The following is a 144,179-nucleotide window of genomic DNA, read 5'->3' on the forward strand; positions in this document are numbered from 1 at the left end:
TGCATTGCGTTTCCAAGTGAACAAATAATAGTGTGTCCTTGGCAAATCACCAGAGTCGTATAAGTAGTTAGAAGTACAGATTCTATTTACTAAGTGATATAATTTAATTTGTAGGATGAATATTAGTTTGATATTGATAACCTCATTGGAAACTTAAGAATAATTGGAGTACAGACTGGATTTGACTATTGGACCTGTTTTGAGGTGAGGGTTATTTTATATTATGGACAGAAAGGCTGTAATATTGCTTATATACTGAAAGAGATGACTGAGGGATGCTGTTTGTCCCTTAGATTTGTATTTACTGGACTAGTGGAATACTGTGGACACCGATAGTGATGAGATATTGGTGAGTCCATTAATTTGCATGCGTTATATGACAGGTTTACAGGTAACCTTTTTAGATTAGGAATGCTGGGTAGAATGTTGTCACCCGAGAACCACAACCATCTATAAATACACTGTTTAGTAGAGTACTGGCTATATTTACGTGTACTCTTTTCTTTTTGTGGTGACTTGAGCACGTCTTTGGTGGAGCCTTTTTTTATTCTTTACTTTTTGAGACTTTAACATTTTCTTTTACGTGTGTTGGCTTGAGGGTGTATCCCCTTGAGGATCTCTCCTAGAAATATAACAGGAGTGTTAACATTTGGATAGTGTATATTGTATAACATGTCATTTACTTTATAATTTTGGGCTGCTGCACCTGAAGAAGTCATATGTCTATACTGACTTGACGAAACACGTGTTGGCTGCGTCTTATCATATGGTGGATTTTGGAATGAGTTACACTTCAATTGGATTGAGAGACAATTGAATTTGGACATTAAAATTGAACAGAAGTACTCTACAAAGACTGTGTTTTATCAAATTGAGTGCTCGGAAGACTATTATAGTCGTGATTAAACCACAACTGTGGTTTACTTCTGGGGTTGTGGTAAATGGCCCCGCTTCTTCCTGAGCACCTTTTTACGATTTGCTACGTTACATTACCTTGTATTTGCTGTGCACTCTTTCTAACTGTTACCAAGTGTTTTGTACATATAGAAACCTTTTCTAGAATTTAACTAACAGGTTTGAATCTTGGATTGCACATAACTGGATGGTAATGTGTCTTTGAGAGATATGGCCCTACAGTAAGTTTCATTGGAGTGAGCCTATACTTTGCGTAACATTATCAGATCTGCCTGAATCAAAATACCATGTTTTATTAAACTGTTGAATTCCTTGTTTGGCTTATTATATGTACAAGTGAAGAATGCAGTACCCATGTCAAGCTCCTTTTCTTTAGAAAACTGCCATTGCTCCCTGGATAACTTAGACAATTAATGTTCTGCTTCGTGTAACACTTTTGAAAATACCCTCTTTTTCTAAAACTATCTTTCCTTGTAATCAACTCCTTAGCAAAGCCTTCTCATGTCTTACGAATTTGCTGTGCCCTGAGAAACTCTCCGCAAGGGATGCTCTATTTGACATTCCTAGGATAATGACTGGTGCCATGGAGAATACTATTGCCTGCAGTGCTCTTGCAGAACAGATTGGTGACTATTTTTGCCTTCAGTGATGGTGAGCCTGATGTTCAAATATTCAAACTTCTGGACACTGATTTGTGAAGTGAAATACAGATATAAATTGTTGCTCTGTAACTCATTAATACCTTCCAAGAATTCTATCTCATTTCCATCTCACAGGACAAGACACCAACTCTTCCACGAGCCCTTAAAGATATTAGCATAGCTTGGGATGAAGCTGGTGCCAATAGGATTCCCAGATAGCTGTCTATATATTTGTTGTAGAGAACCAGCTTGCTTAGCAACATTTCTGTGTGATTTAAGTAATGCAGTGGTCATGTTTTTAAAAACGGTATATATGCTTTCAGCCATAACTCATGATCAATTCATATGTAAAGTGAAGTGATGTCTAAAGTGATCGCGATGTACATGATTTTAATATTGTGGATTTTCTGAAGCAAATCTGTGGTTTCCTTCTAGTAAAATAGTAAACTTTTCACTTTAGGGGATAATAAAACATCCAAATAAATAGCAGTATTATCTGGGAGATTTTGGTTTGAAGACACTATTGGGCAGCCTGGAGGGTTGATGGACATCCTATGGATTTTAGGTAATAGATACAAACATGGAACTAGTGGATCACTAAGTTTTAAAAGCAAGCATTCATTAAAGCTGAGTAACCCCAAATTTCTCAAATCACGTACCAGATCATGATGAATTATTTTGTGTCTCTGTACCTATTCATAGGGACCTGTTCATAAAAGTATGACAGTGTTAGTTGGTGAATGCCCTCTGCTTTATATTTCTTAATGTCTCATAATGCTGTATTGCCCCCTTTATTTAAGGACTTGATCACTATCGTGGGGTCATTCATTAAATATTGTAATGCCTGTCTCTGTGATTTGGTTACATTGTTCCATGCCATGGTTGGTACTTCAAACAAAGTTTCATGAGATCTTTAACTCCTTCGTTGCTAGGTCTCACCCCACTCAGGTTGAGCCTTTTTTGGCTATTTTGGGTAGTTTGCACTTAGGCCGCTATAACTATTTGTCCACATAAGGTATCCAACCAAATTACAGCAATTCTTTCTTTTTGCTTAAAAATGGGAAGAAAGTGCTGCAGAAGGATGCTTCCGTTTCGTTTTTTTCCTGCAAAACGTATCAACAAAGGGTTTATGGTGCTACAGTCACCATTTTCCCAGCTTTCAGGAACAGGAAAACTTTTCTCAGAAAAGCACAATTGTCTACACAGTTTTGGAATTTTACTGGGACATATCCTGTTTTTTCCTATTTTTTGTTCCTTCAACCTCCTTCTAGTTACTGGTAGGAATGGGTGTGAAAGCAATAATGGATTCCAGAAAACTATACATTTCTGAAAAGTAGACAGAAGTCCGAATTTCACAAGGGGTCATTTGTGTAGATCCTTCAAGGTTTTTCCATAGAAAATAACAATTGACATAAAAAATATTGAAATTGAGTTGAAAACACAGCCATGTGTGCCAATTTCACCTGTAACTGCTTCTAAGTATGGTATATTTTTTAAAGTAATATACCGTTACATCTGATGGATCCATCTGGTTGTGAGGATATATATGACTGGTAGGTTCACAAAGAACCAGGGGTACCCAGAGCCCATAAATGAGCTGCGTCTTGCAATGGTTTACGGGTATACAGAAATGCATTTGGTAAAATATAAAGAGTGAAAAATAGGTGCCAAGGACACCTTTAAATTTTTCAAAATGTGAACAAAATCTAAAAAATTTGAAGCAGTGGTTATTTGCACAGCTCCAAAATTGTGGGTACCCAGACAAGCATGTGAATATGAGGACATTTTTCAAAATTACGTATTTTTTACACATTGTCTTATATTTTGAAGGGAGAATGCAAAGAAAGACAATTGGTAATAACACTTGTTCTACCATTGTGTGTTTCCCTAAGGCTTCCCAAAAAAATGGTACCTCACTTGTGTGGGTAGTCCTAGTGCCTGTGACAGGAAATGGCACAACATGCAACGTGGACACATCACATTTTTCCAGTGAAAACTGCCTAGCAGTGGATTTTGACCCCTAGCTCAGCCAGCACCTAGGGAAACCTAGCAAACCTATACATTTTTAAAACTAGACACCCAGTGGAATCCAGGATGGGCTGACCTGTGTGGCTCACATTAGGTTCTGTTACGCAAAACCCCTTGCAAACCTCAAACTTTGTAAAAAAAACACATTTCCCTCACATTTCTGTGATGGAGTCCTGTGGGGGAGCCACAAAATTCCACCCAACCAGCATTTCCAAAAGTCTCCCGATAAAAATGGCACCTCACTTCTGTGGGTAGGCCTAGTACCTTGACAGGAAATTACCCAAAACACAATATGGACACAACACATTTTTCCAGTGAAAACAGGCCCTTCTTTCACAATGTCCCTAGCTATGGATTGTGGACCCTAGCTCTGCCAGCACCTAAGGAAACCTAGCAAACCTATGCAGTTTTGAAAACTAGGCATTCAGGGAAATTCAGGATGGGCTGACTTGTGTGGCTCTCACTAGGGGGCCGAATGCGATGGCGGAAGGACCGTTACCGCCAGCCGTGCGGTGACAGTCCTTCCTCCATCAGACCATGATTTTCCAACCGGCAGATTACGTTGGTGGTGGGATCCAGACTGCAACTGCGGCGTACACAGAGACGGTCCGCCACGGAACCAACACAGGCAATCATTCAGAGTGCCTGGCGGAGCAGTATGCAACCATTTTTATTGAGAGACATGGGGGAATGCTGTGTGGGTGGACGTTTGTCGGTCCCTGCAGATTCCAGAACTTTCCATCACAGAAATGTGAGTAAAATGTGATTGTCTTTACATAGTTTGAGGTTTGCAAGGGATTCTGGATAACAGAACCTGGTGAGAGTCACATGAGTCATCCAATCCTGGATTCCCCTGGGTGTCTAGTTTAAAAAAATGCACAGGTTTACCAGGTTTCCTTTGGTGCCGGCAGAGCTAGTGTCCAAAATCCACAGCTAGGCTCATTGTGAAAAAGGGTCAGTTTTCACTGGAAAAATGTGATATGCCCATGTTGCGTTTTGGGCCGTTTGCTGTCACAGGCACTAGGATTACCAACACAAGTGAGGCACAATTTTTATTGGGCGACTTGGGGGAATGCTAGGCAGGTCGGGGGTGGAAGTGTATGGGTCCACACAGATTCAGAACTTTCCTTCAGAGAAATGTGAGGATAATGTGTTTTGCTTTTACAAAGTTTGAGGTTTGAAAGGGATTATGGGTAACCTAACCTGGAGTGAGCCAACCAATTCACCCCATCCTGGATACCCCTGGATTTTTGGGTTTTCAAAAGAGTACAGGTTTGCTAGGTTTCCCTTGGTTCTGGCTGCTCTAGGGCCTAAAATCCACAGCTAGGTGCATTGAAAATAAAAGGTTAGTGCCTAGTGGGCTCTCTGCCGCCCTGGGGGGGAGCAGGTCAGGGATTGTTACCCCAATATGCCCCTAAGGGCGGACAGAAAGACTGTGGCAATTTGTTTGTGGGTGGGGTCATTGGCTTTCTCATTCTGGGCAGCCACCACCCCTACATATAAACAAACAACATAATTCCTGGTAGGGCTTTCTTCCCCCTGGAAGGGCAGATATGGGGCTATTGACCACATCTGCCTCCTGGGGGTGGGCAGATAGACTGTGGCATTTGTTTTGTGAGGGCAGGGCATTGGCATGTGTATGCTGGGCAGCCCCCACCACTGAACCTTGCAACAAATCCCTGGCTTAATAGTAAGCTTTCTGTCCCTTAGGGGGCAGATCAGGGGCTACAGCCCCTGTCTCCCCCCAGAGGGGGGACGAAAGACTGAATATGCTCATTTACAAATGGGGAAAGCAAAGGACTCTGTACAAGGGACCTCTCCCCTCTCACTGGTGCCTAGTGGGTGGATCTCTGCTCGGGGGTCTTCATGCTCGGGTGATCCACAAGTAGGGTTCCACAAAGGAGGGATATAATTGGAAAGGGGAGATTCTCTCCTTTCCAACAATACTTCTCCCATGTGTTTCGATGCTAGGGGGCTGAGATAGCCCCACACGCACTGAAGCACTGAAACTGAAAAGAGATGATCTGCTCATTTCAATTTTAGTTGGAAAGCAATGACGTCAGTGTGTCATGCGTGCGATCGTCATTACATTTAAATGAAAAAAATGCCTCTGGAGGTGGGGAAAGCTGTCCCCCACCTCCAGAGGCAAAAAAGGAAACCCCCCTGCTGTAAACAGCAGTGGGGTTTAGTGCATATGTGCTCATGACAGAACGGTTCCGTTATGAGCACATGAGCACTGGTGCTCATGATGGAACCATTCCATCATGTGTCCTATCTCATTTTATGATGAAAGGTAGATTTAGGCTTGAAACAACCCATGCCTGCTATGTCAGTGTGTAAACCCAGTTCCACCAATGTTCCCTTCTTATCATGTCCCTGTGAGATGCTACCCTCCATTTCAGTGTCAGATCCAGATTAATCACTGACATTTTCTTTGTAACGTTTTCATTTGAAACATTTTTGTAGCCTAAGTTTTCTGAGGAATTAAAAAAGATCTGTACGTGTATCACAATAATTATACTCAGTCGCTGGACAAAAATACAAACTCAATTCTAGCACATATTTCTCAATCAGAATCAGTTCATGACTGGATACATTTACAACAGTAAACATGATGTCTCACCGAAAATTTATTTTGGTGCTGCCTTGTATTCCTCCAGGAAAGCATTTTGTTGATTCTCTTTACTGCATCCTTCCCTTGGTTTTGTCCTCTTTTGGCACCTCTTTATCCTTTTGGGTGACCCCTCAATTTTGGGAATTTTACTTTGTTTTAATAGTTGATATTTATCTATAAAAAGTTGTTAGATATCCGGGGTGCTTGTCTAATAATGTTTGTCTAATAATGAAGCAGTTTCTTCTTAGACAGATGGTGCCTTGAAACTAGAGTCAGTTGTTAGTATCTCCTATTTTCTCTGTATCTGCTTTTTTTTTAATCATTCCTAATGTTATCACATTTTCTGACAAAAGTAAACAATGTCCCTCCCATGTAATAATTTGTATCTCTCAGGAATGTTCAGCATTTTTTTGTGGTATTTCTTCTGCCTATTTATCAAGTATTTTCTCCATTTCCCCTCAGAATCTGTTTATTGTTTCCTGATCCTTTTCATTTTTTAACTTGTCATTCATTTTTTAAATTTCCTCTGATATGCTGTCAAGTTCAATTTTAGGATTTTTTTACAAGTAACTCCATCATATGATTCGATGTAGTGCCCATGAGACTAGACCATTCCTCTAACAACTTGGGATTTGGTTTTTCATGGGTGAGGGTAATGACTATTCGAAGACATCTAGGCACATTACCAACTTCAATACATTTATCTATTAACGTAATAGCTTGAGTTTCAAATAGAAAGAAAGGGGTTTATTCAAATATTTCTCTAGTACGTTGCTTGCAAGGAGATTGGCCTATAATTCTCTGCAAGTAAGACACAGTGGGCTTTTTTTCAGTAATGGTTTTACGATAGCATGTTTCCATGCAGAGGAGATATTGACACTATTCAAGGAATGATTGAAAATGTCAGGTAACTCCAAAGCACTAGCTACCTCTCTGCTTCACTCTCACTTACTGATCCCTTTTTACGCACCCCAATTTGGTATCACAAATCCATCAAAATCAACAAACGCTCTTTATTTTGGAAAGAATGATTGACAAGGGTATTATTACACCTCAGCATCTAATGAAAGATTGACCTTTAATGGATTTCTCAGATCTCCAATCTTTCTACAATGTTTTCTCTACTCATGCCCTTCATTATCATCTACTCAAGGAATCTCTTATTCGCCTTTCTCTTCAGGACTCTCCCACGATCATTTCTGATCAAACCTTCCTTTCTCTCATCGATTTCTCCACTCAATAAAAAGCTTCTACCATATACAAAATATTAGCCCACTCTTCGAAAATTAGGACCAAGTCCAAGTTAGAGCTTTTATGGGAAAAAGGATCTAGCCCTACCAATCCCCTTATCCACATGGGATTCTCTTTGGAAAAAAATTCATACCTCCTCACATTCTGCTAGCACTACGCAGACCTTATTATTTCTACAATAGACTTTTCCTTACCCCCGGTGATATGTATACATTTAAGTTACTAGATTTCCCCAAGTGTTGGTACTGTCCTAACAATAACTGTGATTTCCTTCAAATGTTTTTCCTTTGCCCTCTTGTTAAAGCTTTTTGGTCCCAAGTTTGTCAAAATGTAATGATATTTTATCGACTAATGTTATTTTTTAAATTTCACATGTTTTTATGGGCACTTATTTTTAGCTATCACTCTTCAAATTATAACCACCAACTGGAAAGACACTTCAAAAATATCCTTCCAAGCCTGGTGGATTTTACTATGCCATCATCACAGACTTGACCATGCTTTCGCTAATTCTACTGCTTTGTTGATCAAAAAAGATTTATTATGGTTGCCTCCAACTTCTTTTCTTTCTAGGTCAAACAGTTAAGCTTGTGCATGCACTCTTTATTGTTTTTCATCTTTTTTTTATATCTATTCACTGTTACATATTTTGTTTTTCTTCTTTATTAGACCCTTTTTTCTTTTTTTTTCCTTTTCTTCTTTTCTTTTTTCCTCTTCTCTCTCTCTCTCCTCCCCTCTTTCTTCTCCTTCTTATGATCTAAAAAATGCATTTGACTTTGTATAGTTTTTGTTTCGACTGAGGTGTGATTCATTTTTTATCTCACTGTTAAAACTTACTCTAGTACTGTTAGCCCTCATCATACAATCTGTATTGATGTTTTACTATGTTTATTACTTCAATAAAGCTTTCTAAACTAAGAAAATGTCAGTTAAGATGGACATGAATTCATCACCCCCTTTTCTCAGAATGTCTGTGGGTGCACAATCAATTTGTGAGCCGGATTTTGTGGACTTCAGGGTTTCTTCAGTAACCTCTTTGCCTAAGGCAGGAAACTAGGTTAATTTAGCTAAGGTCAAAGAACCTGCGTGTGGGGTCGGAGTTTTTTGACAAGGAACTAGATATTACGAAAGCAGGTCATTTTGTTGTGCGCTCTTGTGATAGTTGTTAACATGAGTTAGAAGGAGGAACCCTGCAAAAACTTTATATGAGAACTCACTAACAATTCACATCCAACAAGTTGAACAACATCACAAACCCCACTGAAATGCTGACAACTGACCAGCATCTTAATTCAATGCTCAACTAAACCTTAATTTGCATAATTTTGCTCGCTGGATTTGTAAAGGACAAAACTACATGGGAAGATTATTTGTGTAAGTGTAGCAGTGGTTTCATATGTACATTGACTGGATAATTCAATATGTTTGGCACAATAAATGCTGTTACTCAACCTTATTTAGGACTCATCTTTGCTCAGTTGAAATAGAACAATCTAATCTGCACATGACATTTTCTGCCAATGCTGATTGATAGTCATTTTGTCTACTGCTGAGGAACAATTGAATGCTCTTGACTGAGTGCTTTAGTATTTTACTAAGCTGGGGCATCACTCAAGATACAGTCCCTTGGGTCATCACGAATAATGGCTAGATCTTTTCATTTTTATGGGATCTGTCTTATTGTAACAGTGAGTAGCTGAAAATTTCAGTATAACCCGACAGGGATGTCCCCTATCACCCCTTTTGTTTGCTTTATCAATGGAACCATTTCTTTATGCACTCCAGTTACAACCCGATATCACTCCTTTTAAATTTGGTCCCCATTCATTAAAAATTACAGCCTATGCTGATGATATCGCCATCTATTCTAGTGATATCCAAAAAGCGATGCAGGGCATTACTACTGAAGCTAACAGATTTGGTGGCGTGTCTGGATATAAATTAAATTTAAATAAAACCCAAATATTAGCTAATTATAATCCAGGGGGCACAGTCAATGGATTATGTCAAACGGCAACATATTTAGGGGTCAAGATATCTGCCGAAATTAAGGATATAATTAAAATAAATGATGATGGCTTAGTTAAAACCACTATAACTCTTTAAAAAAAATGGCACAAACTCCCTTTAAATATTATAGGTAGAATCAATTTGATTTGTATGATAATATTACCTAAATTTCTTTATTTGTTCCAAGCTATTCCTTTGGCATTGTGTAATTCTTTTTTTAGGAATCTGGACGGAATTTTTAGTAGCTTTATTTGGGGGTATCGCAAAGCCCGTTACTCTATGACTCTCCTTAAAGGGGCTTTAGACACAGGGGGGCTGAATTTCCCGGACTTAAAGTTATATTTTTGGGCAACATTTGTAGGACGTCTACGACATTTAATTAACTTGGATAGTGAAGACAACCGACCTTATTCTTTTACGTTTATGCTCAATTCTGATGCTAATTTGTTTCTGTGGAGGACCAATGACCCTAACTATTTTAAAAGGGTGAGATTTAAGACTGCTAGAGATTTGGTTAAAATCTGGCGCAATATACAGACCTTCTGTAAGGTGTCTTTCTTCCACCCTAAATTGATTTTGTGGGGAAACCCTGGATTACCGGAAATATTCAGAGACGGATCGACTAATACTTGGGTTATGCATGGAATAAAAACACTTGGGGATCTGTGTGGTGCACAAGGGTTTCTTAGCTTTGAAACCCTCAAAATACTTTATAATGTTTCAGATTCTATGAGGTTCAAGTATTTGCAAATGCATGATTTTTTGATTCGAAACATGAAACTTCAAATTATCTCGGATTCTAATATATTGGACAGTCTTTACTCATTAAAAAATAAATCATTAATTAGTTGCTGCTATAAATGTCTTAACACTTATAGAAATATTTATTGCAGCACATTAGCGGAGAAATGGAGTAGGAGGCTGGGTAGTAATATAACTCCAGCTGTGATTAACACATCTTTATGTAATATTAACAAAGCTGTTCTCTCATCAAGTCTAAGACTGCAACAATTTAAAACAACTTGTATGCTTTATCACACCCCAGAAAGAATATCTAAATGGGCTTCGAACAGTATATACAGCGATCGATCTAAATGCCCCAAGTGCGCGCTAGACGCAGCAGACTTGGTACACATGTTATATACTTGTCCTATGATACTAGAATTCTGGACATCTTTTGAGAGGATAATGAGATTGAAGATAAGGAGTACATTTTCCTTAACTCTAGCTCTAGTTTTACTTGACGTTAACGTTACTAATACTCCACAAAGTGTTTTAATTACTATTATGTTATCATGTGCTAAACTTATAATTGCCCGTGCCTGGATTTCTCCTAATCCTCCACATATTATGGAATGGTGGTCTTTGCTTAATGAAATTCACGGTATGGAACTTGCTTTGGCCAGGCTCAGGGGTACTAAATCCTTAGTTAAATTTGATAAGATTTGGGGGTCCTTCATTGGGTAAATGCTACTTACTTTTTGAAACTTATATTCACTTTGATTTATGTTATATGCCTGCCACGACGCTTGTTCGCTTTTTGCTCGAAGGAATTCAATTAGAATTCATTTTTGATGAAATGTCTATTCTGTGTATGTATTGGTTTCTGTATTACCTCTTTTTTATTTTTTTTATTGATCTGTTTGTTTTTGTCTATATTTTATCTGTGCTGCTAATAAAACATTTTTTTTAAAAAGGACTCATGTTTGCTCAGTTGAAATAGAACAATCTAATCTGCACACAACATTTTCTACCAGTGCTGATTGATAGTCATTTTGTCTACCGCTGAGGAACAATTGAATGCTCTTGACTGAGTGCTTTAGTATTTTACTAAGCTGGGGCATCACTCAAGATACAGTCCCTTGGGTCATCACGAATAATGGCTAGATCTTCTTCATTTTTATGGGGTCTGTCTTATTGTAACAGTGAGTAGCTGAAAATTTCAGTATATTGTGTTTTCTCCTGTTTAAAGGCCACCAGGATTTGCCTGGTGAAATGTTTGCTACAGGCAGTGCCAATTCTTCTAGCACTTTTCTCACAACTCCTAATTGCACTTCAGATGCAAGTACCTGCTTGCAATCCAAGTCATAACTGCACAGTCCATCTTAATGAGGACACTTAAATATACTAGTTGCAAGTTTATCAGAGAAATCAGCTAAACAGAGCGGGGTTAGATACCCTTTTAGCAGATAATTATCTTAGGGTGGTTTAATTTAATATTCTGTCATAAAGTATATTTTGAGATGGTTAGTCTAATTGCAGACAAAATTGTGTCTGTTTTCAATATGGTATCACTTTGTACGGATTATTTCCAAGAGAATGATCATTGTTTCTCCATCTTGTTTCTTAACTTGATTAAAAGTTATCAAGAAGCTCTTGAATTTGAATATATTCATATGTCTACAAGAATCAGCAGGAAAGATTGTAGTGATTATTCTAATATCTAGGTCAAACAGCATAAAAAGGATTAACCCCAGATGCATCAAAGTTATGTTTTGCGAGTCCTTAATAGCGAACTTTAAGGATTCGCTATTAAAGACTCGCAAAACGGGATGCATGTAGGAATCGCAATGTTATTTGCGATTCCTACTGATTCCTTATTTGCGATTCGCTAATTGCTCATCGCAAATAAGGAATGGCTTTCCCATTCATTCCTATGGGCCGGCCCATAGGAATGAATGGGGAGTCATTCCTTATTTGCGATTAGCAATTAGCGAATCGCAAATGTGCCGCAATTTCAAGGGTGCAAGGGTGTCTAAAGGACACCCTGTTGCACCCCTGAAATGGTAATGTTCACTGGTGTTGCGCACACACATGTCCCAAGGACATGTGTGTGTGTAATATACAACTTAGAAAAATGCACTAAAGTGCATATTTCTAAGTTTTTGCTATTTACCACGTAGTTTGAATTCACAGTAAATAGCGACCCCAGATTGCGAATTCGCAATCTTGGAATGGTTCTTGCATTGCATTTAAGGAAACGCAAATTGCGATTCCTTAAATGCAATCGCAACTTGAGAACTCTCAATTATTTGCGAATTCTTAAATTGCGAGTGCATAAACCCTTGATGCATCTCAAATGCCAGTTTTTGCGGGCGCAAACGGCCGAATTATGCGATTCACACCGTTTGCGCTCGCAAAAATGCTTGATGCATCTACCTGATAGTTAGTAAAACTTCTCCCATTTGCAGGTTTTGCTTAGATCGAGAGGAATCAAGAGTATGTAAACTTTAGCACAGCTTGCTGTAGCTGTGCCACCTATGTACTGTACACTAATCTATGTATTCTCCATAAGATTCGATTGGGCTGTGGAATTCATGGTCTCAATTCCATGACAATGCATATTTTTATTAACCACTGTTAGTCTTTCCAATAATCTTTCATTTAGCTAGCATGCGCATACCACCAAGCTCTTCCTAACTGAATAACGGCTTTCTATGCATTTTATTGTTATCTGTAGCAGTTTAGACCTTTTCGAAAAGTTAAAGAGCTGGAATGCCAGAGGTATGCACTGACGATATTTATGGGCACATGCATCAAGGGTTTTTGTATTCGCAAACGTTGCGAATCGCAAAAATCGGCCGTTTGCGAATGCAAATCCCTTTTTTGGGATGCATTAAGCTTTTTGCTTTTTTCGCAATTTAAGAAATCGGAATTTATTTGCGATTTCTTAAATTGCGATTGCATTTAAGAAATCGCAAGTTAACCTTCATGGTAATTTGTGAAAACTTTCAAAAATGCACAAAAGTGCATTTTTGAAAGTTTCATTTTACACACACACATGCCCTTGGGGCATGTGTGTGTGAAAAAAGTACTTAAAGGTACATTTCAGGGGTGCAGGGGGTGGTCCTTTGGACCCCCCCTGCACCCTTGAAATTGCATTCTCATTTTGCGATTCCTTAATTGCGAATCGCAAAATGAGAATGCCTTCACATTCATTCCTATGGGCCTCTAGGCCCATAGGAATCAATGGAAAGGGATTCCTTAATTGCGATTCGTAAATTGTGAATTGCAATTAAGGAAAATTAAGAAATCGCAAAAAAAATTGCGATTTCTTGATGCATAGCCATTTGCGAATTCTTAATTGCGATTCCTTAATTTTCACAATTAAGAATTCGCAAACGGGAACATTGATGCATGTGGCCGTTAGTTCATATTTCATCTAAATTGTGGGACGGCAGCATGTTGTCCCAATGGCTTTCCTTAATGCCCCCTTCACGTCCTTGTTTCTCAAACTATAAATAAGGGGATTAGTCATTGGAATCACTGTTGTGTAGAGCACTGCAATCACTCTATCCCTCTGTGAAGTATACCTGGAAATTGGCTGCATGTATGTGGACATAATAGTGGTATAAAATATGACAACCACAAGGAGGTGGGAAGAACAGGTAGAGAACACTTTAGACCTCGCTTTGGAGGACTGGATCTTCAGGATGGTAGAGATTATGTGAACGTAAGAGAATAGGGTCAGGAGAAAAGAGCAAAGAACAATTGTCGCAGTTGATGCAAATACCCACATTTCATGGATACGTGTGTCATCACAGGACAATCTCAGCAATGGTTGGATTTCACAGAAAAAATGTCTGATTTCCCTGGACTTGCAGAAGGGCCGTCGGAATGTAAACACTGTGTGGGCCAAGCAGTTCACAAGACTAGAGATCCAGCAGGTGGCAGCTAAAAAAACACAGACCCTTTTGCTCATCAGGACTTGGTACCGAAGCGGTTGGCAGATGGCTGTGTGGCGATCATAACTCATGGCAACAAGGATAAAGCACTCTGCTGACCCCAAGGTCACAGAGAAATACATCTGTAATGCACAGCCCAGGAAAGATATGGACTTGTCCTCTAACAGGAAAATGGCCAACAATTTTGGCACAATGGTTAGTGTGACGCTGATGTCGATAAAAGAGAGGTGACTTAGGAAGAAATACATTGGGGTATGAAGACGAGGGTCAATTCTTCGAAGTATGATCAGGAGAAGGTTCCCCATCACAGTCACTAAAGAGATGGCCAGGAATACTACAAAGAGCACAATTTGCAGCCAGAAGATTTCTGTCAAGCCCATCAGTAAGAAATCGGTCCCTAAGGTTACATTTTGATCTCCGTTCTTATCCATCTGTTTTATCTGTAGAGGAAATCAACAATTAATCATCTGTTGCATTATTCCTAAACCATAGCGTTTTCTCATGTTTTGTTTTATCAAAGTAAATGTTACATTCTCATTGTGATTACCTCGTCATTCTAACAAACTGCATATCGGCATATAATTTGTATTTAAATACACCACAATGGTACTCTTCTTACTATAACATGAAAGGCCAGTCATCACTGTATAGTTATTCTAACAAACTAAGAGTGATATGTGGGATGTTTTTATGAGGGTGTGAGAATAATACACCATACTGAAGGTTCACTCTTTTTAGGTCTCAGCTACAGACAACTTTCTCTGTCTGTTGCAGACCGATTATTTCCAGTATATTACATATACATTGAACTGCATTGGGTAAGCCCCTTGCTTATGATTGGATAGGTTTATTGTCTATATCATTTACCTACTCCTGATTTGATGGCTCCCCTCCCTTTTCTTGCCTTTCTTGCACCAAGACGTATTTAAAAACCCAGTATTTTGATTTGATGGTATTTTTTCCACTGAGGATGGCAGATCATCCATTGCAGTGCAAGCGAGGCACAACTTTGTCTCCATCTCCCTCCTTATACCACTTTTTGTTACCCTTCACCCAACCCCTCACCCAGAGCACACTTGGCATCCCAGTTCCCTGGCACTTTGTGCCTTCTTGCCATGATATCTGGAGGTTGCCATCTTAACATATTTTTAAACGGGGACATGGCCAAGATGGCACCCGAGTGGTTGTGTTTTCACAGAACTCTGCCATCTGAAACCAGGTGGGGCATTATTGGCAATCTCCAAGCAAACCAAATGAAGTATCCATGGGTCTAATAGGTCTTAGACAGACCATTCAATAGGCAAAGACCTAGTGCACTGTGTTCCTATTATCAGAGGACACTACCTTAAGAAAGGAAAATCCTTTAAAAAGTATGGATTCCCAATCTCCAAGCACCTATTCTATCCCTGTGTGATGGCAACCTGAGGGGAACACTGTGGAAAGTGGGGCAGCTGCTCTAAATTTGAGGAACTAGCAAATTGATTGCCAGCTGATTGAGGGCCTCTGAAGACCGCACTCTCAAAACGACAGATGGAGCAGACTGTGACTGCAGATACGGTGTAGCTGAGTATAGCTCTGGGCTGTAGCCCTTGCTGTCTACAATTGAGTGCTAGCCCAGTGATCGAGCCTGTGTGGAGAACTGAAATTGGCACTGTATGCCCTTAATGGGCTGCCCTGCTGCCTACTGGTGAGCTCCCTTGCACTGATGCTGTCCCGCCTCCCTGTGGCGTAGCTGCCATTGTCCATCCACACTGATCTTCTACCTTCCCACTCAGTTGTTGGAGTGAGGCAGTAGTGATGCAGCATAAATCCTACTCCTACCCACCCCATGTTATCACAGACCACTTGGCCCGATTGACTGCCTGGGGAATCCGGGCCTGGGTGGATTGTGTGGGGAGTGCATTGTGTTGTGCGGCATATATTCACCTGTTCCTTTACCAAAGAAATTATCTCGAGCTGTGAGAGTGCTCGATTTAATATCACAACGGGCCCCCATTTCTCCCTATCTGGCCTATACATCTACAGGCCTCCCGGTCCGGCTTCTAAATTTATTGAAGCTCTCCTTGAAGTAACAAGCTCCTTAGTTGTGAGCTCGGCCAACTTCACCATATTAGGAGACCTTAACCTCCACTTCGATCTAACTCAAGATCCCACTATTAAAAACCTCTTGGCGGACTTAGCAGCCCTACAACTCTACCCTTTGATCCAGGCCGCCACCCACTCAGCCGGGCATACTCTAGACCCCATCTTCACTAACATCCTGGAGACTACGACAGAAGCCCCCAAACCTATGGGATGGACAGACCACTACCTTATTAAATTCACCATACTGATCACAGAAACATTCAAGATAGCCGAACCCACTCGACACCTAAAAAGGCCATGGCACAAACTCTCCACCAGTGACCTACACTCCACTCTTGTAGAATTCCGGCTTAAGGCAGACATGGATATCAACACTAATGCTGCCTTCCATGATTGGATCACGAAAGGACTAGATGCCCTTATTCCTCTCAAATGGTCTAAGGGACGCCGTTCCCCTTCCAACCCATGGTATAACGACTCCTTAAAATCCATGCGGAAGGAATGCAAGAAAGCGGAAAGAGTCTGGAGAAGAGAATACAATGATAGGGATAAAACTGTCTACCTGTCTAAACAAAAAAACTACCACAAAGCTATCCGATCCGCACGTGCCACCTTCTACGCAGACGAAATTAACTCTAGCCCTAACCCCGCTAAAGTTGTTTTTAAACTATTGGAAGAACTGCAGAGCAGTAGATCTTCCTCCTCCAGCATCACCTCCGCTCAACATTGCGAAGACCTTGCTACGTTTTTTGTTGAGAAGGTGCAAAAAATCTACAAATCATTCCCACAGACCGCCTCTGTTCCACTCAACCCCCCTAACTCCATCAGCAATGGCACCATTTTGATGTCCATACCCGAAATCTCACAGGAGGATCTTGCGAAACTCTGTATGAAAGTCAAATCTGGTTCTCCTGCAGACCAGATGAGACCAGCCCAATTTATCAAATCCCTAGAATTCTTCCTGCCTTCCTTGACTTCCATACTAAATCTCTCCTTCTCCTCGGCCAATGTCCCAACCGCGTGGAAACAGGCTTGGGTCTCTCCCATCATCAAAAAGCCGACCCTGGACCCCTCCATGTTAGAGAACTTTAGACCGATCTCACTGCTCCCATGGACATCTAAACTTGCAGAGGCCCACGTTAACAACATTTTATCCCAGCACATGGATCATAATAACATCCTAGACCCATCCCAAAACGGATTCCGGCCGGGACATAGCACCGAGTCTGCCCTCTTGGCCACGTCGAAACATCTACGGACGATACTGGACGCCGGTCAAGGTGCTGCGCTGATTCTGTTAGACCTCAGCGCAGCCTTTGACACGGTCTCCCATAACATTCTTCTATATCGTCTGGCCAATGTAGGAATCTCAGGTCTTGCCCTGGAGTGGTTTCGCTCCTTCTTGAAAGACAGATCATTTAGGGTGTCTGCTCCCCCTTTTCTTTCCCAGCCCCACCCCATTGGACAGGGTGTCCCCCAGGGCTCTGCTCTTAGCCCATCTCTTTTTAACCTATATGTACAACCACTCACTGCAGTGGCTAAAGCATGGGATCTCTCCTTAGTGTCTTACGCAGATGACACGCAACTAGCCATCACTCTCACTGAAGGCCCTTCCACCACGGCCTCAAGATTTAAAGATGGTCTAGCTGCCATAGCCCAGTGGATGACGGACAACTGCCTGCAGCTTAACGCAGGAAAGACGGAGGTGCTGCTCCTCGGTAAGAACACCAACTACTGGAACGAGCACTGGTGGCCCTCGTCACTTGGCACTTTCCCACCTCCTAAATCCCTGGTCAAAAACCTTGGTGTCTGGATGGACGCCGCACTTAGCTTCCAGACCCACACAAAAAAAGTGGCAGCTACCTGTGTGGGCCTGCTAAGGAGCCTTAATCCTATACTTGGATTCTTCGACCCCAAGACTCACCAGCTGATTGTCCAAGTCCCGCTTGGACTACGCCAATGTACTGCTACTGGGCGCAAACAAAGCGGAAATCGCACGACTGCAACACGTGCAGAACACTGCGGCAAGAGCCTTAGTTGGTCTCCCCCGCAGATGCACAGCCAGAGCCACTATTCGAAAACTGCACTGGCTTCCCATCGAATCACGTATCCAGTTCAAAACACTCACTATGATTTTTAAGATACTTAAAACTGGACGGCCAGAACTACTTTGCCCACTTCTAACACCTTATGTGCCACAACGCAACCTTCGCTCGTTAGGTCAACACCTGCCCGTACTGGCAGACGCTCCTTTAAGGTGTTGGGAGCCAAACTCTGGAACACCCTTCCTCTGCACATCCGCTCTTTGGATAACTTGACCGCCTTCCGCAAAGCCGTCAAAACACATTTGTTCCCCTCTCCCTAGCCCCCCTGGCTTTCTCCCTCTCTCCCCCTCAGGTGCTGACACGGTCTTCTTAGCGCCGGGACGCCTCTTTGCTGGGGCAGCTGTCGCGCTTTACAAAAATGTTAACATAACATAACATAACATATACTCCAGCAGGGGGAGTCTGGTAGAGTCCTCTAAGATCCACTTGGCCTGATTGCTCACTCCAGATCCAGAGAGAGACTTGCCCTCGAGAGGACCCCTGGAATGTTGGTGCCAAATACTGTGAGGTTTACCTGGCGCTTGCTGCGCTACCTTGGGTTGCAACTGAGATTGTTGGTGCTGCAAGCTTTGGGTAAGTGCGTGCTGCTATATTTAGATAACTTTGTGCCTACATGTGTAGTGGCTTGTTTGGGTCAGTACTCACTGGAACCACTGCGCTTCGGGAAAGGCTCTTTTGGGCAGCAGACCAGTGCTTCAGGATTGGCTTTACCACACTCTGGACTGCGAAGGGTGATCTGGGGGTGGTGGTGGTCCTCTGCTTTATTAACACACAATTGTGTTACTATTAAAGAGACATTTGGAGTGATTGCCCTGCCCTTCCTGTAGGGGACATTTGGCTGCAAGCTTCTCACATATTAGTGACACCTGATCCCGGTGCTATCTAGGTGAGAGAATTCTGGTCCCTAGATCAATTTGACTTTGGATCCCAACTGCTTTGCAGTTCTCTCACTTCTCTCACTCATCCTGATGCCACGATAGAGTGCCAGGGTGTTCTTCATGACTACAGTTTCACTTAAGGTGAAACCATTTTGGCTACCAAACGCTCCAAGAAGGATACCACCTTAAAAGGATTGTTGTGCAAGACACTGGCAAAACATCGCCCACCTACTCGCTCTGGGACCTCCACACACTCTTCTACAGAGGACGCCAAAACGCCAATGGTTGAAGAACATGTCACTCGGCCATTCCTGGAGGTGATCTTTGGGGCCCTGAGGGATGATATAGCTGCTCTTAAGAAGAATATAGCGTCAGACATTAAAGGCATCAAGCACGACGTGGCTGAATTAGGACAATGAGTGGATACATTGGAGAGAACAAGTGATCAACAAGAAGATGAACTAAATATGCATTAACAGGAACTACAGGAATTGTGTGAGAAAAATGCTGAACTCTGTTTTCACCTGGAAGATTTGGAAAACAGGTCATGTCGCTCTAATGTATGTATTAAGGCGTCCTTATGCAGGCTGACTCTGGAAAGCCTGATGGTTATGTGATTTAGCTGTTTGCCTTGTGGCACCTGAACTGCTGGACAAAGAAATGTTTTAGACCACACAAATAAAGCTGGTGACCACACAAGTACTCCAGGCACCCCTCAAGACATACTTACCTGTCTCCACTCTTGTAAACAAAAATACATTGTCATGCAGCTGTACGAGACAAGACCACCACAACATTCTAAGGCACGAAAATGGGAATTCTTCAGAACTTTTCTGTCATTATTCTCCAAAGATGTTAGGGCCTTGAAACCAGCCATGTCCTTCCAACGGGAAAAGGGTGTGCACTACCATTGGGGGCACCCCTCTCAACATGTTTTTGTATGGAACAAGGAAACCCTGGAGGAGGCCCAATCGATTCTCGGCTTCCCAACCCTCTTGGAATAGAACACACAAAATACCATGACAAAGCCTCCTCTCCATCCATCTGTCCAAGTCACGTCATCGTCGGAGCTCAGGGACTAGATCTGCAACTAAACCTACAGAAGCTGAAAGAAATAGAGAATGAACAGCCCTCCTTAAACAACTCCTGCAAAACGGGAATAACTCTGAACCATAGACATACTGATTGCTGGTTCGACTGACCAATATTGGATCACATTCTTATGCTTTGAACTGCTTTCTCCAGTACAATGAACTTCCAGACTGCCATGCCACCATCTAAGAACTAATGTAGCATCACACGGCAGAGATCACCTTGTTTCCAGCATCTGACCACCAAGATGCTCCAATGCCATGAAAAAGGACCCCTACACCAATCCCCTCAGAGAATTGTCTCACAACAACAGATCCTTAAATAGATATAACCTCACAAATATCAACATAGAGCAGAATACCCTAACCCACTCTATTAACAAGATGAAGAGTAGGCTCATTAATTACAGATCTGCTAGCAAACATGCTCCTGACATATTCAACCTCATTCTAGAGAATGATTTAGACATTATTGTTCTCACCGAAACATGGCTAAATAGTTCCTCCTCTCCCATCCTTGACTTACTGGTTCCTCCTATTCACGACCTAATCCGCCTAGACAGAACCGGGAAACCCGGGGGAGGGGTATCCTGCATTTATTGTAACTCAATCTCAGTCAAGCAAGCAGACTCCATCGGACTATCCTCCTGCGATTACCTCTGTATTAATATCTCTGATGATAAGCGCATCGCCAGCAAGCTTCACATATTCTACCCCCCCGGGTGATAACTTGACTTTTATCGACAAGCTAATGGAAGTCATTGCATCCAACGTCAACTCACAACAAGTACCTTGAATTTTCTTGGGAGACTTTAATCTCCACTGCAACAACGCAAACGCTCATGGTGTAGGCTGTCTTGAAGAGTTTATGTCAGACCAGGAGCTATCTCAATTCTGTGACAGCCCAACTAACAACAAGGGAGAGACACTGGACCTCATCATAGCAAAAACAAACATCGTCTTACTAGAATCCATCACCCCATGCGACCGGACTGATCATCACTGCATCCTCTTCTCCATCATTATCGAAGTAACTCAAAAAAGGGGCAAACCCTCAAAAACAAGACAATGGAAAAGAAATATCAACCACATCACCTTGGTAATCCGATGCAACTCCGCCCTCACCCACATGATGGGCATGACTGATGTACACGACCTCACAACCTTCTACAAATCCACTTTGCTTGAAATCCTGGACTCTACAGCACCCCTCCAAGAAAAAAAAATCTCCTCCAAAATTTCCAAACCTTGGTTCAGTGAGACCCTGAACTCGGGGCGATGCAAGCTAAGAGTTGCGGAGCAATTATGGGAATCAGCGCCCACCACTGATAACCTTGATCACCTTAGAAGGTTAAGGAACTCATACAAAAGGAAGATTCTTAAGGCAAAGGCAGACTATTTCCGAACCCATCTGAACCAAGTAATTAAACGTCCAAAAAACTCTTTGAAATCGTCAAGCAACAAGCATGCAACACGATTAACTCTAGGGAACTAAATGACCTGACTACACCTACCTGCGATGTGCTTGCCAATTTCTTCCGCGAAAAGACTAAGGCCATCGAGCTCGACATCCAATCCAAGAAGGCTCTCCCACAATCTATGGCCCAAGATACTAAATGTGGCACACTACTCAAAGTCTACTTTAATACTCCAGGGGAAGTCACAAAAAACAATGCCTCATGGCCTACCTTCTCGTCAATCTCTCAATAAATAATCTAGAACACTCTTCAAGCAATCAACCCTTCCAATCACTTCTCTGACCCCCTGCCTCCTGCCCTATTCAAAATGTTAAAAACAACTATCCTACCTCTATAGGCAAAAATGTCTTAAAATACGGCAGGTCACACCTATACTAAAGAAAGCTGATGCCACCCCATCTGATCTCAACAACTACCACCATATATCCAACATCCCCACTTTGGCGAAACTGCTGGAGAAATGTGTACAAATTCAATTATGCAACCATATTGAGAATTACAACCTCGAGAGTCACCAATCTGGCTTCCGCCAAGGTCACAGTACAGAATCTGCACTCACACACATTATGGACGACATACTAAAATTGCTTGACCGCCGTCCTCCGAATCATGGACGGCGTTTTGTTTTAGAAGATCTTCGTTGGCGAGCACAGAGGGGGCGAGTATTGTTAGCACCGAGTGACCCACGAGGTCCACTGTGGAATGACGTCTGGCTACAGTTTGGAAATCCTTTTTGACAGCTTGCTGTGAATAGGGCAACAATCTCTTGAAAACACGGGACAGTTTCGTCTGGTCCTTGTTGGACTGTATGAGATTCGCAACCTGACTGACTCCGAAGACTTCGAATTGAATTAATATTAGGTTTCTTGGAATATGTATACACCTAATGAAGGGTTCAGATTGAACCCGAAATGCATTGGGTTGTTGATGAATGTTTTTTTGGGATGTTAATTCACAAAGAATATATACGTGTTTAACTCTCTTATACTGTGAAACTCATTAGATTAGTCTTCTGAAATTTATTTGAATTATTTGAATTATTCACTATATTTTGATTCTGGTGAAATTACTGAAGTAAAAAACTTTAGTTTACTATTTGTGAAAAGTTTGTTTATGTCATTTAGGCCTTAGTGCCATTAAGCTGTGCAAGGTTCAGTCCCGGGTTTCCCAGGACTCACATTTAAGTCATTAACAACCACCTCATGCTGAATACCAAAAAAACGGAATTCATTCTCACCTCTCCACCGAATCACACACCTAAGACAGACCTATGGTTAAAACACCTAACCTCCTTTGACTGTGCTCCCCTCATCATTGAATCAGCAAAATCCCTAGGAATCACCATAGACAAACACCTGAATATACAGACCCACACATCTACTGCCACCAAGGGAGCTAACCAGAAGTTGAGTATACTAAAGAAACTCAAACCCTTCCTCCCTCAGGCCGACCTAAAAATGGCAGTGCAAGCCCTAGTGCTATCAGAATTAGACTATGGAAGCACCACTCTTTGCAATCTCCCCAAATACAAGCTGGCTCCGCTGAGGGCATCAATTAATGCTGCAGCTAGACTGGTATAAGGATCTAAAAGAAACAGCCACATCTCTCCAACCCTGAAGGCCCTGAACTGGCTGCCTTACGAGGCAAGGATACACCTAAAGGTTGCCTGCATGACCCATAAAGCACTACATAACAATACACCCATTTACTTAGCTCTAAAGCTAGAAAGGTCAGGAAGTTGCAGACAACTTAGAAAGTGTGAGTACTTTACTTCTGAAACCACAATCCTTCTATAAGAAGAGAAATGGTTGCAGAGCTTTCTCAGGGATTGCACCAAAGATTTGGAACTCCATACCTCCAGTGGTGCTTGGAATCACTTCCTGTACCACATTAAAAAAAGAAGTACAAATACTACTAATGAACAAATTCACATCCTAAGTCTTATTTCTAGGCTGACACCGAGTCACCTATACGATCCGCATATCATTGCCAACCTCCGGTGGAATGAATGAGATTATTATATGTTTGTTTATTACCACAGCCACTTAATGCTCAATAACTGTATTTAGTGTAAAGCTCAGTTGGCCACGGGTCTACTATATTATTCATATACCTCATACCCATGGTGAATCGAAGGAGAATATTATATGTATGATTATTTGCACAACCACCTAATGCTCAATAACTGTATATTGTGCAATGTCCTGCTGATTATGGATCACCTATGTTTGTTATCCATATACTATATCTCTTTTGTACGTAATGACACATTTCAAATGCTTGTATACTACCTCAACCGTTTATGTTTTATACTGTATGCTGTAAAGCACTCTGATACCCTCGTGGGTCACGTTCGTGCTATATAAAACTTTATAAATAAATAAAATAAATAAATACTGTTTGGTATAACTGACTCCCAAGTGAGAGAGCAAAAATATATTGTACTGTTCTTGTTTTTCAGTTTCTTCCTCCCATGCACCACACTCTACTATGTTCTTGTTATATCGACATGGTTAGTTTCATGTCAGTCAGTCATAATCACTTTATTCAGTTTATTAAAATCATAAAAACATACTGGAAAATCTATTGTTAAAACAGACTAAAACATGATCAGCAAACAAATCATTTGAACATGATGTAAGGTCCAGATCACAGACTATATATAATTAAGATATTTAAAAAAAGAAAAAGAAATTTGCAGAACATAAAATTCGGCGACCAAGTTTACATTCAATTCATTCTAAGTTAAACAAGAAAGAGAATATTAAGGCTGGCCTAGCCTGCAGAGAGCCTTTGCCCGTTAAAAACGGTAAAATAAAACATTTACGAATGTGCAAATAGTGCTCACAGAACAAAACAAAGTGCATGGTGTCTTGAGTAGAGAAATTTTCGCAGGTGCATAGACCCAAATCCTCTACCTTTCTACACCCCTGAGGTTCGGCCAGTAAGAGATGCACATAGCTGGAGCTAAATCTTACTAAGAGGAAACGATGATGAGGCTTAATGACTACCTTTAAATAAGGCTCCATGGAGTGATTTGTTTTTACTAATTGGTGGGCCCGTACTGTCTGTTTCATCAACTCTCTAGCCTCTCTTTCTGTATGAGCCATACATAGAGAGGATATCTTAGCCCACGACAGACCTTTCTTAAGTAGTTTATCTGGTGCGTTAAATTGCTCAGGGCGTCCTAATTGTATTGCTGTCCTTTTAACTTGACTCAACCAGGGGATACTCCTTGCTCTATCCAAGATTAGGCAGTCACGCATAATCTCCAGGTTCATTTCTAATTCTGGATTGGTCCATATCGAGATCCATTTAAGTAAAGTGGCCATTCTAATTAAGTCTGACATGAGACCAATACCAATTTCTTGATGGATAATATAGGAAGGTGTTGACTGTGGGACTGAGAGCAAGCTTCTCTAAAATGTATTTTCAACTATTTGAAGGTCCCCAACATCCTTGTATCTCCAGATTTCAGAGCCATAATTTGAAATAGTGATTGATACTTTTGTCTCTGTGTATGTTCAACATTGATTGCATTGGCTTCACCCATAACCTGCGCGCAAAAACAAGCACTGCTACTGTCGATCTAGCCATGGCATTTGTCTTGGCTTTCCTTTGTGGTACCCATGTGCCCCTATTAAACCCAGAAAACCTATACATTTTAAAAACTAGACACCCAGTGGATTCCAGGATGGGCTGACCTGTGTGGCTCACATTAGGTTCTGTTACGCAAAACCCCTTGCAAACCTCAAACTTTGTCAAAAAAACACTTTTCCCTCACATTTCTGTGATGGAGAGTCCTGTGGGGTAGCCACAAAATTCCACCCAACCAGCATTTCCAAAAGTCTCCCGATAAAAATGGCACCTCACTTCTGTGGGTAGGCCTAGTACCTTGACAGGAAATGGCCCAAAACACAATATGGACACAACACATTTTTCCAGTGAAAACAGGCCCTTTTTTCACAATGTCCCTAGCTATGGATTTTGGACCCTAGCTCTGCCAGCACCTAAGGAATCCTAGAAAACCTATGCAGTTTTAAAAACTAGGCATTCAGGGAAATTCAGGATGGGCTGACTTGTGTGGCTCTCACTAGGGGGCCGAATACGATGGCGGAAGGACCGTTACCGCCAGCCGCGCGATGACGGTCCTTCCTCCATCAGACCATGATTTTCCAACCGGCAGATTACGTTGGTGGTGGGATCCAGACTGCAACTGCGGCATACACAGAGACCTTACGCCACGGAACGAACACAGGCAATCATTCAGAGTGCCTGGCGGAGCAGTCTGCATCCATAAAATGGTGGTGGTGCCTAGCAGGCACCGTCTTCCAAATTACGATGCAGTCTTCCACCAGCCTTTCAGAAAGGCTGGTGGAGAATGGTTGCCGGGGCCTGTTGCGGGCCCCCAATGAGTTGGGGGTGGTGTTTGTGCACTGGGGGGGAACCATGCCTACGTTTAACGGCACCAAGTGGCAGGCACCTTGTGTTGCCTGCCACATAGTGCAGTGAAATGCACAACATGCATTTACAACATTGCAGCGAGTGCTGCTGTCAGCACCACCCACCACAATGTTAAAATGCAAGATGCAACCACCATGGTGGCCGTCGCATCCTAATTCAGTGTGCGGAACCACGGCAGGTATTGCGGACGGTCCCGATCACCACTAGGGTGGCGGACGGACTTCAGTCCATCCGCCATCGTAATAGTCCCCTAGGTTCTGTTACCCAGAATCCCTTGCAACCCTCAAACCTTGTCAAAAAACACATTTATCTCACATTTGTGTGATGAAAAGTGCTAGAATCTTGGGGGAGCCACATACTTCCATCCACCCAGCATTTCCCAAAGTCTCCCAATAAAAATGGTATCTCACTTGTGTGGCTAGTTCTAGTACCCGTTACAGGAAACGGCCCAAAACGCAATGTGTACATATCACATTTTCCCAGTAAAAACAGGCCCTTTTTTCGCAATGTGCATAGCAGTGAATTAGAGATCTTAGCACAGCCGACACCTAGGGAAACATAGCAAACCTGTCTATTTTTGAAAACTAGACTCCCAGGGAAATCCAAGCTAGGGTGACTTGTGGCTCCCACCAGGTTCTGTTACCCAGAATCCCTCGCAAATCCCAAACTTAGTAAAAAAAAAAATCATTTACCTCACAGTTCTGTGATGGAAAGTTCTGGAATCTGCAGGGAGCCACACACTTTCACCCACCCAGCAGTCCCCCAAGTCTCCCAATAAAAACGGTACCTCACTTGTGTGGGTAGGCTGTAGTGGGCTTGAGACAGGAAGCGAAGACCAGATAGAATATTTTTAATTTAGTGGAGAATTTTATTCGCAGTTACAGGACCCATGACTGGCCAGAACAGGAGCTAGGCAAGCAATGCCTTAGGAACTCCACATTCCAGAACTCCAAACATGATGTCGGGATAATTACATACATAGTATTCCTTAAAGTTAGAATACAACTTATACCATACATTTCTTACACACTACATAGGCATAGTAACCGCGGCTAGAAACGGGAAAAAAAGCAACGTGGACACATCATATTTTTCCACAGAAAACGTACCCTTTATTTGCAATGCACCCAGCTGTAGATTTCGGCCTGTAGCACAACCAGCTCCTAGGGAAATCTTCCAAACCCTTACGTTTTTTAAAACTAGACATCCAGTGGTATCCAGGTTGGGGTGACTCGTGTGGTTGTGGCCAGGTTCTGTTACCCAGAATCCCTTGCAAGCCTCAAACTTTGTAAAAAAATAAAACACATTTTCCTCACATTTCTGTGATGGAAAGTTCTGGATTCTGCAGGAAGCCGCAAACTTCCACCAAGCATCTCCCCAAGTCACCCAATAAGCATGGTGCCTCACTTGTGTGGGTAGGCCTAGTGCCACGGACAGGAAACGGCCCAAAACGTACTGTGGAAACTTCAAAATGATTGATTACAAAAAGACCTTGTTTTGTGAGGGAGTCACCTGTGTTTTTGATCCATGGATCGACGGCTATCTAGTGAAACCTACAAATCCCAGATATTTCTGAAAACTAGACACCCAACGCAATCCAGGGAGGTTTGACTTGTATGGCTCCCCCAACATTTTCCTACCCAAAATCGCCGGCAAACCTCAAATTTAGCTGTAGAAAATCCAATTTTTCTCACATTTCTGTGTGGAAAAATTGGGGGATCCCTGGGCTGACACAAATTTCCTACTAACCAGCGTTCCTCTAGGTCTCCCGATAAAAATGACATCTCACTTGTGTGGGTGGGCCTAGTACTTGGGACAGGCAAGGGCCTAAAACGTATTGAGAAGACATCAAAATCATCTCTAGCAAAACAACCTGGTTTTGCAAGGGGGTCACCTGCTTTTTTGGTCCCGGGCTCGACAGCCATCAGGGGAACTTTACCAAACACACACATTTATGAAACCTAGACACCCAGGGGAGTCCAGGGAGCTATGGTTTGATCCCCCAACTGTTTCCTACCCAGGACCCCCTGCAAACCTCCAATGAATGCCGAGTTTGCAAAAAGGTACCGGTTTATTAGGTTTCCCTAGGTGCCAGCTGAGCTAGGGTCCAAAATCCACAACTAGGCACGTTGAGAAAAAGGGTTTGATTTCAGTGGAAAATGTGACACGTCCACATTGCATTTTGGGCCATTTCCTGTTGCGGGTACTAGGCCTACCCACACAAATGAGGTACCATTTTTATTGAGAGACTTGGGGGAATGCTGTGTGGGTGGACGTTTGTCGGTCATGCAGATTCCAGAACTTTCCATCACCGAAATGTGAGTAAAATATGATTTTCTTTACATAGTTTGAGGTTTGCAAGGGATTCTGGATAAAAGAACCTGGTGAGAGTAACATGAGTCATCCAATCCTGGATTCCCCTGGGCGTCTAGTTTAAAAAAATGCACAGGTTTACCAGGTTTCCTTTGGTGCCGGCAGAGCTGGTGTCCAAAATCCACAGCTAGGCTTATTGTGAAAAAGGGTCAGTTTTCACTGGAAAAATGTGATATGCCCATGTTGCATTTTGGGCCGTTTCCTGTCACAGGCACTAGGATTACCAACACAAGTGAGGCACAATTTTTATCGGGCGACTTGGGGGAATGCTGGGCAGGTAGGGGGCTGGAAGTGTATGGATCCACGCAGATTCAGAACTTTCCATCAGAGAAATTTGAGGATAATGTGTTTTGCTTTTACAAAGTTTGAGGTTTGAAAGGGATTATGGGTAACATAACCTGGAGTGAGCCAAACAATTCACCCCATCCTGGATACCCCTGGGTGTCTAGGTTTCAAAAGAGTACAGATTTGCTAGGTATCCCTTGGTTTTGGCTGCTCTAGGGCCTAAAATCCACAGCTAGGGGCATTGCAAATAAAAGGTCAGTGCCTAGTGGGCTCTCTGCCGCCCTGGGGGGGGAGCAGGTCAGGGACTGTTACCCCAATATGCCCCTAAGGGCGGACAGAAAGACTGTGGCAATTTGTTTGTGGGTGGGGTCATTGGCATGCTCCTTCTGGGCAGCCACCACCCGTACATATAAACAAACAACATAATTCCAGGTAGGACTTTCTGCACCCTGGAATGGCAGATATGGGGCTATTGACCACATCTGCCTCCTGGGGGTGGGCAGAAAGATTGTGGCATTTGTTTTGTGAGGGTGCGGCATTGGCATGTGTATGCTGGGCAGCCCCCACCACTGAACCTTGCAACAAATCCCTGGCTTAATAGTAAGCTTTCTGTCCCTTAGGGGGCAGATCAGGGGCTACTGCCCCTGTCTCCCCTCCCAGGGGGGACGAAAGATTGAATATGCTCATTTAAGAATGGGGAAAGCAAAGGACTCTGTACAAGGGGCCTCTCCCTTCTCACTGGTGCCTAGTGGGTGGATCTCTGCTCAGGGGTCTTCATCCTCGGGTGATCCACAAGTAGGGTTCCACCAAGGAGGGATATAATTGGAAAGGAGAGATTCTCTCCTTTCCAACAATACTTCTCCCATGTGTTTCGATGCTAGGGGGCTGAGATAGCCCCACAAGCACTGAAGCACTGAAACTGAAAAGAGATGATCTGCTCATTTCAATTTTAGTTGGAAAGCAATGACGTCAGTGTGTCATGCGTGCGATCGTCATTACATTTACATGAAAAAAATGCCTCTGGAGGTGGGGAAAGCTGTCCCCCACCTCCAGAGGCAAAAAAAGGAAACCCCCCTGCTGTAAACAACAGAGGGGTTTAGTGCATATGTGCTAATGACAGAATGGTTCCGTTATGGGCACATGAGCACTGGTACTCATGATGGAACCATTCCATCATGAGTCCGATCTCCTTTTATGATGAAAGGTAGATTTAGGCTTGAAACAACCCATGCCTGCTATGTCAGTGTGTAAACCCAGTTCCACCAATGTTCCCTTCTTATCATGTCCCTGTGAGATGCTACCCTCCATTTCAGTGTCAGATCCAGATTAATCACTGATATTTTCTTTGTAACGTTTTCATTTGAAACATTTTTTGTAGTCTAAGTTTTCTGAGGAGTATTCAGAGACGGGTTTTAGTATCCAGGAATAAAGAAAGGCGCACTAGCCCTATTAACGTAAGGTTACAATAATGAAGCTCAATCAGATGGTGCAGCAGGAAGGGGACACCCTCAAAACCCCTTAATCTGTATAGCAAAACTACACAATTAAACACTCAATAAGGAACCTGCGCACACATATACATTCATTGATAGAATGATCACATTTTGGCTGGCTGTATATACAAAATAAATCCATCTACCTAATTAATAAACAGACAAGATCAAGCAAAACGAACCAACCGCCTGGACTACAATATTTGTTTTCTATGGGCTGGCTGTATATACAAAATAAATCCATCTACCTAATTAATAAACAGACAAGATCAAGCAAAACGAACCAACCGCCTGGACTACAATATTTGTTTTCTATGAGAATTGTGATCATTGTATCAATGAATGTATATGTGTGTGCGGGTTCCTTATTGTAAGTTTTCTGAGGAATCAAAAGAGATTTGTACGTTTATCACAATAATTATACTCAGTCGCTGGACAAAAATACAAACTCAATTCTAGCACATATTTCTCAATCAGAATCAGTTCATGACTGGATACATTTACAACAGTAAACATGATGTCTCACCGAAAATTTCTTTTGGTGCTGCCTTGTCTTCCTCCAGGAAAGTATTTTGTTGTGCTTCTATACTGCATCCTTCCCTTGGTTTCGTCCTCCTTTGGCACCTCTTTATCCTTTTGGGTGACCCCTCAATTTTGGGAATTTTACTTTGTTTTGATAGTTGATATATATCTATAAAAAGTTGTTAGATATTGGGGGTGCTTGTCTAATAATGAAGCAGTTTCTTCTTAGACAGATGGTGCCTTGAAACTAGTCAGTTGTTAGTATATCCTATTTTCTCTGTATCTGCTTTTTTTTGTAATCATTCCTAATGTTATCACATTTTCTGACAAAAGTAAACAATGTCCCTCCCATGTAATAATTTGTATCTCTCAGGAATGTTCAGCATTTGTTTTGTGGTATTTCTTCTGCCTATTTATCAAGTATTTTCTCCATTTCCCCTCAGAATCTGTTTATTGTTTCCTGATCCTTTTCATTTTTTAACTTGTCATTCATTTTTTAAATTTCCTCTGATATGCTGTCAAGTTAAATTTTAGGATTTTTTTACAAGTAACTCCATCATATGATTCGATGTAGTGCCTATGAGACTAGACCATTCCTCTAACAACTTGGGATTTGGTTTTTCATGGGTGAGGGTAATGACTATTCGAAGACATCCGGGAGCTTATGTGTCTTATTCCATTCTTCGAAACTGTCCCGAAGAATGGAATACGCGTAAAGACCTGGTGTCGTTACCGCAACCGCTAGAAGTCCTTTTGTTTAGAAGACACATAAGCTCCCGGAAGAAGGGCATTTTGCCCGAAATGCATTGGAGCAATTGTGTACAGATTTGAAAATGGAATGAAATATAATTAAAAAATTGAATAAAATGGATGGAACAAGCAACCATTCTTGAACTTTGTTGAATGTCATAAACAATTTGGATACAACTCGACAAATAACGTAAGGAGTCTTTGTATAAGTGATAGAGCAAGATTTCGCATCGCGACTTGCTCGAGTCAAGAACCTCGAATCTGTTATAATCCTATAATACCTTTTGTATGTTTACTAATTTCCTTTATTCTGATATACGTGTATCTTAGCGACGCTTGCCTATGTGTTTTATTAATCCGAATAACCCTTGTATATAAAATTACTGCTGTTTTAGAATTTGCTTCTGCGCATGTGTTAGTCATACTCACGTGATGTGACGTAATTGCAATTCTGGAGGGAAAGGGTGCGCATGCGTAATAGCCATAAAATGGCTGCTTCTGTATTAACGTGGTGAAGCTCGTGCAGTTGCTCTCGTGTTATTGTGTGTTGCTCTAACCTATAATTGCATAGTATATTTTTATAATGAGAAACCTTAAGTACACAATCATGATATGTAGTATATTCATTTATTTCTATGTTTTAATTTGTTTTCGCTTACTTTTCATGTATCATGGTAAACGGGGGGTCCGAATGGGTCGAGAGCCATCTTGAAGGTCCCTTCCGCGCATGACCGCGCAGCCCAGGGAGAAGTAGCCTTGAGCAGTGGAACTCAGCCAGCTGGCAGCCACAGACAAGATGCTCCTGAGAAAACCACCTCTGACCCAGGAGGATGGAGAAATTGTGTTCCTAACTTGCTACAAATGTTATTCTCTATTGGATTCTGTGCTACTTTTCTGTGGGAACCCCAAACTTGCTAGGCGGTACCCGAGAATGTAAATTAGGACTTGGACAGGTCTGTTCTGATTGGTGTGTTAACCCATCCTACCTTAGGACCAATCGAAATTGTGGATTCTGACACTTTGCAACATTGGGGGGTGGTACACTGACCCAAAAACAGTATATCTAGCCTAGGTTTAGCTAGAGAATTTGTCCGACTTGTCTGAGTAGCTGACCGGTCACTGACCCAACGCACTCAATAGGTGACTGAATACAGAGCGCTGCGGAGCACTCTGTCCGAATTTGACCATAGACTCTAAGGTTTTACTAAACCTTAAGTGCTGGCGGAGCACTTTGCTGGGGAGTTCGCTAACCCAATCGGGGTTCTGACTGATAGCTGCAGAGAGGGTGGAGCGCAGGCGTTGCTTCCAAACTGCGGGTGCTGGTCGTGCCTTGGTGGTCCTGTCCTGATCCCAATCTGGTTTTCCTGTCCTGTCCTGTCCTGGGGTGTCCATTCTGCACCTGCTGTCCCGTTGATGACTGTCCTTCCTTGGGGTATTTTCCTGTCCTTAACTGACCCGTGGCCAGGGTTGGTTTTCACACCATTCTAGGTAAATATTGCTGAGAACTCTATACTGCACCTTCTATTTTTCTGTCTTTGCTTTAATAAAGACATACCTCTGCATAAGTAAATTTTCCATGCTTTCCGCAACCATTGCATATCCTAAAGTCATTGCATTTTATTTTTCTTAGCATGTTCCTATGTTACCCTTCCATTTAGTACAAACTCTCCGTACTACTTTGAATTATAGATGTGGTCTGTAAATTTTCACATGCAAGCTGACCTGAAGTAAATGTTGCTATAATTTAGCATGCTCCATTCTTTCCTGCCTATAGGTGTATAGAATTTATCTTAGTTCTCTCCCTACCCCTGAAGTATTTCCCAGTAATACATTTCTCGTACGTGCATAAATTTGCCCTTTATAGATACCCATTCTCGAATTTCATTTCTGAATTCAGCTTAGCAATATTTTATGTTCTCACCATTTTAGAAACTTCAAATGATTGCCCTTACATTAGTCTTTTATGGTTATGTGATTTTTATTATCTTGATTATTGATTTGTCTTTTAACTGTAATGATTTCCGAAACTGATTTCTAGATAAAATTCTTAAAACTTCCCAGTTGTCCGTGGTCATTTGATAAATATCAAAGTTATTTAAAGTTGGGTTTGTATTTTTCCTGCCTTTCCTTTTACAGCTAGCTCCCTGACCCATCGTGGTCATAGGTACCCGTAACGGTGGATGGTAAGTCGGGTACACTAGAAACAATCGAAAGGACCCATTGTTATTGGTAGAAGATTGTGAGGTCATCTGATCAATGTATATGATAAATTAAAGTATATGGGCCCGAAACCAAAGTGGTGAAAATATTGGTCGGGTGACCTGCGATCTCTATCATAAGAACCAAAGGTGTGCCAATACAAGGGATCCTTCCAACATTTGGAAGTACTTCTTGACTCTTCTTACTATAACATGAAAGGCCAGTCATCACTGTATAGTTATTCTAACAAACTAAGAGTGATATGTGGGATGTTTTTATGAGGGTGTGAGAATAATACACCATACTGAAGGTTCACTCTTTTTAGGTCTCAGCTACAGACAACTTTCTCTGTCTGTTGCAGACCGATTATTTCCAGTATATTACATATACATTGAACTGCATTGGGTAAGCCCCTTGCTTATGATTGGATAGGTTTATTGTCTATATCATTTACCTACTCCTGATTTGATGGCTTCCCTCCCTTTTCTTGCCTTTGTGCCACCAAGACGTATTTCAAACGCAGTATTTTGATTTGATGGTATTTTTTCCACTGAGGATGGCAGATCATCCATTGCAGTGCAAGCGAGGCACAACTTTGTCTCCATCTCCCTCCTTATACCACTTTTTGTTACCCTTCACCCAACCCCTCACCCAGAGCACACTTGGCATCCCAGTTTCCTGGCACTTTGTGCCTTCTTGCCATGATATCTGGAGGTTGCCATCTTAACATATTTTTAAACGGGGACATGGCCAAGATGGCGCCCGAGTGGTTGTGTTTTCACAGAACTCTGCCATCTGAAACCAGGTGGGGCATTATTGGCAATCTCCAAGCAAACCAAATGAACTATCCATGGGTCTAATAGGTCTTAGACAGACCATTCAATAGGCAAAGACCTAGTGCACTGTGTTCCTATTATCAGAGGACACTACCTTAAGAAAGGAAAATCCTTTAAAAAGTATGGATTCCCAATCTCCAAGCACCTATTCTATCCCTGTGTGATGGCAACCTGAGGGGAACACTGTGGAAAGTGGGGCAGCTGCTCTAAATTTGAGGAACTAGCAAATTGATTGCCAGCTGATTGAGGGCCTCTGATGACCGCACTCTCAAAAATGACAGATGGAGCAGACTGTGACTGCAGATATGGTGTTGCTGAGTATAGCTCTGGGCTGTAGCCCTTGCTGTATACAATTGAGTGCTATCCCAGTGATCGCACCCGTGTGGAGAAATGAAATTGGCACTGTACGCCCGTGATGGACCGCCCTGCTGCCTACTGGTGAGCTCCCTTGCACTGATGCTGTCCCACCTCCCTGTTGCGTAGCTGCCATTGTCCATACACACTGATCTCCTACCTGCCCACTCAGTGGTTGGAGTGAGGCAGTAGTGATGCAGCATAAATCCTACTCCTACCCACCCCATGTTATCACAGACCACTTGGCCCGATTGACTGCCTGGGGAATCCGGGCCTGGGTGGATTGTGCGGGGAGTGCATTGTGTTGTGCGGCATATACTCCAGCAGGGGAAGTCTGGTAGAGCCCTCTAAGATCCACTTGGCCTGATTGCTCACTCCAGATCCAGAGAGAGACTTGCCCTCGAATGGACCCCTGGAATGTTGGTGCCAAATAGGGTGAGGTTTACCTGGTGAGTGCTGCGCTACCTTGGGTTGCAACTGAGATTGATGGTGGTGCAAGCTTTGGGTAAGTGCGTGCTGCTATATTTAGATAACTTTGTGCCTACATGTGTAGTGGCTTGTTTGGGTCAGTACTCACTGGAACCACTGCGCTTTGGGAAAGGCTCTTTTGGGCAGCAGACCAGCGCTTCCGGATTGTGCTTTACCACTCTCTGGACTGCGAGGGGTGATCTGGGGGTGGTGGTGGTCCTCTGCTTTATTAACACACAATTGTGTTACTATTAAAGAGACATTTGGAGTGATTGCCCTGCCCTTCCTGTAGGGGACATTTGGCTGCAAGCTTCCCACATATTTGTGACACCTGATCCCTGTGCTATCTAGGTGAGAGAATTCTGGTCCCTAGATCAATTTTACTTTGGATCCCAACTGCTTTGCAGTTCTCTCACTTCTCTCACTCATCCTGATGCCACGAAAGAGTGCCATGGTGTTCTTCATGACTACAGTTTCACTTAAGGTGAAACCATTTTGGCTACCAACCGCTCCAAGAAGGATACCACCTTAAAAGGAATGTTGTGCAAGACACTGGCTAAACATCGCCCACATACTCGTTCTGGGACCTCCACACACTCTTCTACAGAGGACGCCAAAACTCCAATGGTTGAAGAACATGTCACTCGGCCATTCCTGGAGGTGATCTTTGGGGCCCTGGGGGATGATATAGCTGTGCTTAAGAAGAATATAGCGTCAGACATTAAAGGCATCAAGCACGATGTGGCTGAATTAGGACAATGAGTGGATACATTGGAGAGAACAAGTGATCAACGAGAAGATGAACTAAATATGCATTAACAAGAACTACAGGAATTGTGTGAGAAAAATGCTGAACTCTGTTTTCACCTGGAAGATTTGGAAAACAGGTCATGTCGCTCTAATCTATGTATTAAGGCGTCCTTATGCAGGCTGACTCTGGAAAGCCTGATGGTTATGTGATTCAGCTGTTTGCCATGTGGCACCTGAACTGCTGGACAAAGACATTTTTTAGACCACACAAATAAAGCTGGTCACCACACAAGTACTCCAGGCACCCCTCAAGACATACTTACCTGTCTCCACTCTTGTAAACAAAAATACATTGTCATGCAGCTGTACAAGACAAGACCACCACAACATTGGAAGGCACGAAAGTGGGAATTCTTCAGAACTTTTCTGTCATTATTCTCCAAAGATGTTAGGGCCTTGAAACCAGCCATGTCCTTCCATCGGGAAAAGGGTGTGCACTACCATTGGGGGCACCCCTCTCAACATGTTTTTGTATGGAATAAGGATACCCTGGAGGTGGCCCAATCGATTCTTGGCTTCCCAACCCTCTTGGAATAGAACACACAAAATACCATGACAAAGCCCCCTCTCCATCCATCTGGCCAAGTCACGTTGCGTCGTCGTCGGAGCTCAGGGACTAGATCTGCATCTAAACCTACAGAAGCTGAAAGAAATAGAGAATGAACAGCCCTCCTTAAACAACTCCTGCAAAACGGGAATAACTCTGAACCATAGACATACTGATTGCTGGTTCGACTGACCAATATTGGATCACATTCTTATGCTTTGAACTTCTTTCTCCAGTACAATGAACTTTCAGACTGCCATGTCACCATCTAAGAACTAATGTAGCATCACACGACAGAGATCACCTTGTTTCCAGCATCTGACCACCAAGATGCTCCAATGCCATGAAAAAGGACCCCTATACCAATCCCCTCAGAGAATCGACTCACAACAACAGATCCGTAAATAGATATAACCTCACAAATATCAACATAGAGAGAATACCCTAACCCACTCTATTAACAAGATGAAGATTGTGCTCATTAATTACAGATCTGCTAGCAAACATGCTCCTGACATATTCAACCTCATTCTAGAGAATGATTTAGATATTATTGTCCTCACCGAAACATGGCTAAATAGTTCCTCCTATCCCATCCTTGACTTACTGCTTCCTCCTACTCACGACCTAATCCGCCTAGACAGAAACGGGAAACCCGGGGGAGGGGTATCCTGCATTTATTGTAACTCAATCTCAGTCAAGCAAGCAGACTCCATCGGACTATCCTCCTGCGATTACCTCTGTATTAATATCTCTGATGATAAGCGCATCGCCAGCAAGCTTCACATATTCTACTCCCCCCCGGGTGATAACTTGACTTTTATCGACAAGCTAATGGAAGTCATTGCATCCAACGTCAACTCACAACAAGTACCTTGAATTTTCTTGGGAGACTTTAATCTCCACTGCAACAACGCAAAAGCTCATGGTGTAGGCTGTCTTGAAGAGTTTATGTCAGACCAGGAGCTATCTCAATTCTGTGACAGCCCAACTAACAACAAGGGAGAGACACTGGACCTCATCATAGCAAAAACAAACATCGTCTTACTAGAATCCATCACCCCATGCGACCGGACTGATCATCACTGCATCCACTTCTCCATCATTATCGAAGTAACTCAAAAAAGGGGCAAACCCTCAAAAACAAGACAATGGAAAAGAAACGTACAAAATATCAACCACATCACCTTGGTAAACCGATGCAACTCCGCCCTCACCCACATGACGGACATGACTGATGTACACGACCTCACAACCTTCTACAAATCCACTTTGCTTGAAATCCTGGACTCTACAGCACCCCCCCAAAAACATCTCCTCCAAAACCTTGGTTCAGTGAGACCCTGAACTCGGGGCGACGCAAGCTGAGAGTTGCGGAGCAATTATGGAAATCAGCGCCCACCACTGATAACCTCGATCACCTTAGAAGGTTAAGGAACTCATACAACAGGAAGATTCTTAAGGCAAAGGCAGACTTTTTCAGAACCCAGCTGAACCAAGCAATCAACCGTCCAAAAAACTCTTTGAAATCGTCAAGCAACAAGTATGCAACACGATTAACTCTAGGGAACTAAATGACCTGGCTACACCTACCTGCGATGTGCTTGCCAATTTCTTCCGCGAAGATACTAAGGCTATCGAGCTCGACATCCAATCCAAGAAGGCTCTCCCACAATCTATGGCCCAAGATACTAAATGTGGCACACTACTCAAAGTCTACTTTAATACTCCAGGGAAAGTCACAAAAAACACTGCCTCGTGGCTTACCATCTCGCCAATCTCTCAATAAATAATCTAGAACACTCTTCAAGCAATCAACCCTTTCAATCACTTCTCTGACCCCCTGCCTCCTGCCCTATTCAAAATGTTAAAAACAACTATCCTACCTCTATAGGCACAAATGCCTTAAAATAGGGCAGGTCACACCTATGCTAAAGAAAGGTGATGCCACCCCATCTGATCTCAACAACTACCACCCTATATCCAACATCCCCACTTTGGCGAAACTGCTGGAGAAATGTGTGCAAATTCAATTATGCAACCATATTGAGAATTACAACCTCTTAGAGAGTCACCAATCTGGCTTCCGCCAAGGTCACAGTACAGAATCTGCACTCACACACATTATGGACGACATACTAAAAATGCTTGACCGCTACGAGTCATGCCTAATGATACTTCTTGACTTATCCTCCGCTTTCAATACCGTCAATCATGACAACCTTTTGTCCCTATTGGAACGAAGGATGGGCCTCTCGAGCACAGTGTTGCAAGGGTTCTCCTCCTTCCTAAATAACAGAACACAAAGAATCAAGATGAAGAATTCACTCTCGCAACCCTCCGTGGTCACCCTGGGTGTCCCTCAGGGATCAGCTTATCACCCAGTCTTTTCAACGTACTAATGGAACCTCAGGCGAACGCATTGAAATCCCCAAATATTCGATATCACCTCTATGTGGACGACACCCAACTGTATTTGAAAATCTCCACTCCAGAAGACTTAATTTCCCTCAAAGCTATTCTACAAAACACGCAAAGCTGGCTCATTAACAACCACCTCATGCTGAATACCAAAAAAACTGAATTCATTCTCACCTCTCCACAGAATCACACACCTAAGATTGACCTATGGTTAACACACCTAACCTCCTTTGACTGTGCTCCCCTCATCATTGACTCAGCAAAATCCCTAGGAACCACCATAGACAAACACCTGAATATGCAGACGCACACCTCTACTGCCACCAAGGGAGCTAATCACAAGTTGAGTATACTAAAGAAACTCAAACCCTTCCTCCCTCAGGCCGACCTAAAAATGGCAGTGCAAGCCCTAGTGCTATCAGTATTAGACTATGGAAGCACCACTCTTTGCAGTCTCCCCAAATACAAGCTGGCTCCGCTGAGGGCATCAATTAATGCTGCAGCTAGACTGGTATAAGGATCTAAAAGAAACAGCCACATCTCTCCAACCCTGAAGGCCCTGAACTGGCTGCCTTACGAGGCAAGGATACACCTAAAGGTTGCCTGCATGACCCATAAAGCACTACATAACAATACACCCAGTTACTTGGCTCTAAAGCTAGAAAGGTGAGGAAGTTGCAGACAACTTAGAAAGTGTGAGTACTTTACTTCTGAAACCACAATCCTTCTATAAGAAGAGAAATGGTTGCAGAGCTTTCTCAGGGATTCCACCAAAGATTTGGAACTCCTTACCTCCAGTGGTGCGTGGAATCTCTTCCTTTACCGCATTAAAAAAAGAAGTAAAAATACTACTAATGAACAAATTCACGTCCTAAGTCGTATTTCTAGGCTGACACCGAGTCACCTATACGATCCACATATCATTGCCAGCCTCCGGTGGAATGAATGAGATTATTATGTTTGTTTATTACCACAGCCACTTAATGCTCAATAACTGAATTTAGTGTAAAGCTCAGTTGGCCACGGGTCTACTATATTATTCATATACCTCATACCCATGGTGAACCGAAGGAGAATATTATATGTATGTTTATTAGCACAACCACCTAATGCTCAATAACTTTATATTGTGCAATGTCCTGCTGATTACGGATCACCTATGTTTGTTATACATATACTATATATCTCTTTTGTACGTAATGACACATTTCAAATGCTTGTATACTACCTCATCCGTTTATGTTTTATACTGTATACAGTAAAGCACTCTGATACCCTCGTGGGTCACGTTCGCGCTATATAAAACTTTATAAATAAATATAAAAAAAAATACTGTTTGGTATAACTGACTTCCAAGTGAGAGAGCACTAATATATTGTTCTGTTCTTGTTTTTCAGTTTCTTCCTCCCACGCACCACACTCTACTATTTTCTTGTTATATCGACATGGTTAGTTTCATATCAGTCAGTCATAATCACTTTATTCAGTTAATTAAAACCATAAAAACATACTGGAAAATCCATTGTTAAAACAGACTAAAACATGATCAGCAAACAAATCATTTGAACATGATGTAAGGTCCAGATCACAGACTATACATAATTAACCGCATGCGCGCTAGCGGTTTTCCCGCTGCGCGCTGCGTTTTTAAAAAACCCGCGTTACGTGACGAGCTCAGCTCGTCATCAGCGTAGCGCAGGTTAGGCCCATGACGAGCTGAGCTCATCATCAGCCCCGAAGGGGTTAAGATATTTAAAAAAAGAAAAAGAAATTTGCAGAACATAATTTTCGGCGACCAAGTTTACATTCAATTCATTCTAAGTTAAAAAAGAAAGAGAATATTAAGGCTGGCCTAGCCTGCAGAGAGCCTTTGCTCGTTAAAAACGGTAAAATAAAACATTTACGAATGTGCAAATAGTGCTCACAGAACAAAAGAAAGTGCATGGTGTCTTGAGTAGAGAAATTATCGCAGGTGCATGTACCCAAATCCTCTACCTTTCTTCACCCCTGAGGTTCGGCCAGTAAGAGATGCAGATAGCTGGAGCTAAATCTTACTAAGAGGAAACGATGATGAGGCTTAGTGACTACCTTTAAATAAGGAATCATGGAGTGATTTGTTTTCACTAATTGGTGGGCCCTTACTGTCGGTTTCATCAACTCTTTAGCCTCTCTTTCTGTATGAGCCATACGTAGAGATGATATCTTATCCCATGACAGACCTTTCTTAAGTAGTTTATCTGGTGCGTTAGATTGCTCAGGGAGTCCTAATTGCATTGCTGTCCTTTTCGCTTGACTCAACCAGGGGATACTCCTTGCTCTATCCAAGATTAGGCAGTCACGCATAATCTCCAGGTTCATCTCTAATTCTGGATTGGTCCATATCGAGATCCATTTAAGTAAAGGGGCCATTCTAATTAAGTCTGACATTAAACCAATGCCAATTTTGTGATGGATAATATAGGAAGGTGTTGACTGTGGGACTGAGAGCAAGCTTCTCAAAAATGTATTTTCAACTATTTGAAGGTCTCCAACATCCTTGTATCCCCAGATTGCAGAGCCATAGTTTGAAATAGTGATACTTTTGTCTCTGTGTATGTTCAACATTGATTGCATTGGCTTCACCCATTACCTGCGTGCAAAATCAAGCACTGCTACTGTCGATCTAGCCATGGCATTTCTCTTGGCTTTCCTTTGTGGTACCCATGTGCCCCTATCATCAAATAGGACGCCTAGGTATAACAATGTAGTAACGCTAGTTATTTCATTTCCTTCACAATAATGAATCTCGGATTTTCTTGTTTTAGTGGCCAAAATCATTGAATGGAATTTTGAAAAATTTACATTAAGATCCAGCAATCCCATAAAATCTGCAAAAGTGCTCAGAAGACACTGAAGACCAACTGCTGTACGGGCTAAAGGGGCGGCATCATCCGCGTATAAGAGTGCTGGTATCAGTCATTCCCCCACGCGTAGGATATCTTTACTGGCTCCTCCAACTGAATCCAAATTTTTGATGTAGAGAGTAAACAGTAAGGTAGCTAAGATGCATCCCTGTCTTACTCCTCTAATGATGCATATGCCCTGTGTATGATTGCCCCTTTGTTCAAACCTTACTGTGGCCGTAAGATACCTATGCAAATCAGATGAAGAAATTACAATGTACTTGTCCATACCCAATGGGAGTAGTAAAATCCAAAGTTTTGATCTGTTCACTCGGTCAAAAGCCGAAGACAGATCCATAAAAGCCAAATGGAATGTCCCTTTCTTAGCAATGGTATTTTTAAGATGCAGGTTGAGACACTGGTCCATGGTGCCCCTACCTTGCCTAAAACCATATTGCAGGTTTGACAATACATTACACTCATTTATCCAGTCTGTCAATTTGCTATAGATCACTCGGCCTAACCCTTTAACCGCTGAATCAATCAGCGATATTGGCCTATAGCATCATGGATCTCCTTTCTGCCCTTTTTTAAAAACTGGGTCAATAATTGACTTGGACCAGGATCTCGGCAGCCCATATTGACACACCATATTAAAAACATGTGCTAGTATTTTTGACCATAGCATTAGATCAAGCTCAAAAAGGTCAGCCAGGACCCCATCTGGTCCAGGAGCTTTATTACTTGTCATTTGTGTAATGGCCACAGCTACTTCATATTCGAAAAAGCCATATTGTAAGGTTTGACCATAGGTGATGTACCTATGGGTCCCTGTTCCATCTGCTCACCATATATATGTTTGAAATGGTTAAACCACTGGTTCTCCTGTATATTACATTCCACAGTAGTACCACTGAGCATAGAGAAAAATGGTTTATTGACTATTGCCCAAAATTTAGCACGGTTCTAGAACATTTATGGACAGTAGGTCACTCCAGGTTTCCTGCTTAATGTCTGTTTTACTGGTATATATGGCCAGCTGATATGCTTTCCTTAGTGTAACTATTAAAATTCTATCTAGGGGTTTTTGTTTCAGTGCACAAAGTAGCTTTTGGTGGGCAACTGTACAGTTAAGATCGAGCCACCTCTCACTACTATTAGAAGATTCCTTATTAGGATATGTAAGGGTGCCTGCCACCTGCTTACAAATCCTATTAAAAGCAACGGCAATTTCTACATCCATTTGCCTGCCCTCTCTGCATAGGCCTATGTCATTTCCAAAAGTATCCAATAGATCATTTAAAAAAAGGTCCGGTATTACCTTACACCATTTAAGTCTACAGCCTTGATCCTTTATTTTTAAATTAGAAACGAGAACAATCTTCCCCCATATAGGTGTATCCTTAAGGCACCCTGTTAATGTTAAATGTATGGGATTATGGCCACTAAAATGTGAGCATTGGGCATCATAGGCAGACACCAGCGGTAACAAGGCTGCATTAATGAATATGTAATCAATTGTTGAATTTGCACCCCTTCCCCTAAAGGAAGGGATGCCAGCCTCTTCATTTATAGGATCAGGGTGTAACAGACCAAATTCCGCTAAAATATCTTCTAAATGTCCACCTTGTTGTGTGTGTTCAAAATGTGTCTCTAAAGATTACCGGGGCCAAGATTATAGCAACCTGCCAATTTATTTGCACACATGTATATTAAAATCACCTAATAAAATAACCGAATAAGGTGTAGTTTGTTTTTCCCTGTATGAATCTAGAAAATGATTCAAACTGCATAGATGTTCATTTGCAGAAATGTTTTCAAATTAATTATAAAAATTAGCAACCAATACTTTAGGCGTATTAGTGGGCACAATCTGGACCACAAGACAATTGCCAAACCTAGAGTTCAGTTTACAATGGTTACCTTTGACCTTTAGAGAGATTAGGGTTATTAGGTCACAATTCGGTCTATCAGCTAGGGAAGTAAGATGTATAACCATCAAGCCAAAGGGTATTCCCTGTTTCCCAAGTTTCTTGGACCCCCACCACATCGTCCTCCCTTATTAATTCAAGCCACCTGACATCATCTATTTTGCTCTTTATTCCAGTTTTGATCCAGCTTTTGAGATGTCCTTTGTTTTAGCTTCCTCCTCCTTTTTTGTGCTCATAGTGGATATACTCTGATTAACCAAAGGCAGACCATGTGTGGGGGAGTGATTTGTTTGTCAGTCATTAGTATCTAGCTGACTCAAGGGAAGAAATCTGTTTACTGGTTCATGATTATTTCCTACTGCCCTCTCTCTGGTCACTTCTGTTGTATTTAGTAAACCTATTGATGGATGGGAAGAACTCGGGAAAAGGGGACGACCATCCCTGTTCTTGCATCTAGTACCTGGCCCATTATTGACTAACCCTGGGGTGCATCTGGACATGGCTATGAGATCTATAGCCTGATTTTCCACTGCTGGGCGATAGAAATAGCCAAGAGGAAGCGCTTTTATACCACCCAAGCCTTGGTTACTTCCTTCTCGAAAAAGCTAGCAGGCTACATTGATCTGGTCAAAATTAATAATAATACAATCACCCTCTTCAGACTTTGCACCCCAACCAATACATCCCAACCGCCTGGCCATTATAATGTGTGATGATGCTCTAACCCCCCGTCTGACAGTTTTGTACACCAGAAATTCACCTTGCGAATAAGCCCATCTGTTGTTTCCATTGTGTTACATCTATTACCAACCCAGAGCGTGGTGGATTTACTTTGCTCTCTCTGGCAAGGAGATTCTGACAGCGGGTGGGACCCAATAAGATTTGTAATGGCAGCCACCTGTCTCATATCTTCGTTTTTCCCTGGTATAGCGATATCAGGCTTTGAAGGCCCGGGGTATGGAATACTATATTGTGCTCCCCTCAAGGGTACTACCTTTTGCACATGTGTGATATTTTGGGCACTATTTGGCACATTATGCGCCACATTATTTTCATTGGCCCTAAGATTAGTGTCCATCAGTTCAGCTAATTGAGACTCTAATCGTGAGAGCTTTGCTATCATGCCTTCTATTACATTCTTACAACATATGGTCAAGTCCTCCCTGAATGTCCCAAAGAATGTCTCCAGGCGTGTTTGAACAAGGTCTCCTACTGCTGCATTAAGGGACAAAATCAGGTGATCCTTCTGGGCCGAAGGTCTATCACCCCCTCGACTTAGTTGGAAAATCAGTTTCAGTGGTACCCTGCTTCAAACCTCTTTTCTGACTTTTTTTGTTAGGGGCCAGGTCGAAGCAGGGGATTTGTTCCCAGCCAGTCTACCCCTTTTTTAGTCATCAGACCCTGTGAAAGGGTTAAAGGACTTTGCATGACCTGTATGGGGACGCCCCCTTCCACAACTATGTCGGTATCAATGTCTGCTCCTGTAATTGCATGCTGTAGCGCTACTGTAGGAGGGGTAGTAGTGGGTGCTACCTCACCCACCAGGCCAAGCTGTTCCTCTACATCGTGGATTTCATCAGTTGATACCCCTACTGCTGTTGTTAAATAGGATATGATGGAAGCACAATTATGTGACACCTTTGCCCTTGCTTTGTCCACGTCGATACTACATGGCAATTTGCGCTAACCCATGTTGACTTCAAGAAGCAAGAGGGGTGGCCCAGCCTCTATCAGTCGCTGATGGGCCCGCACTTGACCCGGGCATTGCCCGGGGGTGGCCTGGGCACGCCCACAAGTCCCGTACTGGGAGACCCCAGCAGGCTCCTTATGCGCCTGCCGGCACGAACCGATGACCAGTGGCGGCTCCTGGCATTTAGACTGATGGGTAATAAATTCCCTGGTGGTTTGCGACATTTGGAGCAGGCAGGCACGTGGGCTCCCATGCTGCGAGAGCCCTGCGGGCTCTTTATGCACCTCCGGGCACAAACCGATGACCAGCGGCGCCTCCTGGCACTTAGACTGCTGGGTATTAAAGTCCCCAGTGGTTTGTGGCATGTAGAGTAGGCAGGCAAGAGGGATCCCCTAGTTCATATCATTAGGGGAAGGTTGCAGCATATGTTGTCCTTCACTGGCTGATCCTGTTAGTTGACCAAACATTCTAATGCCCTTGCCATATGATTAAAATACTTAGCCTCAATGTTCAAAACCTTAATGCCCCAGTGAAGCGCAACAATCTTCTTTCATTGCTGCGGGATTCCAATTGTGATATCTGTCTCCTGTTGGAGACTCATCTACTTCAGACAGACTGGCCTCGGATGCATTCCCGTTGGTTTGATACCAGTTTTTTTCCTCAGGGCCACACAAACAAGGTGGGGTTGTAGTTTAATTAGCTGCATGGTTAACAGGCAGCGTGGTACAGACACAGGCAGAGATTGCAGGCAGATTACTTCCGCTCTGTATTGCTTCACATTCCCCCATGTTTACGGTTGCCATGTTGTACACCCCTAAGACCAGTGGGTCGGGTACTAACTTCCCATGATTCAGATATATTGATAGGTTGAGATGTCAATCTAGCGCCTGATCCTGTTATGGATAGATCGGACCAAAGATTGGGAGGCGCCGGGGTCTTTCCAATGACTGGCCTCCAGTGATTAGTGGATGCGGGATCTGTGGATGTTTGGCACAACATTCATACCTCTGATAATGCATATTTCTTCTACTCTGCCATCCATCACACCTATAGCAGAATAGATTTTTACCTTACTCTCCCTCGACTGACGAAAGGCCCTGCTGCACTGTCTGACCACTCACCTATCATTGTAACCCTGTTAACACCATCCACAACACCTCCACATAGTAGCTGGTGTCATAATCTTAAACTACTTCAATATGACCCTACACGCACTGAAATTGATACAGCCATTGCTACCTTTTTTTACTTCAATGACACTTCTGATAACCCCCTTGCTCTCCTCTGGGATACATTGAAGGCTACACTAGAGGGTACGTTTATAAGTATAGCAGCCAAGCACAATAAACATAGAAGAGATAAGAGATAAGCGGTAACAATTAGAAAATAGGATAAGAGATCTTGAGGAGGAACACAAAAGCCTGGGCTCACACAGGGTGCGACAGCAAATCACTGCAGCGTGGAAGGAATTCTGGGCACTTAATATGGACGGGGTTGAATATTCTCTTCTCGGATCAAACAACGATATTATGTAGGAGGCAACAAGGCAGGCGCCTCCTTGCACATCGACTGCAAGCCCAAACTATTAGACATAGGATTATGGAGTCAGAGCAACATCAGGGAGACAGGGTCTACCAGGACTCCCACATTGCCGAAGAGTTTGAACATATATACTCTACATTGCATACTGCAGATATACTTGATCTGGACATGGCCCTGTGATACCTCAACACTATTCCCCTGGACTGCATTCCACACTTTGAATCCATACTAATGGATGATGATATTCAGGTGGGGAGTAATATTTCAAGCAAAGAGAGGGTGTCCGAGTGCACACCGATTTCTTCCTTTTTTTCACTTTTGTCTTCTTTTTAGTCTGTTTGCGTGCAAGTCCAAAGACGTGGTCTGCCCTAAACCACGTGCATCATTGAACATTTGAAAGGATGGGGCGACCTCTCACCCCAATTCGGACGCACTGCGTTAATTCAAGCATGAAGCTATTGCCATAAATTCATTCAAATTAATCATTATTTATTGTGCTTTAATCCATAGTTCCACAGTTCATCCTTGCCACATGAGAGTCGTCTTATATTAAACACTGTATCCTAAAAAACTGAAGAAATGCCAATCCAGGCCTTAAACTGTAGCCCAGAGTGTACATAAGTGATCCTGATAAATTTAATCCTCGTAACCCAATGCATTTCGGGCCTAGTCCAGGCCCTTCGTCAGGGGTATTCTACAATTGAAACACATTTATATGAGACCTTGTATTTTAAATATGTTTAAATCTATTAATCACTGCACAAATATTTACAAACCCATCCAGGTGGTGAGGTCATGCAATACAATATCTTGATTACAAGCAGGGAAAGGCCAAGACAGCTACATTGCTGAATATTATTCACGTTTTGCCTCTACTAGTCCCAATCCTAACTTGCTTTTTTAACTCCATTAGTGCCTCAGAAACACTCACTGCCACAATGAGAGATGCTATACTCACAGTAATTCCCAAACCTGGAAAAGGCCCCAGATCATGTGCTTCTTGTCGTCCCATATCGCTCCTCGATGTAGATGCAAAAATCTTCCCCAGTATCCTAGCAGTCAGCTTGAGTCCCTATATGCAGAGCTTAGTGGATCCAGATCACACTGGTTTTACACCCAAGCGAGGTTGTAGTGACAACACTAAAATTATTTGCTACCTTACGGATAAGATACATCGCTCAAATGCACTGTCTCTGCTTCTCTTGGTTGATGCAAAAAAGCATTTGACAGTGTCCATTGGCCAAACCTCCATCTGGTTCTAGACACATTTGGCATAGGGGCACGCTTTTAGAAGCGGATATGGAGCAGTTATACCTCCCCAATGGCACATGATAGGGTGAATAGGGTACTTTTGAACCCCGTTGTATCAAGCGAGGCACCTTACAGGGATGCCCTCTCTCGCCACTTTTATTTGTCTTATATATGGAACCATTATCCTAAAAGATGAAAGGTAAAACTCAGATAGCTGGAATATGGTTGGGAGGTAGTAACAATAAGCTGGCTATGTATACCAATGATGTGATGGTGACTGCTACGCAGCCTCTAAGCTCTCTATCGCATCTTGTGCAGGAACTAGACACTTTTGGTAAGATATCCGGGTATCGTGTTAGTTTTCAAAAACAAAAATATTGGGTATTACACTTACACAGGCAGACAGAGCGGGCATTGCAAGTCCATTCCCTTTCCTTTGGGCAACCCATGGCATTCCTTACCAAGGCTTACAGAATCATTTCACATTGAGTGCCACAGTGGAATGTAATTATGCATCTCTGCTTTAAAGAACTAAAACAGATTTACAATCTTGTAGGAGGGGCCCTTTTTCATGGCTAGGACGCTTAGCAGCAGTAAAAAGCACCCTTTTACCCAAAAATGTATATGTAATGCAGGCACTGCCAATACAGCCACTCCCACACTTGAAAAAAATGCAACATCTTATAGACCCTTTCATTTGGGATAATAAATGGGCTTGCATGTTGAAAAAACAACCCATTAAGGAAGGATGACTGGGAGTCCTTCATCTTGTACGGTATTATTAAGGCTCCCAGTTTTCCATGCTTACTGTTTTTTCAGATAAATACAGACAGAAAACAATGTGTTTCCCGTATGTATTTATTTATAAAAGCTGAAAAATATGCAAACTTGCGCTTCTTTTTGACGACTCTCCATGCTGTCTTTTGTCATTTCCAGGGCAACAGCTGAGCATAATAGACAGCATGGGAAGTTAAAAACTTTTCGAGATTTCCCTAATAGCAGGTGTATGTTAACATATAATTGTATTACAATGCTGATATTTAGGTGTAGTGTTTTGCAACATTTGGCTGTCTACTTTTCTAAAACGCGACAGGCAGCAAAGTATGAGTGCACGTTTAAATGTGGAAATATCCAACTTTAAAACACCATATATTCGCAAAACACAAACAATATGGATAAATACAAATAAGATGACCAAAAACGAAATATGGAAATGTTAAAAAAATGTATACCATAAAAACGGGAGTCCTAATTATTATCAGGCAGCATAGCTTCGCTATATCGTAGCATTGTCCAGATCTAACGTAAAAGCACTGGTGTTTCATAGACCAAGGCATAGCTGGGACACATATTTGGAAAGTGCCCTGCTTCCCCAGAATTCATAGACCGACTGGTGTTTATATTTCTTCTGTACTTAGGGCGACCATGAGCACATGTGATAAGGTACAAAGGATGAATAATCTCTCCTCACCTGTCTCTCCACAGACACCAATATTAGGTAACCCAAAATTTCCACACACTTTGGCAGACCTCTGGTTGTAAGAGGATCGGGTACTTTTTTGATCAGGAAGAACTCATAGACTTTGCCCAAATTCAATTAACAAATGGTCTTCCTACAACTGCCTGCTGGCAGTATTTTGCTATCACCCATTGGATGACACAACCACACATTCGACCACATGCTTCTCGACCACTTACACCCTTTGAGAAATGGTCCCTCACCCATGATTTGGACAAAAGATTGTTAGCAGATATTTACATATTTCATGATACTCTATTGACTAAGCCTATTTCAGCAGAACAGCAACGGTGGAAACTGGAATGCAAGAGGCCCTTCACTCCCAAGTAATGGGTGATTATTTTGCATTGAGCGCATGTTTCAGCACACTATATTACTGGCAATGAAACACTTTTAAAAGTAATGCACAACTGGTATCACACACCAGCCAATCTGACCAGGTAGAAATGGTGTATTGACAGGCAATGTTGAAGGAACTGTTGACAACAGGGAACACTCACTCAAAAAAATATAAAAAAGAGACATTATTCTGTAAATAAGAAAGAAAAAATGTTGTCCTGTTTATACTAATTTAATATATTATAACATGAAGGAAGAAATGCAAGACATGTAATTAACATTTTTTTTATTTTTATTAAAAATTTTAATATTTTTATATTGTACAAATAAATTATAAAAAATATTCAAAAAATAGATGAAATACGTAAATAATGACAGAAACAAATTGGCAATTTATTATGTAAATTAACAATTTTTAACACAATTTTTGTGATTTTTTTCAACCCTTTTCCCATGAAGTCAGTGTATGTTGAGGATTGTTTATCAGGCAGTAAACTGTAAACTAAGAGAACTACTTTGTTATTAATATATGTGTGAATAGTGTATATTTGGGTGAATGGATGGGGCGTGCTTTTAAACGTTCCATCCATCATCAAATATCACTGTTCTCTAACCGTACAAGATTATGGAGTGTGCTAAAGATTACAATTCTCTTTTGAGGGTTTTTGTTGTCATGCAAAAGGAATGGTTCACTAGAAACAGTTACAGAGAATTCAGGTGGAATGATTATGTCAGAATATGTTTGGGGTGTTACTCTTTGTGGGTTACTTGCCTGTTTTTTACGTTATACAATTCTTCTCAGATTAGAAATTGTGGTCATACTACTTGCAACATGTGGTGGAATGTGTTGTGCTACCTCCCTCAACACTGCACCATAGGGTTCATTGGAGGTGGATGCAATATCTTTCATTTCATTTATTGTTTCTCTTACCTCAATCTCCATTGCAGAAGCAGAGTGGTTATGTTCTGTGGTTCTTAAAAGAGAGTCACCAAGAGTAACTGCACTGCCTGTGCAATTGGTTCAGTAGTATTGCACACACCTCCAATGACACCTGGGCTCAGATAGTCTCTCCTTACAAACAACATTGTTGAAAACCACCTGCCTTTACGTGGCGGCCACATCCCCACCCTCATAGTAATATGGATGGTGGTGTCTACCAGACACTGCCACCACTATGATTGAGTAAACTGTTTCCCTGGCTTGATGTTATATATTTGGCTTGATTGGATGTCATTTTCTGTTATAGATTGAAAAAGAAAAAAAGAATAAAAAAAAGTTACTTTATTTTTAATTTCTTGTGTTAACCTGTTTAGAGGAAAAACTATACAGTACAATTTATGCCATTTATTGAACAGTTTAAAGTTAAGGTGTTTTGAAGGTATTTTAAATGTTTTCAAAGTGTTTCAGTTCTAAAATGGATGAAATGTTATTTTATAAAAAGTTTTATTGGGAGTGAAAAATGGTTAAGTTGTTTTTTGATAAATATTTCTACTTTCTTACCTTCTGTTTAGATGTTTCTTGATGCTTTTAATTTGGTGGATGGTTTGGTTTAAAAAGTTGATTCTGAAAGAAAAAAGATTTCATGTATTATATCAGTCATATGTAAAGGGATTTGCTGTAAGTATTGCTCGCTGTCGTCGGGCGATATCTTGGCGTTGCTACTCTCACTAACCGCTATCACTGCAGACGGCGTGTTCAACCCCAAGATATCGCCCGACAACACCGGGCAATACTTACAGCAAATTCCTTGGATTACTGTGCTTAAACGACTCTATCAGGCCTGGAGTATCAGTAACTAGTCCAGGAAGTTACAAATAATTTGAGATTCAGATGGTTGAACAAATACATTCGGTAGACATTGTATATTGTACGATACATTAACAGTTTATGCGTTACTCATCCTTGTCTGAGACCGGATCTATATCTGGGGAGGTGCATATCCCTCCTCTAAATCTATTCCATTTACCGCACATTCTCTCACATTATTTAGGGCACCCTCTATGGACGTATGTAGCTTTTTCGGCCATCATGGTCATGTCCATATCTCTACAGCAATCTTCAAGAACTGGCTATATTTCGTTTTACAATTGTCATACCAAGGGGCACATTAGGATGGCGGGCGGCCGCCATTCCATCGCAAAAAAGGACCGCCCGCCATAAAGGCGGGGGTCCTGTGGGGGACATTAGGATGCGCCCGCCACAGTGGCGGCGCATCCAGCATTCCTGTCATTGTGGTGGGGCGGTGCACTCAGCACCGCCCGCACAATGCCAGGAAGGCAAGCTGTGCACTTCAATGCACAACATGGCAGGCACTGCGCGGCGCCTGCCATGTTGTGCATGGAACTGCTGGGGGGTACCATAGGTACCCCCCATGTGCACCCCACCCTCCAGAATCCCTGGGGGCCCGCTATTGGCCCCCATTGTTGAAAACCACCTGCCTTTACATGGCGGCCACATCCCCACCCTCATAGTAATATGGATGGTGGTGTCTACCAGACACTGCCACCATATCAAATGTTTTTCCGCCCGGTAGGCAATTGCCTTCCGGGCGGATTGCCTACCGGCGGGAAACCGGGGTCCAATCCGCCATGGTAACGTGGCGGGGGGAAATTAGAGGTGGCTGGTGGTTTTTGGCGGGCGGATCGCCACCGCCATACGGGCAGTGGCGATCTGCCCGTTATCATAATGAGCCCCCTAGTGTTGCACAAGCTTGGGCTACGTGGTTTAGGTCTGTTGCTTCCAAGATATTCAGGAGACACTGTTTGGGCTCAGGTGGGACCGGGTTGGTGCTGACCTCCGTGATGGTGTTCATTACTGCTGTCCAGTAAAGTTTAATAACCGGTCATTCCCAAAGTGTGTGGTAAAAGGTGCCTATGTCACCACATTGATGTACGCAGTGCTGGTCAGTAATTTTTCCTATCTTGCATAACGTCACTCCAGTAAAGTAAATCCTATGTAGCACTTTGAGTTGTATAAGGCATAACCTAGAGGAAACCGCCACTACCCTAGAAGATTCCATCGCCTCCTGCCAGTCAGTGTCATCCAGCTCACCCACCTCATTTTGCCATTGTACCCAGAGCTTTTGCATAGGGTCTAGCTGATTGTTAACTATCTTTCGGTATGTGAGGGAGATCGCTCTTTTGTCCCTGTAGTCCATTAGTAGTCTGTCTTCTAAGGGAGAGGCCTCGGGAAGGGTGTCCTCTAATGGAATGGCCGCCTCTAGTACGTGTTTGACCTGCATGTAGTGGAACAACTCAGTGGGGGCCGTTTCGTAATGTTCCTGCAGGTGGGCAAATTTGACGACTTTACCCCCCTTCCAGAGGTCGCCCAGTCGAGATATCCCCTATTACATACCATTTTTGGAACCCCTTACTCTTGCTCAATGTGCCTAATTTGCCAGTGTCCCATAGTGGGATTTGTTGTGTCAGTTTGTCTGTCCATCCCAGGCGTCTTGTCACTGTATACAACACGTGGGCCATATGTGCAGTCGGTCCCAGAAGGTCTGATTTTCTTTTTCTATTATAGAGCACTCGATTAATCCCTCCCGCTCCCATGGCATGTCTATCTAGTCAGTACACGGGGTTGGTGTGGGGTGTGTGAACCCATTGATTAATCACTACTAATTGTGCGGCCCAGTAGTACGTCTGGACATTGGGAAGTGCGACACCGCCATCGTACCAACTCCTAACCAGTTTTGCTACAGCTATCCTGGCAGGTTTCCCGCAAATTATATTGTTAATTATTTTCTTTTTTTTAAATTTGAATGTGTGAAAAATATATTTTTATTATATAAAATAAAAGTATATTTTAATAGATTTTTTTATTTTTCACAATAAAAAAAATATGTGAGCATGAATTTTAGCACTCCAGCATTAATTTTAATGTTCGGTACTTTTTTTAAATACCATGTATTAATTCAGTAACCAACCCAAAACCACTTTTTTCTTTGCACCCCAACCCATTTGTTAGTATAAGATTGTTTAGATAATAATAAAGCATGAGTATTAATTTTAGTACTCGAGTATTCATTTTAATGTTCTGTACTTTTTAAAAAAATACTGTGCATTAATATAGTAACCCACCAAAAACGACTTTTTCATTGCATCCTGACCCATTTGTTAGTATAAGATTTTTTAGATAATAATAAAACACAAGTATTCATTTTATTACTAGAACATTAATTTTACTGTTCAGTACTTTTTTCAAAATACTGTGTATTAATCCAGTAACTAACCCTGGGCATAGTATGCGTAGTCGCGCTACGCGTAGCTACGCGAAGTTGCACATGCACTTCACAAGCTTCGCGTAGCTATGCGAGCGTGCGTAGTTGCTTGTCCCGTCCGTTCGCAATGCGTTTTTCTTGCTCACGAAAGCATATTGCATGTTCGGGAGTCTGTTTGCATGTTCGGGGTATAGTATCTCACGAACATACCCATGCGGTCGTCTATGGGCGCGGCCATCTTGTTTTTCACTTGTCCCTCCTGTTCATGCCTTATTTCCTGTTCCGGGTCGCGGATAGCGTGTTCGCAATGCGCATGTCATGTTCGAGAACGCGATTGACATGTTTGCGACGTTTTGTGCGTGCTCGCTGGGAAAATTGCGTGAACTTACCCATGCAGTCGCGACGGGCGCGGCCATCTTGTTTTTCAGTATATGCTATGGTTCTGGGGCCTGCTTTTCTATCCTCTCCTCAATCTTTGTCATCCTTAGCTTTTTACACTGATTTTCTTTTATTTATTATCTATCCCTCTCTGTCCCTAGGTCTATATTTTGAATTTTATTTCTACTGTTACTGTTTTTTTTTGTATTACTTTCTTTTACTCCTTCCCCTAACTTTATTTTTCCCTTATTTTTTTTTGTGCCTCCCGCTCACCCACAGAACCATGCCTAAGGGTAACAACGACAACGGCCGCACCAAGGTCAAGGCGCCCAAGAGCCGCATGCCTTGCGGCAGACTGCGGCATCCAGGGGTGCAGGCTCGGGAGCTTTTTGGTGAGGTGGAGGTGGCCACCCTTATTTTTTTGTTCAGCTCCACCTCCCCTTGACCTTGGCAGAAGGTGGCAGGCCTGGCTCCGGGTACCAGACCCAGGAGCGTCACCACCGGTGGGCAAAGGTGCGCCGAGCTGTGTTCCGTGACTCAGGAGTCCAGCGCACCCATCACCAGCTGTCCCACCGGTGGGCCGACATCTTGGACCGGGAGCAGGACCTGCTGGACCTGCTAGGTGTCGAGGTTGTGGGGCTTGGTGAGTAGCTAATATACTAGTAGTATGAGTATTGTGTATATTTTTTTTCCGAATAGCAAGAATAATGCTGCTTACATTGCAGGTAAATTACTTTTCAAAATTTTCTGGGATTGTAGGACACGGGTGCTCGTCGCTGATCTTACTTGTTTGCAACTTTGCGCTCGCTTGGGCTGATTGATTATGTAAGAGTTTACCAGGAGAACTTAAGTTAGGTAATGCTATTGCTAGAGAGACTCTAGTCCTTCCTTTGTCCTCCTGTCACTAAGAAGAAATAGTGGTGGATGGATTGATAGGTTTAGTTAGTATTAATTGGTAATTTTTTAGAGGTTTGCGTGACGCATCCTCTCTGTCACTGAGTGCTGCTTAGTGCTTACCCCAGTCCTCAGTAGAACCTTTTGTAGTTTGTTTAGTGAGTGGTAAGGCTCAGCAGTGTCACTAGCATGATAACATCAGACGCAACCAACCAACAATTTGGTGTATGCACAAATTTATGCAGGTGTCCTACACCTATTCATTTTTGAGGGCTTAAATTTAAATGCCAATTTATTAAACAATTGCCCAGCCTGGATGGAATATGTGGGCTAGGTCAGGTGGTACATAGGCTTAGTTTAGTTATTATTCTTGAATCAGAATGGAACACTGGATTAGTGTTCATAAATAATAAGTAGACGGTCTGTGAGTTCCGCAATAATACTACTAGTCGGTCAGAGGACAATTTTATTGCAATTCTTTCCTAAAAAGTTTTTGGGAGCGTTTTAAAAAATATTTTATTTGTTTCATAGTACACCAATCATTAATGTTTGTCTCTTTCTTTGTTATATCGTACATGACCAGCACCCAGGGGCAAGACAACGGGGTCAAAGGCGGCGGCGGGACAGTCACAAGAACATCAAGCCTCCCAGGGCCAGGACAAGTCCTCCTCTACCGAGGACTCTGCTGCTGGCCCTAGTAAGTCCTCCAGTGGTTTTATTAATAATTATATTTCCCCAACTTTTACTGCACCTTATGTTTTCCAAATTAATATTTCTGTTTCCTAATTCAATTTTTTTCCAAATCTTTTTTGATCTAGTCTCTCTAGACTGTTTCTAAATTATTGTTGTCGTTATCCCTGCCTCCAACTGCCTCTGCTATGAACCTATGACTCTCTGTACGCCTACTATTAGTCGGTCTGTAGCTAAGCTTGCCCAGTTGGCCACTCTTTATTTAAAAGGTTTTAAATAAAACTCAGATTTGCCAATAGCTCTAGCAATGGAGTCCAGTCCTTTGGGTTGTCCTCTTCTGGTCTTCTTAATCTTCCTTGAGGCTTTTCGACAATTCCCACCAACAGAATGCCCAACCAGATATTTGACTATTTTTGATAGGATATATTACTATTGTTTTGGGGGTTCTGCACAGCCACATACAGAACTATGCACAAGAAAATAGGATGTTGGTGATGGGAGGTTGGACCTTCCTCACACCTCAGTCAGAAGTTAACCCACAATCTCGTGACTGACTAGCTATACTCGCTCATTAGGTCCCCGAAACCCCCCCAAAGATACCCAATGATTAAACACAACCCAGAACATAATAACACCCTTTGGCTCACTCACTCGTGTAAGTCCACCACACCAAATACCACAGAGTCTTTGTGTAAGTTGAAGTTCAAAAGGTTTAATTTCAACTGACAAGCTTTTTACGTTGTTCTACAATTCAAATCATTATACTATACAAGCCAGCTACAAAAGCAAAATGCATAAGATTAAAACAATAAACAGTGTTACAAGTCCACCGAAGAGTCAGACAAACGATCTCTGTGCGAATTCTGGGGTACCCCTCACCTTAGAACGTAGAAGTACTGGTTACATGCATCATAAGCCTTGCAAAGCTCTGGTTGTTGTTCGTTGAAGGGAATCCTCCGCCTGTTATGAGAAAAATTGTGTGCGTTAGATAGTATAATACAAGCATTTCTCATTCATGCCAAAAACTGTAGCATGTTATGTTATGGCTAAGCAATTCAGACTGATCAGAACTTGTTAACAAAGTGGCTTGTTTTTCGACCTCTTGCTCAGCCAGTAGCTGTATGAGCTCGTGTGGGCTCAAAGGCGTCCACAACAAGCTGCGAGGTAACGTTCGTGCGCAAAAGACATGAAGCTAAAATGGTGCATGGCTCAGGCTAACAAGCAAAGAGTAGCATAGACTAGAATATCTCTAGGGACCATAACACTACTAGTCTAGTCTACTCTACTCCCCGATTTGGACTAGTGATGTATGTTGGATATGTATGTACTAACTTTTATTTTCAATCTTGCTAGTGGAAAAGAATGAATAGGGGGAGTTGTGTATATGGTATCTACAAAATGTTTAATGTTTTTTCTAGGCGTACTACTGACCACCACCAGTGCCGGGGCCAGCGGCGATGCGGCCATTCCGGAGGGAGCCGGAGATGAGGCTGCGGAACCTGCAGGAGCTACAGGGGGTGAGCCTGCAGCAGCGGTGGGCAGTGGTAAGTTATGTTCCTTACTTATTGACATTACACTAGCGGGAAGAAGGGTGTACTAGTGTACACTCTCTCACTGTACTGTTGAGACTTAGTAGTAAGTATGAAGTTGCAGTGAACATTAGACAATGGTTGAAGAGAAGACACCCTTTAATTAGCAGTGGCATTAGCAGCTATAGCATTAGCAGCAACAGCATTAGCAGCGGAAGTTGAGTAACCAATGGCTTCTTCCATCTAACTTAGCTGTGAGTTTATGGAGAAGACTAAAAGTCAGATCAGATGACCTTGATGGATGTGATGGATGTGTTGAACAAAAATGAAAAGAAGGGTGGAACTGAAGGAGGAAGGACGAGCAAGATGTAATATGACTGGCAGAGAAGGATACGTTGGAAGCATGCATAGGTGGCTGATAGGAATCAGATGCATGTGTTGTTGAAGGATGGATAGAAAGTTAAAGTAAAGATGCCTGCCTGGGTGCCCACACGGTATGGGTGGATAGGATTGCAAGAATCGTCAGCGGTGTTTGGGTCGCACCCAAAGCCAAGGCAAGCAAGGAAGAACGCATGGGTGGTTGTTGGTGAAACAAACTAAGGTTTGTTGAGAGATTAAGAAGAATGTTAGACATTTACTTTGAATGGATGGATGCCTGGATGTATTTTAGCATAGATGGCGACTGTCACTGGATGCAGACCAGAGTCTTTGAAGAGAATGTAAAAGAAACCGCACCACAGTAGCAAAGCCGACTACCGAGGGGAATACAAGTTGTATTTCAGAATACTCTCTTGACTCACAGTAGTTTGCAAGCACATCATATATATATATTGTGTATGACGTATGTAGTTATCAGCACCTTCCACTGACTCAGAGGACCACTCCCTACCTACCTATGTTAATTTTACTGTCAGCCAGCCTGCTATGGGGGGGTGGCCTATCTGTTGGTTACACATTCAATCAAAATAAAGTACCTCATGTCGTCCCCTATATAAGCTATGATCATTAGATCAGATATATAATCTGCCTTTTTGTATTAGTCAGGGCAGTGTGAAAGTGAAATTTAGCAATTGCCCTTGATGTAACAGAGAGACTATGTCCAGTGCCACCCGTAACAGAAAATTACGAGCTTCCCCACCTGCAGACAGTAGTAAATAGAACTAACGTGAGTCTGCGTCATCATGAGTCAGACTCGAGTATGTTTATCTTCGGCGCAAGCTGACTGAGCTGGCATGTCGGCTATGTAATTTCGCTAAACTAAAGAGGAAAAGAAGACTGGTGTACTGTGCCATAGTGCTAGAATAATGCCTGAAAAGTGGGAAGTGAGGAAGTGGGAGGACAGATACATACCATAAATGATATGTACTGTGCTTGGTAGTGCTACAGCTACTATGTGTTGAATTAATTTTGTGTTACTGTTTTGCTAAGAGTATTGGTAAAATATAATTTTTTTCTTTCTTGATATAGCTCCTACAAAACCAACGAGGAGGGAGTTGGCAGTTCTGGCCCGGCACCGGAAGCTGGAGGCCATCTGTGCCGAGTACAGATGGCTGGTGGCTCTGGCGGAGAAGCAGGAGGATGCGGCAGCAGCTGCAGCCTCCTCCACTGCCCCGAGCCACAGCCAGGCACCTCCTGTTGTTTGGTGCTGCGGTCAGTCAGCCACCCGTCGCCGCCCACCAGCAACAACATCCAGTACCACTGCTGCCCCCCGTCCCTGTGGATTCAACTGCAGGGTATATGCGTGCCGCATGCTCCTCCGGAATGCAAGGCTGAAGGAGGAGCTAGAGGAGGTGAAGAAGCATCTCAAGGTCCTGGAGAGAAGAGCCCGCCGCTAGTAAAGACCCTGTTCAATTGCCCCTTTTTTATCGGTTCTTTTTGTGGGTGGGAATCGGGCGTTGGGGTTATGGACATTTTTGGACTTTTTCATTTTGGACATTGGTTGGGGTTAGGGAGAGGGGTGGGTCAGGTGTTGTGGGATTTTTTACATAGTTCATTTTTGTTCGGAGATTAAATTATATATATATATTACTTTACATACAATGTGGTTAATGTTTTGTGGGTGGGGTTACTGTTTTACATCACACTGTTTCCTTGCTGCTGCAGGGCCACAGCCAGTGTTTGATTTAAATAATTGCCTGACTTTGTAAGACACAAACAGATAGATGTGGTACCCCTCACTGATCGACTTGTTCTTGTAGTACGGTCACTCTCTCCTCCTGTCCTAGTTATTTGAAGGTTTTATATAGCGCTAGCTCCACCCGAGGGTATCAGAGCGCTTTACATATTGCATGGTAAAAAAAAACAAGGAAAGAGCAACAATTGTACTGAGACAAAACAAATTATACAAGGTGGTCTAAGAAAGTAAAATGAAAAGTTTAGAGGACGTTGCGAGAGAGGGAAGAGAGCATACTTAGACCCAATATTAAAAGAACAAATATATCGTTACATACTAACACATTTACAGTATACGAGGCAAACATAGTAGAGCGGGGGGAAATTGGGTAGGATGCAGAGGGGTGGGATGGGAAGTATGGGCTAGGTAAGGGTGGTGAGAGGGGTAGGGTGGGGGCCAGGAGGGTGGTGTGAAGGTGTGAGAGGGAGGAGGAGATCTATAGGGCAGTAGGAGGTCTATGTGGCAGGAGGAAGAAAGTAGTCAGTACGGAGAGCGAGCAATTAAGTCCCCCAGTATTTAGTGAGAAGGTGTATTTTAAGGTCTCTTTTGAGGCTGATGTACGAGGGGTTACATCAAAGGTCTTTGGGGAAGGTGTTCCAAATGTTGGGGGCCATGCTAGAGAAGGAGCCAGATTGGGAGGTGTTTTTTTTTAGTAAAGGGGTATGAGGAGATGGGAGTTGGTGCTTCTCAACGTTCGGCGCAACCCGCTTTGTTGAGTTTGGTTACGAGGTAGAGTAGAGTCTTTTGATGGAGGGCATTGTGCGTAAGGCAGGCAATTTTATAGGAGGATCTGCCTTCAATGGGAGCCATTTGGGGTTTTTGAGGGCAGATGAGATATGGTCAAAATGTTTACAGTTAGTTGTTAATCTGGCCACAAGGTTGAGGACTGATTTAATGGGGGAAAGATGGATTTTGGGTGTTCCAGAGAGAAGAGCATTTCCGTAGTTAATTTTTGACAGGACAAGAGATTGGATAACTAATTTGAAGTCTTAGGCTGGGATAAAACGTTTGACTTTTTTGAGATGCCGGAGTGTGAAGAGTGCTCCTTTTGCCGAGTTCTTTACATGGGAGTTCAGCGTAAGTTTATTGTTGATGGTGATGCCGAGAGATCTGACGGAATTGGCGAGGGAGAGAGAGCAGTTTAGGGTGTTTAGGTCAGCGATCCATGTTTGAATGGGGAGAGATTTGTTTTTGGGAGAGAAGAAAATTATCTCAGCTTTATTAGTGTTAACTTTGAGATGGTTGGTGTGGAACCAGGATTGGATCTTGGTAAGTGTGGTGTTGAGGAGTAGGATGTCAGAAAGGGATTTTATTTTATAGTACAGTTGGGTGTCATCGGCATACATGTGATAGTTAATTCCGACTTGTTTAAGTATGAGGGTAAGGGGTTCCATGAAGAGGTTGAAGAGAGCAGGAGAGAGGATAGATCCTTGGGTGACACCTAGGGAGACAGATGTTGGTCTAGAAAGGCAGGTTTGGATTTTGATTTGTTGGGTTCTATGTTGGAAGTAGGAGGTGAACCAGTTTAGGACAGTGCCATTAAGGCCAAAGCGATCTTTGAGTGCATTGAGTAAGGTTGGGTGGTTAACTGTGTCAAATGCAGCTGTAAGGTCAAGAAGGATGAGTAGGCAGGTCTCGCCCTTGTCCAGGGCAAGGTGGATGTCGTCGACTATGTTGAGCAGTGCAGCTTCAGTACTGCAACCTTTACGGAAACCGGATTGTAAGGGGTCTAGTTGGTTGTATGTATCAACATGTTTGTCCAATTGAAGTAGGGTGCATTTTTCGAGTGCCTTAGAAAGGAGGGGGAGGTTGGAGATAGGGCGGAAGTTGTTAGGGTCAGCCTTAGGGTTTTTCGGGATAGGAGTGATTTGTCCGAGTTGTCCAGAGTAGCGTAACTTTGTAGCAGCTGTTTGCTGTTACATCACAGGAGAAGCAAGTTACCAGCGTGAGGGTTGCCGTCGCATCACAGGAGAAACGCGTCGCTGGGCCTGCCGCAGTTCCAACGTACAGAGTTTGCCGCACGGCCGTCAGGGCGTGCACGCATCATCTGCACGTCGTCGCATCAAGGGCGCCATCTTATCACATCGCACCGGATCGTCGCATCGCATCGAAGCGCCATCTTGTCGCATCACAACCGGAATGCATCACGAGAATCTACGCATCACCTCTTCTCCGGTAAGAACCAAGACGCATCCCCTACTCTGTGCAAGCGTTGAGGCGCAACGCATCGTCTCCCCCGAAGCAAGGAACCAACGCATCTACATTCCTGCAAACCTTTTGTTTGTTTTGCATTACGCATCCAGGTACTTTTGTGAGAACTTTGTCGCATTCATCATCAACTTGAATTAAGTAAATTCTACCATCTTTAAGCCAATCTTAAGTACAAGTATTGTGGATGTTTGTCATTTGTGGGCTTGTGTTAAGTCTTTATAAAGAATACTGATTTTTATAAAACCTGTGTGGTGTCCATCTGTAGTGTTTTTACTGTATTACTGTGTGTATTCACAAATGCTTAACACACTGCCTCTGAGATAAGCCTGTCTGCTCAAGCCAAGCTACCAAGGGGGTGAGCAGGGGTGATCCAGTAGTGCAATCCCCTTTCCCTGACTTTGCAGCAAGGGTCCCTATTTGGTCAAAGGTGTATACCATTGCCAACTAAAGACCCACAGTTCTAACATAGGGTCAATGTAGTGACGTGTTGTAAGGCTAGCGTGGTTCCATCATACATACATCCTCTTTTCATGTTGTAAACTGCTGCCACACTCATCAGTAAAACTTCCCACCACACAATACTTATTCCATGGATCTTGATCAGCTTCTGTGAGCCGCAATGGCATGCAACTTAAGTAATCAGCCGTTACATTTTTGCTGCCTGGAACATATTGCATTTCATATACAAAAATCCTGAAATCTCATTGATGATCGTGCAATTCTTGCCAATGCCATTGACAACTCCCCCGTGGTTGCTAACTTAGTTAAGGGCTAATGATGTGATCATAATATAAATTTCCTTCCCCAAGAAGCTTCAGAAAATGATCCTTCTCCCACACGCATGCCAACGTCTCGCTCTCAATCACAGAATATTTTCCTCCTTAGGTGATAAGGAATTGGATGCAAATGCAACCACCACCTCTTTGCCCTATACAGATTTTTGGGTTAACACACTGCTTAACCCTGTACCACTGGCACTGTACCACAAATGTATCTGCAGGAGGATCAAATCCTTGTAGCATGGGGGGGATTGCTAATAGCACGCAACTTTGTTTTTCTTTAATAATCTCATTCCATGGATTTTTGTGAAATGTTTTTCACACATTTTCTGTAAAATTCAGCCAAACCAATGAATGGCCGGAGTTCATCCTTCCATTTTGGCGATGGTGCATTTATTTTGGCCTCTGCCAATATTATTTTGGGATTTATTACTGGATTGGTAATCTCATGAGCCAAAAATGTAACTCGTTTCTCTGCAACCTTGCACTTCGTACTCTCTGGGGACAATCCTTTCTCTCGAAGAATACACTGCCCTTCCTGTAGGATGACATCCTTATGTTGTTTGTTCTTCCCCATCACCAGGATGTCATCCTGAAAGAATGTAACCTCTGGCAAATCTCCAAACAACTGTGACGTAAGCCACTAAAATCGAGTCTAGACAACAGGAACTGGTCCACCAAAATGTTACCATTCAACCACCTCAACTCAACAAAAAGACGTACTTTGCCATAGCCCTCCAGGCCACAACCAATGGCAAAACCCACTGGGATGCTTCCACTGGTTCAACGATTCTCAAATCTAACAATTTCTTTAATTCTTTCTTTACTTCATCCCTAACGATGAAAGGGATGTTCCGTGCTTTGTGTACTTTAGTTGTAGCTCCCTTCTTAATCATATCTAGTGAGTAAACTTATGTTTCCCAACTTTTAATTCTGAAGGAAAATCCTGCAATACCCACTTTTTGGTATCATCCCGCTCACACACCACTAAGACCTTTTCAACGCTATTAGGATCCAAAATCATGCTAAGACTTTTCTGATTCTTCCACCCAAGTACTGCTTGTGCATCCTTGGTAACGTACAACCTCCATAAGGCATGTCTGTCCTTAAATCTGAAGATTAATTGCCTGAACCCCACCATGTTAATTCTCTCCCCTGTATAACACTCAGGAAAAATATGAGGGGGTTCCAAATGATTGCCTATTTCATTAATAAAGTACTTTTCCCATACACTCTCAACAATGATTGTATACGGGGACTCTAAGTCTGCCGCTACCTGTAAGGAAACCCCACCAAATAAGACCCAACATAATGGTTTAGTTGTTCCCTTATCAGTGATTTTTAACACTACTTGCTCTCGTCTTATGCTTCTCATGCCCTAATCACTCGTATCCAAGGAATCATCCTCCTCACACTCTTTCAATCACGCTACTTTGGTCATATTATTTTTTCTTCTCGTACATACTCTGACATAATGCCCTACTGTGGCACACTCTAAACATTTAACAGTTTTAGCAGGGCAACTGCCAAACTTATCCAAGTGTGACATACCCCCACAACGAAAACACACAATGTTAACATTCCATGCATGTTCCATATTATCTCCTTTTTTCTATCCTTCCTCTGTTCATTGAAATGCCCACTCGTCAGTCCACTCTGCTGCTTTCCATCGGATATTTTACCAAAAGAGTCACTGGCTTTCTTTTCCTGAGATAACGTAGCTTTGGCACAATTCTGTCTTCTTCACCATTGCAATAATATCTTTCGGATTGCCCCCCCCCCCCTTCAACCCATAACTTCTCTTGAATAGACGTGTTCTTGGCATACATAACAACTTGGTCATACACTAGTTCATCATGCAGTTTCCCGAATCTGCACATTGCCGTTTTTTTTAAAGCTGGAACATAGTCTTCAATACCTTTGTGCTTTTTTTGATTCCTCTGAAAAAATGTGTCTTGTAACTGATATACACACAGTGACAGTGAAGTGAACATCAAGATCCAAAATTGCACATTTGAATACATCCATATCACCTCCATTCCATTCAGGTTTCTGAAATTGATTGTATATATGTGGCCCTTCAGGACCCAAGAAATACATAAGAATCCTTTTTTTTCTCTCTGCTATGAAGGAATCACTAATGTCTTCCATATTGGAAATGTAGTTCAGGAAGTACTCCTTCCATTCCTTCCATTGGAGAGCAAGTTCCCCAGGAGTTTCCAAAACCTCTTTTGGTGACCTCAAGTGTACTGGGTGCCCACTCCCATTATCCCCATTGTCTGCTGCAACCAAAGCTTCAGTGGAGGGCATGCTCCCAGAAAAAAACACAACACAGAAAAGTAATGTTACCTAAAAAGTTTGTTCATATTAACCTGCATACATCACTGTTTAAACAGTAACAATAACGTGCACTTCTGTTGGTAATGGCCATGAGAAAATGTATTGCCTCACTTATCCTTCCAATCCTGCCACAGTATGTCGTTCTGATTCCTTGGGTTGGTTGGTGGGCGAAGGTTTTCATTAAAAACAAATGTTTTTTTCTAGCACATGAACATTTAGCTTCCTTGTGGGAGCTAGTTCTTCTTGATTTTGTCTATATCTACCAGGGGACGTGAACTAGCCCCCACGGACTTTCGGTCCTCTCTCTCTTTTTGATAAATACGTACGTTCTGATTCCTTGTACATAAGCTGCAGAAATAGCAACTCCAAAAATGGTGGCCGCACATAAACATGACCTTATGTTGCGTGACCCGTGTTGCCTGGTGCACATTGCAGTCTTCCACTGTAAACGTCATAATGACTATGTGGTGTGTTCTTACTTCCATGTTCCAATAAAGTTTTATTCATATATTCTGTTACCATAGTTTCTACTTCCCTATGTAATGTAGAATGTATTAGGTCATTTAGAATGCTTTTATGTCATTATTTTAAGGGAGGGCAGAAGCGGTTGGAGTTGGTGGTTACTGGATGTCTTACTGCAATGCACCAGTGGGTCTTTTATTGGTTTGTTAATAAAACATATTTTTCTACAAGTTACCAACTCCAGCGCCTCTTTACAATGGTGACGCGTGGTTTCTACTGACCCACTGTGCAATTTCTTTTTTCCTGACTTCATCTTAAATATTTTTTATTCATTTGGACGCCTCGATTTCTACAATCTTAAAGCATTACTTTGAGAGGATTTCGCTATCTGAGTGTAACTACATGGTCTTTAGAAACCCACATTACGTGAAATTTGCCGGAATCAAGGTACTGTGTTTAACAATTTCTTACCATTGGTGGCTGAGAGGCGCTTCTCGTGTGTTATTTGAATTGCAAGTGCGCTTGAGCAGATTTCTCGCGTGCTTCAGGAATCTCTGGCTGAAGCTTCTGTGTGACGTCTGCAGTTATTACGCTGTCACGCTCTTCTTCATCGGCTTGTCAGCTACACTCTGCACACGTAAGCCACGCCTTGGCGGCCATATTGGATTCCTGGAAAAATAGTTATCGGAGCTGTTTTAAGGCTGGTTTTGATTAGTTATATTTCATTGCATTGCAATACCTCACGCGGTGCAGCTTAAAGCTCAGTCGAGTGCACTTCAGTGATGTGCACACTATTTAAAGTGTTTTATACAGCGTTTTAGTGCATTTCAGTGATGTGCACATTATTTACTGTGTATTTTTCTGCTTTACTACGTGCATGTCAGTGATGTGCATACATTGATTTTGTTCAATGTAACTCTCTACAGGAATACCCACTTGACAGTTTATGGAAAGTCTTTCATCTATTTTCCTCTTCAATTGTGCGTATATTTCAGTGATGTGCACACTTTAAAAATAAATATTAATTTGTTTTGTTAAGTGCACACTTTGGAAAGGAGGTATAATTTGCTGCACTCTACAGAGACGTGCACACTATTTATTATAATTCATTTACAGAGAGTCAGGTTATAATGGCTGGTTCAAAATTGTGTAATCAACCTGACATTTTTTTACAAGTTCCTGGAAAACCCAAATTGATATGGAAAAAGTGGTTTGATACTTTTGAGAACTACCTATTAGGTATTGATGGTGTCAAGTTTTCGTCTTAGAGGAAAAAAGCTATTTTATTTAGTTTTTTACGTACAGCGGCCATTGACATATTTAAAAACGTAATTCCTATAGTTGGTCAAGGTGAAGGATGGGACGTCCACAAAGAAACAACAGCGAGATTACAAAAACAGTTTGTAGATGAGCCTAGTGCAATGATAGAATGACAACAAAAGGAAGCAACATGTGGATGAGTCCATTGAAGACTATGTTGCTGCACTTAGAGTCTTAGCACCGAATTGTGATTTTGGAGCTATTATTGATTATTGTATAAGGGATTAATTTGTTTTTAATTGTGAGTCCAAGAAAGTTCAGGAAAGATTATTAACTTGTTGAAACCCTACATTAGCTAAAGTTCTAGATATCGCTAAAGGCATTGAGAGATCTATTCAATCAGCCAGAGCTATTTCCAATGAGGAACGTAATACTTCTTCTAATGTGTGTGCCATTCAACCTGTTCAAAGACCATTTAAACCAGGAGGTATTAAAGGTAGTAAAATAAGTTGTTTTAGATGTGGATCGAAGACGCATCTTGCTAATTTTCCTGATTGTCCTGCTTTAAAAAGAAAATGTTTAAAACGTAATAAGTATCTTAATTTTCAAAGTTTATGCAAATCCATAAGAACTCCTTCTAAGATTTCTGTAAATTCTGTTTCAAATGTTCAAGAGGATTTGGATAACTTACTCTTAACATTGTATGATCCTTTTTCAGAATGGTCTATAAACAATGTTAATCTACCTTTTAAAGCACCTTTGGGTATTGTTCACATTGGAAAAGTAAGTTTAGATGTCATGGCAGATTCACGGTCACCTATTACTGTTCTATCTGATGTTCTTTTCTAGGGAAGATTGGACTGATGTTGATCTTAAACAGACAGATATCAATCCCAAAGCTTTTGTCAATTTTGACATCAAAATGTTGGGGTACTTTGAAGACAGTCTAGAATTTAAAGAAAGGACATTTTTACAAAAATATATGTAACTTTGCATGGAAAGAATATGTTTTGGTGGTATGACCTAGACAAATTGGGAGTTATGTTGTGTCCAGGTACAGATTCTCCTATTAGATTAAGAGATATTTCTGTTAACTCAATCATGATGGAAGATTCAAATGTTGAATGTATTCTTGCTACACATAATGCTGTCTTTCAAAATGAGGTGGGTCAAGTAAAAGGTTTTACTCACAGGATTAAGCTTAAAGAAGGAGCCATTACAGTTCAACATAAAGTACGAATGGTTCCGTTGAGTGTACCTGAACATTTGAAGTCACATTTGGATGATTTGGTGGCTGAAGGTATAATTGAACCTACTGATAGTTCAGAATGGATTTCAGCTATCGTGATCGCACTTAAAAAAAATAATGATTTGTGACTGTGTGTGGATCTTAGGTCTTTGAACAAAAATATTTTTGCTGAAACCTATACCCTACCCAGAATGCAAGAATTATTAGCTGCTGTTAATGATGCTAAGTACTTTTCTATCATTGATTTGAAATGACTTATCATCAGGTGCTTCTTGATGATTCTTCTAAAGATTTGACAGCTTTTGTTACACCATTTGGTGTTTATAGATTTTTAAGACTTCCATTTGGCCTGGCATCAGCGGCCAGTGTTTATCAAAAAGTTATTGAGGCTCTTTTTCAAGGTCTTAAAGGTGTACAGTTGTTTCAAGACGACATTTACATTTTTGCAAAAGCCTGTGAAGAACATGACAATATTTTGGAGACTGTGTTAAATATCCTAGAAACTAAAGGTATGACAGTCAGCAAAGACAAGTGTAAATTTCTGGTTGAAGAGATTGACTATTAAGGTCACAAAATTTCAAGCCGTCGTATTTTTCCCAAAGAAGATTTGGTGAGTGCTTTGGATAATGTAAGTAAACCCTATGATAAAGACTCCCTACTTTTTTTAGGACTAGGGGAATACTATGCTAGATTTGTCAAAGGATATGCCTTGGTAGTCGAGCCTTTCAGGCAATTGCTAAAAAAAGGAACAACTTCTGTCTGGACACAGGTACATGATGAGGCGTTCAATCAGGTTAAGAGACTTATTGTGCAGGCACCAGGTCTCAACACTTTTGATCCTAATGGTAAGTCATTTGTCACGGTTGATGCCAGTCCTATAGATTTAGGTGCGGTGTTCACTCAGTTGGTTAATGACAAAGAGAGAGTCATTTATTTCATTTCTAGAGGGATTAGAGGAGCTGTGGAATACTACAGCACTATTGAAAAAGAGGCTCTTGCATGTGTGTGGGCTGTGGAAAAATGTAAAGAAAAATTGTGGGGTCGTCCTTTTGTTCTTGTTACAGATCACAAACCCTTGGTATACCAGCCAGTCAGTCAAAAATACTTTATTCGGTTCATAGCAAAAACCATAAAAGTATACAAACATCAAGAATCAGGCCCAGAATACAGTGCAAAATTTAAAGAACCATCAATACTTTAAAATACAATAATATACAATAAAATATCGTCCATTGGCAAACATTTTTGAGACAGGGGGACACAAAGCAGAACAAAACGTTCCGCAACAGTTTCTAAAATTCACTATTTACAAGGTGTCCATTCGATTATTTTCCTTAGTCTCATGGCTACGGTCAAATAATTCGCTACATTAAAAATTTCCCAAACGTTAGACAATAGCTGAAGGTACATAAGGGCCGGTTTAACTTGTCTAAACCCTTTATCTTTGACTAGGGGTCAAATGAACTTTTTCCTTATTGAGTTAAAATATTTACAGAAAAACATAAAGTGCGTAGTATCCATAATGGAGAATCCGTCACAAGGGCAGATCTCCAGGTCTATTGGCCTAGTCCACCCTGGACGATCAGTAAGAAGGAGGTGAAATGTATTCAACCTGAACTTGGTCAGCAGGAATCTGTGATTGGCACTGTTGACCACTCTCAGGTATAATTCAAACTCACTGGAATTTAATATCAGCTGGGGAGCCCTTACAGTTGGTTTGGTCAATTCCGTTTCTTCTCTGTCGAAACCCGTTCTGCGGTTATATGTATCTTTTACCCATTTCACATGCCCCTTAACTAGGTTAGATGGCTGATCAAACAGTTCTGGGTGCCCTAATACAACAGATCATTTTTTAACATAGTTCAGCCATGGGATGGAATTACTATACTCAAGGGCTAAACAATCCCTCAGAACCTCATGATTTAATTCCAATTCGGGATTCAACCATACCGCAATCCATTTTAAAAGTGGAGTTATAGCTATACAATCTTCCAGATAGTCCACCCCGCATTCTTGGTGAACAATGTAACCAGGGGTCGATTGGGGGACCGATAAGATGGTCTTCAATAATTAACATCTTTACATTTTTAAAGCCCCATAAGTCTGCCCCATACATAGCTAGAGAAATACATTTGGCTTTATAAACATTCAAAACAGCCTGTAATGGTTTTACTCCTATTTTCCGTGAAAAGGCAAGTACGGCCAGAGTAGACCTTGCAAACACATAACGTTTAGCAGCCAGTTGGGGCAACCATGTGGAGTTATCATCAAAAATGACCCCTAGGTAAGAGAATCTCAATGCAGGGTCTTCATTTTATTGCCATTCTTACCCACAGCCATTACATGTGACTTTGAAAAGTTAACACTAAGGTCTAAGACTTTCATAAAATCATAAAATGAGTTTAAAAGTCGTTGTAACCCTACTGCTGTGCGGGCTAAAAGAGCGGCATCGTCCGCATAAAGTAATGCCGGTATGAAAAACTTGCCTGCTCTCGGTATGTCATTGCACGCCTCCCCTAACACAGCACCCAGTTCATTGATGTAGAGGGTAAATAGTAACGGGGCCAGGATACAACCTTGCCTAACCCCATTCGTGATCCCGATCTTATTCGTGCAGTTGCCCTGACGATCATATCTGACTGTGGCCATGAGGTCCCTATGCAAATCTGCTAGGAAATACACAATGTTTTCATCAATGCCTAGCTTTAGAAGCAATCCCCATAATTTGGACCTGTTCACTCGGTCAAAGGCCGAGGACAGGTCCATGAATGCTATGTAGAGCGTGCCTCTTTTGGCAATTGTATATTTCCCAATTTATAATATGGAGATTGAGGCTTTGGTCTATAGTGCCTCGCCCCTTCCTAAAGCCAAATTGCAAGGCAGAAAGAGAATTTGTTTCTTCCAATTTATCTATGAGTTTACTTAGGACCACCCGGCCTAAGACTTTCACTGCGGAATCAATAAGGGAGATCGGGCGATAATTACTAGGTTCGCCTCTGTTACCTTTTTTAAAAATCGGTACAATGACTGATTCAGACCAAGTAGCCGGAATGCCAGATTTACATACTCTATTAAAAACATTAGATAAAACTTTGGACCATAGCTTGACATCTGCTTTAAAAAGTTCGGCAGGGACACCATCGGGACCTGGAGCCTTATTACTGGTCATTTTCCCGATTGCTTCTGCCACCTCCGCCTCAGTAACCAATAAAGTATACGAATGCCGAGTAGGGGTGGATAAATCCTCCTCCCCTATGTTTACCCCTTCATAGACTGATTTAAAATGAGAGAGCCACTCCTGTTCCTGGATACCACAATCCAATTGATTGTTACATGGATCGTTAAAATAAGGTTTATTGACAACAGACCAGAATTTGGCGCTATTCTTTAGTACATCAATGGAGGTTAATTCTTCCCAGGCGTCTGCCCTAATTTCTTTTATTCTGGCTTCCACAACACTTTTGTAAATTTTCCTTAAAGAAGCCACAAGAGATCTGTCAACAGGTTTACATTTCAGGGCAGTCCTTAATTTTTGATTGGCTTGTGAACAGTTACGATCGAACCACCCCACTCCCCCGAAGTCCTTTGCTTTGCCCGGACGTTTAAGATCCGCAGCTACCTGAGTACAGATTATTAGATAAGCATCTAAAACCTCCAGGTACTTTTGTGAGAACTTTGTCGCATTCATCATCAACTTGAATTAAGTAAATTCTACCATCTTTAAGCCAATCTTAAGTACAAGTATTGTGGATGTTTGTCGTTTGTGGGCTTGTGTTAAGTCTTTATAAAGAATACTGATTTTTATAAAACCTGTGTGGTGTCCATCTGTAGTGTTTTTACTGTATTACTGTGTGTATTCACAAATGCTTAACACACTGCCTCTGAGATAAGCCTGTCTGCTCAAGCCAAGCTACCAAGGGGGTGAGCAGGGGTGATCCAGTAGTGCAATCCCCTTTCCCTGACTTAGCAGCAAGGGTCCCTATTTGGTCAAAGGTGTATACCATTGCCAACTAAAGACCCCCAGTTCTAACATAGGGTCAATGTAGTGACGTGTTGTAAGGCTAGCGTGGTTCCATCATACATACATCCTCTTTTCATGTTGTAAACTGCTGCCACACTCATCAGTAAAACTTCCCACCACACAATACTTATTCCATGGATCTTGATCAGCTTCTGTGAGCCGCAATGGCATGCAACTTAAGTAATCAGCCGTTACATTTTTGCTGCCTGGAACATATTGCATTTCATATACAAAAATCCTGAAATCTCATTGATGATCGTGCAATTCTTGCCAATGCCATTGACAACTCCCCCGTGGTTGCTAACTTAGTTAAGGGCTAATGATGTGATCATAATATAAATTTCCTTCCCCAAGAAGCTTCAGAAAATGATCCTTCTCCTACACGCATGCCAACGTCTCGCTCTCAATCACAGAATATTTTCCTCCTTAGGTGATAAGGAATTGGATGCAAATGCAACCACCACCTCTTTGCCCTATACAGATTTTTGGGTTAACACACTGCTTAACCCTGTACCACTGGCACTGTACCACAAATGTATCTGCAGGAGGATCAAATCCTTGTAGCATGGGGGGGATTGCTAATAGCACGCAACTTTGTTTTTCTTTAATAATCTCATTCCATGGATTTTTGTGAAATGTTTTTCACACATTTTCTGTAAAATTCAGCCAAACCAATGAATGGCCGGAGTCCATCCTTCTATTTTGGCGATGGTGCATTTATTTTGGCCTCTGCCAATATTATTTTGGGATTTATTACTGGATTGGTAATCTCATGAGCCAAAAATGTAACTCGTTTCTCTGCAACCTTGCACTTCGTACTCTCTGGGGACAATCCTTTCTCTCGAAGAATACACTGCCCTTCCTGTAGGATGACATCCATATGTTGTTTGTTCTTCCCCATCACCAGGATGTCATCCTGAAAGAATGTAACCTCTGGCAAATCTCCAAACAACTGTGACGTAAGCCACTAAAATCGAGTCTAGACAACAGGAACTGGTCCACCAAAATGTTACCATTCAACCACCTCAACTCAACAAAAAGACGTACTTTGCCATAGCCCTCCAGGCCACAACCAATGGCTAAACCCACTGGGATGCTTCCACTGGTTCAACGATTCTCAAATCTAACAATTTCTTTAATTCTTTCTTTACTTCATCCCTAACGATGAAAGGGATGTTCCGTGCTTTGTGTACTTTAGTTGTAGCTCCCTTCTTAATCATATCTAGTGAGTAAACTTATGTTTCCCAACTTTTAATTCTGAAGGAAAATCCTGCAATACCAACTTTTTGGTATCATCCCGCTCACACACCACTAAGACCTTTTCAACGCTATTAGGATCCAAAATCATGCTAAGACTTTTCTGATTCTTCCACCCAAGTACTGCTTGTGCATCCTTGGTAACGTACAACCTCCATAAGGCATGTCTTTCCTTAAATCTGAAGATTAATTGCCTGAACCCCACCATGTTAATTCTCTCCCCTGTATAACACTCAGGAAAAATATGAGGGGGTTCCAAATGATTGCCTATTTCATTAATAAAGTACTTTTCCCATACACTCTCAACAATGATTGTATACGGGGACTCTAAGTCTGCCGCTACCTGTAAGGAAACCCCACCAAATAAGACCCAACATAATGGCTTAGTTGTTCCCTTATCAGTGATTTTTAACACTACTTGCTCTCGTCTTATGCTTCTCATGCCCTAATCACTCGTATCCAAGGAATCATCCTCCTCACACTCTTTCAATCACGCTACTTTGGTCATATTATTTTTTCTTCTCGTACATACTCTGACATAATGCCCTACTGTGGCACACTCTAAACATTTAACAGTTTTAGCAGGGCAACTGCCAAACTTATCCAAGTGTGACATACCCCCACAACGAAAACACACAATGTTAACATTCCATGCATGTTCCATATTATCTCCTTTTTTCTATCCTTCCTCTGTTCATTGAAATGCCCACTCGTCAGTCCACTCTGTTGCTTTCCATCGGATATTTTACCAAAAGAGTCACTGGCTTTCTTTTCCTGAGATAACGTAGCTTTGGCACAATTCTGTCTTCTTCACCATTGCTATAATATCTTTCGGATTGCCCCCCCCCTTCAACCCATAACTTCTCTTGAATAGACGTGTTCTTGGCATACATAACAACTTGGTCATACACTAGTTCATCATGCAGTTTCCCGAATCTGCACATTGCCGTTTTTTTTAAAGCTGGAACATAGTCTTCAATACCTTTGTGCTTTTTTTGATTCCTCTGAAAAAATGTGTCTTGTAACTGATATACACACAGTGACAGTGAAGTGAACATCAAGATCCAAAATTGCACATTTGAATACATCCATATCACCTCCATTCCATTCAGGTTTCTGAAATTGATTGTATATATGTGGCCCTTCAGGACCCAAGAAATACATAGGAATCCTTTTTTTTCTCTCTGCTATGAAGGAATCACTAATGTCTTCCATATTGGAAATGTAGTTCAGGAAGTACTCCTTCCATTCCTTCCATTGGAGAGCAAGTTCCCCAGGAGTTTCCAAAACCTCTTTTGGTGACCTCAAGTGTACTGGGTGCCCACTCCCATTATCCCCATTGTCTGCTGCAACCAAAGCTTCAGTGGAGGGCATGCTCCCAGAAAAAAACACAACACAGAAAAGTAATGTTACCTAAAAAGTTTGTTCATATTAACCTGCATACATCACTGTTTAAACAGTAACAATAACGTGCACTTCTGTTGGTAATGGCCATGAGAAAATGTATTGCCTCACTTATCCTTCCAATCCTGCCACAGTATGTCGTTCTGATTCCTTGGGTTGGTTGGTGGGCGAAGGTTTTCATTAAAAACAAATGTTTTTTTCTAGAACATGAACATTTAGCTTCCTTGTGGGAGCTAGTTCTTCTTGATTTTGTCTATATCTACCAGGGGACGTGAACTAGCCCCCACGGACTTTCGGTCCTCTCTCTCTTTTTGATAAATACGTACGTTCTGATTCCTTGTACATAAGCTGCAGAAATAGCAACTCCAAAAATGGTGGCCGCACATAAACATGACCTTATGTTGCGTGACCCGTGTTGCCTGGTGCACATTGCAGTCTTCCACTGTAAACGTCATAATGACTATGTGGTGTGTTCTTACTTCCATGTTCCAATAAAGTTTTATTCATATATTCTGTTACCATAGTTTCTACTTCCCTATGTAATGTAGAATGTATTAGGTCATTTAGAATGCTTTTATGTCATTATTTTAAGGGAGGGCAGAAGCGGTTGGAGTTGGTGGTTACTGGATGTCTTACTGCAATGCACCAGTGGGTCTTTTATTGGTTTGTTAATAAAACATATTTTTCTACAACTTACCAACTCCAGCGCCTCTTTACAATGGTGACGCGTGGTTTCTACTGACCCACTGTGCAATTTCTTTTTTCCTGACTTCATCTTAAATATTTTTTATTCATTTGGACGCCTCGATTTCTACAATCTTAAAGCATTACTTTGAGAGGATTTCGCTATCTGAGTGTAACTACATGGTCTTTAGAAACCCACATTACGTGAAATTTGCCGGAATCAAGGTACTGTGTTTAACAATTTCTTACCATTGGTGGCTGAGAGGCGCTTCTCGTGTGTTATTTGAATTGCAAGTGCGCTTGAGCAGATTTCTCGCGTGCTTCAGGAATCTCTGGCTGAAGCTTCTGTGTGACGTCTGCAGTTATTACGCTGTCACGCTCTTCTTCATCGGCTTGTCAGCTACACTCTGCACACGTAAGCCACGCCTTGGCGGCCATATTGGATTCCTGGAAAAATAGTTATCGGAGCTGTTTTAAGGCTGGTTTTGATTAGTTATATTTCATTGCATTGCAATACCTCACGCGGTGCAGCTTAAAGCTCAGTCGAGTGCACTTCAGTGATGTGCACACTATTTAAAGTGTTTTATACAGCGTTTTAGTGCATTTCAGTGATGTGCACATTATTTACTGTGTATTTTTCTGCTGTACTACGTGCATGTCAGTGATGTGCATAAATTGATTTTGTTCAATGTAACTCTCTACAGGAATACCCACTTGACAGTTTATGGAAAGTCTTTCATCTATTTTCCTCTTCAATTGTGCGTATATTTCAGTGATGTGCACACTTTAAAAATAAATATTAATTTGTTTTGTTAAGTGCACACTTTGGAAAGGAGGTATAATTTGCTGCACTCTACAGTGACGTGCACACTATTTATTATAATTCATTTACAGAGAGTCAGGTTATAATGGCTGGTTCAAAATTGTGTAATCAACCTGACATTTTTTTACAAGTTCCTGGAAAACCCAAATTGATATGGAAAAAGTGGTTTGATACTTTTGAGAACTACCTATTAGGTATTGATGGTGTCAAGTTTTCGTCTTAGAGGAAAAAAGCTATTTTATTTAGTTTTTTACGTACAGCGGCCATTGACATATTTAAAAACGTAATTCCTATAGTTGGTCAAGGTGAAGGATGGGACGTCCACAAAGAAACAACAGCGAGATTACAAAAACAGTTTGTAGATGAGCCTAGTGCAATGATAGAATGACAACAAAAGGAGGCAACATGTGGATGAGTCCATTGAAGACTATGTTGCTGCACTTAGAGTCTTAGCACCGAATTGTGATTTTGGAGCTATTATTGATTATTGTATAAGGGATTAATTTGTTTTTAATTGTGAGTCCAAGAAAGTTCAGGAAAGATTATTAACTTGTTGAAACCCTACATTAGCTAAAGTTCTAGATATCGCTAAAGGCATTGAGAGATCTATTCAATCAGCCAGAGCTATTTCCAATGAGGAACGTAATACTTCTTCTAATGTGTGTGCCATTCAACCTGTTCAAAGACCATTTAAACCAGGAGGTATTAAAGGTAGTAAAATAAGTTGTTTTAGATGTGGATCGAAGACGCATCTTGCTAATTTTCCTGATTGTCCTGCTTTAAAAAGAAAATGTTTAAAACGTAATAAGTATCTTAATTTTCAAAGTTTATGCAAATCCATAAGAACTCCTTCTAAGATTTCTGTAAATTCTGTTTCAAATGTTCAAGAGGATTTGGATAACTTACTCTTAACATTGTATGATCCTTTTTCAGAATGGTCTATAAACAATGTTAATCTACCTTTTAAAGCACCTTTGGGTATTGTTCACATTGGAAAAGTAAGTTTAGATGTCATGGCAGATTCACGGTCACCTATTACTGTTCTATCTGATGTTTTTTTCTAGGGAAGATTGGACTGATGTTGTTCTTAAACAGACAGATATCAATCCCAAAGCTTTTGTCAATTTTGACATCAAAATGTTGGGGTACTTTGAAGACAGTCTAGAATTTAAAGAAAGGACATTTTTACAAAAATATATGTAACTTTGCATGGAAAGAATATGTTTTGGTGGTATGACCTAGACAAATTGGGAGTTATGTTGTGTCCAGGTACAGATTCTCCTATTAGATTAAGAGATATTTCTGTTAACTCAATCATGATGGAAGATTCAAATGTTGAATGTATTCTTGCTACACATAATGCTGTCTTTCAAAATGAGGTGGGTCAAGTAAAAGGTTTTACTCACAGGATTAAGCTTAAAGAAGGAGCCATTACAGTTCAACATAAAGTACGAATGGTTCCGTTGAGTGTACCTGAACATTTGAAGTCACATTTGGATGATTTGGTGGCTGAAGGTATAATTGAACCTACTGATAGTTCAGAATGGATTTCAGCTATCGTGATCGCACTTAAAAAAAATAATGATTTGTGACTGTGTGTGGATCTTAGGTCTTTGAACAAAAATATTTTTGTTGAAACCTATACCCTACCCAGAATGCAAGAATTATTAGCTGCTGTCAATGATGCTAAGTACTTTTCTATCATTGATTTGAAATGACTTATCATCAGGTGCTTCTTGATGATTCTTCTAAAGATTTGACAGCTTTTGTTACACCATTTGGTGTTTATAGATTTTTAAGACTTCCATTTGGCCTGGCATCAGCGGCCAGTGTTTATCAAAAAGTTATTGAGGCTCTTTTTCAAGGTCTTAAAGGTGTACAGTTGTTTCAAGACGACATTTAAATTTTTGCAAAAGCCTGTGAAGAACATGACAATATTTTGGAGACTGTGTTAAATATCCTAGAAACTAAAGGTATGACAGTCAGCAAAGACAAGTGTAAATTTCTGGTTGAAGAGATTGACTATTAAGGTCACAAAATTTCAAGCCGTCGTATTTTTCCCAAAGAAGATTTGGTGAGTGCTTTGGATAATGTAAGTAAACCCTATGATAAAGACTCCCTACTTTTTTTAGGACTAGGGGAATACTATGCTAGATTTGTCAAAGGATATGCCTTGGTAGTCGAGCCTTTAAGGCAATTGCTAAAAAAAGGAACAACTTCTGTCTGGACACAGGTACATGATGAGGCGTTCAATCAGGTTAAGAGACTTATTGTGCAGGCACCAGGTCTCAACACTTTTGATCCTAATGGTAAGTCATTTGTCACGGTTGATGCCAGTCCTATAGATTTAGGTGCGGTGTTCACTCAGTTGGTTAATGACAAAGAGAGAGTCATTTATTTCATTTCTAGAGGGATTAGAGGAGCTGTGGAATACTACAGCACTATTGAAAAAGAGGCTCTTGCATGTGTGTGGGCTGTGGAAAAATGTAAAGAAAAATTGTGGGGTCGTCCTTTTGTTCTTGTTACAGATCACAAACCCTTGGTATACCAGCCAGTCAGTCAAAAATACTTTATTCGGTTCATAGCAAAAACCATAAAAGTATACAAACATCAAGAATCAGGCCCAGAATACAGTGCAAAATTTAAAGAACCATCAATACTTTAAAATACAATAATATACAATAAAATATTGTCCATTGGCAAACATTTTTGAGACAGGGGGACACAAAGCAGAACAAAACGTTCCGCGACAGTTTCTAAAATTCACTATTTACAAGGTGTCCATTCGATTATTTTCCTTAGTCTCATGGCTACGGTCAAATAATTCGCTACATTAAAAATTTCCCAAACGTTAGACAATAGCTGAAGGTACATAAGGGCCGGTTTAACTTGTCTAAACCCTTTATCTTTGACTAGGGGTCAAATGAACTTTTTCCTTATTGAGTTAAAATATTTACAGAAAAACATAAAGTGCGTAGTATCCATAATGGAGAATCCGTCACAAGGGCAGATCTCCAGGTCTATTGGCCTAGTCCACCCTGGACGATCAGTAAGAAGGAGGTGAAATGTATTCAACCTGAACTTGGTCAGCAGGAATCTGTGATTGGCACTGTTGACCACTCTCAGGTATAATTCTAACTCACTGGAATTTAATATCAGCTGGGGAGCCCTTACAGTTGGTTTGGTCAATTCCGTTTCTTCTCTGTCGAAACCCGTTCTGCGGTTATATGTATCTTTTACCCATTTCACATGCCCCTTAACTAGGTTAGATGGCTGATCAAACAGTTCTGGGTGCCCTAATACAACAGATCATTTTTTAACATAGTTCAGCCATGGGATGGAATTACTATACTCAAGGGCTAAACAATCCCTCAGAACCTCATGATTTAATTCCAATTCGGGATTCAACCATACCGCAATCCATTTTAAAAGTGGAGTTATAGCTATACAATCTTCCAGATAGTCCACCCCGCATTCTTGGTGAACAATGTAACCAGGGGTCGATTGGGGGACCGATAAGATGGTCTTCAATAATTAACATCTTTACATTTTTAAAGCCCCATAAGTCTGCCCCATACATAGCTAGAGAAATACATTTGGCTTTATAAACATTCAAAACAGCCTGTAATGGTTTTACTCCTATTTTCCGTGAAAAGGCAAGTACGGCCAGAGTAGACCTTGCAAACACATAACGTTTAGCAGCCAGTTGGGGCAACCATGTGGAGTTATCATCAAAAATGACCCCTAGGTAAGAGAATCTCAATGCAGGGTCTTCATTTTATTGCCATTCTTACCCACAGCCATTACATGTGACTTTGAAAAGTTAACACTAAGGTCTAAGACTTTCATAAAATCATAAAATGAGTTTAAAAGTCGTTGTAACCCTACTGCTGTGCGGGCTAAAAGAGCGGCATCGTCCGCATAAAGTAATGCCGGTATGAAAAACTTGCCTGCTCTCGGTATGTCATTGCACGCCTCCCCTAACACAGCACCCAGTTCATTGATGTAGAGGGTAAATAGTAACGGGGCCAGGATACAACCTTGCCTAACCCCATTCGTGATCCCGATCTTATTCGTGCAGTTGCCCTGACGATCATATCTGACTGTGGCCATGAGGTCCCTATGCAAATCTGCTAGGAAATACACAATGTTTTCATCAATGCCTAGCTTTAGAAGCAATCCCCATAATTTGGACCTGTTCACTCGGTCAAAGGCCGAGGACAGGTCCATGAATGCTATGTAGAGCGTGCCTCTTTTGGCAATTGTATATTTCCCAATTTATAATTGGAGATTGAGGCTTTGGTCTATAGTGCCTCGCCCCTTCCTAAAGCCAAATTGCAAGGCAGAAAGAGAATTTGTTTCTTCCAATTTATCTATGAGTTTACTTAGGACCACCCGGCCTAAGACTTTCACTGCGGAATCAATAAGGGAGATCGGGCGATAATTACTAGGTTCGCCTCTGTTACCTTTTTTAAAAATCGGTACAATGACTGATTCAGACCAAGTAGCCGGAATGCCAGATTTACATACTCTATTAAAAACATTAGATAAAACTTTGGACCATAGCTTGACATCTGCTTTAAAAAGTTCGGCAGGGACACCATCGGGACCTGGAGCCTTATTACTGGTCATTTTCCCGATTGCTTCTGCCACCTCCGCCTCAGTAACCAATAAAGTATACGAATGCCGAGTAGGGGTGGATAAATCCTCCTCCCCTATGTTTACCCCTTCATAGACTGATTTAAAATGAGAGAGCCACTCCTGTTCCTGGATACCACAATCCAATTGATTGTTACATGGATCGTTAAAATAAGGTTTATTGACAACAGACCAGAATTTGGCGCTATTCTTTAGTACATCAATGGAGGTTAATTCTTCCCAGGCGTCTGCCCTAATTTCTTTTATTCTGGCTTCCACAACACTTTTGTAAATTTTCCTTAAAGAAGCCACAAGAGATCTGTCAACAGGTTTACATTTCAGGGCAGTCCTTAATTTTTGATTGGCTTGTGAACAGTTACGATCGAACCACCCCACTCCCCCGAAGTCCTTTGCTTTGCCCGGACGTTTAAGATCCGCAGCTACCTGAGTACAGATTATTAGATAAGCATCTAAAACCTCCAGGTACTTTTGTGAGAACTTTGTCGCATTCATCATCAACTTGAATTAAGTAAATTCTACCATCTTTAAGCCAATCTTAAGTACAAGTATTGTGGATGTTTGTCGTTTGTGGGCTTGTGTTAAGTCTTTATAAAGAATACTGATTTTTATAAAACCTGTGTGGTGTCCATCTGTAGTGTTTTTACTGTATTACTGTGTGTATTCACACATGCTTAACACACTGCCTCTGAGATAAGCCTGTCTGCTCAAGCCAAGCTACCAAGGGGGTGAGCAGGGGTGATCCAGTAGTGCAATCCCCTTTCCCTGACTTAGCAGCAAGGGTCCCTATTTGGTCAAAGGTGTATACCATTGCCAACTAAAGACCCCCAGTTCTAACATAGGGTCAATGTAGTGACGTGTTGTAAGGCTAGCGTGGTTCCATCATACATACATCCTCTTTTCATGTTGTAAACTGCTGCCACACTCATCAGTAAAACTTCCCACCACACAATACTTATTCCATGGATCTTGATCAGCTTCTGTGAGCCGCAATGGCATGCAACTTAAGTAATCAGCCGTTACATTTTTGCTGCCTGGAACATATTGCATTTCATATACAAAAATCCTGAAATCTCATTGATGATCGTGCAATTCTTGCCAATGCCATTGACAACTCCCCCGTGGTTGCTAACTTAGTTAAGGGCTAATGATGTGATCATAATATAAATTTCCTTCCCCAAGAAGCTTCAGAAAATGATCCTTCTCCTACACGCATGCCAACGTCTCGCTCTCAATCACAGAATATTTTCCTCCTTAGGTGATAAGGAATTGGATGCAAATGCAACCACCACCTCTTTGCCCTATACAGATTTTTGGGTTAACACACTGCTTAACCCTGTACCACTGGCACTGTACCACAAATGTATCTGCAGGAGGATCAAATCCTTGTAGCATGGGGGGGATTGCTAATAGCACGCAACTTTGTTTTTCTTTAATAATCTCATTCCATGGATTTTTGTGAAATGTTTTTCACACATTTTCTGTAAAATTCAGCCAAACCAATGAATGGCCGGAGTCCATCCTTCCATTTTGGCGATGGTGCATTTATTTTGGCCTCTGCCAATATTATTTTGGGATTTATTACTGGATTGGTAATCTCATGAGCCAAAAATGTAACTCGTTTCTCTGCAACCTTGCACTTCGTACTCTCTGGGGACAATCCTTTCTCTCGAAGAATACACTGCCCTTCCTGTAGGATGACATCCATATGTTGTTTGTTCTTCCCCATCACCAGGATGTCATCCTGAAAGAATGTAACCTCTGGCAAATCTCCAAACAACTGTGACGTAAGCCACTAAAATCGAGTCTAGACAACAGGAACTGGTCCACCAAAATGTTACCATTCAACCACCTCAACTCAACAAAAAGACGTACTTTGCCATAGCCCTCCAGGCCACAACTAATGGCTAAACCCACTGGGATGCTTCCACTGGTTCAACGATTCTCAAATCTAACAATTTCTTTAATTCTTTCTTTACTTCATCCCTAACGATGAAAGGGATGTTCCGTGCTTTGTGTACTTTAGTTGTAGCTCCCTTCTTAATCATATCTAGTGAGTAAACTTATGTTTCCCAACTTTTAATTCTGAAGGAAAATCCTGCAATACCAACTTTTTGGTATCATCCCGCTCACACACCACTAAGACCTTTTCAACGCTATTAGGATCCAAAATCATGCTAAGACTTTTCTGATTCTTCCACCCAAGTACTGCTTGTGCATCCTTGGTAACGTACAACCTCCATAAGGCATGTCTTTCCTTAAATCTGAAGATTAATTGCCTGAACCCCACCATGTTAATTCTCTCCCCTGTATAACACTCAGGAAAAATATGAGGGGGTTCCAAATGATTGCCTATTTCATTAATAAAGTACTTTTCCCATACACTCTCAACAATGATTGTATACGGGGACTCTAAGTCTGCCGCTACCTGTAAGGAAACCCCGCCAAATAAGACCCAACATAATGGCTTAGTTGTTCCCTTATCAGTGATTTTTAACACTACTTGCTCTCGTCTTATGCTTCTCATGCCCTAATCACTCGTATCCAAGGAATCATCCTCCTCACACTCTTTCAATCACGCTACTTTGGTCATATTATTTTTTCTTCTCGTACATACTCTGACATAATGCCCTACTGTGGCACACTCTAAACATTTAACAGTTTTAGCAGGGCAACTGCCAAACTTATCCAAGTGTGACATACCCCCACAACGAAAACACACAATGTTAACATTCCATGCATGTTCCATATTATCTCCTTTTTTCTATCCTTCCTCTGTTCATTGAAATGCCCACTCGTCAGTCCACTCTGTTGCTTTCCATCGGATATTTTACCAAAAGAGTCACTGGCTTTCTTTTCCTGAGATAACGTAGCTTTGGCACAATTCTGTCTTCTTCACCATTGCTATAATATCTTTCGGATTGCCCCCCCCCCTTCAACCCATAACTTCTCTTGAATAGACGTGTTCTTGGCATACATAACAACTTGGTCATACACTAGTTCATCATGCAGTTTCCCGAATCTGCACATTGCCGTTTTTTTTAAAGCTGGAACATAGTCTTCAATACCTTTGTGCTTTTTTTGATTCCTCTGAAAAAATGTGTCTTGTAACTGATATACACACAGTGACAGTGAAGTGAACATCAAGATCCAAAATTGCACATTTGAATACATCCATATCACCTCCATTCCATTCAGGTTTCTGAAATTGATTGTATATATGTGGCCCTTCAGGACCCAAGAAATACATAGGAATCCTTTTTTTTCTCTCTGCTATGAAGGAATCACTAATGTCTTCCATATTGGAAATGTAGTTCAGGAAGTACTCCTTCCATTCCTTCCATTGGAGAGCAAGTTCCCCAGGAGTTTCCAAAACCTCTTTTGGTGACCTCAAGTGTACTGGGTGCCCACTCCCATTATCCCCATTGTCTGCTGCAACCAAAGCTTCAGTGGAGGGCATGCTCCCAGAAAAAAACACAACACAGAAAAGTAATGTTACCTAAAAAGTTTGTTCATATTAACCTGCATACATCACTGTTTAAACAGTAACAATAACGTGCACTTCTGTTGGTAATGGCCATGAGAAAATGTATTGCCTCACTTATCCTTCCAATCCTGCCACAGTATGTCGTTCTGATTCCTTGGGTTGGTTGGTGGGCGAAGGTTTTCATTAAAAACAAATGTTTTTTTCTAGCACATGAACATTTAGCTTCCTTGTGGGAGCTAGTTCTTCTTGATTTTGTCTATATCTACCAGGGGACGTGAACTAGCCCCCACGGACTTTCGGTCCTCTCTCTCTTTTTGATAAATACGTACGTTCTGATTCCTTGTACATAAGCTGCAGAAATAGCAACTCCAAAAATGGTGGCCGCACATAAACATGACCTTATGTTGCGTGACCCGTGTTGCCTGGTGCACATTGCAGTCTTCCACTGTAAACGTCATAATGACTATGTGGTGTGTTCTTACTTCCATGTTCCAATAAAGTTTTATTCATATATTCTGTTACCATAGTTTCTACTTCCCTATGTAATGTAGAATGTATTAGGTCATTTAGAATGCTTTTATGTCATTATTTTAAGGGAGGGCAGAAGCGGTTGGAGTTGGTGGTTACTGGATGTCTTACTGCAATGCACCAGTGGGTCTTTTATTGGTTTGTTAATAAAACATATTTTTCTACAACTTACCAACTCCAGCGCCTCTTTACAATGGTGACGCGTGGTTTCTACTGACCCACTGTGCAATTTCTTTTTTCCTGACTTCATCTTAAATATTTTTTATTCATTTGGACGCCTCGATTTCTACAATCTTAAAGCATTACTTTGAGAGGATTTCGCTATCTGAGTGTAACTACATGGTCTTTAGAAACCCACATTACGTGAAATTTGCCGGAATCAAGGTACTGTGTTTAACAATTTCTTACCATTGGTGGCTGAGAGGCGCTTCTCGTGTGTTATTTGAATTGCAAGTGCGCTTGAGCAGATTTCTCGCGTGCTTCAGGAATCTCTGGCTGAAGCTTCTGTGTGACGTCTGCAGTTATTACGCTGTCACGCTCTTCTTCATCGGCTTGTCAGCTACACTCTGCACACGTAAGCCACGCCTTGGCGGCCATATTGGATTCCTGGAAAAATAGTTATCGGAGCTGTTTTAAGGCTGGTTTTGATTAGTTATATTTCATTGCATTGCAATACCTCACGCGGTGCAGCTTAAAGCTCAGTCGAGTGCACTTCAGTGATGTGCACACTATTTAAAGTGTTTTATACAGCGTTTTAGTGCATTTCAGTGATGTGCACATTATTTACTGTGTATTTTTCTGCTTTACTACGTGCATGTCAGTGATGTGCATAAATTGATTTTGTTCAATGTAACTCTCTACAGGAATACCCACTTGACAGTTTATGGAAAGTCTTTCATCTATTTTCCTCTTCAATTGTGCGTATATTTCAGTGATGTGCACACTTTAAAAATAAATATTAATTTGTTTTGTTAAGTGCACACTTTGGAAAGGAGGTATAATTTGCTGCACTCTACAGTGACGTGCACACTATTTATTATAATTCATTTACAGAGAGTCAGGTTATAATGGCTGGTTCAAAATTGTGTAATCAACCTGACATTTTTTTACAAGTTCCTGGAAAACCCAAATTGATATGGAAAAAGTGGTTTGATACTTTTGAGAACTACCTATTAGGTATTGATGGTGTCAAGTTTTCGTCTTAGAGGAAAAAAGCTATTTTATTTAGTTTTTTACGTACAGCGGCCATTGACATATTTAAAAACGTAATTCCTATAGTTGGTCAAGGTGAAGGATGGGACGTCCACAAAGAAACAACAGCGAGATTACAAAAACAGTTTGTAGATGAGCCTAGTGCAATGATAGAATGACAACAAAAGGAGGCAACATGTGGATGAGTCCATTGAAGACTATGTTGCTGCACTTAGAGTCTTAGCACCGAATTGTGATTTTGGAGCTATTATTGATTATTGTATAAGGGATTAATTTGTTTTTAATTGTGAGTCCAAGAAAGTTCAGGAAAGATTATTAACTTGTTGAAACCCTACATTAGCTAAAGTTCTAGATATCGCTAAAGGCATTGAGAGATCTATTCAATCAGCCAGAGCTATTTCCAATGAGGAACGTAATACTTCTTCTAATGTGTGTGCCATTCAACCTGTTCAAAGACCATTTAAACCAGGAGGTATTAAAGGTAGTAAAATAAGTTGTTTTAGATGTGGATCGAAGACGCATCTTGCTAATTTTCCTGATTGTCCTGCTTTAAAAAGAAAATGTTTAAAACGTAATAAGTATCTTAATTTTCAAAGTTTATGCAAATCCATAAGAACTCCTTCTAAGATTTCTGTAAATTCTGTTTCAAATGTTCAAGAGGATTTGGATAACTTACTCTTAACATTGTATGATCCTTTTTCAGAATGGTCTATAAACAATGTTAATCTACCTTTTAAAGCACCTTTGGGTATTGTTCACATTGGAAAAGTAAGTTTAGATGTCATGGCAGATTCACGGTCACCTATTACTGTTCTATCTGATGTTTTTTTCTAGGGAAGATTGGACTGATGTTGATCTTAAACAGACAGATATCAATCCCAAAGCTTTTGTCAATTTTGACATCAAAATGTTGGGGTACTTTGAAGACAGTCTAGAATTTAAAGAAAGGACATTTTTACAAAAATATATGTAACTTTGCATGGAAAGAATATGTTTTGGTGGTATGACCTAGACAAATTGGGAGTTATGTTGTGTCCAGGTACAGATTCTCCTATTAGATTAAGAGATATTTCTGTTAACTCAATCATGATGGAAGATTCAAATGTTGAATGTATTCTTGCTACACATAATGCTGTCTTTCAAAATGAGGTGGGTCAAGTAAAAGGTTTTACTCACAGGATTAAGCTTAAAGAAGGAGCCATTACAGTTCAACATAAAGTACGAATGGTTCCGTTGAGTGTACCTGAACATTTGAAGTCACATTTGGATGATTTGGTGGCTGAAGGTATAATTGAACCTACTGATAGTTCAGAATGGATTTCAGCTATCGTGATCGCACTTAAAAAAAATAATGATTTGTGACTGTGTGTGGATCTTAGGTCTTTGAACAAAAATATTTTTGTTGAAACCTATACCCTACCCAGAATGCAAGAATTATTAGCTGCTGTCAATGATGCTAAGTACTTTTCTATCATTGATTTGAAATGACTTATCATCAGGTGCTTCTTGATGATTCTTCTAAAGATTTGACAGCTTTTGTTACACCATTTGGTGTTTATAGATTTTTAAGACTTCCATTTGGCCTGGCATCAGCGGCCAGTGTTTATCAAAAAGTTATTGAGGCTCTTTTTCAAGGTCTTAAAGGTGTACAGTTGTTTCAAGACGACATTTAAATTTTTGCAAAAGCCTGTGAAGAACATGACAATATTTTGGAGACTGTGTTAAATATCCTAGAAACTAAAGGTATGACAGTCAGCAAAGACAAGTGTAAATTTCTGGTTGAAGAGATTGACTATTAAGGTCACAAAATTTCAAGCCGTCGTATTTTTCCCAAAGAAGATTTGGTGAGTGCTTTGGATAATGTAAGTAAACCCTATGATAAAGACTCCCTACTTTTTTTTAGGACTAGGGGAATACTATGCTAGATTTGTCAAAGGATATGCCTTGGTAGTCGAGCCTTTCAGGCAATTGCTAAAAAAAGGAACAACTTCTGTCTGGACACAGGTACATGATGAGGCGTTCAATCAGGTTAAGAGACTTATTGTGCAGGCACCAGGTCTCAACACTTTTGATCCTAATGGTAAGTCATTTGTCACGGTTGATGCCAGTCCTATAGATTTAGGTGCGGTGTTCACTCATTTGGTTAATGACAAAGAGAGAGTCATTTATTTCATTTCTAGAGGGATTAGAGGAGCTGTGGAATACTACAGCACTATTGAAAAAGAGGCTCTTGCATGTGTGTGGGCTGTGGAAAACTGTAAAGAAAAATTGTGGGGTCGTCCTTTTGTTCTTGTTACAGATCACAAACCCTTGGTATACCAGTCAGTCAGTCAAAAATACTTTATTCGGTTCATAGCAAAAACCATAAAAGTATACAAACATCAAGAATCAGGCCCAGAATACAGTGCAAAATTTAAAGAACCATCAATACTTTAAAATACAATAATATACAATAAAATATCGTCCATTGGCAAACATTTTTGAGACAGGGGGACACAAAGCAGAACAAAACGTTCCGCGACAGTTTCTAAAATTCACTATTTACAAGGTGTCCATTCGATTATTTTCCTTAGTCTCATGGCTACGGTCAAATAATTCGCTACATTAAAAATTTCCCAAACGTTAGACAATAGCTGAAGGTACATAAGGGCCGGTTTAACTTGTCTAAACCCTTTATCTTTGACTAGGGGTCAAATGAACTTTTTCCTTATTGAGTTAAAATATTTACAGAAAAACATAAAGTGCGTAGTATCCATAATGGAGAATCCGTCACAAGGGCAGATCTCCAGGTCTATTGGCCTAGTCCACCCTGGACGATCAGTAAGAAGGAGGTGAAATGTATTCAACCTGAACTTGGTCAGCAGGAATCTGTGATTGGCACTGTTGACCACTCTCAGGTATAATTCTAACTCACTGGAATTTAATATCAGCTGGGGAGCCTTTACAGTTGGTTTGGTCAATTCCGTTTCTTCTCTGTCGAAACCCGTTCTGCGGTTATATGTATCTTTTACCCATTTCACATCCCCCTTAACTAGGTTAGATGGCTGATCAAACAGTTCTGGGCGCCCTAATACAACAGATAATTTTTTAACATAGTTCAGCCATGGGATGGAATTACTATACTCAAGGGCTAAACAATCCCTCAGAACCTCATGATTTAATTCCAATTCGGGATTCAACCATACCGCAATCCATTTTAAAAGTGGAGTTATAGCTATACAATCTTCCAGATAGTCCACCCCGCATTCTTGGTGAACAATGTAACCAGGGGTCGATTGGGGGACCGATAAGATGGTCTTCAAAAATTAACATCTTTACATTTTTAAAGCCCCATACGTCTGCCCCATACATAGCTAGAGAAATACATTTGGCTTTATAAACATTCAAAACAGCCTGTAATGGTTTTACTCCTATTTTCCGTGAAAAGGCAAGTACGGCCAGAGTAGACCTTGCAAACACATAACGTTTAGCAGCCAGTTGGGGCAAACATGTGGAGTTATCATCAAAAATGACCCCTAGGTAAGAGAATCTCAATGCAGGGTCTTCATTTTATTGCCATTCTTACCCACAGCCATTACATGTGACTTTGAAAAGTTAACACTAAGGTCTAAGACTTTCATAAAATCATAAAATGAGTTTAAAAGTCGTTGTAACCCTACTGCTGTGCGGGCTAAAAGAGCGGCATCGTCCGCATAAAGTAATGCCGGTATGAAAAACTTGCCTGCTCTCGGTATGTCATTGCACGCCTCCCCTAACACAGCACCCAGTTCATTGATGTAGAGGGTAAATAGTAACGGGGCCAGGATACAACCTTGCCTAACCCCATTCGTGATCCCGATCTTATTCGTGCAGTTGCCCTGACGATCATATCTGACTGTGGCCATGAGGTCCCTATGCAAATCTGCTAGGAAATACACAATGTTTTCATCAATGCCTAGCATTAGAAGCAATCCCCATAATTTGGACCTGTTCACTCGGTCAAAGGCCGAGGACAGGTCCATGAATGCTATGTAGAGCGTGCCTCTTTTGGCAATTGTATATTTCCCAATTTATAATTGGAGATTGAGGCTTTGGTCTATAGTGCCTCGCCCCTTCCTAAAGCCAAATTGCAAGGCAGAAAGAGAATTTGTTTCTTCCAATTTATCTATAAGTTTACTTAGGACCACCCGGCCTAAGACTTTCACTGCGGAATCAATAAGGGAGATCGGGCGATAATTACTAGGTTCGCCTCTGTTACCTTTTTTAAAAATCAGTACAATGACTGATTCAGACCAAGTAGCCGGAATGCCAGATTTACATATTCTATTAAAAACATTAGATAAAACTTTGGACCATAGCTTGACATCTGCTTAAAAAAGTTCGGCAGGGACACCATCGGGACCTGGAGCCTTATTACTGGTCATTTTCCCGATTGCTTCTGCCACCTCCGCCTCAGTAACCAATAAAGTATACGAATGCCGAGTAGGGGTGGATAAATCCTCCTCCCCTATGTTTACCCCTTCATAGACTGATTTAAAATGAGAGAGCCACTCCTGTTCCTGGATACCACAATCCAATGGATTGTTACATGGATCGTTAAAATAAGGTTTATTGACAACAGACCAGAATTTGGCGCTATTCTTTAGTACGTCAATGGAGGTTAATTCTTCCCAGGCGTCTGCCCTAATTTCTTTTATTCTGGCTTCCACAACACTTTTGTAAATTTTCCTTATAGAAGCCACAAGAGATCTGTCAACAGGTTTACATTTCAGGGCAGTCCTTAATTTGTGATTGGCTTGTGAACAGTTACGATCGAACCACCCCACTCCCCCGAAGTCCTTTGCTTTGCCCGGACGTTTAAGATCCGCAGCTACCTGAGTACAGATTATTAGATAAGCATCTAAAACCTCCTTATCCCCTGCTTCGGGGTCCATACAAGTATGCAACTCCATGCCTCTGTCTGTTAAAAGGTTATTTAGGAAGTCTTCAGGAACAACCTTACTCCATCTGATCCTACGAGCCTGATCTGTCAGGCAAATATCATACTTATCTACCCTATTTTGGCATTTTTCAGGTATTTTAACTAGGTCTAAAATGCTGAGAGTCACTGGGTTATGGTCGCTGAAATGTGACCAGGCCGCAGAGTAACTAATAATTTTATTTCCCAGCATTAGACTAGTGAAAATATAATCAATGGCAGAGGAGCTATCTCTACCCTTGAAAGTGGGTATATCCTCGTCTTCCCTTTGCGGAAGCATTAAACCATTGTCAGCCTAAAAATTTTCAAGAAGTTCACCCTGTGCAGAGTGCTCAAAATGAGTGTCACCCTGCTCAGGGGGGCCTAACTGATCCAATGATGAGCATCTATCTGGATACCCATGAATGTTAAAATCTCCCAGGAGAATGATCAGACAGTGGTTGTCATTGGCCTCCCTATAGTCCGCCAAAAAAAGGTTAAGGATGACCAGATGGTCAGTCGTGGTGACTCTGTCATAGGAACTATAAAAATTTACAATTAAAATATTGCGACCCCCTGTGCTGGCAATTTGAACTGCCAGACAATAAGGAGAACCTGTTACTAACTGTGTAAGAGTCCCAGGAATAGTTGCACTATTAAAGTAACCAACCCCCCCTTCGCCCTCCCCATGGGTGATACCACTGCAGGAAGAAAATATGTTGAATAGCCATCTAGACTAAGAATGTTCCCTGTGTCCCAGGTTTCTTGTAACCCAATAATATCTACTGCCCCTATAGATTCTCGCCAGATAGGGTCATCTATTTTATTCCTTAAACCTGCGATGTTCCAGGTTATAAGTTTTATAGTTACACTACTGGGTGGAGTAGCCAACCTGTCAGTTGTACAATTTGCACCTGTTAAAGACTCGCAAGGAGCAGCTAGTTTTGGGATGTCAGGTACAGAATCCTCAGTCTTCCCCATAGTACCCAGAATCGCTCGGTTGGCCGTTGCAGGATAAGAAGTAATGGTTTTATTTTCAGTGACTAACGCTTTTCCCCCGCTTGTCAATCTATCCATCCCAGATGAGACAATGCATCAAAACGATTGGAAATGGGGACATTAAAGTGGTTACCTGCTTGATGAATGTTATAAAGATTGTTATGGGGGTAACCCCTAAAAGTGGTAAATACGGCTGGTGCGTTGACGCAGTGCCTTCTTTGTGCATAATTTGTCCCCTCTAAGTGATTAGAAAAATTTCCATTGCCAACCAAAACAGGGGGAACTGGATAGAAGTAACTTAAGTCAAGGGACAGAATCCCACCCAAATTATCCTGATTCGGGAAACCGCTGATGAACTGCACTACTTCTGGGTGTCAAAAGTTCACTATAATGCAGTCTCCATCTAAATCCTTTACTCTACCGCCAACCCAGCTTACTCTCCTAACATTGATAATATTCCCATTTAGATCTGGTCTAAGGGGTCGATTTTTTGTCATCCAAAACATCATCTTGTTTTTTAATTTGTGATGTGTTTCTACCCTATCATTTTTCCACTCTGGGACCCCTGCTAATACAATCACGAAGGGAAAGGACTCCCGTGGCAGAGCAACTCCGTCGTATATTGCGCCGACGGTATACATGATGGATGGAGTGAGAGCTGGTAAAGCATCCTCGAGATTAGTAAGACTTATAGCACGGCTACAAGAATTCAATTTTGAAATAAGGCATGCTGCAGGTGGGAAAAATGTAACAGCTGATTGTTTGTCTGGACTTCCTCCTATGGGTGTAGTTGAGGAGAAGATGATTTATCTTCATGAATGTGTTGTAGCTGCTTCAGATGCCATTGGTAATTGTGGTATGGATATTTCTGAGAAAGAATGGTTTGAATTTCTGGAATAAGATCAGGTTTTAACTAAGGTCAAAGGATTTCTGGTTAATGGGTGGCCATTGTGTTACAATTTGGATTCTAGTTTGCAAAGTTTTGCTCAAATAGCAAATGAACTTACTATTGTTAATAACATGCTAATGAGACATGATTTGTTTGTTCCACCTATGGGTATTAGGAACAAACATGTAGTTTTGGCTCATGCTGGACATCCTGGTGTATCTAGTGATAAAAGATTACTTAAAATGCACTATTGGTGGCCAGGGATGGATGCTGTTGTTGAATGCTTTGTGGATAGTTGTAAAGTGTGTATTTGTTGAGATAAACATTGGAAAGTGTCTACAGAACCTATGGGCATTCAAGAGATACCTCAACAGCCTTGGGAGAAATTTCTATAGATTTTGCTGGTCCTTATGATTGCTAGGGTGGAGAGAAAATATTTTTGATTGTTGTTATCGACAACTTTTCCAAGTGATTGTACTTCAAGTTTGTTGAGCATCCTTATACTGATATGGTGATATGTTTTTTAGATAAGGTTTTTCAGCAAGAAGGGGCACCTAAAATTATCATGTCTGATAATGGTGTACAGTTTGTTTCTGCTAAAATGCAAACGTTTCTAAAAACAATTGGAGTATGTTCAGAGAGAGCACCATTATATTGGCCCAAGGCCAATGGTCAAGTAGAACGTGCTAACAGATTTTTCAAAGAAGGAATTCAATCAGCTTTGGACAATAATTTGGATGTTTTTTAATTTTTGAAGGAGAACATTTGGAGTTATCATATTACTCCCCACTCAAGTACTGGTGTATCTCCTTATGTTTTGATGAGGGGTAGATAGAGCAGAACTTTTCTCACACCTGATTTTGTCAAAAATGGTACAAATCAATCCTTTGAGAGTTGTGTTAATAAAGCGAGATTCAATTTAGGTGCATCTCGTAATTTGAATAAAACTTACCATGATGCGTATGAGAAGGCAAAATGCAAGTCTGTTGAAGTGGGAAATTGGGTGCACGTTATGACACCTATTTCTCAACAAACTAAAGGTTCTTCAAAATTTTCTTTTTTCTTATTTGGTGGAAAGGGTTAGTGATTCTGCTGTTTTATTGAAAAACAAAGGATGGTGGAATAAAAGTGCCATTATTGTACTTAAGCCTGGACAGGAGAATTTCTTTGAAAAGGAGAAATTGGAGAGCAATGGTACTTTGTTTTGTGAGAGTGGTGGTAAATGTGATGTCAGTTCTTCCAGGAGATTGTATTCTGAGTGTTCTGCTGGGACGATTATGGATTCATGGTTGGATGAGCAGGTGGGAGATCATTTGGTTGGGTGTGACAAAGAGGGTAACCATCTTGGGAAGGAATCGTCTTTACAAAAAAGAATTGTTAGAAAGCCTAAGAAATTTGAGGATTATCTCATGGAATAGTTTTGTTTTCTTTGTGTACATTTTTTTTTTACATGTGGTGTGTTCTTACTTCCATGCACCAATAACGTTTTATTCATATATTCTGTTACCATAGTTTCCACTTCCCTGTGTAATGTAGAATGTATTAGGTCATTTAGAATGTTTTATGTCTTTATTGGAAGGGAGGGCAGAAGAGGTTGGAGTTGGTGGTTACTGGATGTCTTACTGTAGTGTAGTTCCAAGGGACCATATGTAGGTGGGGTAATACCGGTCGATAACGGTGAAATTTGGTAAATTTCATCGTTACCGACCGGTATTTAGGGATTTGAGATGTAGAGGGCTGCAAATAAGGAATTGGCAATTTACCGATTCGTTATTTTAAGGAATCAGTAAAATACTGATTCCTTATTTTGATGAATCGGTAAATTACAGATTCCTAAAGCCTATGTAGGTAGCACTCAAGTGAGTGCATTTTAGCCTTAAGGATTCATTATTTACCACCAACTATAAGTTGGTGGTAAATACTTAATACCTTTGAAAAAGCAATTTTTTGCTTTTTTCTCAGTGCCATGTGGCACACATACATGCCCTTAGGGCATGTATGTGCGCCACATGTGCACACGTGCACGATTCAGAGGTGCAATAGGGTGTCATTGTGACACCCTGCCACCCTTGAAAATGTTCCCCCTATTACCGATTCGGTATTTACCGAATCGGTAATAGTGAATGGCCTCCCATTCATTCCTATGGGCCTCCAGGCCCATGGGAATGTATGGTAATTACCAAATTGGTAAATACCGATTTGCTAATACCAAATATTACCAAATCAGTAAAAATTTACCGAATCTTTACCTACATACTATTTACCAATTCTGAAATACCGAATCGGTAAAATTCGGTATTTAAGAATCGGTAAATAGGGATTACCTACATATTCCCAATGGGCTCTGCGCATTGGAATAGTATATCCTAATGATATGACGTGGGACTTAGGTCAGTAGGTCTCTATCGAATATACTAAACTTAATAGTGAGTGCCAGCTAGCTCAGAGGTCACTGGAAACTTTCTGGAATTCACAAGAAGGGATTAATTTCTGACAACCGCATAAACATGACAACTTTGTTTCCCTAGGACTGGAACAAATATCTTCAGAGTCGTGGAAATAATAGATAAGTGTTTCACTTAGTTAATTGTGCATGCTTCGTTTCTACAGAGTTGCAGAGATATAGTGAGCCGAGCGTTTTCAATAAAAAGGGTTTATTGAACAATCTTCTTTCTCATGCAAGAGAGGTGAACTGCTACAATCATTAGGCAGATAGGAAAGTATAATGCGTACAGCGTAAACAGTAATATGAAATAATACTGTAAGAGCATTGTATGGTTTCTAAGCCATATAAAAATACATACATAAATAACATATACTAAAATACCCAACTGGTGCTTCTAAAATACACCTACCCCAATGTACCTAACCTAAGTCTAGAACGTGTGAAGAAGTAAGTGTGGTCTTTTGCATAGGTTTATTTTTGCCAAGAATCTACCAAAGGTTTCTCTAGGTTCTAATCAGCTCCACCCCGCAAGGGGAGTCAGAAACACTGGAGCTGGATTTCTCAGCAGAGGAGGGCAGCTTCCTGATCAGTGCGTCAGCTAGAGAGTTGGCTTCCTTCGGCACTTGCTGTAGTGAGCTGCGTCAGGCAAGTAGGTCATCAAACTGCTCTGAACCACCGTGCTTTGCCATATCAAGTGAAGGTATATTTATACCTTGAAGGTGTTTGGTAATGCCATCTTTGACGTAAAGTCGGGCATATGAACGTCATGAATTAATCCCTGGGGAATAGTTGTTCATTGTAAAGTAACTGAGTTCTTGGAGAATTCAATATTCAAGCAAGGGTAAGTCCCTAACGGCTTAAGCTGGTTTTCCAAGAAATCGTTGTGACGTTTGGTGAACGGATGGAAGTAGCCATGCCTGTATTTGGGTAGCATGGGCTATGCCTAAATAAGGGCTCGATTTCTATGCCTATATAAGGGCAACGTGGATTGTACCTATATAAGGGCATGAATCGGGAAAATCCATTTGGAATCTAAAATGATATACAACACCCACTCCACTTTCTTATGTACGACTTCTACTAAAATACTAAGTTCTAAACACAGTAAACATATCTAAACCTGATGTGTTAAAAACCCACCCAAATTACATAAAAATGCATTGGTACTGGTTGTACACGAAAAGAGCATTTGTGCTGTACACATTTAAAGCAATGTTTCATTCCAAGCATATAGTTGACATTTGAAAATGCAATCTGAATGAATCACGAAAATAAATTTATGAAATGGCTCGTATATACAGAAGAAAAAAGTGCCGAAACCATTTCATGTCAGAAAACATAAACTGTTTTGAATGTGGACAAGGTCAAATATTGTCTCTGGAAGTTTTTCAAAGAATTCTAGTTCTCTATGAATAGTTATACTTTGAGCAGATTACTTTGTACCAAAATCGGAAAAAAAACCAAATGTGGAAAACAAAGATTAATCATAGAAAAAAGAGTTCCAAAGTTAGAACTTTGTTTTGAAAAAATGAAGGTCGAATTCAGAGTCTCTCAAAACAGTGTGTGCCAAATCAAAAGTCAGTGTTATTGGATGGAGAAAACATCAAATCTTCTAAGTCTGTAAAAATGTGTCTACCATTGTAGGTGAAAGTTGGATTACCTCGTTAAGAAGATCGACCGCACATAGATGTGAAGAATCGCTGTCAGCATTGGTTGCATTAGCAATGTTCAAATTAGGTGGTACCTGTGTGCCTGTAGTTTCTCGTACCTCAGCAGTAGCATTTTGCGTCTGTGAGATCTCAATGAATGCCGTCATCAGGATTGGTTGCTGTGGGGGGCAACACAGTGCATGAGCCGTTTCTGGTCCAAGCAAAGTATTAACATCTGTTGGCATGACTGATGGAAATGTCAGACAGGTGTCTAGCACACATTCTTCTCCGCATAGCAGGCATCGGAGAACAGGTAAGAATCAATCTTGCCAAATTGGTCTGAATAAAAGAAACCATGTGGTATTCAATTCTCGTAGACGAGGTAGTCCCAAAATTTGGACGATGCGCTCACAACACTTTATCGCCAGTAGAGTCGACTCCACAGTGAACTGGGTGTCGCTTGTGGATTGACGTGCCATATCGCAGCAATAGGAGCAAAAATAGAATCCCCGCAGCAAGTCCCAAAATGAGAGGCAATCCGCCAAACACAGAGTGCACGAAGTTTGGAAATATTCCTAGGACTGCTTCAAAAGGTGCTAACAGTCCTGAAAATACTGTCTTAAATACATGTACAAAACCAGTCATATCAGACATGTTTAAGATACAACTTAACATTTCTGAAAAATGTATAGGGCAATTTGTAGTTAAGAGGGCATGTATCTCTGCAGAAGGCCTTGCGACTTGCAGATCATACGTTTCAGTGGCACAGTTTTTTGCAAAAGAATGGCTTTCATTCTGCTCAAAGTATCAATTTGTATAGAAGAGATGTTCAGTGAAGCTCATAAAGGTGACTCCCGGTCTCTCTTGGTTTTAGGAAACAATACTTGCATACAGCAAGTGACCCTGGCTGACACAGTTACTAGATGGGGTAAACCTGGCAACATGCCACAGCAGCTGTGATCATTCAACATGAGGTAACTTCCATTAGAAAGCTGTCCAAAAATTGGTTCAATCACTGCAGCTGACGAACCTTGCAGGTGGCAGGGTAAGTTGTTAGAGGAACCATCGCAGGCCCCGTGTAAATCAATACCCTGACAAAGGAGAGAACCGCTTAGTGTGTTTTCACAATTTTTACCACTAAGAAACACTTCTTTCCTACCACTCCAACATCTGTGTTTGTATGGTAATTCCCAGGATGTCTTGATGTATTTTTTACCCAACCTTTCATATGTGCCTGCTGGTATGTGTGTTAGGCATTACTGAAAATCGAAAATTGTAACAGGCAGAGTGATTGTTCCGTGTATTATCCATTCTGTGGCTGGTCTTTCAGCGACAGTTAATGGCAATCTTTCCAGTTTTTCACTGCTCAGCACCGTATAGTCTGCTCCCCTCTGTGCCAGTTTGATCTATTTATCAGTGAGATTAAATTCTGAAAACTGTAACTTAGTATTGATGCCAAGGCACATAGCCTGAACAAAGGTTTTGTAACGTCCAGCTTAATAGCATGATAGAACGTAATTGCGACTGACCATGTTGCAACATGACCAAGTCCTGTTCCATGATGTCTATGGCAGAAGATACTATGCTGTCCAAATAATATATCCTGAACGACAGAGTCGTTAACACATTTCTCTAAGTTAATAGATCAATTTCTCATATTCTTTCTGCAGTCTCTGATTGCGTAATCTTCCATATTTCATTATACGCAGCATATATACCGGCATATATAAAACGTTTATGACGCGGTGTTCTTGGTCCTAGCAAGAATTCTCTAAGATAAGCGCTATCTTTAAGTAAAGATAAGTGTTATTTTACATCCTTAAGTGTAGATTTCTCTAGCCATTCAAGGCATAGCATCCCTACACTGTATGTTGTTACTATTCCTGGATGCTGTCTCTGAAGATATCTTGGATCTGGCCTATTGAATTTGAACCCCAGTGTTTTATTCAGGAATCTATCTTGACAGGTGTTTGTGTCTGTGGGGCAAATTAACCATTTTTTCCAATCTGGATCTGTTCTGTTGTGATGCAAAATAGTATGTACGTCGACCTCCCCCTGTGACGTGTTACTACTATCAGGTTTAGGTGTAGGTATAGACGGTTTGTTCATGTCTTTTATCTTGGCTATTCCAAGACAAGACGTCTGTTGGACAGTGTCATTCAAAAACATAATTGGCTCAGGGATGATGCAGGGTCTAAATAAAGCTTCTATCCCCTGCACTTGCCAATCTTTTGTGCCCCAGACAGTTTTTGTCTCAATGTTGTCTTTCCAAAAGTCAAAACCTAGTGTAGACAGCTGAGCATAAAAGGCTGTAGAATAAATTTGTTTGGTATTTGTTAACATACTTTTCAATCCTGTTTTGTTTACATTTTTAAAGTAAAAAGATTCTGTATTCGATACATTGAAACCTGAAAAGTATGGAAACTTGCCATTAAATGATTTTGAGCTACCTTTTGACAGTGTAGGACAATGTTACCATTGGTTATACATTAATACATTTCTAGGGTTTGCAGATTTGTGCAAGAAATGATGACCATAGTGATAATAACAATACATGTGTTCATAATCTGATGAACGTTATAAAGAGTCAACCAAAGTAGAAGAAAAAGCACACCCAACACAATCCAAAATTCAATCCATGGTGAAACCAGATAAGTTTTTTCTAGGTGATGAAAAAGCTCTGTTGCTTGTTCTTTAAAGGTTATTTTCACTGGCGTCATTTCAAGTTCGCTGGGATCCTCGGAAAACGTATCAAAGTTAATGAAATAGCCAGAGGCAGTTCTGTCAATTGTTGGGATTGCATCAGGATTTGTTTAAATCGCTGGAACCACTTGATCACTTGTTACATTTGTGTAGGCAGATGCTACTTCATTGTAGACAGGTGTTTCTTGACAAACTGTTATTTGGGTTTCAAGAGGTACAAGTTCCATAGCTTTGTTGCTTAGTCCTTCATTTCGCACTGCAGATTCTTCAAAGGTGATGAGTCACTCAGTTTGAACCTCTTGGATAGTAGCCAAATTCGGGCCTCTGCTACATCGTTGGAGTCCACTTGGCCTACTGCTTATGATCAGCCACATGATGTGGTTTGACCAGGTCGATTGACACAAACCTGTTCTCCTTCTTTCCAGCAAGGGGCAGCAGTAATACTGTTCTTGATCCGAGGATTGCTAGTACAGGTACTGGTTGTCTGTAAGAAGGCCAAAATTCCTTCTTGTCCGCGATTTTTTCTCTGACTAGCTACCTAATATTTGGTACCCAGACAGGCCTTGCTGGGACTGTCGGTTTATCTTCAGTGGTTGTTGGCTTCAGGAACACGTTTCTTTGTTTCGTTCTTAATTCATTTAAGTCCTGTAAAACAGCCAAATGATCTTTGATATCAAAGGGTTTTTGGTCTAACACTGAAGTCTGACAATCAAGGTCTGATACTATCATTCTGGTCCCAAAAAGGACTTCATATGGAGTGATACCCCCTAGAGAACTTCTTGACAGATTTTTAAGACTATGTTGGACACTTATTAGATGTTTGACCCACCCGTCACCCGAGCCTAATAACCTAGCTGTTATATATTGCTTTATGTCCTGTTTTTTTCTCTCCACTACCAAATTTTCCTCAGGATGGAATGGACTAGAGTACCGCAATGCAACGCCCAGATTGGCCATAGCCTCCTTGCAAGCTCGAGAGCTAAACGCAGCACCCCGGTCAGAATGTAGCGTGCCGACTGTGTATGTGGCGATAAAGACTCGCAAATCTTTTATAACAGTTCGAGCTTCAGCCGAGCACTGAGGCCACATCCAAATGATTCTTGAAACACGAATCCACTAACGACTATGATATATTTATAGTTACCATCCCTTTGTAAGGGACCGCAGTGGTCCAGATAAACACAAGCTAATGGTTTGTCTGAAATTAACAGGGGCGCAGGATGTTTCACTGTAGAGCCTTTCATTTTTTGGCAGATTTCACATTCCAAAACATTGTTTCGGGTCTGTTTCCTCATGCGCGGCCACCAGTATCTCTGTTTTAATAATGACACTGTAGCAGAAACACCTGCGTGTGCAGTGACAAGCCCTTCATGTGCTGCTAAAATTAGTCCTAATCTATGTTCCATGTTTGGAATCACTCTATCCCCCACTCCAGGGATTTGAGCAAACGGAACATTATTTGCATCATTTATGTATGAGTATTTGAGTGGAAAGCCTTTTAGTAATATTTTACCACTGTATTTGCTTGAAGCATTGACAGCTTGCATTATTTCGCCGTCTATTTTCGTTTTTGAACGAGTAATTGCAGCTACGGATGCCGTTTGCACAGCTGCCTTTGCGGCTTTATCAGCCAATGAATTCCCTGCAACGTGAACGCCATCACGCTGATGACTCAGTGTATGTATCATGTGAGTGTTTTGTAGTCCTTGTCGTAACTGAACTACCTGTTCCCAAAGCAACTTATGCTTGATTGTGCCACCTTTTGCATATTTGTAACCTTTTTGAATCCAGTTCTGCAAGTATTCATTGTAAGATTGAACACAATAATACGAATCGCACACTATGAGTGTGGGGAATTCGCGATCAGTATTTTCAAGTGCCTTCTTAAATGCTTGTAGTTCAGCTCGCTGAGCTATACAATCTCCTAGAGATTGGGTTACAGTGGCCATTGGTCGGAATTTTCCATCTCGCCAGCGACCTTTAACGTTTGCGCATGCAGCACTATAAGCTTGATAACCCCCCTGTAGTGGGCTGTGCTGATCCATCAGTATAAATTATACATTCATACTTTTCTAGAGGCAGAATTTCAGTAGGCAGAGGACACTCTTGTTCATATTATAGAAATTCTTGTGTTTTCAGATATGGATCAAAAACCTATTCAACGTCTATTGCAGCACGAGAATTAACTCAATGTATCCATCTTGGATGTAATGCTTTGGCATTTGGAATCCTCGCTTTCGTTACTGCCTCTAATGCAGGTACAGGTGTAACGACCATAATGCGTTTACCCTGTGCGAGGGCTCTCTCTTTTGATACTGCAGTCGAACCCCTGTCAGAATTTTTTCTGTAGAAGTGAATTTCATTTCTGCTTGTGTGTACAAGTGTGATTTGTAAGCTATTGGTACTTTTTCTCCTTCGTTGAAAGTTAAGTTTGTGAATCCACATTGTCCTGGGATAACCCGGATCACTAAGTTGCGTACGTTTATGCGTGTTTGTAAATGTTTTCTAGCTAACATGTCTGTTTGCAATGAACGCAACATTTCTGTGTGTTTTTTGTGTCCAATTATTTGTTTTAAAATCAGGTTTGATTAATTCGTAGAGAGGTTTAACCCTTTCTGCATAATTTAGAATGTATGTTCTTCCGAAGTTCAGGAAACCTAGAATCGACTGTAAGTTTTGCAGCGTTATTTGGAGGTTGGAGCAGCGCACACTTTTCTAAAAAGTTGGCTGCGAGGCTTTTGCCTTCACTTGAAAGTGTGTATCCTAGAAAAAGGACGTTGAGTTGGGCAATTCTTGATTTCTTAAAATTTTATTTATACCCTTCAGAGGTGAAGTCCAGTATAATGGTGTTCACCCGGTTAAAGTGCCTGTCCAAATCATTGTCTGTTAGATAGATGTCATCTACATATGACAAAGCTCCGTCATCATATGTTTGTAGTAACTCTGTTACCCTTGCTGAAAATAACCCAGGACTATTCTTGAATCCCCGAGGGAGATGACAGAAGTGATGCTGTGTCCCCATAATTGAGAAAGCGATCAAATACCTACTTTCTGGTGCAATGTTTTGACAGAAAAAAAACATTAGAAATATCTAAAGTGGTTGTATACTTTTTACACACAATGTTATTCATTAATGCTGCACTATGTGCATTTCGTACTGCAAAAGTTTTGCAACAAGAGCTTAGGTGTCTGTAATCCAATACTAGACATTATGTATTGTCTGGTTTGGAGACAGGAAACAAAGGATTGTTCATGGACGAGGTGTATGTTTCAATCACCCCTCGGTATTGAAGTTGATCTAATATCTCCCTGACCTGTTTTTTAGGTTCTTGCTTAACTGGATACTACCTTTGTTCAGTTGGTTGTTTTTCTAACTGGATTTTATGGTGAGGTGAATCCTCATTCCATCCTACATGATTTTTGTATAATGATGGAGCCTGGGCAACTGCCCATTTCCTGTCATAAGTATATTTTAAATGATTTGGAATGTGGTTGGAGAAGGGTGGCATAATGATGTCTTCACCATGTGGGCACTCCCCGACAAATTCTGGTGGCCAGTCCTGTTCAGCGAGAAGAATATCATAACCCTGAGAGAGTCGCTCCCAAAAGAGTGCTCTTATTTTTCTTATTATATCTCCCTCCATCCGGAGTGCAACTTCATATAACTTATGTGGATAACTAACCCTGGTATCTTCAGTTTCAACTTGAATGTATTCATTCAAGTCCACTGTCTCCAGATGATCCTTCAAGTTCTTGCGAGCTATGGTGACTTCTGCTGCGCTGTCCAACATTGTCTGAACCCATTCCCCGTTCTTGAGTTGTGTCCTCAAGATCCTCGCATGTCTGATCTTTAGACCTACTACCGGTGGAGCGGGTGCTCTGAGGCTTACTTGTTGCATCATTTGGGGGCAAAATACCGGATTGCTGTGTTTTCCCGGGGGTCCCCTGCTGCCGGTCTCCCGAGTCTTCCCCTGCCGCCGCCACAACTCTCACCAACGCGGCGCGGCCAAGGGGAAAGGACTACAGTACCCAGGAGCCCTAGCGGCAGAAGCTGCCACCACCCACATCGCGCCCGGAGGCGCTTAAATTTGAACAGAGCCCCGGTGGAGCGGGTGCTCTGAGGCTTACTTGCTGCATCATTTGGGGGCAAAATACTGGATTGCTGTTGTTTCCCGGGGGTCACCTGCTGCCGGTCTCCCGAGTCTTCCCCCGCCGCCGCCACAACTCTCACCAACGCGGCACGGCCAAGGGGAAAGGACTAGAGTACCCAGGAGCCCTAGCAAAGGAAGCCGCCACCGCCCACATCGCGCCCGGAGGTGCTTAAATTTGAACAGAGCCCACGCGTTGCGGGATCGCGCGCGGGTCGTGCCGGGTTAAGCCCGGGACAAGGGCGGGACCGTCTGAGGCCGTCCGAGGCCAGACGAGGCTAGGCTGGGCCTTTTCCCTGACACCTTGGTCAGTAGATTTTCTTTTTGTACTGTTGCGTCCGGTGTGATGCAGAGACCTTTTGAACTACTGTCTGCCTTTATCTGGAGCCAGAGCCTATTTGTAGCTGCAAGAGTGTGCCTGTAGCGGGAGGAATTCGTTGTTACCCACGCTGCATTTGACGTCTTCTTCACCTCATTGAGGCTTATTGAGGTTGTGTAATTACATGACATTGGAACACAAAATAAGCGATTCAAAATTGTGGTTGATCGCTACGCCCCTTACAATTGACTGGCATGTTGTAATTGTTTTATTGAGGTCCTTAAGTGTTTATCAGTTAGTCATAGTCCCTTAAATTGCTGGATAAAATTCCCCCTATCACGCCGGGTTACTTACAAAACTAATAAGGAGTGTAATATAAATCGGGGGTTATGACCTCTAAACAAAGAGGAGCGGGGCAAAATATTGGGGTCGGGGGAAGTTTTGTTGGCACTATGGATGCTTTTCTGGTCAGAGCTGGGAATATGCTCCACCATGAAATAACACTAACGGAGCAAAGGCTTTCATTAGGAGTTTTTGCTGCCCAAAAAAGATCTTCTATGGGCAATATTCAACTTGCTCAATCTCCTGAGTTAGTGGCCCAACCTTTAATTCTTGTAAATACCCCAGATCACTCACAGGGAGCCACGGGGGATATAGCCTTAAGTCCAATTATAGAAGTGAGGACTGGGCATAATCCATCACCTCACGAGAGTTTCACTGATGTGGTTAGTATTGTGTCTGAGGTTGCTCAAGATAGGAGTGTGGTACCCCCTAATCCACAAAATGTGGCCTGCTGTCCCGACCAGACCCCAACTAATGTTAAAACTATGAATGTTACCACTACTAATAAAAGGGAAAATTGTGACACTCGATCGAGCAGGCCGAAAAGGTCGGCCAGCGAATGTATCGGAGCAAGCGGTGGGTTAGCTGAGCCCTTGGCAAAGCGTACAAGGGGCGGCCCAGCAACACGGTCTCAAAATAAGACGAAAGGGAAAAATAAGGCCTCTAAGGGTAAATCCGCAGGTTTTTCTGACATCGGAGAAGACCATGATGATATTGTAAAACCTGATGTAAGAGATCCATGTGACCCAGGGGGCACTCAGGCCTTTTGGGTGCGCATGGAGTCATTGATATCATCTTCTCTGGCGCCCTTTGGTCTAAGTTAGAGATCATGGAGGATAGGATTACCAGTTTGGTAAAAGATATTGAAAAAGGAAACAGTACAAATCAACCAAATGTCAGGGGAGGAAATACCTCCACTACTTCATAGGGAATGTAGCAGGTGAGACTCTAGACAAATGTGGATCCATTACGGCCCCAAACAATTTGAATGCTAGGAAAGTGGCCCCAAAACCATTAGTGCCAGGCGGGAGTGCGACCCTTGGCAGCCAGACACGGTCAGTTGGTCAACTGCAGCAAAATTCAGCCCAACTATCCAACCTAGACGGGAGGCGCTAGGGGGCGCACAGCGGAATGGCTGCCTGAACCGCAGCTCCGCCGGGCGATCACCATCTGGGAGGTCGATTTCCGCCCTCACCCCACTAATCCACTCTACGAGTACAGCAATCATCGGGGGAAGATGTGGTGTGTCGGCGGCAGGGGTGTAATTCAGCCAACACTCCGGTAAAAATGACTTTTGACCGTGTTTGCTATGGAGCGCGATCGCTTGCCTGACAATATGGACGCCGTCAGGATGCGGACCCCGGACATGCGAGGTGACTCGTCTTAACCTCGACCTCCTGCACTAACTTCGGCAAGCCGGGGTGAGAATCTGCGCTCAGGGTCTGTGTGCATGCATGGCCTGGTCCTTTCACCCCAGTTCACGACCGGAGGACTTCATGGGCACCCAGACCCAAATGCCTGACAATATGGCGGCGGGAGACTCCGGAGCACCGAGATAGCCGCCTTCGCGCCAAACCGCGCTATTACTGCCGCACTGGTCTGGGGGCTCAGAGGAGATCGCCGTCACACAGCGGACCACTGTGCACGCGCCAGTGCGAACTGCCCTGGCCAAATTGCTGTCGTCGACCGCGCTGCCGCTTTGGTGCAAGTACAGCCGGCCAGGCTACACGATCCAGCGACGGTGGGTCACACGTGGTGGAAGGCGACCCCGCATCTTGCTACCTGTTGAGGGGTCCCGGACAGGGGTACAGGCGATTATTGCCTGCGCCACGCCAGACTGAGGTGAGATAGCACAGGCCACGTCCTCCCCCTCGAGAACTGCGTTGTCTGATGAGGTGAGCCCAGACGCCAAGACAGTGTCACACGAGCGTGCTTACTATCTATACTGAGGCATCATGGCGGCAACAGTACGAGCAACGAGGGCTTCTGGGCCCGTACTCAGGAAGGCGGCTTCCCCCTCCACCACCATGGGTAAACCTGATAAACAACAGCCTAAGATCTCCTTCGACACCAAAAAGGCGACGAGACCAGTGGATGGGACGGCGGAGGATGGCGGTGTGGCCGAACCACTACCCAGTACCAACATGGAGAAGATCCTGCTGGCGATCCAGTCGAATCTACAAGACATTAATGGTAAGCTTGATAATCTAACGTGCAGGATGGATAGTATGACCGCCCGTCAGGAAAAACATGGCGAACGTCTGGATGAGGCGGAGACCAGGATTTCCGCCGTTGAGGATGAAGCGCGGACCTCCACTACAAAATGCACGGGAATGGAACGTCTCTTGGAGGTGATCAGAGCGAAGGAGGAGGATTTAGAAGCGCGCTTGAGGCGCAATAACGTCAGAATAGCGGGCCTGCCGGAGACGACCAACACTGGGCGGATGGAGCAATTTGTCGAGACCCTGTGTAAAGATCTCTTTGGTGCGGAGGCCCTATCATCGGTCTTCATAGTAGAGCGGGCCCATAGATCGCTAGCTCCCAAGCCGCCACCTGGCGCCGCACCTAGGCCTATTGTGGCGAGAATTCTCAACTACCGAGACAGGGACACGATCCTTCGGCTTGCGCGGGAAAAGGGCAAAATCACCCATCAAGGCAACTCCCTAGAGTTTTACCCGGACCACACGGTTGCAGTTCAACAGGCACGTAAAGAATACTCCTCCGTGAAGGCCAAGTTGCGAGATTTGAACATTGTCTACTCCATGTTATATCCAGCGCGGCTTCGAGTGATGTGGAAGGGGAAAGCAATCGTGCTGGCAACACCAAAGGCTGCACAGGACTTTGTTAAACGGGCACAGCGTGAGTCAAGAGAGAACTCGCAAAATGACCAGCACAGAGACTCGGACTAGAGCCGTTGATGTTATCCCTCGTCCTCCAGCGGTGAGTTTTGTTGTACTATTTCTCGCCCTGGGTGGCCACGTGACCACTGTTGACTGTATTAGACGGCTCCATACGAGGTCGTCCTCCTGGGGGGGGTCAATGTCGCTATCAGACACTCGCAGTAAGGCACTGGGGCTGCCGTCCAATGACACGATGGAGGCTACAGTACAACTCTGTTTTTTCTCTTGATTTTTTGCTTTTCCCTGTAGCTGGCCCTTGCTACACTATCCGCCTCACAGCACTTTGTCCATGAGGCCGAAACGGGCTGCTGCAGTATCGGATGCCGGAGGCGGTTAACGGGCCCCCACCCCTGGCGATAGCGATGACTACTTAGACTTCGGAGTCACCAGGCCGCGATGTGCGTGCATGACTCTCACATACTGTGGTTCACCGACTTGGGGTGCAGACTCCAGCAGTGGTCAGCCCATTTGCTTGTATGTTGGTGTTGTTACCCACTGGCTGCATCACACTTAGTACAGATGGCGTCGGACACGAGGGGCATGTTGACATTGTTGCCGGCAACGAACATCGGATGGTGTCGGGTTGTCGCGGTGATGCCCTTACGGCACTGCTGCTACTTGGATAATGTTGTCGAGGTACTGGAGAAGTGGAGGGGAGGGCGGGAGGTTGATCTCTTGTATTATGCATATTTACAGTTGTTATAGTATCGCCGGAACCCGACCACCGGGTGTAGAGTTGTGCTCCTAGCGGACCTCCGTAAGGGTATTACCCACTGAGTGTTCTCAATATGGGCACTGTGTTGATGTTTAAATGTTTGGGGGACTTGTGCTCTGAGGGGATATGGCTTCGGCAGGTTGGGGTTGCTGGAGTGGGTGGGATTAGGGGTGGGGGGATGACTGAAAGTTCACAGAGACCGACAACCTTGCATATGTATTGCTTTGTGGGTTCTAAACCGCACTGTGCTGTCATTGTTGTGCTTGCTCCTTGCACTGAGGGCGGGGGGGCACCACATGAAGGATTGGTTTATAAAGGGATGGAGCATGACACATTCACAGATGTAAATGGGTTCTAGGGAGGAGGGTAGATTATGCTTGAACGTTCTTACTTGGAATATCAGGGGGTTCTCTAGACCTCAGAAGGTCAGGCAGGTCTTTGCTAGTCTTACAAGGTGGAAAGTAGATATAGCTTTCATACAGGAAACACACCTCGCACCGCACACTCACGCACATTTGGGCGAGAGATGGGCTGAGTCAGTGTATAGGGCATCTTATTCTTCCTACTCCCGCGGGGTGATTATTTTGATCAGGAAAGGGATCAACTTTGAGGAGCAGCACGTTATATATGATCCCGTTGGCAGATACGTGTTGGTGACAGGTACACTGAGAGGCCAACGGGTGACACTCTTGAACGTCTATGGACCAAACACGGATGCTCCCGAATTTTTCCGGGAAGTATGGGGACACTTACAAACACATGCTAGCGCGCACATACTCTGCGGGGGGGACTGGAACGTCACATTGCAGGATGGGCTGGACCGCTCCTCCCAATCACTAGAACAGCACAAGCAATCGCGACAGATGGTAGGTCACATGATGGGGGATCTGGCCTTAGCGGATCTATGGAGGTTACAACACACTGATCTGGCAGGCGCTACACACATCACCGCGTCTCACAATAGTTGGTCCAGGCTGGATTACTGGTTAGGTTCTAGGGACATGGCCCTGTGGGTTCGTAAGATACAGGTGCTGCCCCGCACACTATCAGACCACAACCCTGTCATGCTGCGGGTAGAGCTGCCTCGTTACACCCCCCCCCCCTTCCAGTGGCGATTCAATGCCCGTGCCCTCTCAGACACAGTCTATGTTGACACATTAAAAAAGGCTATCGAAGACTACTTTGCTAATAATGCGCAAACAACTGAAGACCCGTGCCTTCTCTGGGAGGCGTTCAAAGCTACGATCAGGGGAGTCTGCTTAAGCACCACTATAGGGATACTCAGGGACATAAGGGGCCAAATTGTTGTGAGGAACAAATGAGGGACTTGGAATTGGTGTATGAGGCAACACAGGACGATACACATTTACCAGGCTTGCGTGCTTTGCATACGGAGCATACAGACTTTTTAGAGTCCGAGATAAAGTACTTAGATCGCCCACAAGTGGCTAGAGCCTTCGGGGAGGGGGGTAGACCGGGAGGTGTACTGGCGCGTAAAATTTGTGAGGGACGAGGACACAAAGCGATACTCAGAGTAAAATCTAAGGAGGGTGTACCACAAACGCACTCTGAAGATATTTTGAGATGTTTTGTTGACACCTTTGGCACGCTATATCAGTCACAGCCCACAGCCCCAGCGGAGGACACGTATGATTATTTACACGACGTGGCGATTGGCTGGCTATCAGATGCACACAGGGAATACTTGGCTAGGCCCATTACAGTTGAGGAAGTAACAGGAGTGATCGCTTCACTTCCGAACGGCAAGGCGCCCGGCTCTGACGGGTACACCTCTGAATTCTATAAGCACTTTGCGGATATTCTCGCTCCCTATTTAGTAGACATGTATGGCGCTGCCTTTGAAAAATCATTGCTCCCCCCCACTTTGCGGGAAGCCATGATCATTGCTCTTCTAAAGCCATCCAAGGACCCGGAGGAATGTGATTCCTATAGACCTCTATCTCTGATTAACGTGGACTCAAAAATCCTCGCAAAACTGTTAGCGGATCGCCTGTCCCCCTTGATGACACGCCTGGTCCTTCCGGATCAATCGGGATTTATACCCACTAGATCCACTTCACACAACACTAGATCTTTGTTTGCTCTTTCCCATTACCTCCAACCTTCGGTTAAAGCTGCGGCTGTCATGCTTGACGCCGCGAAAGCGGTCGATTCCATTGAATGGCGATATATGCTCATCGTCCTGAACCGAATGGGGTTCCCTAAACGGTTTGTGCAGTGGATCACCTTACTCTACACAGAACCAAGCGCTAGGGTTCGGATCAACGGCTATATTTCAGACCCGTTCGACATTCAGCGTGGCACTAGACAAGGCTGCCCACTATCCCCTCTGTTATTTGCGCTGGCGCTAGAGCCACTTGCGTGCATAGTACGCCAGAAATACAAATAGTCGGCATTGCAATTTGCAGCCAGGCCACTTCACATATCGCTCTACGCGGACGACATGTTATTATACGTCCGTGACCCTGAAATCCATCTAAACCCGCTGCTCCGAGAATACATCCGCTTCGGCGGACATTCAGGGCTAGCGATTAATTGGTCCAAATCCTCCATAATACCTCTGACTGACACCACTTTACCCTTTGAGGTGGATTTCCCATTGGACTGGAAACGTGAACCGATTCGATACCTAGGGGTCATGTTCCACAGAAATCCGGAAGAGGTCCTGCGAGCAAACTATGGGGTGATCCTCTCTAAGCTTGAAGATAAGGTCCAACGTTGGATTCGCTTGCCACTCTCGCTAGCCGACAGAATCGCAATCGTCAAGATGAACGTATTGCCCAAACTGTTATACCTGTTTAACAATGTCCCAATCACGCCGACGCGTGAGATATTCCGTCGCATAAAATCCATGGTGCGGACTTTGATTTGGGCGGGTAAACAGGCTCTGATTGATCTGCAGACACTAACGCTTCCGTTGGCGAGGGGCGGCTTCAGTGTGCCTGATTTTCTCCTCTATTACCTCTGCGCGCAGGCACAGTATGCGGCGTATTGGTACCACAGGGTCCCATATCTTGCGCATACGGCCGTCGAAGAGGGTGATGCTCATCCCATACCCCTCTCTGCGATCATATCCCACTCGAGGCCGCCACTGCATGCTATGGACATCAACACAGTGGACACCACGGTAAGAGCCTGGCACAGGCTTGGACAGCTGGCCCACAAGACCCCGCTATATGCACCAGACATGCCTTTGCAACATCACCAGGTACTGTCAGTCACTGGTGAAAAGGTCGGTATGTCCTTGCTGAGTAAAGCTGGTATTGACAAGCTAGGAGATGTGTTTCAAGCCGGCACGTTCGTGGGCCTAGACCAATTGAATTATATCCGAAACCAGACTCCCATGTTCCGCTTCACGTACTATAGGTTGACTAGAGCATTGAGGGAACATTACCCAACATTCCCAACAGAACCTGACTGCCTTACACCACTACAACTCCTGATCACTACTACTGATCTTTCCCATCTAGTGTCCAGATTATACTCAGCTGCACAAACGGAACTGGGGGGACACACTCAGAAGGCTAAGGGGCGGTGGGATGCACTATTAGAGGATCCGTTAACGGATGAGGAGTGGAATAGCACTTGCGCGTTAACGCAGATTTTGACGCCTAACGGCAACTTAAGAATCATACATTTTAAATTTATGCACCAGATCTACTACACGCCGACCAAGATGCGCAGATTTGGCCTACAGGAGGAAGACAGATGCAAGAGGTGCAATAGGGAGGGGGCGGATTTTGCACATCTGGCTTGGGACTGCGAGAAGGTGGCGGGGTATTGGGGGGAGGTCACTGCCGCACTAACTGACATGTTGGAGGAGGAGGTACAGTGCACACCCAAGATCTGTTTACTGGGAATAGTTCCTCAATTCCGAGCGTTGAAGCGCAAGTTTTGTGCACTTGCTTTATTGTTGGCAAAGAGACAGGTAGCGCAATGTTGGCATAGCCGGAAGGTACCGACGAAGAAAACATGGCTGCATGATATGGCCATCTGCCGGGATAGACTACAGACATATGAGGAGCAATTACCGGCGAGGTCCAGACCGAAGGATATGTGGTGTTTTTTGACAAACTACCTTACATCACTGCAGGACAGTGAGGAGGATTAGTTCATCTTCTGTTTCATCCTCCCGGGTGGGTTGTTTAGTGCACGGGTACAGACTGGATACGGGTGCACACAGGGTGGGCACTGGAGCTATGTTTGAATGTACATCTAGGTCATATGCAATGATGCTGTCAGGTCTTAAGTTGGGGTATGTTGTTTTTCCGTATAAAAGGTTAAAATGTAAGACTCACGTAAATTGGCAGAATGTGCCCTATATGAGATATTGAGGGCAGTAGAACCTACAGTTTACACGCTCTGCTTCATATAACGCTTGATAACTACACACTGCTTGCATGGAGATAGCGAGCCGGCCTCAGGGTTGTAGGCTCATGCTGTGTACTCTGCTTGGTATCAATAAAGGTCTTACAAAAAAAAAAAAAAAAAAAACTATCCAACCTAGACCGCCCAGGGGCAGATCATCTGCAGGCTTCGAACAACTTGCCTGGGATGTTAAATGCGCCTAAAACAGGGCAAGCTTGCGGGCAGGATAGTCAACCTTACAGTAGTGGGCTGAAACCAGCCAAAGACGTTATTGATCTACCGCCAGCTGGGAGCCCTTTAGTGGTAGTCCTGGCTGGTGTCCCTCCACTGAGACCAGATCAAACTGAAACATGGTCCCAGCTAAAAAACAAAACGGTGTATTGGCTTGTCAGGAACAAAGGTTTCAAACCCTTTCTTTCAAACAATATATTGATGGTGCGTAGAGTGGCATGGCTCGGCAATTCGCCTAAAAAGATCCTCGTTAATTTTAGTAGATGTGATTTTGTCCAAATGATTTTGGAAGCGCAAGATTATTCTTTCATTACTACTTGTATTACTGTCCTCCCATTGGGCTTTTTTTATAAACCCTAAGTGAGATTACAAGGGGGGACTAACTTATTAACTCCGGTCTCAAACAGATATGAGGTTCTGTCTGGCTTAGACGAACAGGGCTGACTACAGGACAGGCCTGAGTCCGCAACGCTTCAGCCAGTCACCAGGCAGATGAGAGAGGGGAGGTCACCTCCCATGTCGCTTGACCTTGAAATAGAATCCACACACCAGTCTGCTCAACCAAACCCAGCTAGTATAGTGGTTTTGGGAAATAATGTAATAGGGCAGCCCGCACCCACGAACAAAGTAGAGTTCCTTTCATGGAATATCGCTGGGTTGCGGTTGAAAAGAGGGGACATAAACTGGGAGGCTTTTCTGTCAACATGCCATATTATCGCATTGCAGGAAACATGGGAGGCTAGAGACCCTTATCATTTGGATGGTTATCTCTCCTTTAGTAAGTTTGCTGATCCATCACTAATGGGGAGACCGAGGGGTCTCTTGCTATTATTAAGTCTCAAACTATTGTATAGACTGGAGTTGGTTGTGACGAATTCCCCAAACATTCTAGCTGTTAAGATGGTGGGGAATAACCTCCCAGCCTTACTAGTGGTAAACTTTTATAATTCTTTCACTAGGATAGATGAACTAGAGCATTTAAAAGCGTTGTCTTCATTCTTAGATGACTTTGAAGCAAATAATGACACACCTCACCATTTTATAATTCTTGGAGATTTTAATATTCATGTTTGTCACCTAAATTGTTTGCAAAGTATTGAGTATGAATTCGCCCCGCAGGGGCTCACCCATTTTGAGCATACGAGGAGCGGGACATACCTAGAGAGTCTTTTAGCCGCCCATTACTTGTTTTGCCCAGTACAATCAGATATTTTACGCCCGATCCCAACTTACATAGGTCCCGGCCATGATAGCATCATCGATTACATCTTAGTATCATGCCCCTTGATGGACCGCATTGGTTCTTTTGGAGTCACTCAGAATGGGATATGTGACCATAATCCCCTTATGATGGACATTAAAATTAAGGCCCTTAAATGTGAGATACCACTGACCCTTATCTCAAATTCAAACATAGCTGCTAATTGTCAGGGCCGAAGGATGAGATGGGAGGTGATTACTCCGGCCGATTTCCTTGGTAACTTGTATAATAGCAACCGTGAGGACTTGAGCTTATGTACAAACACGGGCTCTGAGCCATGGGAAATTTTAGGTGCCTTTGGCCACATCACAAATCAGATAGCGGTTAACTTGACTCGGCGGGGCAAACCAAGGCCAAGGAAACTAAAAAATTGGTTTGACCAAGCATGCATTACCGCACACACCGCCCTTTTGGAGGTGTTGAAAGAGTCTGTAAGGGACACTATTAAGATTACTGAGGCTAGGAGGGCTTATAAAAAGGCAATCAAATCGAGGAAAATCGAGCTTAAGGAGATGGCTTGGGACGAATTAAGTCAAGCTAGTATTCTAAAAAGTAGCACCCATTTTTGGAAAGTGATCAACAGCTCAGTTTTTGATGAGGCAGATAATACTATCAAGGACTGCCTCATTTCTCCAGAAAGATGGGTGGACCACTTTAGTGGCCTGTACTCCCATAGCTCTCACTTGTCATCTATTCCTCATGGGGACTCTACCCAGGTACCAAAAATTAATGTCCATGGAGGCAATTGTGTCCACAGCTAAGGGGAAAGCGCCGGGTCCAGATGGGGTCCCGGCAGATTTGTACAGGGCTGATCCTAGTGTGTGGGCGAAGATCTTAACTTCTGTTTTTAATGCTGCCACTAAGGCTGATTTCCCTATGTCTTGGGGCAAAGCAGTCATAGTTCCAATATATAAAAAGGGCTCAAGAGAAGATCCAGCCTGTTATAGGCCCATCTCACTCTTGGACTCTGCTGCCAAGATAATGGGAAAAATTGTATTATCACGTCTTACAGATTGGCTGGATCAAAATTCCATTATTTCTGACCTGCAGTATGGCTTCAGAAAGGGGAAAAGCACAGTAGACCAATGTCTTAACCTACATTTGCGGTACAAAAGGGGGTGGTGATGGACGGAGCATCTGAACCAATCAAACACTCACACCCAGTCAAAAGATCTGGGTTTGATCCATCACCGTTCTTTAGCCCTCTCTGCCACCCCAGTTCAGACATGGCTATATGCAAATCAGTCTGACCCTGTGCCTCATAGGAACAGTCCAGCCCGAACTGCCAAGCCATGCCTTCCCTGGACCGGAAACAAGCTTCCGAGGACCGGTTTCTGGCATTACAGCCGTCTTCAGCCCGGCTTGCTTGAATCCAGTGGCAAAGTGAGCAAGGGACTCACGTCTGAGCATACCCTCCCACACTTATGGCGGCCAAAGCGGTACAAAAGGGGGTGGTGATGGACGGAGCATCTGAACCAATCAAACACTCACACCCAGTCAAAAGATCTGGGTTTGATCCATCACCGTTCTTTAGCCCTCTCTGCCACCCCAGTTCAGACATGGCTATATGCAAATCAGTCTGACCCTGTGCCTCATAGGAACAGTCCAGCCCGAACTGCCAAGCCATGCCTTCCCTGGACCGGAAACAAGCTTCCGAGGACCGGTTTCTGGCATTACAGCCGTCTTCAGCCCGGCTTGCTTGAATCCAGTGGCAAAGTGAGCAAGGGACTCACGTCTGAGCATACCCTCCCACACTTATGGCGGCCAAAGCGGTACAAAAGGGGGTGGTGATGGACGGAGCATCTGAACCAATCAAACACTCACACCCAGTCAAAAGATCTGGGTTTGATCCATCACCGTTCTTTAGCCCTCTCTGCCACCCCAGTTCAGACATGGCTATATGCAAATCAGTCTGACCCTGTGCCTCATAGGAACAGTCCAGCCCGAACTGCCAAGCCATGCCTTCCCTGGACCGGAAACAAGCTTCCGAGGACCGGTTTCTGGCATTACAGCCGTCTTCAGCCCGGCTTGCTTGAATCCAGTGGCAAAGTGAGCAAGGGACTCACGTCTGAGCATACCCTCCCACACTTATGGCGGCCAAAGCGGTACAAAAGGGGGTGGTGATGGACGGAGCATCTGAACCAATCAAACACTCACACCCAGTCAAAAGATCTGGGTTTGATCCATCACCGTTCTTTAGCCCTCTCTGCCACCCCAGTTCAGACATGGCTATATGCAAATCAGTCTGACCCTGTGCCTCATAGGAACAGTCCAGCCCGAACTGCCAAGCCATGCCTTCCCTGGACCGGAAACAAGCTTCCGAGGACCGGTTTCTGGCATTACAGCCGTCTTCAGCCCGGCTTGCTTGAATCCAGTGGCAAAGTGAGCAAGGGACTCACGTCTGAGCATACCCTCCCACACTTATGGCGGCCAAAGCGGTACAAAAGGGGGTGGTGATGGACGGAGCATCTGAACCAATCAAACACTCACACCCAGTCAAAAGATCTGGGTTTGATCCATCACCGTTCTTTAGCCCTCTCTGCCACCCCAGTTCAGACATGGCTATATGCAAATCAGTCTGACCCTGTGCCTCATAGGAACAGTCCAGCCCGAACTGCCAAGCCATGCCTTCCCTGGACCGGAAACAAGCTTCCGAGGACCGGTTTCTGGCATTACAGCCGTCTTCAGCCCGGCTTGCTTGAATCCAGTGGCAAAGTGAGCAAGGGACTCACGTCTGAGCATACCCTCCCACACTTATGGCGGCCAAAGCGGTACAAAAGGGGGTGGTGATGGACGGAGCATCTGAACCAATCAAACACTCACACCCAGTCAAAAGATCTGGGTTTGATCCATCCCCGTTCTTTAGCCCTCTCTGCCACCCCAGTTCAGACATGGCTATATGCAAATCAGTCTGACCCTGTGCCTCATAGGAACAGTCCAGCCCGAACTGCCAAGCCATGCCTTCCCTGGACCGGAAACAAGCTTCCGAGGACCGGTTTCTGGCATTACAGCCGTCTTCAGCCCGGCTTGCTTGAATCCAGTGGCAAAGTGAGCAAGGGACTCACGTCTGAGCATACCCTCCCACACTTATGGCGGCCAAAGCGGTACAAAAGGGGGTGGTGATGGACGGAGCATCTGAACCAATCAAACACTCACACCCAGTCAAAAGATCTGGGTTTGATCCATCACCGTTCTTTAGCCCTCTCTGCCACCCCAGTTCAGACATGGCTATATGCAAATCAGTCTGACCCTGTGCCTCATAGGAACAGTCCAGCCCGAACTGCCAAGCCATGCCTTCCCTGGACCGGAAACAAGCTTCCGAGGACCGGTTTCTGGCATTACAGCCGTCTTCAGCCCGGCTTGCTTGAATCCAGTGGCAAAGTGAGCAAGGGACTCACGTCTGAGCATACCCTCCCACACTTATGGCGGCCAAAGCGGTACAAAAGGGGGTGGTGATGGACGGAGCATCTGAACCAATCAAACACTCACACCCAGTCAAAAGATCTGGGTTTGATCCATCACCGTTCTTTAGCCCTCTCTGCCACCCCAGTTCAGACATGGCTATATGCAAATCAGTCTGACCCTGTGCCTCATAGGAACAGTCCAGCCCGAACTGCCAAGCCATGCCTTCCCTGGACCGGAAACAAGCTTCCGAGGACCGGTTTCTGGCATTACAGCCGTCTTCAGCCCGGCTTGCTTGAATCCAGTGGCAAAGTGAGCAAGGGACTCACGTCTGAGCATACCCTCCCACACTTATGGCGGCCAAAGCGGTACAAAAGGGGGTGGTGATGGACGGAGCATCTGACCCAATCAAACACTCACACCCAGTCAAAAGATCTGGGTTTGATCCATCACCGTTCTTTAGCCCTCTCTGCCACCCCAGTTCAGACATGGCTATATGCAAATCAGTCTGACCCTGTGCCTCATAGGAACAGTCCAGCCCGAACTGCCAAGCCATGCCTTCCCTGGACCGGAAACAAGCTTCCGAGGACCGGTTTCTGGCATTACAGCCGTCTTCAGCCCGGCTTGCTTGAATCCAGTGGCAAAGTGAGCAAGGGACTCACGTCTGAGCATACCCTCCCACACTTATGGCGGCCAGAGAGGTGTTACCTCGAAACCGGTCCGGTCCTCGGATGCTTGATTCCGGTCTGGGAAAGATATGGCTGTTGTAGTTCGGACTGGACTGTTCCCATGGGGCAACAGGGTCAGAGCTGATTTGCATAAAGCCATTATCTGACCCAGGGTGGTGTGGAGTGCAAAAAAACGATGGATTTGGGCCCAGATCTTTTGACTGGGGGAGTGTGTGACATTGATCCACATTCAGTCCATCACTTGTTGTTTTTTGCAATTGCCGCCCTAAGTGCGCTGGGGATGCCCAGACGTGGGTCCCAGGCACTCCACACCACTTGGAGTCAAGCTAGCCGGGCTGAAGAGAGGTGTTACCTCGAAACCGGTCCGGTCCTCGGATGCTTGATTCCGGTCTGGGAAAGATATGGCTGTTGTAGTTCGGACTGGACTGTTCCCATGGGGCAACAGGGTCAGAGCTGATTTGCATAAAGCCATTATCTGACCCAGGGTGGTGTGGAGTGCAAAAAAACGATGGATTTGGGCCCAGATCTTTTGACTGGGGGAGTGTGTGACATTGATCCACATTCAGTCCATCACTTGTTGTTTTTTGCAATTGCCGCCCTAAGTGCGCTGGGGATGCCCAGACGTGGGTCCCAGGCACTCCACACCATTTGGAGTCAAGCTAGCCGGGCTGAAGAGAGGTGTTACCTCGAAACCGGTCCGGTCCTCGGATGCTTGATTCCGGTCTGGGAAAGATATGGCTGTTGTAGTTCGGACTGGACTGTTCCCATGGGGCAACAGGGTCAGAGCTGATTTGCATAAAGCCATTATCTGACCCAGGGTGGTGTGGAGTGCAAAAAAGCGATGGATTTGGGCCCAGATCTTTTGACTGGGGGAGTGTGTGACATTGATCCACATTCAGTCCATCACTTGTTGTTTTTTGCAATTGCCGCCCTAAGTGCGCTGGGGATGCCCAGACGTGGGTCCCAGGCACTCCACACCACTTGGAGTCAAGCTAGCCGGGCTGAAGAGAGGTGTTACCTCGAAACCGGTCCGGTCCTCGGATGCTTGATTCCGGTCTGGGAAAGATATGGCTGTTGTAGTTCGGACTGGACTGTTCCCATGGGGCAACAGGGTCAGAGCTGATTTGCATAAAGCCATTATCTGACCCAGGGTGGTGTGGAGTGCAAAAAAACGATGGATTTGGGCCCAGATCTTTTGACTGGGGGAGTGTGTGACATTGATCCACATTCAGTCCATCACTTGTTGTTTTTTGCAATTGCCGCCCTAAGTGCGCTGGGGATGCCCAGACGTGGGTCCCAGGCACTCCACACCACTTGGAGTCAAGCTAGCCGGGCTGAAGAGAGGTGTTACCTCGAAACCGGTCCGGTCCTCGGATGCTTGATTCCGGTCTGGGAAAGATATGGCTGTTGTAGTTCGGACTGGACTGTTCCCATGGGGCAACAGGGTCAGAGCTGATTTGCATAAAGCCATTATCTGACCCAGGGTGGTGTGGAGTGCAAAAAAACGATGGATTTGGGCCCAGATCTTTTGACTGGGGGAGTGTGTGACATTGATCCACATTCAGTCCATCACTTGTTGTTTTTTGCAATTGCCGCCCTAAGTGCGCTGGGGATGCCCAGACGTGGGTCCCAGGCACTCCACACCACTTGGAGTCAAGCTAGCCGGGCTGAAGAGAGGTGTTACCTCGAAACCGGTCCGGTCCTCGGATGCTTGATTCCGGTCTGGGAAAGATATGGCTGTTGTAGTTCGGACTGGACTGTTCCCATGGGGCAACAGGGTCAGAGCTGATTTGCATAAAGCCATTATCTGACCCAGGGTGGTGTGGAGTGCAAAAAAACGATGGATTTGGGCCCAGATCTTTTGACTGGGGGAGTGTGTGACATTGATCCACATTCAGTCCATCACTTGTTGTTTTTTGCAATTGCCGCCCTAAGTGCGCTGGGGATGCCCAGACGTGGGTCCCAGGCACTCCACACCACTTGGAGTCAAGCTAGTCGGGCTGAAGAGAGGTGTTACCTCGAAACCGGTCCGGTCCTCGGATGCTTGATTCCGGTCTGGGAAAGATATGGCTGTTGTAGTTCGGACTGGACTGTTCCCATGGGGCAACAGGGTCAGAGCTGATTTGCATAAAGCCATTATCTGACCCAGGGTGGTGTGGAGTGCAAAAAAACGATGGATTTGGGCCCAGATCTTTTGACTGGGGGAGTGTGTGACATTGATCCACATTCAGTCCATCACTTGTTGTTTTTTGCAATTGCCGCCCTAAGTGCGCTGGGGATGCCCAGACGTGGGTCCCAGGCACTCCACACCACTTGGAGTCAAGCTAGCCGGGCTGAAGAGAGGTGTTACCTCGAAACCGGTCCGGTCCTCGGATGCTTGATTCCGGTCTGGGAAAGATATGGCTGTTGTAGTTCGGACTGGACTGTTCCCATGGGGCAACAGGGTCAGAGCTGATTTGCATAAAGCCATTATCTGACCCAGGGTGGTGTGGAGTGCAAAAAAACGATGGATTTGGGCCCAGATCTTTTGACTGGGGGAGTGTGTGACATTGATCCACATTCAGTCCATCACTTGTTGTTTTTTGCAATTGCCGCCCTAAGTGCGCTGGGGATGCCCAGACGTGGGTCCCAGGCACTCCACACCACTTGGAGTCAAGCTAGCCGGGCTTAAGAGAGGTGTTACCTCGAAACCGGTCCGGTCCTCGGATGCTTGATTCCGGTCTGGGAAAGATATGGCTGTTGTAGTTCGGACTGGACTGTTCCCATGGGGCAACAGGGTCAGAGCTGATTTGCATAAAGCCATTATCTGACCCAGGGTGGTGTGGAGTGCAAAAAAACGATGGATTTGGGCCCAGATCTTTTGACTGGGGGAGTGTGTGACATTGATCCACATTCAGTCCATCACTTGTTGTTTTTTGCAATTGCCGCCCTAAGTGCGCTGGGGATGCCCAGACGTGGGTCCCAGGCACTCCACACCACTTGAAGTCAAGCTAGCCGGGCTGAAGAGAGGTGTTACCTCGAAACCGGTCCGGTCCTCGGATGCTTGATTCCGGTCTGGGAAAGATATGGCTGTTGTAGTTCGGACTGGACTGTTCCCATGGGGCAACAGGGTCAGAGCTGATTTGCATAAAGCCATTATCTGACCCAGGGTGGTGTGGAGTGCAAAAAAACGATGGATTTGGGCCCAGATCTTTTGACTGGGGGAGTGTGTGACATTGATCCACATTCAGTCCATTACTTGTTGTTTTTTGCAATTGCCGCCCTAAGTGCGCTGGGGATGCCCAGACGTGGGTCCCAGGCACTCCACACCACTTGGAGTCAAGCTAGCCGGGCTGAAGAGAGCTGTTACCTCGAAACCGGTCCGGTCCTCGGATGCTTGATTCCGGTCTGGGAAAGATATGGCTGTTGTAGTTCGGACTGGACTGTTCCCATGGGGCAACAGGGTCAGAGCTGATTTGCATAAAGCCATTATCTGACCCAGGGTGGTGTGGAGTGCAAAAAAACGATGGATTTGGGCCCAGATCTTTTGACTGGGGGAGTGTGTGACATTGATCCACATTCAGTCCATTACTTGTTGTTTTTTGCAATTGCCGCCCTAAGTGCGCTGGGGATGCCCAGACGTGGGTCCCAGGCACTCCACACCACTTGGAGTCAAGCTAGCCGGGCTGAAGAGAGGTGTTACCTCGAAACCGGTCCGGTCCTCGGATGCTTGATTCCGGTCTGGGAAAGATATGGCTGTTGTAGTTCGGACTGGACTGTTCCCATGGGGCAACAGGGTCAGAGCTGATTTGCATAAAGCCATTATCTGACCCAGGGTGGTGTGGAGTGCAAAAAAACGATGGATTTGGGCCCAGATCTTTTGACTGGGGGAGTGTGTGACATTGATCCACATTCAGTCCATCACTTGTTGTTTTTTGCAATTAACCTACATTTGGTCATAGGAAAATACACGGTCGCAAGGCAGGGGGACACCCATTTAGCCTTCATGGATTTCTCCACTGCCTTCGACCTTGTAAACAGGCAAAAACTCTGGGCTTCTCTTTCTAGCATTGGGTTGGAACCTGCACTAGTATTATTCCTGGTTGATATTCATGAAAATAACACCGCAGCGGTCCGTTATAATGAAAATGGGAGTTTAACTGAAGCATGGCCAGTTAAGCGAGGAGTAAGGCAAGGATGTATCCTTGCTCCTTTACTGTTCACGCTTTAGATAAACAAGTTGGGAGAGGCATTAATATCATCTTGCAAAGACATCCCAAGAGTAGGCTTAAAAGAATCCCAGCATTACTGTATGCAGACGATGCAGTTTTAGTGGCTAGAACAGCAAGAGGGCTGCAATCGCTTTTAGATTGTTTTATTGATTTTATGGACTCCCTTGATTTAATAACCAACTTCAAAAAGTAACATTCTATGACAATAGGCGGGAGACGGGCAAAAAAGGCAAAATTTTTCTGCAAGGGGCTAGAGCTCATTAAAGTGCCAACCTTCCCATATATACTTTTTGATGATAGAAGATCATGGGCTATGCAGTGTACCCTTAAAAAGGATATCCTGTCTAGGTCGACTGGGGCGGTGTTAGGGTTTGCAAAACGGATAGGTTCAAAGCCACTCCCAGCCCTTATGAAAATTTATAATGCTAAGTGTGTCCCAATGGTGTTATATGGGAGCGAGGTTTGGGGCTACACAGATGCTAGTGAAATTCAAGTAGCAGAAAACATCTTTTTACGGAAGCTTCAATTATTCTGGCTAGTTCTTGTGGTTGCTCAGTTACATCAAATTCCTTTAATTTCTGGTGGATCGCCACGGATGCTGCTTCACCTTTAATATTTGCTAATATTATTGTTGAGACCTGTTTGAAATCCTTCAGTAATTTCATACCCAGATTTAAAGCAGGCTCTGCCCCGTATTCATTTTGAATCTGTTTCAGGACGTCTGGTATTACCGCCATAGATGGAACACCATGTGTTTTAGTGTAGATTGCAGCAAAGACTGTACCCCAAGTGTCGCAGTCCTCCAGATGTGGTACGATCCTCATTGGTAAACAGATTGTTAGAATTCTGTGTTTCTCATGAGGGGTAGTATTAGGAAATACTGCTTCAATTTGAGTAATTTTTTGAGCTATCCAGAATGGAATTTGTTCCCGTTTTGCAGGTAATTTACCCACGACTGAATGAAGGGTCTGTGGTGTAATTTTATTTGTGTTCCCCTGGTAAGTTGGATGTTGTGGAATCATTATTGCCGGTTGGACTGTAAGCATCCGCATGACATATTGAACCAATTGTCTATAGATTTTGATTAGCTCTTTGAGTTGAGCTAATAGTTTCGCATCTGACATTTAATTAATTTCAGGATGTGGTATATAGCTGGCTAAGACCGGCCATGTTGCTCCTGGTCTACCTAGTGGACCGAGCCTGGTAATGTGATTTATATGTTTTAGGGCACCTTTAAACCAGAGCGCATGCTCTTGTTATGTTAGTGGAATTTCAATATCCTCAAAAGGAATATATTTCGTTGGTGGTTCATCTTCCTTGTAGAAGTGAAACACATATGTTATTGAATTCACTTCGGGGAAGATTATCCATGAATAGAATACCTCTGTCTGGTGATATTCATGTGCCTCTATCACAAAAACTACCCTACCACCTCACGATGTTAGGACATTTTTTATAAGTTTTATATTGATGGCTTTCCTTTAATTTGTAGGAATGCATGTAGCATCCTCGTCGGCTTCATTAAAGCCTGTTGTGTCAAAAGCTGCTGGATTAGCTGCAGCTCCACCGTTCTCAGTGTTATTGCCGTCCGACATTTTGTTGACTGAAAGTTTGCAGAACCAGTTTCAAGGAAACGAAGATAAGGTACACAATATTTTGGAACACTGTATCCTTCAACGTTGAATAAACCAAAAAGCTAATACATAGGATTTTTTGTCCTACTCAGCTATGGTGGATATTGTATCCTTTTAACCCACTCTAGTCATCTATTGGAGTATTTACGGAAAAAAGGGGTCTCTGAAAAATGCACGATTGAGTTACTTTAGTATCTAGCGTTAAATTAGTGCCTTACCAAACGTTGGGCGCCATGTAGTGTAGTTCCTATATTCCCAATAGGCTCTGCGCATTTGCATAGTATTTCCTATAGATATGACGTAGGACTTAGGTCAGTAGGTCTCTATCGAATATACTAAACTTAATAGTGAGTGCCAGCTAGTTCAGAGGTCACTAGAAACTTTCTTGAATTCACAAGAAGGGATTAGTTTCTGACAACCGCATAAACATGACAACTTTGTTTCCCTAGGACTGGAACAAATATCTTCAGAGTCGTGGAAACAATAGATAAGTATTTCACTCAGTCAATCATGCATGCTTCGTTTCTAGTTGCCGAGAAATAGTGAGACGGGCGTTTTCATTAAAATGGTTTTATTGAACAGTCTTCTTTCTCATGCAAGTGAGGTGAACTGCTACAATCGTTAGGCAGATAGCAAAGTATAAAGCGTACAGCGTAAACAGTAATATGAAATAATACTGTAAGAGCATTGTATGGTTTCTAAGCCATATAAAAATATAAAAATATATCGATAAATAACAGACTAAAATACTTAACTGGTGCTTCTAAAATACGTCTACTCCATTGTACCTAACCTAAGTCTAGAACGTGGGAATAAGTAAGTATGGTCTTTTGCATAGGCTTAGTTTTGCCAAGAATCTACCAAAGGTTTCTCTAGGGTCTAATCAGCTCCATACCTTAGAATGAAGGAGGTCTGGTATCTCTGTCTCGGGACTCAATGTCCCAAACCCTTCAAGGGGAGTCAGAAACACTGGTGCTGGATTTCTCAGCAGAGGAGGGCAGCTTCCTGATCAGTGTGTCAGCTGGAGAGTCGGCTTCCTTCAGCACCTGCTGTAGCGAGCTGCGTCAGGCAAGTAGGTCGTCAAACTGCTCTGAACCACCGTGCTTTGCCATAGCAAGTGAAGGTATATTTATACCTTGAAGGTGTTTAGGATTGCCATCTTTGACGTAAAGTTGGGCATATGAACGTCATGAATGAACCTCTGGGGAATAGTTGTTTTTTGTAAAGTAACTGAGTTCTTGGAGAAATCAATATTCAAGCAAGGGGAAGTTCCTAACTGCTTAAGCTGGTTTTCCAAGAAATCGTTGTGACGTTTGGTGAACGGATGGAAGTAGCCATGCCTGTATTTGGGTAGCATGGGCTATGCCTAAATAAGGGCTTGATTTCTATGCCTATATAAGGGCAATGTGGATTGTACCTATATAAGGGCATGAATCGGGAAAATCCATTTGGAATCTAAAACAATATACAACTTTACTGCAATGCACCAGTGGGTCTTTTATTGGTTTGTTAATAAATCCTATTTTTCTACACGTTACCGACTCCAGCCCCTCTTTATAGACTACGCTGTCGATGCACGCAGACCTGTACCTCGAGCCCCAGAACAGCGTTTCATGAACATTCAGCAAAATGTGACTTACAAATGTTGCCTGCGGCAGCCAAACGTTAGTGAACAGCCATTAGTTGTGTAAGGTAAGGGATAAGTACTCACAGCATATTAAAGAAAGTCCTCAAATAATTATTTTGAGCCCCTTCTGTGCATGAAACCTGGCTTTTGTGAGATCGGTGATCATACTGGACTTTTCCAGGGGTGATATGTTGGTCATTTTTCTTGCTGATTTACCGGATACCAGGATGAAGCGTATCCATCAGAAATAGCTTTTGCTCATCACCAAAACAATGTAGTGAAGACACATAAATAAACGTAATCCTTAATTAAGATTTGTTCCTTTAAACTCCATACAGCGAAGCAGCATCTCTCATCTCCACATTCTATGACCTCATATATATATGTACAAGAATATCCCCACATTCAGCATGTGACTCTCATTTTATGAAAAGAGACACACTGCTAGCTATAAGAATACTAATCCACTTCTACACCTGTCTATGCTCAGCAGACACTCTGCCAAAATTATGTGGTCCAACATTTTTGATTCTTTTTTAGCATCAAATCCCCAGTGTTAACTCCCCACTCCTCAGTTCTCCTCTTTCTCATCGGAACCTTTGCACTTCCGACCTTTTCTTTTCTTTAGCACCGGACCCTAGAATAAACCATGGCAAAACAAAAGTCATTCTGCTCTGCCACAAGGATCCCAGGCCCTGGTGTAAGATGTCCAACATGTCGCTGTCTGAAAATTGCTACAGCTTGTATGTTAGGCCCACCTAACAAGACCGCGGTCACAGAACATGCGGGGTAATACTCTAAATTCATGATTTGTGTGCATGTGCAACTCAGCCAGTCAACATTTAAGCCATATTAAAAGTTGGAAAATAGATCCAGTGCCAGCACTTCATCTGGGCAAAGCTTGATCCCATTTGGAACACAAAATGAATGAATAAAAATCAGCTGCATCATGAGGTAAATGGATCTAAAATGGCCAAGTCTTACCTTTGCACATGATGGACATGTTAGGTGATGTGAAACTCTTCCGCAGCCAACAGGATTGAAGTAGCAGCCGCCACATCATTACGTTTGTACATGGTGGACATGTGAGGTGAAGGATCAACGATGGTAATTGTGGTATTCCATAAGAAAGATCCGACAAGGCAGAGATGATGTTGGAACATCCAAGTGTATTCCATACAGAAAAAGAAGATCTCATCCATCAGAGACTGCAGCAGGAAACCAACTGCCACACTACCTCAACCCTTAGTACAAGGCGTATGACATCTCTATATTCCATTGACATCCACAACATTCTACTTAGCTGAGGAAGGAAGATGACATCAGACCGTCACTGAGCAGAGGCAGAGCAAGGCAGACACAGGCATACTGCCAATGCCACAGTAACCCAATAAGACTGCAGGACAAGCACTCTTTCAGACGAAGTAAACATTTTCTGACCAATCAAATCATGTCATCCTGTCTACCAAGATTTGGGCAACGCCCAAGCCCTATGTCTCTAGTACTCCCAAAAGCTCTTTTTTGGGCTGATTACATAATGTCCCTCATCAGTGGCATTGTCACATCAGGCCTAAAACAGTAGCCCGAGCAAGAAACGCTTCGTAAACGAATAACAAAAACAAAACTGTGAGTCAGTAGAGAGGAAGAGTGACAGAGAGTTAGAGTGAAAGGGGGAGGGGAGAAAGGGAGAACACGTACAGACAGACAGGCACAAATTAAGCACCGGATTTAGGTTGAATTGTGATGATGCTTCACGGGGCAAACATAACCTTGGGCATTGATTTAGGGGGCTGGCTTGCTGTCAAATATCACCAATTGTGCCATTATTTGCTTAGGACTTCATTCACAAATCTCACAAACCAGAAATGTCCTCCCAAAAGTTATACCTATGCTTAAATAGGCTGTGACCTGCATTGCCATTAGCACATATAGAAATGTGAATACATACTTTCTGCATATGGCAATGTTGGGTTTGCACGTGTAAGCATTTTTTCCCCATTGAACATATTTTTTCTTACAAAATCATTTGCCTAAATCCCTACAAATTTTGGAGATCTTTCTTTCCTATCCTGACGCTGAAAGCAGACTCCAAGCCTTGAGGAAACGAACCTTCAGCCATTGTCAAAGGAGTAAACTAACTGCAAATGTTTGTGGAATGCAGCAGTCTTGTGAGGATTTTACAAGTTGACTAACTTTTGCAGGTGGAAGCAGCATGGAATACTCACAATTTCCCCTCAACGAGCATGATTGATCTCAGGGAAATTATGAAATACAGTCATTCATTTTGGTGTGGTAATTCCCAGTCACAGAGCGACTGACAGAATTTGTAAGGCACACACTTCCCAACTGGATCTTCTGATCCTGTGAGTACCTGCCTATGCAAAAAGATATCTATTCATTTATTTTCTGAAGATTGTGAGTGAGGTTGAAAGCTTGTTGTACAAGGGAAGTGAGTTCCTAATTTAGGGACCAGTTCAAAGAAGGAATTTCATCAATGAAAAATAGGGAGGGCATTAGATTTCGATTGCAACAGTGTGCATAAATTGCAAAATCGACCTTGACAATTTCCAGATTAGGAGAGTAGAACACAATAATTATGCACCACCCCCCTGACTTGCCAGGCTAAAACTCTCCTTTAATCATAAAGAACTCATGACTATAGAATATGGAGAACGGGATCCTAGAGACTAGGCAATCTTCACTTTTGAGCTGTGGTAGTTGGTACTTTGAACTCAGGACCAAGCTCAGTGCAAACACTGGGTTAGTGTCTGACAACATCTCCCAGTTGTTTCTGCTGACCACTTTCAAGAGTTCATCACTTATCCATGTCTTACCTTCACATTGTTTTGTTCTCCCTCTAGATTCCTGCTCCCCTACTTCCATAGATCTTATGCATCCTTTTTGCTCCCACTTACCTTTTGGTTCCTCTCTGTGTCACCACCTTTTCTTTCTGTGTGAGCTGCTGCTCATCCATTCTGGTAGTGCTCCGTAGGCATTTACCATCCATCAGCAGCCATCTCCATTACATCATTCAGAGTCTCTGAAGGTTACTCAGTTCCAGGTATGATTTTTTGTTTTTACATGATTTCTAGTAGGACTGGGACTAGTTCGTTTTTCTCCTCCAAGCGAGAGGTAAGTCACAATGCCAATTGCAATATATAATGTTCTTGTATATTCATTAGTATTTTAAACATTTCACAGTATATTTTTTTTTCTGTCTCTCAAGATATCCGAGCAATGGTTCTGAGATTACACTCGGGTGTTGTGGGCAGTTGAGCACCATTCTGAACCAGTCTCTAGTGTACCTGGGTTAAAAAAAGGGTTGGGATTGTTCACTATACTTTTGATGACCATTACACTATGATTCCTACAGTCCTGGTAAGCAGTAGAATGCAAGATAAAGACTGCACAGATTATTAACACCTTTAAAGGTAAAGATACCATTTGAAACACCAGTAGCTAATGCACTTCTGCAATAGCTGAAGAAAATGGTTCCTTTTTTTCATACCAGGAATGGTCTAAATTGCTTCATTTTGAGGTTATGAAAGCTGACACAGAGGGGCTCGAGGGTTCAGACAATAGCCTAGACAAGCACATGTAGAGGTCCACAAATAAGGCCGGACTGGGAATCCAAAGCAGCCCTTGCAATTTTGCTGGAGACCCCCCAGGAGAGGACATAGTGGAAGCGTGACGCACTGCTGCTAAACAAAAACGCCCTCCAGCACTGCTGCTTTTGTTACTGAGGGCCGATATTGCAGCATCCCTAAGAAACCGGCCCCCAGCAACAAAATAGGTCTACACCACTCCAAAACCAGGACCTCCTTACAACCTCCCGGGCAAACGCCTGATGCACGCGACAGTTCAGCCCTGCCACCAATCAATGCACGGGGAACATCGTTTACAACGCGGTGTTTACAACGCGTTGCCTTTACAGCGATGCCATTACAACACAAGTCGTTACTACGACTTGCACTGGATGGCGCTGTTGTATAAGGAATATTGTAATTTTATATTCCAACACCTTCCCTACCGTTACGTGGACTGGTGTTGGAATATAAAATTATAATATTCCACAATCCACGCCCTGCAATTCAAGTCGTTGTAACGACTTGCGTTGTAATGGCAGCGTTGTCATGTACCGCGATCTAAAAGATCGCGTTGTACTGACATACATCCCAATGCACAGTCTTTTGCTGCAATCAATAGAGGACGGGCGATCATGGGCCATCATTTCCTAAATTTACAATACCAAGGCCCCGATTTATTGAGGTTTTGCGTTGCCCATGTGCCAGGCAAGGAGATGCAGGTCAACACAAAAACTAAATTGAGATTTACCAAGCCATGCATGGCTTCCTTGTGTGGCCCTGCGTGCTTGGTAAATCTGAAGTGACGCAAGACAACGCAAATTGCTGATTCGCGTCACTCTGGTTGGTGGAAGCGTTACATGGGTGAAGCGTGGGTGTTCCCAGGCATCCGCCCCTGTCTGCTGAAGCAACTCTGGTAGACATGGGAAGGCGTCACCAGAGGTGGAACAAGGAGAAATATCTTTATTTCTCGTTATTTCCTTGAAGATGTGCCTTCCTGCACAAAAATAATTCTGTCTGTAGTGCAGGCACCCGTGCTCCATGGTGCAATGGTGCCTGCATTGGCGCTAGGCTGCAGATTGTGTATCAGCGCAGGCAGAGAACAAAAATGCACCATATCCTGATAGATATGGCACATTTCTGCCTTCTCTCTTTCATTCAGCGCAGTGCTGAACGCTGTCTTGCGTTGCGTGAACTTTTTTTAAAGCTGGCCCCAGATGCTTTCCACGGGGCTGATCCACTCTGCCAAAGTTGCATAAAAATTAAAAATAAAGCCAAGATTCTTGTCTTTCTCTGCAGACTGTAGATCAAGATGAAATACTTTAGAATATGAAATAGTAGATACAGAGTTTCCATTTGCAATATGCTTTAGACCTTTAAATGAAAGATATTGGTCGAGATCCGAACCTGATCATTGGCCAAGTTGGGTTCTAGAATCCTAGACATTTATTATTCCACTGGGGGTACATTTCGTTAGACCACACACTAAGCATGGCGTTATCCACTAAAAGTCTTATTGCAGAAAAAATGTAATAGTGGGCACCATCAATAGAGGAGGTTGGCTTACGAATTGTTCACATGTGAACTTAGGTAACCAAAATATGCTTTTGGTGTGGAATTGCTCACTATAAGTTTGTCTTTGCTCTCTTTTAGTGTGTTTTCTTAGAAGGGAAGTGCACCCCAAAGTTTAATTGCAAACGGCGTTCAATTTAAGATTACTTCCTACATATTAATTGTTAAGTTGTGGAAACGTTTTAATGATTATGCAGTAACCATGGAATTGCTCAGGATTGAATGAAGACACTGTACCATAAGCCTTAAGTTCTGAAACACCCAGACCTACTCAGGATCTGTTTATACTGGGGTCTACAATGACTTGAAAAACAGACACTTCACGGTAGGATGTAGAATTGCAGAACTCAAATATATAGATTGCACATATAAAGATGAAAAAAACAAGATAGCACAAAGAATGTCTACCTATTAAAATATATTTCTGAACCTAATCATATTATAAAGTACGCGGCCCCAAGCATGCTAGAAGTGGATTCAGAGTATCTAAGTGGCCCAGTCGTGCACCAAGGAGTAACTTGTGTTTGGTGAATGTGTGATATCTGCAAAAATGGAAGGATGCCCTGCCCACCTAAAGTGTATACATTAACTTTAAATATGAAGGATAAGAGATTGACAATTTTTGGTGGATACCTGGCATACACCAAAAATTGACAGATACCTCGTCTTTCTACTTAAAGTGTATTCATACAATCTAAACTTCAGCACAGTAAGTACATATGCCAATTTATGATGGATGTTTCACATTCACAAAATTATAAGTACCCCCCACAGACATGTTTGCACTGTTTTCATTTTGGCAAGTCCAAATTTGTGAGGCTTTATATTATTTATGTCTGTAGTCTCACAGGGGAAGACTGTATCACAAGATCAATGCACGAGTTGAGGGCACACGCTACTCACTCTTTTCACAGGGTGGACACCGTCTACCCTGGCAAGAGGTTGGACCCTACAGAAATATGCTAAACTTGTCCAGGTGTAATTTTCAGACACCAGGACACATTTAGTAATAACTGCATGTTTTTCTGCTTTGGTTCCAAGCAACAATGTGCAGGCGATGTGGCTTATCAGATTCCAGCTAAACTCATAACAAAGTCCAAAGTTAAGAGACCATAAGGCATCCTTTTGTTGGAGTATCCTGCCTGGGACCTATAGGTAGCCTCAAACCTATATGGAATGCAGGGGAAACAAAGACACACAGCTTATCACTTCACAGGTACTTAAGTGAGACATGCTTTTGACTCTGTTTATTACCTATATATAGGAGATATGCATGCACTTTAAGACTATCAGATGTGTTGGTCTGTCACAGTATTTACACAAATAACAATTTAAATATCTCTATTGTTTTACTTCTTTTATAGTGCTATGGTGCTACTCATCCCAATGCAGGGTGTCTTAGCGCCTTACATCATGTGTACACATTATACAATATATTGTATGTGTGTAAATCAATGTGCAGGGTGTGTTACATAAAACAGTGAGGTTTGCAAGGTGTCAGAGCCACATATTCTTCATGGCTCACTGTACAATTTTATAAGGATTACAATTTATTAACTGCAAGTAACAAAAGGATCTCAGTGTTGAAAGCAGTAGCCCACTTACACATTTACATAAACTAAAAATGTGTAATCTGTGTGTTACATAATGTGCTTTGCAGGAGACATATTAACTCTTTATGCTACTTTGATTCCAAACTGGGACTAGACAAAACACACATCGGTCCAGCAAATACATTAGCCTGCAGAGTTCATACCATTATTATTATTATTCCCTGAGATTTGATTGCCAGAAAAAGATCTCTGTGGCAGGTGCCTTAACCCCATAAGATATTTTAAAATGCAACCAGTTAAGTAGAACAGATGTACTGCCACATTTATCCTTGTTGCCAATTTCTTTGTGGGAGGATTTAAAAAAAATGTAAAAGTTGATTTTGTGTCAGGGTTGCAACACTTTTTTGGCACAACCCGATGCAAAATCTCATTAGTTAAATATTGTAACACACTCAAATGTACTAATGATAGACCTGCTAAATATATATGAGGTCTTGAGATCTAACTTCACTTCCTGTGAGGTCATGGGTTGTGACGCCAAGTGTGATGTCACTTGCATAGTCCCCCCATTTAGTTTTTTAGGACCCGAGCTTCAGCATGTGGTACCTCTGCTCAACTTCATGGTGTTTCCAGTTTTGAAATTACTCATCAGAGTTTTTTAAAAGGCTGTGTTCCATATAGTTGATTACAAAAATACAATGTGATCGCCCCCCCCTGCGTTATTTATTTCCGGTAGAGGCAAGACCCTAAAGTGAATTGCCTGAACACCTAAAGAGGGGGGATTTCTTATCTCAAGAAAGGCGGGTTCAATAGGGCGAAATAATTGCATACGTTTCGTTCTCACTAACAGTGGAGCAAAACCAGCCAGCAATTATGATGTGGTAAATCTAATTTAACGGGTTGATCCTGGACAGTGCTTTAAATGGAAAAATAGAAATGCAGCTACTCTGTACCAGTGTACCTGCTTGTTTCTGAGAAATGCCGGTACTCTCCAATTAAATGTATTATGTCTCTCTTGAGACATGCCAGTACTCTACCTCTCAAAATAAAAAAGTGCTGATACTCTATACCGGACAGTCCCGGCCCATTTAAAGCACTGATCCTGGAATTATTAAGAGTTAAGAACTGTGTCAGGGAGCACCAAGTTTCAAACAGTTCCTAACCCTTGGTTCTTGGGAAGCAGTTCCTTTCCTATGCCTGTGGATTTTGAAAAACTCACCTTCTCCTAGCAATGAATCTTAGTTTCTTCAAATGCAGAAAAATCAGAAGAGTGAAATTAGAAGAGCATTTATAGCTGCATGGGTTGCTCCAGAGACACCTCTTCGAATAACATCTGTGCTTCAAATAATTCTCCGGGGATCAGGATGACAGAGGATCAAAAACGTATATTTAATTTGGTCCTTTGTGTCCCAGCAGATAGCAACAATCTTCAAGCGACAATGGTCAAAGGAGCTACTCTACGGCACCTATTCCTTAGATGCATAGTTAGAGAGTTAATGAATTATCAAGGGGTCCTCTGGAATTATTCACATGAATGCTGTTGTTACAGAAAGAGGCTGCATGCCAAACTGCGATCACTGCGTTTATGCTGAATAACAACCCTGCAACGTTATCAAAATATACAGCAAGCTTGGGTAGAAAACCAATACCAGAAAAGTGAGCTGGTAATTTATTGATTTATTTAGTTTCAGTTTCATACATCTTTATTTCGATTTATACATCATAAAAGACAATTTACAAAAAAGGGATAAAACCAGATCATATATACATAAAATTTAACAACATCATATTTCATCCAGAATTCATCATTTTAAAACAAGAATTAAACAGTAAATTTTAAAGACTTAGTATGAAAAGGTATCCATATTTAAAAGTTATAGTCTATGTACATGACGGTGTCTAGCTCTGATAACCCAGGCCCACCCTAGGTACTTTGCTACTCCTGTAACCACAATCTCTGAGGTGTTCGTTCTTAGAGCCCACAATGCCTCTGCACTCCCTCCAATATTCAACTGACGGCAAATGGGCCTAATCCATTTTTTCCTTGGGGCTGAGTAAGCCGGACAGGCAAAGAAAAAATTACCCACACTCTCCTTATGGTCATTACACCAGGGACAATACTCAATTGTATAACCATCCCATTTCTTGGTAAAGGACCTCACTGGTAAAGACCCCACTCTAAACTGATGGTATAATTTGTTGTCCAGGCTCCTGGTAATAACATCCCAATAATTCTCGAGTAGGGGGTCCAATTTGTGCACCAGGAATAGACCCGTTAAGGTGGTAGCATCTTACAGTGCAACAAATTGGATTGTAACAGAAGCCCAGAAGAGCATTTTAAATTCTTTTTTTGAGGGAAACACAGTAGACCCTGGGTTAGCCCACAATTGGCTAAGTCCCATACTTTCCAGGATTAATTTCACCTCCCGGAGCCATGGGATATTGCCAGAACCCATAATTGATCTCACTTCCGCTAGTTCGTTAGCAAAGAGACTTAGATCCGGCGACGTCCAGATCCGTCTCCACAATGCTACGAGCCGGTACCGTGCCATCTCATTTATCGGCTTACAACCCATATCCAACAAAAGGGGTTTAATTGGTGTGGATTGGGGTAAGCCTACCAGTTTACGCAAAAATGTATTTTGATCTCTTACTAAGGGGGTTAAGTCCATATAACCCCATAGGTCTGCCCCATACAAAATTGCAGAGCTAATTTTTGCTTCATATATCTTTAGTGCTGGCAGAACCCTTTTAGTCAAAGACATTCTTTGCTCCTGGATTAGGCAACCCGTTAGGCGTACAGATCTTAAGTGGAGAGCATCAACCTGTGGGTTCCAACGTAGGCGATAGTCTAAAGTCACTCCAAGATAGGTCATAACATCCACTTGTTCAAGGGCGACTCCATTCATGCTAACATAGCTTTTAATAGGACGGTTTTGGGTTAAAACCATAAATTTTGTCTTGCTCACATTTATTTGCAGATCATTTAGTTTACAAAAATCCTCAAATCTATTAATCGCCTTTTGGAGACCACTACGTGTCTTAGAGGGGATTAATGTATCATCTGCAAAGATGAGCAATGGGAACTTAGTCCCACCCAATATGGGTGCGTCAGTTGGAGTGTCTGTGAAAAATTTCACCACCTGATGAATAAATAATAAGAAAAGGGTAGGTGCCAAAACGCACCCTTGGTGAACACCCCTCGTGATGGGGAAACTGTCCATTACCTGCCCCTGTCTCCCCCACCTCACCTTAGCAAAATTGCCCTCATGCAGTCTTACCAGGATTTCAAGGAGTTCGGACGGCAGTCCTAGCTTACCTAGGACAGCCCACAATTTTGCCCTGGGCACAAGATCGAAGGTGGACTTGAGGTCCACAAAGGCGGCATAGATTGTCCCTCCGCCCAACAGCACCACCTTCCAGTATATCAAGACAAATCGGAAGACCTGGTCGATGGTGCTGGTGCCTGATCTGAATCCAGCCTGTAATGGTGAGAGAATACTCTCCATCTCCATCCACCCTTGAACCCTGGCAAGAACCATCCTGGCGACACTTTTCTGCAGGGAATCTATGAGACTTATGGGGCGATAGTTACTAGGGACCGATCGATCCCCCTTTTTAAAAATGGGAAGAATTTCCGCTCCTTTCCAGGACTCTGGGATCCTTGCTCCCTTGGCAATAGCATTGGCAACCTGAGTGATATAAGGAACCCAGAGTTGGGGGTCAGATTTAAATAGATCAGCAGGGATACAATCCATCCCGGGTGCTTTCCCTGCTTGAACCGACCGGAGTGCAGACTCTGTGTCATCATTCGTAAACACCAAAGGATGACAGAGAGATGGAAGCGATGGGACCCAGGTCACCGGGGCATCACAAAGTTCATATTCCGGGTCTTTAACCTGGGACGAGAAAAAGTCCACCCATGCTCCCGCCGAGACATGATTAACTGGGGACTGTGAGTCTGGATTTCTGCCCCATTTAACAACTTCCCAGAACTTAGTCTGGTTAGAGGAAAGACTAGCCTCATATAGATCAGACCAGTAGCACTCGTCCCATTCTCTCCTCGCCTCCCACTGTACCCTTTTGTACATTTGTCACGCCAATTTGATATCAAGGGTTACCCTTGATTTGATAGCTTTTTTGAGCCCACTATATGCCACCCTGCATTTTTTATTATACCATTTCTTACTAAAGCTACGTATTTTCTCTTTGCCGAGCTTCGGAGGTAGGATTAGGAGGGCCTTCAATTTGTTAAGAAAATGAGAATGTCCCTAAGATCTATTCCTACCGATGGTATGGTCTCAAGGAATTAGGTACCCACTGCAATTATTTATTGGTACAGTCACCACATATACCTAAAGTGTCATCAGGATGCACCACAAGTCATTTGTATAAGAAACCTTGAATGTGTACTAGCATATAATTTAAACACTCCCTAGGGGATTGTACTATTAGGACTTGTAACAGACTGTAAAGGTAATACAACAATTGAATGAATATTTAACAAATACATTTTTAGCAAAACTGTGATGTAAAAATAAAACATAGATTTATTGCACTTTGTAGGTTTAAAAAGATTTTTTACATACGATTATTATACAATACATTCAATGTAATTCCAGCAAATACAATATGTTTACACAATGAATTAAAAGTTAAAAATTGCTCTTGAGAACAGAAGTCGTTTCGGTTAAAAGCCTTCTTCAGGACAGTTTCTACAAAGAAACACAAAATTACTAAATAATAATGCAGCCAATACCTATGTACATCCACTAATTTACCTGACCATAACAAGTTGCTTTAAGGGAGAAGTTAGAATTAATAAAACAAGCATTAAATGACTAAAGGATCTTCTATGCATTGGCTAGTACACAAGATTAACTTAATCTGACACTCATCCCAGTTGAACAACATGATGTACAATTATTTTTAGAAATCTTCATGGGATTTATTGTGTACATACGATCAATGTCTGCAAAATTGTGGTAACTGTTTGTTGTGGTGGTTGTACCAAAGAACACGTGGGGATTTTTTTCTTCACTTAAAAAAACTGGGCACCAAGAAATTTAAAGTGCTCCTTCTTAATTTTAATATAAATAATGCAATCCATGGGATCGGTTTCTCTTACCTCAAATCATATATATATGAATATATGAATATATCGCTCAGCTTTTTCTTTTCCTGAGGTCATGTGCTACACTCATGTCCTGATTTGGGTATACATTCGATATAGCAAATACCCCGCTTGATCAGACTTCTAAAAATAATTGTACATCATGTTGTTCAACTGGGATGAGTGTCAGATTAAGTTAATCTTGTGTACTAGCCAATGCATAGAAGATCCTTTAGTCATTTAATGCTTGTTTTATTAATTCTAACTTCTCCCTTAAAGCAACTTGTGATGGTCAGGTAAATTAGTGGATGTACATAGGTATTGGCTGCATTATTATTTAGTAATTTTGTGTTTCTTTATCCCCTTCCGCGCTAATGACAAAGCCAGCTTGTCATGGGCGTTACCTGCACTACGCGGATGACGAGCTGGCTTTGTCATAAACAGCGCATTTTTGAAATTCCAGCGCACAGCGGGAAAACGCGGTAGCGCGGTAGCGGTTATAGAAACTGTCCTGAAGAAGGCTTTTAACCGAAACGCCGCGTCGACTTCTGTTCTCAAGAGCAATTTTTAACTTTTAATTCATTGTGTAAACATATTGTATTTGCTGGAATTACATTGTATGTATTGTATAATAATTGTATGTAAAAAATCTTTTTAAACCTACAAAGTGCAATAAATCTATGTTTTATTTTTACATCACAGTTTTGCTAAAAATGTATTTGTTAAATATTCATTCAATTGTTGTATTACCTTTACAGTCTGTTACAAGTCCTAATAGTACAATCCCCTAGGGAGTGTTTAAATTATATGCTAGTACACATTCAAGGTTTCTTATACAAATGACTTGTGGTGCATCCTGATGACACTTTAGGTATATGTGGTGACTGTACCAATAAATAATTGCAGTGGGTACCTAATTCCTTGAGACCATACCATCGGTAGGGATAGATCTTAGGGACATTCTCATTTTCCCAACTTTTCTCCCCTGGTCCCAGACCTTTACAATTAGGGGGCCTCCTATATTTTCCTTCAATTTGTTAAAACACTGCTTGTGTAGATCACTAATCTGGTGAACTGCTTCCTTATTGGAAGGTAGATCATGTATGGCACTCAAAGTGGATGTGACTTCCAAAGATATGCCATCTAACATGGCGGGATACGCCAGAACCCTGCACCATCGGACCCTCCTTCTATCATTTGTCAAAACAGCCTCTGCAGTAACACACGTAGCTGCAGGAGATCTACCTAAGCCACCAGAGAGCTTCAGACTTAGAGACAACGGATTATGGTCGCTCTTGGGACGATCCACAACTACCATGTCTTCCAGGAAGGACCAATACTCCATTTTTACCAGAATGTAATCAATTCTACTTTTACTAGCCCCGTTATCAAAAGTAGGATGACCAGCTTTGTCAGAAATCGTACTACCATTGGCCGCTCTCAGGCCCCACTCTAAGCACAGGCCTAGCCAGTGCAAAGCAGCCTCGGAACCCTTGTTGATATGATTCAGTGTCAGGTTCGGAGTGTTCCACATAGCATCTTCCTCAGAACACAAATCCTCACCCTCACTCTTCAGGGGTTCAAAGGTGCAGTTTAGATCCCCTGCTATGAGTATTAAATTATCTCTTCCAATCAATTCGAGGTAGGAGTCCAACTCATCTATAATAGCCGGGCTTCTCCCACCAGGGAGGCCTCGAGCATATATATTAATAAGTATAATGTCCTGGTGATTTTTCCTACATAACTTGATCCCCAGAATATCGGGGTTTTTCACTAGGATTTCCACCGGTCTATAGCAGATGGACTGCCTAACCCAAATTACTAAACCCCCCGATGCTCTACCCTTAGTACCCTTGATGGCCGGTTTATAAAAATTAAGAAAACCTGCTCGAAAGATTGGTTCAGGAGCCCAGCTCTCTTGAAATAATAAAACATCAAAAGAATCAACATAATCTACCCAGTCATCTGAAGCTATTCGCCCTTTAAGCCCTGCGATGTTCCATGATTCTATTTTAAGTACCGTATCCTGAAGGGAAGAGGCATCATGTTTCGAAACCATCGACTCTCGGCCTACATCCCCATCATCAATAGACGGGATACCATCCAGGGAGTTACCCTTTAAAACTCTCCCAGCAACCACATCCATCTTCGAGTGCCCCCCTCCGGACTGGCTAAACAAGTTATACTAAGTGGGTCAGCTTCACCTTGATCAAGGTTGCCAAAATGACTCTCTCCACTGGTTAAAGGACGGAGTCAATCAATCCCCTCCAAACCAGAGAGTGCTTCAAAGCGATTAAACAATTGTGGAATGGATGGGGTACATGTGTTCCTGTCTGCTGGAAATCTCCCATAAGTTCTTCTAAGCATTAGGGGGTTGACAAAAGGGACATTATTTATTTTAGGATAGAAATAACTGAGGCCCAATGACTGCACATCCCCCATCCTCCCAAATCTAGCTTCCCTACGTATAAAGTCCACCACCCAAGGATCCCTGAAATTGATAATGATACAATCACCTTCCAGGTCCTTCGGGCAGTGTCCCACCCAGTCTACTCGTCGGACACTCAATATCTCCGGGGCAGAGGATGGTGGGAGGGGTCTGTTTTTATTTAACCAAAATACGACTTTATTTCTGAGGTCCCCATAGGATTCAGGTGTTTCTTCCCTAAGGGTTGAGACACCAGTTAAAACAATCGTGTAAGGTGTAGCCTCAGGAGGTAAGTCAATACAAGGGAAGCTCTGTTTATGAGCTTTCTGGACCAAGGCAAAAGGATTTTTGTCTTGGCTCCCCAAAGCTCTGGTACTTGATTTGGTCATGGTGGTCGATTTAGAACTACCCCTGGCAAGGTTCGGAGCTTGGGCAATAGTAGAATACTTGGTATTATGCGTTGTATCAGCTTTCAAACTCCCACCCCTAGATGTTACACTAGCAGGATTGTTTATGGCAGACCGGGTGCTAGGTTGTTTGGTGGGAGCCTGAAGTGGTCGCTTAGTTGTAACAACGGCACCCGCAGGCTTTGGTATACTAGTTGGAATAGGGGGAGTAGTTTGGGCATTTACTAACTTTTTTAATATACCAGTATTCTCTTTTACAAGATTTTCCAATAGGTCCAACTTCGAGTTCATAAGTCTGGTTCGTTCTAGTAATGGTAACATAAGTGATTCTACTAATAGTTCCATTTTACTTAGGAGACAATCGTCTTTACTAGAACACTCGGGGCTAATGGCTAAATTTCTCAGTGATACTTGAGGGGGGGGGCAATGGACTAGTTGTGGCCAGAGAAGGCTGGGGGCTGATAATTGTTTCAGGGACAGGGATGGGCTGAGGAATACTATTTATTTTAGGTATTTTAGAAGTACCCCCCTTCTGAGGGCCCTAACTTCTCTTCCTCTTACAGGGCATATTTCGTTGAGACTCTCCAATAATTGGATCAGATTGGACAGGACTAGTATTTAACACACTTTCCCCATCACTGCTTCCTATAGAGACACTGGATTGTGAGCCACCCTCAGTTGAGTTCAAAAACGATCTCTCCACCTCTGGATGGACATCCACCAACACAGTGTCCAAGGTCTGGATAGGAATCATAGAGAGTGCCTGCGGACTAACCACTGTTGCAAGGCGACCTATAGAAGAGCGCTTCCCCGTAATAAGATCTAGCGATAGGCGTTTCTCGGCAAAGGCTATCTCCTTTTCCAAGATACCGGTCGCCCTGGTTATAAAAGCATCAAGGGGACCAGTTATCACCCCACTACACGTCTGCAATTGCACCGATCTTTCTTTCCCCGAACGTAAGGGCATGATTCACAATAACAACGGGGGCCAACAAGTAATAAATAAAAAGGGGACCAAAGGTGAACAATAATACCTCCCTGGGTAGATAGGAACAGCAAAACAAAACAAACAAAAGGGGAGTGGCCCAACCCAACCTCGGCCGACCTCGGACGGCCACAGACGGCCCGCCCTTTGCCCGGGCTTAGCCCGGCTTGCCCGCGCGCATCCCGCGTGCGTGAGCCCTCGGTCAGTAAAATAGGAGGAGGAGATGGGGGCGGGAAGAGGACCAGCTGCGGCAGATTAAGCAAAGCACTGCCCGCTGGTCCTCGCAGTCCCGCTGGGGTCTGGAATGAGTCACTTGACAGCCCTCTAACAAAAGTCTCCTTACTCGAGCGGCTCCCGCGGAGCGGGGGCCGCGAGAAGTGGGCTGAAGTCCAGGGGGTAAAACAACGAGCAAGCACACCACTCCCGTGGGTTCAGGAACACAGGAATCCGCCGAGATGCAGTCAGCACGGCACTTTACTCAATCCGGTAGGTGGGGGCGGGAAGAGGACCAGCTGCGGCAGATTAAGCAACGCACTGCCCGCTGGTCCTCGCAGTCCCGCTGGGGTCCGGAATGAGTCACTTGACAGCCCTCTAACAAAAGTCTCCTTACTCGAGCGGCATCCACGGAGCGGGGGCCGCGAGAAGTGGGCTGAAGTCCAGGGGGTAAAACAACGAGCAAGCACTCGACTCCCGTGGGTTCAGGAACACAGGAATCCTCTGAGATGCAGTCAGCACGGCACTTTACTCAATCCGGGAGGTGGGGGCGGGAAGAGGACCAGCTGTGGCAGATTAAGCAATGCACTGCCCGCTGGTCCTCGCAGTCCCGCTGGGGTCCAGAATGAGTCACTTGACAGCCCTCTAACAAAAGTCCCCTTACTCGAGCGGCTCCCGCGAAGCGGGGGCCGCGAGAAGTGGGCTGAAGCCTAGGGGGTAAAACAACGAGCAAGCACACCACTCCCGTGGGTTCAGGAACACAGGAATCCACCGAGATGCAGTCAGCACGGAACTTTACTCAATCTGGGAGGTGGGGGCGGGAAGAGGACCAGCTGTGGCAGATTAAGCAACGCACTTCCCGCTGGTCCTCACAGTCCCGCTGGGGTCCGGAATGAGTCACTTGACAGCCCTCTAACAAAAGTCTCCTTACTCGAGCGGCTCCCGCGGAGCGGGGGCCGCGAGAAGTGGGCTGAAGTCCAGGGGGTAAAACAACGAGCAAGCACACCACTCCCGTGGGTTCAGGAACACAGGAATTTATTAATTTAAGTAGCTTGTAAAGCACATAAATGTCGCTTTACTGACCTTAATTCAATAAAGGGCACTGGACATGGGAGCTCGTTTACTAGACCTCCTTTATTTTCCTCTGTCTATATTCCACTGCCCCTCCCCTTCCGCTTCCTCCCTAGCTCTTCCTTTTCCTGCCTGCCCTGTTTGTGAATCAGGGTCAAGCATAACGACATGACACCTCCCCTCTTTGTATTTTAAGTGTTGGCTGTATTTCAGAGTTCTTTGATTAGTCAAACAGGTCTTCGAATTGTTCTTCATGGTCGGCTGGCTTGTATCTGGTCAGGCGAGCTTCTTTCTCTTGCGTTGTTAATTTCCAGCGCTCGTCTATATTCCCTGTCACTGTTTCCTTCTTGACTTGACGAGTCTGTGTTCTAGTCAGGCTCTCGTACTCGGGTATAGGCAGAAGGGTTGCACCTTTTGAAGTGTGATATGTTTCTGGTCGTCCGCTTCCCTCCAGACTCAGCTGTAACCATGGTCCCTTTCCTTCTCACCTGCAGGGGGTGGGCAAGGTATCAGCAGTCCGCTTTGGTTCTCCTGTCTTGTTTCACCAGCACCTAATCTCCTCCACGGATATCTGATGTCTTTGTGTGTCTGCGGTGATCAGCAAACTCTTTCATTTTTGATTTCTTGGCGTGATGAAGTTCTACCAAAGTGTCATGGTCTGTGGTTACGACTCGGGATTGTGTGACAGCATCTGTAGTCGGGAGCCGGGTGCATGGGGTTCGCCCGAGCATTAGAGTGGCAGGACACTGGTTTGTGGTGCTGTGTGGCGTGGTCCGATAGGCTCGCAGCACTTCATTTAGTGCCGGTTGAATGTCACGATAAGCCACTTCAGCTTGTTGTATGGTCTTTTTGATTGTTCCCATAAAGCGCTCCACCATCCCGTTGGCCTGGGGCCACAGGGGGGTGATTTTATGATGTTTGAAGCTCAGGTGCTTTGCAAAATCTGCAAACTCTTGTCCGTTAAATGGTGGTGCATTGTCGTCTTTACCACCATTGGGATTCCCCATGCCGTGATCGCTTCGTTGATGACAGGTATGATGGCAGTC

The 144,179-nt window shown here is 42.9% G+C and overlaps 1 protein-coding gene and 1 long non-coding RNA gene across 2 annotated transcripts; both read right to left on the reverse strand.

The window, feature by feature from the left end:
• Window positions 1–13,621: 13,621 nt before the first annotated feature.
• Window positions 13,622–52,035, reverse strand: OR10J1 (olfactory receptor family 10 subfamily J member 1). Its single transcript, XM_078668841.1, has 2 exons — window positions 51,959–52,035; window positions 13,622–14,584 (listed from the first exon to the last, which is right to left on the reverse strand). Exon 2 carries the CDS (start codon window positions 14,573–14,575, stop codon window positions 13,622–13,624), a length of 954 nt encoding a protein of 317 aa, XP_078524967.1. The 5' UTR covers window positions 14,576–14,584; window positions 51,959–52,035.
• A 14,666-nt stretch (window positions 52,036–66,701) lies between these two features.
• LOC144798740 (uncharacterized) lies at window positions 66,702–86,099 on the reverse strand. Its single transcript, XR_013603634.1, has 3 exons — window positions 85,914–86,099; window positions 76,261–76,458; window positions 66,702–66,805 (listed from the first exon to the last, which is right to left on the reverse strand). It is a non-coding gene; the product is annotated as an uncharacterized LOC144798740 (long non-coding RNA).
• Between the last annotated feature and the right edge of the window lie 58,080 nt (window positions 86,100–144,179).

This window comes from Lissotriton helveticus, chromosome 12, assembly GCF_964261635.1.
Source record: "Lissotriton helveticus chromosome 12, aLisHel1.1, whole genome shotgun sequence".
In the NCBI taxonomy this organism is placed as follows: Eukaryota; Metazoa; Chordata; class Amphibia; order Caudata; family Salamandridae; genus Lissotriton; species Lissotriton helveticus.

Excerpts from the sequence above, each read along its gene's own strand:
- OR10J1 (XM_078668841.1), bottom strand. The coding sequence starts at position 14,575 with ATGGATAAGAACGGAGATCAAAATGTAACCTTAGGGACCGATTTCTTA.